Here is a 126,732-nt window from a genome sequence, read left to right as displayed (position 1 = left end):
GAGATTCAGCAGGAAGGTCCAGGTCCTCCACCACACAGCTCCCCCTCACTCTCCAAGCCACATGTCCTTCAGGCTCCTGGACCACTGTCCCTGCTCAGTTCCTGGCCTGGGCACCTCTTTGTTTTCTTCTTCCCAGCCTGCTGGGGCCCTTCTGTCCCCTCCTGCCACTCCCTCCTTGTTCCCCAGGAGCCTTTCGACTTCCTCCACACTGAGAACGTCACCTGAGGTGTCCTCAAGCTCTGGGCTTCAACCCTCCACCCCTTTACTTTCCAACCATCCCAGTCCCCACACTCTCTCCCTGTGGCTACACTTGTAACCCAGCTCAGCCCCTCTTCCCCTGCTTCTTTCAGACACACGTCTGCCCCAGATCACTCCTGCTCCTCCTTCCGTGCCCCAGCCTACCCCGCCACTCCCTTCCACTCGTTCAGATGACTCAGGGACTCCCCTTGCACAGGGAAACTTTCTGAATCCATGAGCACAGAGGACATTCCCCTGCCTGGGATATTCTGAGATAGTCTCTACCCCTAACATAGAGTCATGGATTAGCACAGTTTGTAGATCTCTGACTCCATCCAATGCAACCTCCTTATTTTACAGATGAGAGAACTGAGATTCAGAGGGGAGGTAAGCCATTAGGAGCACACAGCTCGTCCACCTGAATGTAAATAGCATGCACTCACTGTTCGCTCAGTGTTCATATCCTGCTATGCAGATGTCTGCATGGACACAAGTTCCACTGCCTGACCTGGTGGTGTTGATGGCGCAGGTAAGGGGTTGGGGGTGATGAAATCGGGGAATAATTCTGCATGGGGACCCCTGGGACAGACAGCTTCCAGCTTCTTCCTGAGCCTTGTGGAAGAACCTTACAGCTGAGAAGATGGTCACCTGGCTGATTTAGTCACCCCTCACCGGGAAGAGATCATCCCAGGAGGTGCCAGCCTGCCAGTCACTGGATTTCAATCTCTCTCTCCCTCTCCCTCTCTCTCTCTCTCTCTCCTGGGAGACTTTAGGCTTCAGGAAGGAAACACCTCTGGTGAATGCGGAGGCAATGGGCAACACCTCAGGAGAAATGGGTGCTCATTCTTGAGGTCAGTCTTGATTTTCACCACCTGGATATGATGGGCAGGGTGCTGGGGGTGTCTTCCCGTGGGCATAGGGACAGAGGTTAGGGTTGGCTAAGAAACTGATAAGGAGTACGCTAAAGGGAAAAAGAGAGGCAGAGATGGCCTCGAATGGGAAGGGAGTGAGACAAACTTCCTGGCGAGGCTGCGTTCCATGCTGGGAGAGATGGCTGTTTTAATCATCCTTGCATCCCTCCTGCCCCTCTCACCCCCGGTCTCCGCACAAAGAAGAGCGTGATGGGGAGGAAACGAGGGAGGGGAAAGGAAACACTAAGTAAGGCTCAAGGAATATGAAGCCGAAAGACAGGGGAAAATGGGAGAAACAAAGGAAACCGCTTAAGAAGCAAAGAGGGCAGCAGAAAGAAGGGTAGAGAAAAGGAGTCAGCCTCCTCTGCGCCGGCTTCGGGCTCCAGACGGCCGCTGGGGGGCGCTCCGCGCATCGCGTTCCCCACTCCCCGCTCCCCGCTCCCCGCCCGCCCTGCTCCGGCTCCCCGCTCGCGCCTCGGCCCCGCCACACTCCAGCAGAAGCCATTACAGAGAACAAACTACCTTCTTGTCTCCGAGATGGGTCCCCGGGGCGGAAGGCAAATTGCCCGCCTCGTGCATAATAAACCAGGCGTGGAGAGGCGCGCGGAGGAGGCCGCGGCTGCCGGCGGGCAGAGGCAGCGCCGCTGCGGCCACCGGGTCCGCAGCGCCGCCGACGCCAGGCGCCCCCGGAGCCTGAAGACCCTTCCCGGGCGTGGGTGGCTGCACCGGGTGCCCGAGGGGTCAAGGGCGCGGGGGGATAGGTCCGGGAGAATCTCAAAACTCTTCAAATACCGGGTTGCCCCCCGTATGCCCATCCTGCAACCAGTCCACAGACAAGTTTGTGACTGTTGGCTGATCCCAGGAAAACCATACCTAGAGCTCCGTGTCTTTGTTGGGCCACTTGCTTCTGCCTGGAATGCCTTTCTTCCTGTGAAAAACTAGCCTGTCTTTCTCATCCTTCAAGTCCCTGCTCAGAGGGCAGCAGTTCTCACTCGGAACCCCCAACAGTTGCAATGGCTTTCTCTTTCTGCTAAGGTGGCACTGTGTTCAGATTCCTAGAATTTAGCAGTTACATCACATATTACATTTATTTGCATACAGGTAGGTCTCTGCTATTGGACTGCACATTTCTTTTTTTTTTTTTTATAAGTTTATTTTATTTATTTATTATTTTTGGCTCCGTTGGGTGTTCGTTGCCGCGCGAGGGCTTTCTCTAGTTGCTGCGAGCTGGGGCTGCTCTTCCTTGCAGTGCGCGGGCTTCTGATTGCAGTGGCTTCTTTTGTTGCGGAGCACGGGCTCTAGGCGTTCTGGCTTCAGTAGTTGTGGCTCGGGGGCTCTAGAGCACAGGCTCAATAGTTCTGGCGCACAGGCTTAGTTGCTTCGCGGCATGTGGGATCTTCCCAGACCAGGGATCAAACCTGTGTCCCCTGCATTGGCAGGTGCATTCTTAACCACTGTGCCACCAGGGAAGCCCCAAGGACTGCACATTTCTGAAGGACAGAAAGCATTATTTACTTATCTCCATACCGCAGAGACTTAGCACAGTATCCAGTAGTGAGTCATTGAATGAAAGAATGAATGAGTGTAAAAAATAAAACTAGAGGTCCAGATCAATTAATCACAGGTTCTTCTCCTCCCCTTACTATTGGCTTCCTGCGATTCCTGTTCTGCCCTATCTGAGATTCTATATAGGGCAGAGGGGCTATATATAGATGCTATATAGTAGGTGAAGCTGAAACAGGAGGGAAGGGGGCAGGGTACAACCTTTGGGAGAATTGCATAGCCATAGGACATGACAAAAACTGGTTGGAACCAACTAGGTCCAAGATGGTGGAAAATTTGACTTCCAGTGGACCTTGAGCCTCATTATATGCTCATTGTAATACATTAGCATACTAAGTGACACACCCACCAGCGTCATGACAGTTCTGAAGAGGACCATCAAAGATCAAAGTGGGCAGTGGCACAATTCCTGGAAGTCTCCACCCCTTCCTCGAAATAGTTGGAATAATCCTCCCACTCATTAGCCTAGGAAATTACCCAGCCCATAAAAACTAACCATGCCATATTTCAGGGCTTCTCGCCTTCTGAGATGGCCCACACTACGTCTGTGGAGTGTGCTTCTCTCTAAATAAATACCCTTCTTACCTATCGCTTTGTCTCACTGAGTTCTTTCTTCGATGAGACATCAAGAACCTGAGCTTCATTAAGTCCTGAGACCAGGTGTGTGATCTCAGTTAAAAGACTGGGGGTTCAAGTCCCAATCTGAGTTACATGGTTTCAAAACCTCCCCAGGGGAGATAAGCCATCGTCAGGAACTGTGTAGGAAGAAGACATTGAGGAGGGAAAAGGGTGCATGTGGAGCCCAGTCCCTGACTCATGAGGAAGCCATGCAGATAAACAGTGACAACCCTGTGTGCTAAGTACATAGAAAGAGAAAAGCAGGGGAGCCAGAGTTTTTCCTGAGTTAGGCCAACAATCACAAACTTGTCTGTGACCCTGGGTCCAGGGGTGGGGACACAGGAAAGGAGCACCTAGGAGGAGCCCATAATCCAGACATGGGCAGGAGGTAAGAAAATCTCCAGGCAGGAGGCAAAGCTCAGGAGTTAGCTAGGAAAAGGTGAAAGGGGATGGACAAGTATTTCAAGGAGAGAACCCATTCCAAGGAGGCAGGAAATGGCATGGCCCACATGATGGGGAACTGTAAGTAGACTCACAAGTGGTCTCCTTAAACCCTAGGAAGGGACTCAACAAGACACAAGGCTGGACAGAGGGGGTCAGCTCATGGAAGCCATCGACTGACTTGTTAATGGGCTTAATTTTGTCCTGACCTTGACAGGGAGCCACGGCATGATTGCAGGGATGAGAGTATCACATCAGATTTGCATTTTAGAAGGATTATTTCAGCAGCCGAGTCAAGTATGGATTAGATAGGGTCAGGCTGGAGACAGAAAGATTGGATAGGAGGCTCTTATATTCATCTGGACAAGAAGTGAAGAAAATCTGAACTAAGGCAGGCATAATGGAAATGGGGAAGAGCGGCAAGGCTGGAGCATGAGCAAGGAAGCAGACTCAGCAGGTCTTGGTGACTGATTGGATATGAGGCAATGGGGCATAAGGGAAGGAAGGGGCAAAAGACAAGCCTGGCTCCCAAGGTTTTAGATTAAGCAGCTGGGTAAAAGGTGACCCCATTCAAGGAAGAAAAGGTGGGTTTCATAGGTAGATCATGTTGTATTTGAGGTGCTGGGGGGATATTAAGAAAATGTAGGGTCTGCAACTCTGAAGGAAGCTATGCTGGAGATAGAGGTTTGAGAGTCATCAGCGTAACCTTGGTGGCTTAAAGACAAAAGAATAGATGACATTACCTTCAAAAGTGTGGGTAGAGGGAGAAGGGAGAAGAAGATCCAGGACAAAACATTGGATACTACCTGCATTTAAGGAACCGATAGAGGAAGAGGAGCCCACTTCAGCAGAGAAGGGGTAGTCAGAGAGGTGGGGGGAAATTCGAGGTGACACCACAGAGCAAAAGGGAGAGTCTTAGGCATGGCCATTAGTGTGAAATGCTACAGGCAGGACAAGGAAGTATCAGGAAAGACTTTAAAAGGGACAAAAAAAGGTTATTGGATGTCCTGTCTAACTTCCCCATCAAGGTTATCTCTGCTTTTCATTGTCTATCAGCTATTTTACAACCCTCTAATTTGTAGAAAACTGGTAATGCAAATGTTTCTTGTCCATAGAAATGCAAATCAGTTGTGTATGGTAGAGTGCAACTGATTAGTGCCTCGTGGACAAAAACTCATTTCAGTGGGTTTCCCTGGTGGTGCAGTGGTTAAGAATCCGCCTGCCAATGCAGGGGACACAGGTTCGATCCCTGGTCTGGGAAGATCCCACATGCCATGGAGCAACTAAGCCCATGCACCACAACTACTGAGCCTGTGCTCTAGAGCCCACGAGCCACAACTACTGAAGCTCCCACACCTAGAGCCCATGCTCTGCAAGAAGAGAAGCCACCACAATGAGAAACCTGCTCACCGCAATGAAGAGTAGCCCCCACTCGCCACAACTAGAGAAAACCCGCGCGCAGCAACGAAGACCCCACACAGCCAAAAATAAATACATTTAAAAAAAAATTCATTTCAGAATTCCTGGTTTACCTATCTGAGTGTGGTACTTTGAATTATCCTTTGAATCAGTTAAAACATTTTACTGGATCTCTCGTTAATTAATGGATTAAATACACTTTTTGACACATTCATTTTATATTTGTATGCAAATCATGATTTAACCTTTGTTTAAAAATGATCCTATAACAGAAGAAAATAACTGAAAAGCGACCATTGGATTTGATGACTAGAGCAAGATCTGTTTGGAAGGTTTGGCAGGATCAGAAGATAGACTGTAGTGTGCTCAGGTGGGGAAGTGATAAAAACGAGGAAGCACAGACAATGGATTTCCAGAAACTTGGCTGGGAATGGAAGGAGAGAGATTGGGTATTAGCTGGAGGGCACCATATTGTGGAAAGAAAGAAGTATTTCTTTTACAGCTGGCACCACAATTCCTTTTTAAAGTGTCAATACCTTGGTAAGCTGTGCTGGGTATAAAAACATGACAGAAGCACAAATGAGGGGGGGCTAGAATAGGGTGCTATGGGATGACAAAAAAGGGTCACTTACATGGGGGTGTAGGTCTTCCCTGAAAAGATATCTCCTGGTTTGAGTCTTTAAATAGGAGTGAGTTGAGTCTTTTTTTTTCTTTCTTTCTTTTCTTTGCTGTGATTATGGAGTCCCGGAAGGAGTCAGAGATGGTGCACTGAGTCCATGCCAAGTATGAAGGAAACAAGCTGTGGTGGGAAAGCCTTAGGGTCAAAAACTTCAATCCTTCCTCTTGCCACTGATTTGCCATAAATATTATACAGAAGCGAAGGGTTCTGAATGGAAAATTGGTGAGGAGCATTTGTAAATGTACTGCTCTGAAAATCTGAGTTGTTTCATTGCCACCAGGTTGGTATCCATCCATAGAAGACGCCAAAATCATGGAATCCTGGTTGTTAGTGCTTAGAAGGAAACTCAGAGATCAGTGGTCCATTTCCCTACCTTGTAAAAATGCCATTCTGGTCGTGTAAGTTCCCTGATTTTTGACAGATAAAAAGTGTGACAGATAAAAAGTGTGAAGGCGTTTCCCTGCCCTCAGGGAGTTCATCGTCACTGACAGACTCCAGCTCCCTGAATCAGAGCTGCACAGCTAGCCCACAGGCCTGAACTCAAATATTAAGCTTTTTGCCCTCAATCGACCAGAATTCCCAATGTTTCTACATTTGCCCTGAGGTTTTTTCTTCCCCCAATGGAGTTTTTAAATCCAAGAGAAACCTGTGTCCAGTGCTGGGGGTGCTGTGTCCTCCCATAAGGAAGGGGCAATTCTTGAACAATGAGGTTTGTCTCTCTTTTCCTACCCTAGTGAGGGTCTGCCCTTTCAAAGGAGGATCTGAGATTCCAGCTCCTTTCTCTGACATGCAGAGAGACCAAAGGGACAGGCATCCAAAAAAATTATTTTAATAAGTGAAGATACTGTTAATAATCCTTTGGGTTAATTAGAAGGAGAGAGCTGGAGGTCTGGGGGCTCTGAGGCCAGAAGTTTCTTGGGTTTATTTGCTGAGCTCTTCTGAGCTGTCCCACTGGGTATTGAGATGGAAGATAGGGGAATTCCCTTTAAGGCCTAGCTTCAGAGGCCCATTCTTCTGAACGTTGTACATAATCACATTTATGAAAGTGCTTGGCACATTTACTTAATAAATGCTAGCTTCTTCCCTATCCTAAGCACCCCCCAAACTTCAGGTAGTTTCATTGAAGAAAGGGGTCCAGGGAGCAAGAGAGCAAGGTCAGTGGAACTAGAGTGGTAAGTGACAAAGTGAGGAGGGAGGTGGGCAGGGACCAGCTAAGGTAGGGCCTGTTGGAAATGAAAGGAGTATGGATTTTATTCTAAGTGGAATAGGAAGCCCTAAGGCACGGAGCAAAGGAGTGAAGTGATGTGATTTACATTTTAAAAGGATTACTCAGGTTGTGTTATTTTAGTTAAAGTCTACTTTTCCAGTATTGATGGTGAAACTAAGAAGAGGTTCTTTTTTTTCCCCAAGTAGGGTAACAATTCCTTAGGGAATCACTATCAATGCCCTGCTGTGGAGAACAGACTCTAGGGGCGCAGAGAATGGAAGCAGAGAGACCACTTAGCCACTGCAAGAGTCTGGGCAGTGCCGAAGGACCACTGGGCTAGAGGATAGCAGTGGAGGCCATGTATTGTGATGGGTTTGGGGAAACATGCTCATTTAATATCCAATTGTGCCAGCTCTTCCCTCGGCTGATGAAGTAGCATTATTATGTCCATTTTATGGATTAGAAAACTGAGACTCAGAAAGTTTCAGTAACTTGTCCAAGGTCACATGGTTAATAAATGCAGCATGAACTAGAACCCATATCTCCTGATTCTCAAACTGTACAGTTGACAGATCTAGATCCTGGAAGCCAGGTCTGGGACATTGTGATGCCAGCCATTAAACAATTCCAAATAGGCCCACCACACAGAGCACTCCAAGTCTTGGGACACCAAAGAACCTAGGTTGAGGTGCCAGATATGGCGATGGCTGAGCTGCTGGACGTGGGAACCCCTCTTATTCCATCTCCTAGGGATTTTTGTCTAAGAATCTGGCACTATCTCCCACGGCAGTGGGGGGGATGGTTCTCAGGGCCATTGGAATATCAAGGGGCCCCCACTCCCTCTTGAGGAAGAGCCAGAAGACAGTGTCTGTACTTATTGATGGTTAGAAGGTGAAGGAACGCAGAGAACCCTACTGGGTTGAGGTGGAGAACGCTCCCTCAGACTAGTGGGGTGCAATGGGGAAGGTTGTTTCCTACCCGTTGTTCAGAACTCACTCAGAAGGCAAGATGTGGAAGAGACAGGAAACCATATCATAAGAGAAATGGTCTGAAGAATCAAGAAGTATTTAACTCAGAAAAGAGGCATCTCAGAAGAGACATGACGTCATGATAACTACGTTTCAATATCAAAAGGGTCGTTTGGGAAAAGGGGGTGGCGACTACTGACAGCATTGCCCTGAAGGCAGAACTATAGCCATTGGGAGAAAATTGCAAGGAGGCAGATTCATGCTCAGTAGAAGGAAGAAATGTCTTCCAATTAATCTTGCCAAAATAATAGAAAATCCTGTTTTTTTTTTTAAGTAGTAATAATAAATTAACAATACTTCATGTTTACATCTATTAGGTTGAACCATATAACATCGTTAATGTTCGACCATTTCTGATCTACAAAAACAGCAATTTCATATGGCTTGACTTACTACATTTTCCCATCTCAGAATAATTTCCAAAGTCCTTTTAATGGCCTATAAGTCCTCACAGGATCTGTTCGACCCCACCTTTCTTTCTAATAGGATTTCCTACCACTTCTCTCTACTCCCTCTGGACAGACCCCTTGCTGGGCTTTGAACCCTCTAAACTCATTTCTTGCCTCAGGGCTTTGCAGCTGCTGTTCCCTGTGCCTAGAATATTCTTTTTCCAAGTTTACCTTTCCTTTTATCTTAGAGGCTTTCTCTGACCACCCAACATAAAGTCCATCCCCCACTGTCCCCTGTATTCCGCTCTGTGTCTCTTCAGAGTACTTACCCTTATCTGACATACACCTATTTGTTTATTGTCCATCTCCCATCATTATAATATAAATGCTATGAGAGCAGGGACTTTGCATTGTTCCCTGCTGTACCCCCAGGGTTTGGAACAATGCCAGACATATGGTGAATGTTCAATAAATATTTTTTGCATGAATGAAGGAACGATTTTTATCAACGAGGAAACTAAGGCCCGAAGAGGTCAAATGATTTTCCCAAAGGCATAGAGCTGGTGCCTGGAAAAGCTGGAGGGGGAAGCCCAAACTTTCAGATTACAAAGCCCAGACTCCATAAAAAGCCACCCTGCTTTTCAGTCCCCTGATGGCCTTGATGCAGAACCCACTTGTCTCTGAGGCCAAATAGTGGCTCCTCCTTTGGGTCCATAGTTGGACCAGATGGCCCCAGAGATGCCTTCAATTTTTGAGATTCTCTTCTCCACAGGTAAGCATCTATTTTAGTGAGGGCTCTGAGAAGAGCAAGATTGTGGTCACCCCTCAGGCGATAGCATCACTGAGGGTCCAGACTAGGAGGGTTGACACGATACTGTTTGCAAAGAAATCCTAACCTGTGTCTCTTTTGGGGAGTTGGAACATTTATCTGAACCTCAAAGTATGAAATATTCCCCAGTTTGCAAATGAGTGCGGGATGTGTTTGCATAGCGACCGCCAAGAGAGCAGTATTATGTGGAGAGGAACAGAAAGACAAAGCTCCCCGGTTCAGTTCTGGAAGCTGACGGCTCTGCTCTCCCCGGGAGGTTGCCTCTGTGTGGCTAATTACAATGAATAAAGGAAGTGGGAAAGTGAGTGCCAGTGAAGTGATCTTTCTCCTGCCCCAGGTTCCTGCTTTGCAAAGAGCTGGTCTTTTGGTTTCAGAACCCTGGGGACCATAAAGATGTTCTCTATTGTCCCAGCTGGATGGGCACATTCTCCCAATAGCAGGTCACTGTTAAAGCTGCCAGTATCTTGTGTGCACGTGTAGGGGTGGGGGGTACGGTTGTAGGAGCAATGTGTGTGGCATGGGATGCTGCAGAGTGGCGATGGCATGGGGTGGGGATGGGATGCTAGCGTGTTAAGAGACCCAAGTAATCAACTCACATTTGAATAGCATTTAGCAATTTACAAAGGGCTTTTGTGTACCTCATCTCATTGTGTGTTCACAACATTTTACAGATAAAGAAAAGGCAGCTCAGAAAGATGTGCTGACCTGCCCTGAATCCGAGTTCCAGGAGGCACTGCTGGGATTTTTTTTTACAGTTTATTTATTTATTTATTTTTGGCTGCGTTGGGTCTTTGCTGCTGTGGGCGGGCCCTCTCTAGTTGCGGCAAGCGGGAGCCACTCCTCGTTGCAGTGCGCGGGCCTCTCATTGCGGTGGCTTCTCTTGTTGCGGAGCTGGGGCTCTAGGAGCCTGGGCTGCAGTAGTTGTGGCCCGCGGGCTCCAGAGCGCAGACCCAGTAGTTGTGGCGCACGGGCCCAGTTGCTCCGCAGCATGTGGGATCATCCCGGACCAGGGCTCAAACCCGTGTCCCCTGCATTGGCAGGTGGATTCCTAACCACTGCACCACCAGGGAAGCCCCAAGCACTGCTGGGATTTTAACCTAAATCTTCTCATTCCAGATTCCATGCTCTTTTCATAACCCCTGGGCAATTGTTGACATCTTTAGTGATGTCTCTAAGGAGAGGGGCAAAGGGGAAGGGGGCAGATGCCACTGTTCTCCTTTCTCCAGGCTAACACAAGCTAACATTTACTGAGTACTCACATGCTGAGAACTTTGCTAAGAACGTTATATGGGATAGGAAGTCTTAGTCCATTTCACAGGGAGAAAGGTGAGACACAGAGATATAAAGGAACTTACTGTAGGGGAACAGAATTTGCCACCCTAAAATATGTTTTTAGCATATTGTTTTAATCTCGTTGTTTTCTGTGAAACAGTAGACTTGGGAAGGGCTCTGAAAACCCAGTAGAAGTTGCCCTATTGTAAGAAACATTTACATCTGTAAGGGAAATCTCCATTTGTCAGGATGTCTCCCTCCCTGTACCAGGAAGAGGAGGATGACCAATTCTCTAGAAGTTCTTACCAACGAAGAAGGCAAAGACTTAAATCTGCATCGTAATCACCCTTGTTTGCTGGGTGATTATAACCTCCCATAACTGACTCTCCCCACCCTCAACCTCGGTTTTTGTCTTTAGCTGAGGATGGTATTTAAGGGAAGGGCTTTGGTCATTTTGTTGAGTTACTCAGTTTTCCTGGGTCTCTCTCCTGTGTACATGTTACTAAATTTTTGTTTGATTTTCTCCTGTTAATCTGCTTCATGTCAATTTAATTCTTAGACCAGCCAGAAGAACCTAGAAGGGTAGAAGAAAATTTCTTCATCCCCAACATTATCCAAGGTCAAGCTGGAACAAGAGGTGAAGCTGTGTATTAATCAGGATAGGACACACTATGTTGCAGTAACAAACAGCTCCAAAATTTCAATATCTTAACAAAACAAAGATTCACTTCTCCCTCAAACTACATGTTTGTCATGGGTTGTCAGAGGAGCTCTGCTTCACATCATCACTCAGGGGCCCAGGCCGAGAGGGACTCCGTTATTATGAAGCTGCACCATCTGGAATAAATGAGCTCCTGTCGCTATGGCAGGTGAAGAAAGAGCTGGAGGGTCTCACACTAGCAATTAAATGCTTTGGTCTGGAAGTGACATGTCACTTTTGTTTATAGAACACTGGCCAAAACTAGTCAGGCTGGCCTTGTCCAATAGCCAGGGGACTCAGATAGAAGACTCAATATTAGTGAGTACTGGTAATGTCTATCAGCTTGGCAGACTGACCTGAGAGCCCATGTTTTAATCACCATGCCATCCCACTTCATCAAGGATGGACTCCTCCAGGGTAAATTCCCTTTATGCGTTATGTTTGTGGGTTTGGTTCCCTTCCCTCCATCCCTGCATTCCTTTAGCACATATTGAGCAACTATATGCCAGGGACTCTGTTAGATGATGAGCCTTCCAGCACCCTTATTTTAAGAGGAAAGTACTAATGTGTTATACACAAAACCCTGTGATCAAAGCTAACAGTTACAAATGAGATCAGTGAGAGGCAGCTCACCCGTCCTGAGACTTGCTAGGAGGGAGAGAGGGTGAGTACATAATGAATCAGGCAAGGCTTCCTGGAAGAGATGGCCTTTGACCTGGGCCCTAAAGATATGCAAAATTTAGAAATAGGAAGGTAAAGGGACATGGGCATTCCAGGCAGAGAAAAGAGCTTAGACAAAAGCACAGAGGCAGCAAAGTACAGGAGTATGCCAAATAAGGCATGATTCTGTCAGACTGTCTTGAAATGTTGGGTAAGTGAAAGGGAAGGCTGAATGGTCTGATCCTTTGGAAAGGTGATCTTGGGGTAGATCTTGGAGGACTTTGAAGTTCACCCCTTTGGTGTGAAGGTACAGACAAGAGCACATTTGTGCCAAGGGCAAGAGCTCCTGCTGTGAGACAGGAGACCTCCCAAGGAGGGAGTAGCTTGTTAAACTCTGCAAAGAGTGGTGATAAAGGGCCTGTTGGTGTCATTACTGTTAGGGGAACCCTGACTGAAACCGCCCGCCCTGGCCAGGCACCATAGTAACCACTTGCATGAGTTATCTTAAACAGGAGGTCCTGGTAAGGAATTCAGAACTAACAAGCTACCACCAACCAGAAGAATTCAGGAAAGGTCAAAAGGAGAGAGGAGACACCAGTCCATATGTCCTACCAACCTCCCAGAATCCTCCTCGCTGGAATCCATCTTGGCTGAGTGATGTGCACACCACCAGGAAGGACCCTGAGTCACAACGATTGGCCAGAGACAACCCAGAAACTCATCCCATCACCATAAAACCCGAGACTGTGAGCCACGTGGCAGAGCAGTTCTCCTGGGTCCCCTTACCCTCCTGCTCTCCACCTGGGTGCCCCTTCCCAAAAAAGTCTCTTGCTTTGTCAGCACGTGTGTCTCCTCAGATAACTCATTTCCGAGTGTTAGACAAGAGCCCACTCTAGGGCCCTGGAAGGGATCCCCCTTCCCGCAACATTACTACTTGTCTTCAGGCTGGGGGTGACTTAAGGGAAGGGCTTGGGCCCCTGTCACAGGAAGAGGCCTAATACATGCGACAGGCTCCTGCGGCTTATCTAGTGCCTAGATATGAGAGTGGGTTCCCCCTAAAACCAAGTCCCCATCGAGCTTATGACTAATCTCTCCATCTAAAACTTTATTCTATTTCTTGTCCCACCCCTGTTCCCCTCAGGATTGAGGAATATCAAAGAAAAATGGGAATTGAAACTGAGCAAGACCCTGCAGGACGCTCCTGGGTACAGAAGCATTTCTGTGTCCTTCATTTCTTTTCTTTTTTTAAAAAATTATTTATTTATTTATTTATTTATTTTTGGCTGCGTTGGGTCTTTGTTGCTGCGTGCGGGCTTTCTCCAGTTGCAGCGAGCGGGGGCTACTCTTCGTTGCGGTGTGCGGGCTTCTCATTGCAGTGGCTTCTCTTGTTGCAGAGCATGGGCTCTAGGCACGCGGGCTTCAGTAGTTGTGGCTCGCGGGCTCTAGACCGCAGGCTCAGTAGTTGTGGCGCACGGGCTTAGTTGCTCTGCGGCATGTGGGATCTTCCCGGACCAGGGCTCGAACCCGTGTCCCCTGCATTGGCAGGTGGATTCTTAACCATTGCGCCACCAGGGAAGCCCCCTCATTTCTTATTTGTAGAAAAAAGCTTTAGTCTCCTAGGTCTTCCCTGAGTTCCAAAGAGCAGACTCAAGCAGTTACTAATTAGGGAAGTGAGGGGATGCAGAAACAAAGGAAAAGCAGTCAAGAAACAATAGTTCAGTGATGGACAGAGTCCTAGTTCCTCCTCGAGGGACACACCTAACAATTTGACACACATCTTTGAGTTGTTCTGTGGGAACGAAGATGCCCACCCAGGTAGAGGATGGTGACTACATGCTGACCACAAGTCCATAGACCCCAGACTGGTTGGAACCAGAAGGCTGATGATTAAGATTCCCAAAACACCACTCTGTTATCTCACCACCAACCAAAAAGAAAACAGTCATGCTCCCTGCAACCCTCATCCCAAAATGCTGCCTTTAAAAACCTTACACCCTGGCCAGTCAGTAAGATGAATCCGAGAAACGTCTCCCATCTTCTTGGTCAGTGTCCTCTTAATCAATAAACCTTTCTCTGCCCCAAACTCCGTTTCAGTTTGTTTGGGCTCACTGTATGTAGGGCACATGAACTTGGGTTTGACAACAAGTATCGTGTGGTGCCCTATACAGCTCACAGACTTGTCCCAAAGTACCTGCTGGCCTTGGGCTGGGCTCTGGGGATGCAGAGAGGAATAAAATGCATCCCAAGCAGATACAAAGCACAGGAAACACCCCACCTAACACTACTTGGCCTAACAGAATTCACTTGGCCTCCATGTTTGCACAAACGTGCTTCTTCTCCTTTCTTTCTCTCTCTCTCTCTTTTTTTTTAACTCTCTCTGCTTCTGGATTCCAACTATCATGCCATATCTTACCTATGCCAGTTCAACTTACCTGGCTGTAGCCTCGAGATTCACCTTGCACGGAGGCCTCTTATTCCCATCCAGCTTGGACGCCCCTTGAGCTACGTACAGGCTCTGGTCCAGGACACGCTCCAAACTGCAGCCCCCACTGCGTCCTGCCCCACCCTCTGTAGTAGCTCTGGGTTGTGCCCTACAACATTCTTGGAAATGGGTTGCATTATCTCTAAAGTATTTGTTTTCAGCTCTCTTACATCCCTAGCTCTGACTGTGTTCTGTGTCCCTTGTGTACAAAAAGGCTACTGTGGACCATCTTTAGTTTGCTGGATTGTTAACTGGATGAGGGAAACAATAAACCCCTGTATTTCTTCAGTGATTTATAGCTTTCAAAAACATTATCTGAAAACAATTTTTTTCCCCCCGTTATCCTCAAACACTCCTGTGAAAAGAGTAAAGTAAAATCTTTGCAAATTCTACTAAACTCGGAGAATTTAGAATTTCTCAGCAGGATGGCCTCTGTGTGTGTGTACCGCTGCACCATCTGTTTTTTCATTCTGTTTCACTTCAAGTTCAAAGGGTTGGCGACCTGGTAACTTTGCTTTTTACCCAAACCAGTGCATTTTAAATAAATGAAATCAGTCCTGTTCATCCTCACACTCCCAAATCCTTCGCGATTTGGATCCCAGATTCATTCTCCCCCCCATTTCCTATCCCCATAATCAGATTTGGCACAGAACATTTGGATGCTGTGTTCCAAAAGCACAGAGCCTCTAGCTGTTTGTCTCTGAACTGCCATAATTGGCCTCAGGCTTCTGCAACAGACACAAACTGGTGAATAAAATGTGTTTGCCCCACAGCCTGGAGGTGACACAAATATATAGTCTCTGCCATCTCAACCCCAAAATCTATCTTTTCCTCCAACTTAGATCATTTCACTCCAAATCAGGCAAGCTTTTAAGTAACTAGAGTTGCTCATGCATTAAACAACACAAAACATGGTACTTTTTAAAACATTTATATTTATATATATAAAAAAATTAAATATATATAATATATAGTGTGCTTGAGACTAAAAATATAGTACATAATATTTAAAAAAAAAGGAAAATGAAAAAAGGCAGAATAGGAAAAAGTGTGAGGGACACACAGATACACATTGCTAAAAATCTACGATGGTTTGTCCTAACAAAAATAATATTTTTTTTTTCCTCTTCTCTTAATTATCATCATGGATCCATTTATTATCAGGGTTTGGGTGGAGAAAATTTAACTGGAGCCAGAAGTGGTGGTTGTAATCCCAAGAATAGTGGGGTAGAAAAAGGGACCACAGGGAGCCCTGGGCCTCATTCTGGTGTAATTGGAGGCAGCAGCCGAATCTTCTGGGTCACTATTACTAGCAAGATTGCGTCGAGAATTTGATTGTATTGGCAACTTGGCTGCTCTCTCCCCAGAATTAGGGGTACTCCCAGGGGGAAGCATCTGAAGATCCCAGAAGTGAACAGAAGAACCCATGGCCCACCAACACTTGCAAAGGCCAGTGGTTGGGGACAGCAAAAAGCCAGGATCAGGGGACAGGAGATTGGTAGGAATGAGTGATAGCTCTATGCAAACAGAGTTATTATTATCATTATTGTTATTATTTTTAAGGGCAGGCTTGTACCAGAACCGCCCAGTATGGCCTGTGACTTCTGCGCAGCAATTATTCCTCCAGGGACAGGGCCTGGAGCTCCCTCACAGTGATGCAAGAAAATGGGATTCTGCCCCGCCCCATCTCCCAAATTGAGGAATCTCCCGAGCCACACATCTTTCCGTCCTCTTCCAGCAGCACAGAAGTGGAAGGTCAGGACCCAGCTGATAAGTGAGGCCAGTGCCTTACAGAAAGAGGCTGGCCTCCAGGAAAGGAGAGGTATCATGGGGGGATAAGGGGGAGGCAGGGAGAAGGGGATGGGTTATTTAAATGCTAATTTTATAGCCTCTTCACAAAAATAAATGCCTTTCCAATTACATCCCTTGGTCTGTGCACTTCAATGTTCTATTATCACCTCCTTACTGGTCCCACCAGGGTCAGAAGCTTCACTAATGCCTTCCAGGTGATTCCCTCGACATGCAGAAGGGCCCGTAGGGGCAGAGAGTGGTGACCTGGCTCAGGACACACAGCACTAAGTTGGCAGAGAAGCCAGGGTTTCCGAGGCCGGGGTGCTGGGGTGTGCAGCAGTAGTGGGGAGAGAACCGCCCTCACAGCAGAGTGAGGCAGTGACTGAGCCAGTTCAGTCCAACTGGGCTCTTGGCTTTAACGTGGTTTTCTCCAAACCCGAATGGCCCAACACTGCTATGTACGTGGGTCAAGTCCACTGAGAGACCATCTGATTCCATCTGAAGGAGCCCAGGACTTGTGGCTCCTGACAGAACACCACCCGTTTAACGAGAGGGCACCAGGGTGAAAGAGACTCCAGGGCTCCATCCTGTAAAGCAGAAAAGGCTGCCTTCAAAATTATAAGGAAAGCAGCACCTGCTGGGACAAGAAGGTGCAGTGCCTGGAGACGGGGTGGGGATGGGGTGGGAATCAAACTAACCTCTTTCATCCCGCGCAGGGCACCTGTGAGAGTATAGCGCTGCCCCCACCCCTGGCTGCTTTCCTTTCTGACTTATGCTGGGTTTTGCTTCATGCGTACTTTGTGGCTAGACTTGGGAGGGATCTGGGATTTAGGATGCAAGCCGGGCCCTCCACAAGGAGACTGTGGGTCATCCAGAATCACAAGAACGTCTTCAAGATCCAGAACTTAAGTCAAAAACTGCTGGACTCCCTCTTCACTCTACCAGCTGCCCTTCCAAACTGCTCCTGCAGAGATGCCAGCTGTTCTCACGCCTTGCCCTCTGGCTCGAGACACCTTAGCCTGCAGGCTTCCCCTTGCTCAGTAAGTGAGGCTGGCTGTCGTCCCCAGGCCACCGGAGTGCTCCTGAGGACTGGGGTGCAGGGTGGCTGCTTCCATTTCTCCCTACGGAGAAGGCTGCCTGAAACCTGGGTGCACAGTGAAGGAAACTCACCGTGCCCTGACCTAGCCAGAGACACCTTTGCAAAACTGTCAGGATTCTGTGTGGGGAGCAGCGCAATGGCCAAAGGATAACCCCACCTCAATTTCACTGAGGTTTAGGATATGTTTTTTGTTGCTGTTTGGGATTAAGGGGTTTCTAGTGGAAATTCTTTCACAACACTTCTGACAAGGTGACGAAGCCCACAGTGAAAGCTTCTTTCAAGATAGGAGAACCTTTCAATTCTCCCATCCCTCCACCTGCTCAGTCACTGTTCCCAAATCCTTGCTAGGGATGGCAGGCCCTTGCACCTCACCAAATGAATACAGCAAGAGCAGGATAATTCGAGGTTTGTGCAACTCTCCCCCCCTCATCTTAAAGACCAGAAAATAGGGGGCAATGAACCTAAAGAGGTTAGGCCAAGGTCACTCAGTAAATGGCAGCTTCAGAACTGGGTCCCATGTCTCCTGACCCCTTGGTCTTCCCACCAAAACTAAAATGGCAAAGGCAGTCAGGATCACCAAAGTGACCACATCAAGGACTGAGGCACCATGCTGGGGGACTCCAGCCTCAGACAGCAACCCTCCATGCTCAAGGGCACCTGCCACTCCCCAGAAAAGCAATTCCACTGGCTTAACAGGTCGGTCCCAATTCAGATTCTGGTCAGACCAGAGTGCAAGTTGCAGAGGGCAGAGATGGCCTTGGTTGCTGACATCTCCCTGTGCCTTGCATGGTGCTTGCTTGATACCCAGGTACTGTAACGTGTTAAGGAACAGAGAACAGGGAAGTAGCTCTGTATCTGGCTTCCAAAACCCATGGTTCCTACAGTGTCAGCTGAGTTACCGAGTGACCTCAGGTTCTCCTTCTCTCCATCAACAGAATGGACCCAGCACTAAAACCAAAAAGGAGTAAACAAGCGAATGTGGCCAAACCCCTAACAAAAGTAAATGTCTTTTGGAATATTCCTGTTTAAAAAGCCACCATCTTTAGATTTTAACTGTTTAGATTACCCATGGCTTCTGTGAAAATCATCAAAATATGCATGAATTTGCACAGGAACCTGCATCCTTAACAGACCTTGTCACTGAGCTCACAGAAAAGGACTCCTCAGGAAGGAGTCAGCTTCCAGGGGTGAGGGTGGAATAGCGCTGGGAGCCTGTATGATGCCTCTGGAAGGGCCGGTCCTCGGGACTTGCCCCCGGTGAAGTGAAGGAGGATGCAGAGGCAGTTCGAGAGGCTGGAACTGGAACTACTTTCTTCCTGGGTATGAGCGGGTCCTTACCAGCCAAGGGATGGCGAGGAATGTCACCCCGCAGAGCCATCCGCAAAGGTGGCGATGGCCCGTGACTGATGGGCATGTAACTCATTAAAGCGAACATGACTAATGAACGGGCGACCACGAGAAAGGGCAAAGCGCATTCCGGGGATTGCAGCGGAGGACCCGCCCGCTCAAGGGGAAGAGCGGACCCTGCTTCTAGGGAAGGGGAGGCCGGGGCGGGGGAGGGAGTTCTCTTTGGAGCGCCGGTTCTCTTTGGTCAGGAGGTGGCGGCTGAGAATGCGGAGTGCATGTGCAGGCGTGCGTGCGCGTGTGTCGATGGAGGTGAGGGTGGGCGTGGGGGGCCGCCTGGGCCGTGGCTGCCTGCAGTGCCCTTCCGCGTGACCTTACCAGGCCCGCCCTTCCTCTTACCAGGCCCCCTCACCCGTCGGTCCCCTAAACTCTGCAACACTTGGCAGTGAGTTTGCGCTCACAATACCGGCTCCCCGCGCAGCCACCCACCCACAGCCGGTCAACCGAAGCTGGACACTCAAGGCACTGAAACTGGAAGAAGGAATCTGATTGGTCCAAGAAAAAATCAGACACTTAACAGAACAAAACCCGTCTAAAGAGAACATCTCCCATGCCCCCGGGAAGGTGGCCTCTCTAACCAGCTGGTTGGCCCTAGGGTAGGACAGCAGAGCCCGACAGCCAGGCCCCCTCCCTGTCCTATCAGCGCCCATCGGATGACAGGTCTCACCGCCTGAATGTTTAAAAATGGATTCAAAGTGCTTGGAGACTGAAAGAGTAATGGAAGGTGTTGGGAATCTGGTGAAGAACAGATGCCCCCTTTCCTTTCCACTGGGACTTGTATTTGGGTGGGGGACTCCCTACAGCTTTTTTGCTTTTTTTCTCCAAATGAGGTTTTTATTGTTTTTTGTTGTCTTTGAAAAATAGCCTATAGCACTCCCACCCTCACCCCACCACTCCCCAGGCATGCTAGAGAGTTAAAGCCAGGAAGTGGGGCAGACTGGGGAGGGGAGGGGGCTTGGGGGGGCTCACTCTAGCGTGGGTTCTGGAAACTGCTATATAGCACACTGCTGTCTGGCTAGTGACTCAGGACATGGTTCCTGACCTTTCCTTCTCCATCACGACCCCCTGGCTTACCTGGCCGGCCCAGCACAGAGGAGAAGCAAAGGGGGCAGCACTATGGGACATACCTGGATCCCTCTGCAGACAGACAGACAGGTGTCCCCACGGGCAGCCAGGATGACTGGCACTTTACTCCCAGCTGAAGGAGGGCTGGATCTGAACTCGGTGCCAGGACTAAAATAAATCCAAGGTCCTTTCTGCAGCCCCAAGGAGGGAGAGATGCATCCAAGGTATGAACGCAGACGACAGATGGACTGGCCAGGCTACCCCACTTCCACCTATCTGTACCAGAGCCACCCACCCCTACACTTCATGCCCCCTGGGCCAAAGCCTGTTCATCTCCACATGACCCCCTGTCTACTCACGGGACATCAGAGGGGTGGGATAGAAAGGGAATGCTAAAAAGTGCCCCCTCTGCTCTCCGCAACCTTCACTTTCCCCGTCCCCAGGCTGGGGCCAGGCGAGAGTGCAGGTCAGAAGAGACACATCCTCCCGAAGAAGAGGGAAGGGCAGGCCCAGGAGGCTGGGGCATGCACAGAGCACCATCCTCGGGACGGGGTGTTTCCGGGAGACCTGCTCCCTGCCTGCCACGGTGGGAGGAGGAAGGCTGGTCCAGGACGGGAGCAACAACGAGCAATGCCCCTGAATATCAGGGAACAGCTGTGAGAGCCTTCTCCTCTGCCCCGCAGAGATGCCCCGGCCAGGCTCTAGCCCTACACGTGCGTCTGCATGCGCTGCTGGAATCTCTGGCCGTAGTCCGAGTGCTGGGAGGTGTAGGAGAATCGCGTGGCAGTGGCGTACTTGCCAATGGGGTCATATGCCTCATACGGGGTCCGCTCCAGGCCGGACGGAGGGGCCTGGGGGTAGCCCAGTCGGTAGGTGGGGTACCCTGCTGCCCCGGGGAAGGGATGGGAATTGAACTTCTCATAGTTCTCGTAGGACAGCTGGCTGGTGGTGTCGGTGCCAGCTGGGGCAGCAGGACCTGGGGGTGTGGGCTCAGGGCCGTAGTCAGAGGCCGGGGCCCGGCTGTAGGTGTTGAGCTGGGCATAGCCGCTGGAGTGGGAGAGGCGGGAAGAGGGGCGGCCGTCGAAGCGGGCAGGGCCGGGGGCACGGTAGTCAGCATAGAGCACTGCCCTGGAAGACGGGCGGTCTTCGTGGGCACGCACATTGTAGTAGCCGTTGGTGGGATCCTGGGGGGGCAACGAGAGAAGAGGATGGAGGAGGGGAGTCTCTCTTGGGGGAAGGGTGTCGTCGCGTCATGGCCCTCTGGGCCTCTTTCTCTGGCTCTGCCCTGGGTTCTCAGCCAATAGCTCCCCACCTCCTGTTTCCTCAATAACCTGCTGACCGCTCCTCCCCAAACCTGCCCTCACCTCCACCCTGCAGGCCCTCAGAGCCCCCGTTCCCAGCAGCCCCCGTGCGCCGGCCCCTCCCGCTTTCCCACCTTCATCTCATACTCCTCCCGGGTGTCGATGGTGTCACAGCGCAGGTCCTGCTTCAGGTCCACGTCATCCTTGAAGGACTGCAGAGCAGCAGCAGTGGGGCATCAGGAGACAGACACCCTGCCCTTGTCCTCCCTTGCCCAGCCTATCCCCACACCCAGAGGTCACCTATTAAGGGGAAGGGTCTGGGGTCATGGGCAGACTTGAACTCTGTGTCCTCTCCCAGCAGAGGCGCTGGGATGTGGTGGGAAGAGGCCAGAGACCTGGGTTCTAGCACCAACTTTGTCGCTAACATGCAATGCTTGGGTATGTCCCTGCCCCTTTCTGGGGCTCTTTCCTCATCTGAGCAATGAGGCAGCTGGGCCAGAAAACTTCTAGGGGTTTCCAATTCTGACACTCTGTAGGGCGGAGGCTGGGGTGAAGGAAGCCTGTGCAGGCCCCACCTGCCTGTCCTCTAATGGAGGGAAATTAGCCTGGGGAGCGTGGGCACGTGAATGTGTTTATGAATGTGCATGTGCACATGTATGTATGTGCGTGAGCGTGTGTATGTGTATGAGCGTGTGAGCATGTGGGGGAGGGGGCAGGACCAAGGGAGGATGACTGAAGGAGGAGAGAGTGACAGTATTGCTGAGCTGGGGTGGAGCCGGTCCCAAGAGTGTGAGGAGAGCTGGGCCAGGGAGGAGCGGACCCTCACCGAGTAGATGGCCTTCATGACACGGGTTGCCGTGGAGACGCTGGCAGTATCGTCCTCCCGGTCAGAATGCATCGTGAGTGGCTCCCGGTTCACTGTCTCCACCTTGATGTCCAGCTTTCTCAGGGTCACGTCTTTGCGACCTGGGACAGAAGGAGCAGCCTGGACGCTTTCTGCCAGCCTCTGCAGAGGCTGCTTCTGGCCCCACCTGGCCTGGGGAGCGCCGCTGTCAACCCCCTCACCTCTCCCAGGCCCTGCCTGTTGGGGACCCCCAGGAGGGCTGAGGCCTGAGCAGGGCCCATACTCACTGCCTTTGCGGCGCCGGTAGAGGAAGAACACCAAGGCGATGAAGAAGAAGATGAGCAGGATGCCTGCGCCGATGGTGGCCCCGGCGATGATGCCCACAGGTAACACCTCTTCAGACGAGGGAAGGAAAGGGGGAGGGTGAGGATGGGGGACACACGGAGGACCTGAGCTCAGTGCTGGCTGAAGGTGAGGACAGCCGAGCTCCGTGCCCCCCTGGATTGTGCACAGGTTTATGTTTCAGCTGAGCTGTGTTCAATTAAAGTCAAGGTGGGATTTGAGAGGAAGTCTGCGCTGTTTGGGTTTAGACCTGTGCTTCAGCGTCATCAGAATTGGGATCAACTTGACCCTGGCCTTGGTGATCCGTCTGTCCCTCTCTTGCAGCCCACCCGTCTGTGAGGCTTGTCTCTCCTTCCTGGGTTGGGCTCTTGTCTGAGATCAGCTGTCCCCACATTCTCCCATCTGCCATGTGTTCTGACCTCTTTCACTGCCTTCCCCACACACACCACTGTGACTGCTCCAGCTGCACCTACCCTCCCAGGGCTCAAACGGTTCTGGTTGGTTCCCCCTGCTCCCCAGAGATGAGAAGGACCCAGGAATCCTGCCTCCAGCGTTTTCTCCCTTCCTGGCTGTCCTGGATGGATCAGATCCATGTAAGTCTCTTCTCCTCCAGAAAGCCTTCCCTGCAGAGTCCCGCCTCACTCTATTACTCTGTTCTTCCCCAGCAACCCCTTGCTCTTGCTGGTGTCCTCAGCTAAGAAAGACTCGAGGGGACCCCCAGTTATTTTCCCCCATCTCCCATGTCAAATAGCTAGTTCTCATTAAAAAAAAGAGGAGACGGGGCTCTTTTCCTCATCAGAGTTGGGAGCTTCCAAAAAGGTCAAAGGCATGATGCCTTTCATCACACTAGAAGTGCCTTAAGAGACGGAATATGTGTCTCCCACCAGACTAAGGATTCGTGAAGAGGTAGGGGAACCGAAGCTTCCTGGGCACCTATTCTATGCCAGGTACTTCATGAATATCTTCTCATTTAACCCTCACACCAACCCAGTGAGGTAGGGAGTGTTACTCCCTTTACAGATCATTTCATTTTTCTCCATCTGAAGTCATTTGCTACCACTCTGTAAGCTCTCCACTGAACTGAAAGTTCCCGGAGGGCAAGGACTGTGTTCGTTCACATCTGTCCCTGCAGTTCCTAGAGGGGGCGCCCGGCACATAGCAGATGCTCAATAAATGCTTAAAAATGCGAGTGGGTTTTCCAGCTGAGCACCAAGGCCAGGCTCTGGTGGGCAGGCCCAGGAGGCAGCTGTCTCTCTGAGCCGTGCCCCCAGAGAGAAGAGGGAACAGAGTCTCCAGGCTGCCCTGCGCCCTGGCTACACAGCCAGTACTGCTGTCACCTCGCTCTTCCAGCTGGATGATGGCTGTGCCTGGGCCGAAGCTGTTCCAGGCTGTGCAGTTGTAGTGGGTCTGAAAGTCGGCCTCCATGACGTTGTTGATGGTGAGCGTGGACAGGACCCCGCTGCCTGAGTTGGTCCTCTCCACCGTGTAGCGTTCCAGGGTCCCCACCTCCAGGAAGTTCTCCTTCCATGCCCATGCCTGGGGTGGGGAGGGCAGGACGGAATGAGGAAGAGGCAGGTGGCCCACCCTCCAGGCATCCTCACATCCTCACCTCATGTGCTCTTAAGCCCAGCCCCATACTTGCCCTGCAACAAGCCCAAGTCGCACCTGCTGCCTCAAACCCTGGCATCAAACCTCCGGTCTAGGGGAAGCAGTGGCTCCCAAACATGCCTGCGACATGTGTTAGGACCATTCAAATATGCTCAGAGACACTCTTTAACATGCAGATTCCCGGGGCTTAGCTCCTAAATTTGACTCTCCAGGGGAGAGGCCCAGGAATCTCTATTTTGTTGTTGCTGTTTTTGTTGGGGCAGGGGAGAGCAATTTTATTCGGAAAGCCAGCAGGCCAAGAAGATGGTAGACTACTGTCCCAAAGACCCACCTTCTCCAAGTTAGAATTCAGGCTTCTTTTATTGGGAATCTCTATTTTTGTAACAACCCCAGCTGATCCAGTGAAGCAACATGTGGGACCCCTGATGTGGTAAAACAAATCCTGGGTGGAGAGCCAAGAACCCTGGGCTCTAGGCCTGACTCTCCCCTCGAGCCCCGTGTAGCCTCCCCTTCCCTCTCTGGGTCTCAGTTTCCTATAAAAGGAGAGGACCAGGCTAGAGGTAGACAATGCTCCAGCTTTCCTCCAGCTCTGATTGATAGTCTGAGATGCTAAGTAAACATAACTTAACCTTCAACCCCACCTTTAACCACCGCACAGCCGGCCCTACATAGCCCACTGGCTCCGGAGACTCATCCACAGACCCTTATAATGAGTGGGAATTGGCACCGGAGAGCTGTCTCTCCTAGGCTCCTCCATCCCCGACCCCCTAGCTGGGGCATCCCCCCCGCTTTGTGTCCCCTCCCTCAGAGTGGAACCTGAGGGAGGGAGAGCCACTGAGCACTGGCTCCTTTCCAGGGATCAGTCCTCCTAGCTCTGCGAGGAAAGCCCCCCGGGAGCCAAGCTGCCCGCTGCCCAGGCGGTCATGGTAATGAAGTGTCCCTGGGCAGCCCTGGAGTTAGCCAAATGGTCATTAAATGTGATGAGGGGTTTGACGGTTAATGGTCACGGAAGGAATTAATGGTTCATGGTGTGGGGGAGAGGGAGGGGGGTGGAGAGCGGCATGGGGGCTGGTAGGAGGAGGAAGGTAGGAGAAGCGAGAGGAGGGGCTGACAGGGTGGGACAGAACTGAGGGGGCAGGGTCGAGGGGCAGAAGGCAGAGGAGAGAGCAAGGAAGAGACCGGGAGGCTGAGGAAAGGGGAGGAGACGAGGGAGAGGAAACAGCAGGAGTGAAAGCCCGGGGGAACTAAAAGCATATCCAGGGAGGCCCCACCCGGCCTTTCACACGTGTGGTCACATCACTTCTCACGGCAACCCTGTTTGGTAGGGATTAGTGCCCCTATTTTATGGATGAGGAAACTGAGGTCCCAAATAACAGGTAACTGGCTCAGGGTCACACAACAAGTAAGAGAGGAGATGGCATTGGAACAGGAAGAGGGACAGAGGGACAGAGTCCCTCTGCACGGGGCACAGGAAAGGCCTGGGGAAAGCGGGAGGAGGCTGAGCGAAGCAGAGAAGCAAGCGGCTGCCGGCCGGAGGCCAGGCCCAGCACTCACAATGCGGTCTGGGGGAGGCGTGCTCCCGATGAAACACTCCACCTTGCCACCATCACCCCTGACAGCGTACTGCACAGCCTCGCTGGAGATGATGGGGGGCCCTGCAAGAAGCAAGAAGACGTGGTCAGGGCCAGCTGGAACCTCCAGTGCCCGCCTCCCCCCTCACAGGCCCCCCGCCCCCCTCAGGCCACTCACCATTCACATAAAGTGGCACCTCCCGCTCGGCCACTCCGATCCGAGGCACGATGGCCCGGCAGGTGTAGGTGCCGGCATCGGCCTGGGTCACCGACTTCAGCAGCAGCTGATTGCTGTTACTCAGGACCTGGGCAGAGAGAGCAGCCTCGGGTGGGGAGCCAGGAGGCCTGGGCCCCTAGATCCGTGCGGGCCCCCGCATTGGAGGCATTGGAAAGAAAGCAGGAAGGGCCACAAGTGAATTCCCAGAAGGGAAACAGGGTCCCGAGTCTATCTGGTCCATCCCCTGACTCTAAATAGGTTGGCACTTAGACACATCATCTCTATAAGAGCGGGGAGAAAGTGGGTGGAGGCTCAAGAGGGCGGGTGAGGCTGCCATCATTCTGTATAGAGGATACAGCCGCTTCTGGTCATCTGTTCTAGTGCTTCTCTCGCCAAATGAGGTAGGAAGTTTCACTCTGAAATCCCTCTTTTTTGCAATTGTGGCCCAAACTGTCCAAGGCAGGTCGCTGTAGAGCGGCACAATTCAGCCTTCTTTTCTCTAGTGAGTCATCCCAGCTGCTCCACCCTCCTATGCAGCATTCTTTTACCAGGTCTCTTGCCACCGCAGCAGTTCCACTCAGGCCCCCTGCCCCCGTCCCACCCCACAGGTCATCACGTCCCTCCCACTGCCACTGCAGCGGCCAGCTGTCTGCCGAGGAGGGTGGGGTTGATTGCAAGCACCGTCCTTCTCTTCCAAATCCTGAGAACTTGGAAATAGCCCAGGTTCAAGTTGAAAAATAATGCTGCACCTCCTTTGCCCCCTCTCTCCCCAGCCTGTGGCCAGGCTCCTTCCTCCCAGCGTCCCGGAGAGGCAGCAAGCTTCTTACCATGTTTGAGTCCTTTTTGGTCCAGGTGAGGGTGAGGGGGGGATTCCCAACCCAGACACAGGTGAGGGTCACATCAGAGCCAATGTCCGTGGTCGTGGGTTTGGGGTCCACTACAATCCGGGGGGCAACTGAGGTAGAAAGGAACAGCCCGTTAGGGTCTTAGTCTCACTGGGGGTCAGCTCCAATCGCTCTCCTCTTCCTTCTCCTGTCCTGCCTCCTCCCCACGCCTCCTCAGCCTCATGAAGCCTCCCCAACTCCACCCCAGGCCCTTTAAAGCCCCGGCCCTCTGTCCCCACCCCTGGCCCTGCAGCTACTCACAGTGGACATTGACTAAAGTGCTGACATTGGTGCTCCCCACTTTGTTGTGAACCTCACAGGACACAGGCTCCGTGAAGAAGGAATAATCAACATTCGTCTCATAGCGACTCTCGTGGGCATCTTCGATCAGAAAGCCCCCCTTGGCCCACCTGGGGGAACAGGCAACACAGAGCGGGGTCAGGCCTTGGAGCTCTCTCACTCACGTCCAGTGGCCTGTCCTCCTCAGCCCCCCCCCAACTCCTGGCCTCAAGGGCCTCCCAGTATCCTTCCCCAGAGTGTGCCCAGCCCCTGCCCCTCCCACCTGTAGCCCAGGATCTCAGGGTTGGCTGTGGCCTGGCACGTAAAGACGACGCGCTCGCCCTCCTGCACCGTCTGTGGCTCAATGGACAGGGTCACCGTAGGAGGGTCTGCAAAGCAGAGGACTGGAAGTCAGGGTCTTTTCTGTCCCTCAAATTTCTTTTTCTCTCTCTCTAGCACACACACTCAGACCTCACCCGTGTGGTGACCTGGGAATTTGACTTTGCAGTGTACCAGCTCCAATAAATAAACCTTCTTCACCTTTATTCCAGGAGCCTCTAGGGGCCGGCTAGGGTGACGACCAAGGATGATACCAGAGGGACAAATTAGTCAGAAGGTGTATTGACTAATTGTGACCACTAGGCGTCAGTGTGGGCTCATTAGGCTCACTGACCGGGATGGGGGTGGGGCATCTCTCCAATCACTGCCACTCTCCCACCCTTCCCTGGGGAGTGGGAATTTATTGAGCACTTACCAAGTAGCATACTCCATGCTAGATGCTCTTACACTATATCTCACTTAATGCTCACAACCCTGAGAAGCAGGTACAGGTCCACAATCCCTTATCTGAAACCCCTGGAACTAGATGTGTTTCAGAATTTGGGATATTTCAAGGGTTAGAAAGGTAACGGTGGGCACAGACCGTTTACTGTGTAAGACCCCCAGCACAGTCTGGGCAATATCCCACAGACACACGCATTACTACATCTGCAGTAAAATGTATAGCCATTCCAATTAAGTGGGTTAAATAAAAGACTACGAAGAGCCTCGGTTCAGGTTTTGCCACCCAAGCACTTTTGGTTTAGAATTTCTGATAAGGGATTGTAGGCCTGCATTTTATTTTCTGCACGTATACCGAATTAGAAACTGAGGCTCAGAGAGATTATGTCATTGCCCAAAGTCACACGGTTGAAACCCGGGAACTGCCTGGCTCACAGCTGATGCCTCTTCTACCAGCCCTCAGAGTTCAAACCAGGGAATCCAAGACGACAAAGAAATGGAGCATCTGTCCCAGGGCGCCTGGGGGATTCTTCTGTGCTTCTCAGAGGGTGCTGTCCCCCGCCCTTCCCGGGCTCCTTCCCAGGATGCCACTCAAGGTGCACATTCCCCCCACCCCACGTTCCCTGCCTCCTCCCCAGGACCCTGCTCACGGTGCACGTCGAGCTCGATGGACGTCTCCTTGCCACTCGGGATGGCCTCGTTCACGCTGCGGCAGGTGAAGACACGCCCAATATCCAGGTCTGTGGGGTTGATGAGCAGCTGGCTGATGGTGGTCTCCCTCTTCCCATCCTTCAGCAGTTCCTGGGGCGGGGGGGGGAAACAAGGGTGGGAGACACGGTTAAGCTAAAAGCCCCCTCCTCTGCTCTCAGGGTGACCCGCTCAGAGCTGGCTTGCTGGAGGGGTATTTAACCTGAAACTCAATCCTCCCCCAGCCAGTACTTCCTCCCCAGGCTTGGGTTGGTTTAGTTTTTAATTAATAGACTTTATTATTTTTTTAAGAGAAGTTTAAAGTTTCCAGAAAAGTTGAATAGAAAATACAGAGAGTTCCTGTATACCCTCCTCTCTGGCCCCCCACTTTCCCCTATTATTAATTAACATGATGCACTAGTTTGATACATGTGTGACAACTGATGAACCAACATTGGTACCAATACTAACAAAAGCCCATAGTTTACATTAGAGTTCACTCTGTGTGTTGTACAGTTTTCCCCATGGTTTTGAGTCCCATTCCTGGAATCCCCTGAGTCCAGCCCAAGTCCCTCCTCTTCTGGAAAGTCTTCCTTTGCTATCTCAGCCCTCAGGACTCTCTCCCCAGCCTGAACTTGTGCCCCTTGCAGGCAGTCTCTCCTCCACACCGCTCTGGTAACATCCGGCCTTGCCTCTTAGGCACCGTGCATGTGTGTTTCAGTGCTGGCTCTCTCCTGCTAGAGCATAAACTCCTTGAGGGCAGGGAAGGGACTCACAGGCTCAAAATCTCATACCAGCCCAGTGATATCCAACCTGAGGTCCCTGGACATGATCATAGGAACACTTGGGCTGTTTTCCATATTGTACACTGCCTAAGGGAAACCATATTGTTAAGCAAAGTAGGGGCCCACAGTTTGACAGCAATATAGGCATCCTTGCTGGGCCCGATGTGGTACCAGAACAGCACCAGCCCAGTGCAGTAACGCCAGCTCCCTCCTGCTGCTTCAAAGCTCCATCGTGTCTTTAAAGAGTATAAAAAAGGGGGGTGGATGACAAATGGCCATTAACCAATCAGTTTGTTTGGTTGCCAAAATATTCAAAACATGAAGCCCTAGAGGAAAAAAATAACGGAGTTCTCGGTAGTGAAAAAGTTAAGCACCACTGAAGCCAAATTGCTGCTTGTCAAAGGGTGAAACGAAGGCCAGAGACAAGTGAATTGTCCAAGGTCATACAGAGCGTCAAGGGCAGAGCTAATCCGGGTACTCACTCCCTGGGGCCACACACTCCGGGGCACACAGGTGAGCAGTCTCTCTCCCCTCAATGAGAATTGTCTCCTGAACCGTCTAGCAAAGGGCTGGGTACATATGTGCTTGTCCCCAGCTGGCAGGAGGAGCTCCAAAGAGGAGATCTGGATTCTAATTCCAGCTACACCGTCAACTTTGCCGTGTGATCCTGGGCAAGTCACTTGATGTCTTTCTCTGCCATAGGTTCCTCATCTATAACATGTACACGTAATCCCTGCCTCTCCAAGCTCTTAGTTGCGCCGACTGAGAACGTGTACCAACTAGAGGCTGGGGGAAGAAAGTCGAGGGACTCAGTAGCGAGAGACCACGTTCTGATGCAGGCACAAACCCCAGCTCTGCTGCATGTCAGCTTTGTGACCCTGGCAAGTCAGTCAACCTCTCTGACCATCAGTTCACTCTTTGTGAGTTGGAAATATCACCTAATTTATGAAACTCCTGTGAGGTTTAAGAGAGACTGTCCATAAAGATCTTGGCATGCATGGTGCCTGGTACACAGTAGGGGCTTAATCAATGTAGCTATTTTCAGTATTATTCTTAGTCTCTGCTAACTGTTGACTGGCCCTGTGAACCTGGGAATTCACTTCTCTTCTCCGGACCTCAACTTTCCCAACTATTTAATGGGAGGATTGGGTCAGATGGTCTCTGAGGGCCCTGTTCACATCTGTCTCCCCCCGAGTCTGTGGTCAGATCCATGTGGGAAAGGAAAGGTGCACTGGGATGTGGCCCAGGAGCATCTGGGGGTACAGGCAGGGTCTCACCGTGCTGGCTACGGCGCCCTCCTGCTGCGTCCCGTCCCGGAACCAGATGATGGTGGCAGCAGGCTTGGCGTTGAAGGCTCGGCACGTGAGGTTGTGGGGGGCACCTGCCTGCAGCAGAATCACAGGCCCACCATCGATCCTGGTGTCCTCCGGGGGGACTGTGGAGAAGAGCAGAGCAGAGTCAGTCCAGGATGCGGCTAACACTGCCCGTATGACCACAACCCCTGCCCCTGGAGGCATCTCTCCCTCTGCATGTCCACCCCTTGGCAGGGCAGGACCATCCTTACCCCCTAATTTATAGTCACTGTATCTGTTGCTCCTGTGGCCTGGGGGGCCTGGCACAGAAAGGTGGCTACCTCCACGGAGCTTCTTATGTCCATTCCCTCCTGTGTGCGCCTCTGCCCTGGGGCAGCCGGTTGAGGGGGTCTATCACAGCAACCCCCGAAATGGACTCCCTGCCTCCAGTCCCTGCTGGCCTTAACCCATCCATCACGCTGGCAGGTTATTTTCTCTAGACAGCAGGTCAGACTGTGCCACTTCCCTGCTCAAACACCTTCCATGTCTACCGGCTGCCATGGGCATGAGTTGCAAGCATCTCTGCCTGCCGTGCAGGGTTCCTCAGGCCAAGTCCTGCACTTCCGCATCTCCTCATCGCATTCTTGCTGTCTTTTCCCTCAGAGCTTCTCTTGAACTGCCGTCCATCCTGTTCACATCCCAGCCGCTGCACAGGGCCCTCCGTGCCGCGTCCCCCTCCATCACCACCTTGGTGGTTCCCAGCCAGTCACTTGGAGCTCCGAGCACTATCTACCTTGTGTTTGCGTTACTTAAGATGATTATCCATGCCCCCTCCCCAACCCAAACTGTCATCCCTGAAAAAGCAGGAACTCCATCTCACTAATATTTATACAGTCTCCAGTGCCTAGAACATGACCAAAGTAGGCTCTGGCTAAATGCTTAAGGAATTGAATCAATCAGATGTCTGATACTAAGAAATAGGGGGACCTCTCCCTGTCCTATTCCCATACGCTTCTAAATGCTCAGGTGAACCAGACTGCAAGTTCCCTGGGAGCAGGGGCTGCTTCTTATTTTCTCTTAAAGCCTCAAGATCTAGTGCAGAGGTTGGTTGATAGCACATCCTGGGGGATATTAGCTGAATTAGTGGCTAAGTGATTGATGAAATAAAGGCAGAAGGGTTTGGATTATAATTTTGATTTCTGGTCCACCTCGTTCATTGGCCAGCAATGTGAAAGGGTTTTGTTTGCTTTTTGCTGGGAAAGACCAGAAAGACTCAGAGGGGCCTTTCCGAGGGAACCCTTGAGAGGAGACCCTGGGAGGCCCATGAGTCCAGCTGTGGGCAGGGCTGTCCTGTAGTTTATGAAATGACAGTCTCCATGCTGGGGTTTCTAGGAGAGAGGAACCACTTGTAGCCCATCCCAGTACTCTGCTCAACTCACGCGTGCAGAGTGGGAGGGTTTGAAAAGCATGGGTTGTAGAATCAGGCTGCCCCAGTTTCAAATCCTGGCACCTTTATTCATCTGTCATGTGATCTTGGGTGAGGCCCTCAAGTCACAGTTTCTTCAACAGAGATACACGGTGCTCATTCCCGGGGCCCTCATGAAGGCCAGATGAGGGCTGTATATGGACTATCGTGTGCAGGGCACGTGTGACGTGTGCAGTGTGTTCACTTTACTGCTCGGACAAGAGGCATTAGTGCCTCCAACTCCTGACTGGTGAATGATCGCTGAATGCCGGGCTCTTCCTCTTTGCTCACCGGTGTACCTGGCTCCAATGCCAGATGGGCACAGATTTGCAAACAGGGTGGGAAGGAGAGAAATGGATAAAGAGCCGCCACTCGGGGTCTCCTGGTCTGCGTGGGCCCCTCCAAGGTCACACCTTGCTGCCACACCCCAGGAGGACAGTCCTGGATGGGCAGAGGAGGGGAAGGCTTCTCCTTCCATTGGCTCTCCCTTCCCTCGTAACGTTGACCCTCGCCCTTTGTTCAGGGAAGGCCGCCCACCTGTCACCTCTGCCACTAGCCCACCTTTCTCTTCGTATCTGGGGCAAAAAGGAAAATAAGGCTGTTGGGGTGTCTGCTTATCCATCACGACCATGCTCAGTTAGGCGTGTGTCCCTGTGTAAGTTTATGAACACATTCTTAGGATTTGTGACTTAAGTCTGTATATCAATATGTACATGTGTCTGAGGCCTCAGCTTCCTTGTTTGTAAAATTCAAAAAGTACATTGACATCTGTTCCCCAGAGTCGTTACTGTGAAGGTGAAAGGACACCAAGGATATGAAGCTGACTGTAAACTGTAACGTGATCGACGGCATCTCCACCATCCACTGAGCGTCCACCGCATGTCAGCTCAAGCGCCTCACGTATACGATTTCATTTCATCCTCACCACAAAGTACATTTCATTAATCCTTTCATGGTAAATACCATTAACCCCCATTTACAGACAAGGTACTGAGGCTCAGGGAGCTTAGGCCATTGTGCTCAGAGACGGGAGAGTGAGCTGAACGTCAGGGCTGGGACACGGACCAGGCCCGCCGAAGCCATGCCCATCACCGCTGCATTCGAGCGGTTATTGCTGTGAGTAAAGAGGGAGCCGTGGGTCTGTAGATATATATTGTGCCTGCGTCCGCATCTGCGAGGGAGTGGGAGGCAGCTTCTCAGAGTCCCGAGGCAGGAAGAATGAAAGGCCATTCTGTGACCTGGGCTGGTCTGGGGTGGGCCACTGAGGGGCATGGCTACAGGGGAGGCGAGGTGACGAGGCTGGCCGTGTACAGAGAGGCTGATTCTAAGCAGTGAACACAGCCCGCTCTCGGCCCTGCCCCGCCTCTGAGCCCCAGGCTGCCATGAACGAAGGCTGTGCGCAATCAGGTGAGCAGGGAGGATGCATAAATGTCTTGCCTTCTCAGTGCCTCCACGTGGCTGCAGGAGGCAGGGAGTGTGAGAATTCCAGAGAGACAAGGAGGGGGAGGGAGGGGAAAGGAGTAGCCGGGTTCATCTTTCATCCCTTTTACTCTTGGGGCCTCCTCCTGCTCCCCTCATCCACCTAAATCACTCAGACAGGCTATGAAGGCCCACACCCTCAACACTGACTGTGCCCTGCAAACAAGCCGCTCTGCTCCTCCCTCTCTGACTCACAAGCTTTTGTAAACAAGGTACTCCTCCTTCTAGGGTTCCCATCGATATTCTCCTCTTCCAGGAAGCCTTCCCTGATTGAACCAAGACACTGGATGCCATTATGAAGTTCCTGGTATATCTACGGGCTTGGTTGGCCTTTACTCATCTCTCTCTATTTCTCCGTCTCTGTGCTGGCGTAGGAGAGGGAAGGGAGAGTATCAGGGGCCCCTCATTAGAATGGGAGTTCTCCAGTCTAGAAGTAGCACCTTCCAGGATCCAAGCCAAAGTAGTTAGAGAGGGAAAAAGACAGAAGGTCTCCTAAGAATCTCACGTTCCCTTGGAATGCCTGGTCGAGCGTCGGGGCTCATACACTCTCCAATGAGGAGTGGAAGTTGATGTCTTGGCACCCCATGCCTACCCCTGGTGGTTAGCTAACTCTTGCTCCCTCACCTCCATCATGCTCCTTGTTAATTCTTCCCATTTGTCCTCACCGGAGAGGAAAAGCCAGTCATCCACCAGCCCTGAGTCCTAGTCCTTCAGGGTCTTTACATCCAGAGAAACTGGCTGTCGGGTCCCCCCAGTCCTCACTTATTCTGACACCTCACATCTGCCCAGACCTTCGGAGTTTACAACTCCCTGCTCAGACAGCAGCAAAGCGGCAGTTGCTAAGAAAAGGCTGGCAGCATTATGCCATGTTACTGATGAGAAAACTGTTGTCCAGAGGTTATGACCTCTTCAGGGTCGTGGTGCCAAAATGGACCAGGTCTCCTGACTCCCAGTCCAGACCTCTTCCCACCACACTCAGATGACTTGCCATGTTCTCACCTTTCTCCCCCAAGTAAGAACATTGCTTGTGTCCACACTCACTCATCTCAGCTCCCCCCTCCTTTCTCCCATCCCTCCTGGGGGCATCCCCCACTTCAATGATTTCAGGATTGGGGAGAGAATATAGAGGGAGCAGGACAGATCAAGTGGAGGCAGGAAAAACGAAAGGGACAGAGTGGATGACAAAGAGGAAGAAAGAGGGTCACAGGCAGACAGAGCCAGGCCGGAGACAAGCAGAGCGGAGGCAGAGTCCCAGCTTGAGGGAGACAGAAAGACTGATGGAGCTGGAGGTACCGCCAGGGAGGGGAAGGCACGGAACAGGGGAGGCGAGGGCGAGTCAGAGCTGGCCTCATTCCGTACTGCGTGCAGGAGAGAATCCCCTCATTATGCAAATGGCCCTGGGTGTTGCCATAGAGGGACATCTGTTCTGTATCCCATGGGCAGCAGCCGGGGGTCTCGGCTTCCAAGACAAGCCCTCCTCCAGCAGTTCCTGCAGACTCAACCAGGACCACTGTCTGCACCCCCCCGCCCCCACCCCCCGTTCTCAGCCCTCAAAGTCCAGTCCTGCTCCCCTGTTCCCTGAGGAGGGCTCGAGGTGAAAGCAGAGAAGAAGGGGTGTGTGCTGAGGGGGGAAAGGAGGGAGCGAAGGGAGGAGGGGCTGAGTTCAAGGAAAAGGAGCCAAGGGGGTCGTTTCTGGGGCTCCGAGGCAGCTGAGAGGGAGAGGAAGGGAGAAGCTTCCAACAAGCCCATCTGCCAGGAGAGGCCCGGTCCCCATCACCCCAACATGCCCCCACTCTGGTAGGGAGAGCTTTGTGTCCAGAAGGCAGAGCCCCGTCCCTGCGTGGCCTGGGCACAGGCAGGGGCAGAGAGGACGCCAGAGCTCACACAGTCCGCATGTCCAGCAGTGGGTGCCCACATGCCCATTTTTTCCTCTTCTATCTGAACTTGGCTTTGGAAGAAGTTTAAAGGATTTGGGGAGGGAAAGCTAGGGGGACAGTGGGGGCAGACATGAGGCCAGGAATAGAGAGGGAGAAGCTGGGAAATAGAAGAGGAAACTGGAGAAGGGGGGACAGCCAGGATGCCAAGAGAAAGAGACAGGAGGCTGGGGGCCCTGCAGGATGTCGGGGGTTATTACTGAGCACGGTGAGTTTCGCTCGCCGGGAGCGCAGGGCGGCCTCCGTGGCCTGGCACTCGTAAGAGGCGTCGTCAGAGAGTTCGGCATCTGTGATCTCCAGGTTGTACTGCCCGGCGTCTGCAGAGCCCACGACCCGGTACCGTGGCCAGGCTGCAGGAACAGAAAGGGCGAGCCCAGGTGAGCCCAGCCCCAACCTGGGGATCGACCTGGACCACCCTCCCCCCAAGGGTACATCCTCTCCCCACGTCAGGGTCCGCATCCCATTCCAGGGCCAGCACTCCTCCGTCCACCCTCTCCTGGGACACCCCCCCACCCGGGGGGCCCTTGATGAGGATGAGGTCCCCATGCAGACACTGTGATGTCACAACCTCCTACAGTGAGGATGGGAGCCACAAAGCAGGAGGAGTGATGGGGGAGAGCACAAGGGGGAGCTGAGCAGAGGCAGATGAAATCTCCGAGGCTGTTTGCAGACAAATGTCTCTCATAATAATAGGAAAGAAAGAGGAAAAAAAAAAAAAAAGGCAGACAGCAGGGAGAAAAGGAGAGAAAGAGGGGAGGGTGTGTGGGCGCTAAGAAATATAGGCCATCGCAGCTCAGACATGAGCTCACCAGGGCCAGAGGGAAGCCCAAGGCAGGCTAAGGTCTCACCATCACTCGCCTAGGGAGGGATGCATGAGGCAGGGTCCCGCCAGCTCCCTGAAGGAGCCCCTAAACCAAGAGTCCCGTCCCCTGCAGAAGCCACGGCTGTGGCAGGTGAACCTCTGGCCTCTGCAATCCAGTCTCCCTCGCCCTCCGTCCTCCAGGCTCTTGCCCACCCCCTCACACTCTGTCCTCCTCTCTGGTGGTCCCCACCATCAGCTCCCTCCCACTATCTCCCTCTGTCCAGAGGCTATCGATTCTTCTCACTCCATATCTATTGATCTCTCTCTCTCCCTATTTCTCTCCCTTTCTATCATCAATAGATCTGCCAGCCCCATCTCCTTCCTTCATACAGATTGCTCTATACAGACAAATTTCCCCTACCTGTTCTAATACACGGAAGCCACAGCAAATAGTCTCAAGCCCTGGACAACAATAAGAATAAAAATACACCATCCCTCCCTACTTTCATCATTACACTGCTTTACAGTGAGCAATGTGATTTCACAAAGCGTATTCTCTCACTTGGTTCAAAACTCGCAAACGCATTTATAAGGCAGGCAGACCCACGACGATTATGCCTGTTTTACACAATAGTAAACTAAGGCCCAGAGAGGTGAAGTGGCTTTCCTAACGTCACCCAGCTGGGAGGTGGCAGAGGCAGGTCTTGACTCCCCATCCACTCCGCCAGACGGCCTTTCCAAAAAGTATCTTTACTTGCTTTGGAATACAGGAGGGTTTCCCCACCCCAGCACATTATGTTTGTTTCCGCAGTGGCTCCATAGTGCTTAATAAAGGCTTGATGAATGAATAAATAAAGTGCTCAGGCTGATATTAAAATGAATTTGTGACCACTGAGAGGACATTGCCTGGGCATGGGGCAGGAGAGAGGCTGGAGCAAAGCCAGCCTGGCATGAAACACTTGCAGGACATAGAAGTTACTGTGTCTTCCCCCTGCAAGAGCTGGGGGGCTCTGGAGTCTCCCAGCACCTCCTGCTTCACCTGGCTGCCTGCAGCTCCCCTTGTGGTGTCTGTCTGTCTGAAGCTGTCTTATGTAAAGGTCTCTTGGTTTCTCTTGATCTCTCAGGCTTCCCGTTGGCCTTTCATGAGCCAGTCCACAGCCAGGAGGAAAGGCAGAGCTGTGGGTTTTGGAAAGCAGTGGAGACAGAGCTCGGGAGGAGAGGGCGGGAGACTGACTCACACAGGAGTGGGAGAGGGGAGGCTAGAGCACAGAGAAGAAACGTGGTGAGGAACGAAGGGATGTTGGGTCCAGGAGTCTCTGTTGGTGGGGGAGGGACGAGAAGATGGGGTAGTCTGGGCTGGCCGCATGGCCCACTCACCTTTGAGGCCCTGGCCCATGCCCAGCGCCAGCCCATCCTTGGTCCATTGCACGATCCCCGAGTAGTTGAGCAGCACGCAGGGGAGGACGGCCCGCTGTCCAGCCACCACGGTCTGGTCGGCTGGCTCCTGGCTGAAGCGGGTCTGGGTCCCTGGCAAGGCCAAAGCGGCACTGGGTAAGGAGATGAGTGAGGAGAGGGCTCCACTAAGAGGCCGAGCCTCCCAGGCTCCCACTCCCACCCTGCAACGGGCCCGAGAGAGAGAGCGCTAGGCTGGGAAGGCGGACCCTCCAGCCCCTGTCCCACTTCAGCCTCAGCCCCTTCCCTCCAAGATGCCACGTGCTCGCGCTTGATTCCTTCCTCCCTCCGTGGCCCACGGGAATGGGTTTCAGGAACTGAAGTGCTCAGCAAGCAGAGAAAGTGGCGCAGTGTTATGTAAAGGCCTTAGAGACCAGGCTAGTCCAACCCTCTCATTTTACAGACGAGGACACTGAGGCCCAGAGAGGACAGTCGCTTTCCCAAGGACACCCAGTGAGTTAAGGACAGAGCAGGGATAAATCCTGAGCCTCGGCACTTCAGGTCCCAGGCTCTTCCTCCACCACCTCTACCAGTGCTCCCCTGCCCCCCGCCCCCTGTCAATGGGTGGCACATCCATAACACATGCTGTGGTGATGCCACGGTCCCCCTCAATCCCTGAGACATGAATATACCACCGTACCCCCTACCCCCTACTTGGACTTGTGTACGTAGCCAACGTGAGGTCACACATGTGTACAACTATGCCAGGTACAATTCCCCCTTGAACGCATCAGGTACATAAAGGCAGGTTCTACGGGACAGGCACGTCCACATGTACGCATATAAGTTTCCTGGATGGCGGTGAATCCCAAACGAAGTAGCTCTGAACCCACTTCTTGCACACTTTCCCCATTCCGTGTGTTCACCCCTTGCTCCCAAGCTCCGAGGGCATGAGTGCATACACACGGACACACCTGCACACGCCCAGCCTCCCGCCCCGTGGGAGCTGACAGGCCATGTGACTTTGTTCCACTCTCCCTCTGGCTGTGGGAGCTACACAAGGCTGCCCGGCTGGCAGCTCGGCCGGGAGCATTTGATTAGAGAACTGCAGAGTAATTGCCTTTAATTGTGGAGCCTAAATGGAGCAGGGAATTGGATTGCGGGTTCCTTCTCCCCCCACTGCTCCCACCCACCCACTCCAGCCAGCGCTGGTCGGCCCGGTGGTGGGGCAGTCCTGGCACCGTGCTGTGACCATCAGCTTCCCGCGCTGGGCCCCAGGAAATGGAGGGGCCGCGGGACAGCACAGGGAGAGGTCTGGGGCTTCCCATGCACGTCCCCACTGTAACCCAAATCAGTTTTCCCCGGAACTCTGGGGACTCCACCCCCTTCTTTCCCTCCCCAGCTCCCAAGTCTTTGCAGAGACCACAATCCCCAGATCCAACTCTTTCCAAACCCAGCTTTCCAAAATCTCTCTGATCCTCCATCACTCCCGTGTGTAAGCAAACAGAACTGTCCCCCGCCCATTCCAAGACCCCCCTCTAAGACACCAAAAAACAGGACCCTCATCTTCTCATCGCCTCCCTTCTTCTTTTTCCTCCTCCAGCTCAATCTCTCCCCTTCTTTCCAAACCTGCCTCACATTCCCTTCTCCCAGGAAGTCCTCCTAGGTTGATCTTTACCTCCAGCTTGTCCCACCTTTCAGCCCTGCTGTCACAGCTCTCTCCATGACATTTCCTGTCTCACGTTATCAGTCTATGCCCATGCTTTTATTTGCCATGGGGTAGAGGGCAGCTCGTGGGTGACGGTGTTTGCCCTATCTGTTTCACTAGAATGGGAACCTCTCCTCAAGGCCAAGGGCCATGCTGTCTTTTCTCTCTGAATCTCCCTGGACATTCGACATCCGGATTGGTAGTTGCACATAAAGAGGACCAAGAGAGGGGGCAGAGATAGGAGTGGATTGATGACCAGCGTATGATTTAATACAAAGAGGCAGTCTCTTTTGGTTAAGTGTGCAAATCCAGCTCTTTGGGTTTGCAGGGGGTCAAGAAGTTAGAAACAGCAGCTCCCCAACTCTGCTGACCTGACAGCCCATCCATGTCTTCTAAAGGAAAGGAAAAGGCTCACCCATATTTCCTGGGATTAGGGTGGCAGGAGCTGAGATCCTGGGGGAGGGGTGGGTCAGGTGAGTAAGCCGGCATTATTAATTCAGGCATTGCCCTCATTATTATTCAAATTTATTCATATCATTGCGCATTTCTCTAGTGCAGCTACAGGCTGCAAACTCTCCACACTCAACGTTTCTCCTTCCCACAGCCCCCGGAGCCCAAGTCAAGGGCTTGCGAGTAGAGTGGCCTGTGAGCCCTGGCTCAGAGATGGAATTTATATTCACAGCTTTCCTGCATGGGGCCTGGACACCCTGGTGTCCTATTGAAGTCTCCCGAGGACAGTGAGAAGCTGGTTCCATCCATTGGGAGCGAGGAGGCAGCTCACCCCCCAGCAGGATGCAGTCAGAGTCAGCGATGGGCATCTTGCCGGAGGGAGGAGTGGTGTGACCTTGGGCTGTCACTGCCCCATCCCAGCCTCCTCCGTGTGCTCACCTGTACCTGTGACAAGTCTAGACTAAGTATTGCAAAGTCCCTTTTAAGAGCAGAGGTTTAGGAAACAGACTTAGGTTTGCATAGTGCCTCTGCCACTTCCTACCAGGGTGACCGTGGCCGAGTTCCTCTCTAAGCCTCATTCTCCTTACTGGTAAACTGGGGGACGATGACGTTTACCCAGACTGCTGAAGAGTTAAATGGGATGAGGTGGATGACAGGCCTGGTATATTCCCTTGACTGTGCCCGCTGAATGGTAGCTACGACCCTATTTCTCCTGGGCAGTTAGATAATCAGAGGGACCGGTGGAGACATGAGCAGTGACATGACAAAGAAGGTATCTGTCGTCCTGCAGATTTTGAAATAGTTCCCTCTTGGCATAGGCCTGGTTGAAGCAATTTGGAGACGGGGGAATGGAAGCAATAACCCAGAAGAGAGTCCAGAGAGGAGGGGAAACGAGGGGTCTCAGGAATTTAACTTGATGGAAAGACCGTGTAGATCCTGAGCCTGCAAAATTGGCAAGCAATGTTGGTTGGCCCCAAAACAGCCCCTGCAGCCAAGACAGTATCTGAGAGAGAGGCCAGATGCCCACGGGTTGTCCTGACCTGGAGCAAGATTAAGAGAAAGCCCCAAGCCTGCCATGCCATGGCCAAGTCCCACTCTCCCTATTTTGCACACTCCAGGCTTTTCTCCTTGTCTCCAGGTCCTTACACAGGCCTTTCCTGGACAGAACACTGCTCCCTCCCTTTCCCTTGGGATTCAAATAGTCACCTCCTCTGTGAAGTCCTCCTTGCTTGCCTTCATGCCCTCAGAGCTCTCTGTACTAACTTCCCACCTCTGCTATAGTAGGTCCACGCTGCATTGCCCACCCCTGCCCAGCCCAGGGGAAACTCCTTGCGTCTGGACTGTGTCACTCAGAGCACCAGTCCCATCACCCAGCACAGGGCCTGGCTGCCAGGCACACAGCAGGTGTTGCAAATAAGTCTGTTGATTGATGGAGTGAGAGTGAACAAATGCCTGAGTGAACAGTCCTGCCTGTGCAACCCCATCGAGGGAAGGAGGCCAAACACCCTGTTCCCCAGGTCAGTCTCACAGACTGCGGTAAAGGCAGACAGGGCAGGAGAGTGGAGGGGCGGGACAGGGCTCTCCCTGCTGCGGGAGGAGGAACGGTGCTGGGGGCAGTCCTGGGAGGCTCCCTGAATGAGGGAGTGTGGAGCAGAGCTGAGACAGGTAGGGGAAACAGAACTCTGGAAGTTTCTGGTGCAATGATGGGGATGGGTGAAGAGGGGATATGGGGATTGCTGAGAAAAAAAGCCTAGAAAGTGAGCCATGAGTGCAGGCATCACACAGGCACAACAGGAAGGGCAGAGGTGGTGCTACAAATGAAAAGGAGGTACTGGGTACATGTCAAGAAGGCACCAAGAACCAGCATCAGTGCTCTCACAAGAATACACACAAATCAGAGAACACACACATGCCTCAGAGGTCCCGGTGGCCTGGGTCTTCCACCGGCCATGACGTCTGTGACATCTGTGACATCTGTGACACCTGTGACACGGAGCAGAGTCTGCATTGGAACTGGGGGGTAGGGGTGGTGGTGAAATGTCAGCCCCATCCCTGTGCCCACACCCCACTTCCAGGAAATAAAACCAGGGCAAACCAAAATGCAGAGGACTGGCTGCATGTGGGATGGGACTCGGGAAGAGCCTGAACACAAACAGAATGGTGACAAAAGACCAGCCTCCGAAGCAGCAGCGGCAGCACTGAATCAGCAGCCTTGCCTGCCTGGCAGCTCCAGTCTGGGGCGAGTGCAAATCCGCGTGTGTGTTTTTAAGTGAATTCCCGCCTGCTTTCATCCCGCTGCCTCCCTGTCTTCAGACACTATCACAGATGTTGGTGAGCTCTCAAGCAGCCATTGTGAAGGCAGACAGAGGAGAAGTGTGCTGTACACAGCCGCACGGAAACTCACACACTTACAGACTGATGGGGAGGCTGGCAGAGGCGCCAATGACACCGGGAAGCGGAGACAAAGACAGACCAGGCAGAGGGAGAGTGAAAGAGAGAAAGGAGACTGGAGGAGAAGCAGGAAGGGAAGAGGAGATCTTAGTTAGAAAGAGGCCAGGAAAGAAAAAGACACAGGCCCAGGGCAGAGAAACAGAGAGAAAAGCACTGGGAAAGGTCTGGTGATACAAAGACGCCCCGGCGCCACAGAGACCCAGGCTAAGGCAGAAAAGCAGGGCAGGAAGGTGATGGTGAGTGTGGTCACAGGGGGCCAGGACCTCATCTCCAGCTCGGTTCCGTCCTTCAGGCGTGTTGCCAGAAGGCTGGGGGGGGGGTGGTCTCAGACTCCAGATGGGTGCCATGGGGTGGGGCCTCTGGGCTCCTCCCCTATTTCCCACTAGCTTCCCCCCAGCTCTCCTTCCTTCTAGGTTAACCCTGGCCCTCACCATCCCACCCCATAACACAAAGCTCCTCTGGCCTCCACCTTGGAATGGTTCCCTCCCGTCTTCTTCTTCCGCATTGTTTGGGCTTCTGGTTATAGCACTTATCACAGCCTGCCTTGGATTAAAAGTTACTCGTGTGTGTGCGTTTCTGTCTTTCCCGGTCTCCTGGGAGCCCCTGGAGAACAGAGTTGCTTGGATTTACCTTTCTTGTCCCTTCAGTCCCAGCAATGTTCCTTAATAATGCTAACTCCCAGTTAGAAGATGCTAAGTACTGGGCACCAGTGCAGATGTCTTAGAGACACCGTTCCCGTCATTATAATACAGGGCTCAGTGGCGGTTATGGTCTCCACGTTACAGTGAAGGGAAATAGGACTCAGACAGGAAGTGGCAGAGCTAGTGCTCTTGGCACTGTGCTGTGCTGTAGCAATATCCAGGAAGTATTTCCTGAATACACTGGACTCATGGCCTCCACCCCAGAGAACTTCTGGTGCCCCCAAGCTCTGCGCCCATCTGCTACTTCTGATCTCCACTCTATACTCAGACCTGCATCTTAACTGTGTTTACCTCCTGGGAGGGCGCTGCTCCCTCCTGAGATCTGGGGCTGGCCTGTACCCTATAGCCACGTAGGACTTGCCCCACACGCTGCAACCAACCATCGGAGAAGGCTTGATGTAAATATGCCTGCATGAAGGGAGAGTGGTTCCAAAGGCTGGCAGGACCATCAGTGGCACCTAAAGAGGTTTTCAGTCAATCACAAATGTCACCCTTTATAAGCCACCAATGCCCACCAGTAGAAGTGGTAACAATAATATACCCCCTGCTTATGAAGCGCCAGTCGCTGTGCCAAGTACCTCACGAAGACTAGTTCACTTAATGTACACAACAACATGATGAGGTAGGTACCATTAGTATCCCTAATAAGGACCTAAGGTTCAGAGAGATAAGCAACTTCCTCCCAGGCACACAGCTGGTAAGTGTCGGGGCCTGTAAACAAGGCGAGGGGCCAGAACACCTGGCTCCCCCGGAATGCCACCTCGCCAGCCTGGCTACTGCTGCCTTCCACCTCTCACCATCCCCTGGGCCTCTTAGCTCAGACTCTGGCCATTGTGCAAACTGGGGCCTCTCCGTCTCCCCTTGATACTGTCCCCTCACTAGGACACCCTCTCCTCGCCTCTCAGCATCACCCCCCTCTCCTTCCCAACGCTGATCTTCCTGGGGTGACACTGCCTTCCAGCTCTGCTCGCTCTCCAACTCCCTCCTCCATCCTCAGCACAGCACAGGAGAGGCCACCTATCCCCATCTCTGTGTGTGAACACATCTCTTGTTCCCGCTGCGCCTATCCCCGGGGTTGGGAACTAGGCTCCCACAAAGGCCTGGTGAGGACAGAGAGGTTGAATCCCATTTTTGACTGAGAAATAGGAAGTGACCTCTACATCTATCGTAGAGAGGCTGGAAATGCTTACAGATTCTCAGACACAGCTGTGTAGTTCTTGTGGACACATATGTACCACAGCACATAAGCACACGTTCACTGGTGTGCACGCACACACACACACACAGTCTTTTGCACCTTTGCATTCAAGTACAAGTTTCTGCACCCCATGGGCACCTTTTTGCACCCGTGTCTTGGCACATGGACCTTGGTGGTCAAGTTCCCGGAGCCTTGCCTGCTATGCCAGCCGGGAACAAGAGAGGGAGTGGAGCCAAACACAGGAGACGCCAAGGAAGCCCGGCTGCAGGAGAGAGGGGTGGTGGAGGCCGAGCCCTGTCTCCCCGGATTTATCAAATGAGAAGTAATGAACCCCCTGGGCCGGAGCAGTCCCCATGCTCTCCACTCCAGATCGCTGCTGGTTCAAAGGGAAGACTTTGATTCGCACCGACAGCTTTCAGATGGAACTAAATCTCTCCACACTCTACTATTCCTTCTGCCACTCTCCCTCCCTCTCTCTGCCCTCACATCTTCGCTCTCCCATCCTCCCCCAAGAGCTTCTCCCCGACCCCAGCCATCCCCTTCCTGCTCTAGGAAACATACAACAGCCAGAGAAGGCCCCTCCTGTCCACTGGATTCTCTCACGGAGAAAAGAGGATTGCAATTCTCTGGGCTGGGCCAGCAAAGGGGAAAGGAGAGGAGAAAGGGACATTTGCACTTTTGATAGAGGAGGCAGGGGAGAAGGGAGGAAGGGAGGTTGCGGGGGGGTTGGGGGGTGGGAGGAACGAACTGGCTGGGGCGGGTAGAATGAGGACGAGGATAGGAGAGAAAGACAGAGACCCCCGCTGCCCACAGCAGAGACACAGAGGCAGAGACAGAAGCAGGTTCAGAACCCTTAGACCAGAAGCTGCCAGGAGGGAAGTACCACGCCTGCCCAGCCGACTGGTCATGAAGGGTGTGGGTCTGCTGATTCTGCCTTATACAGAGCCCAGCCCAGAATCCAAAAAGTGTCCAAATGTGATGTGACCTAGAGACTATAAGCCCCTCTTCTGAGAGGTCAGGGGTCAGAAAGCTGCACTGACTTGTTCCCAGCAGGTAATCTCAGGCTTGGCTGTGAGTAGAGATCTGGTTATATGGACATCAGATGAACACCCTGAAGACAAGTTACTCAACATTCAAGGACTATTACGGCCCCCCACTCTGCTGCCCACCAGCATTTACCATAGAAAGTATCTCACAGTGTGAAGTGAAAAAGACAGTGGGCAGCAGGGGCCTCAGAAGCGGACACCTCAGCTCCACCGGCCCACCTACCTTCACCCCCTTCCCACTTTTGGTCCTTTCTCATCCCAGGAGGCCAAAGCCGTAGGCAGAAGAAGCAGTCTCTCCTCCCTCCCCACAAACTGCTTGGCCAAGCCACCCCGATGTCTATCTCCAAGGCTGGGGTATGGTAGGGACAGCTGAAGGGGAATCTTTCCAGGGACCAGATGGGCTTTTACAAGTGGCCACAATCTGGCCTGGTTTCCTTGCATTGAACAGACCAGAGAGGCTGGCTGCAGAGGCCGGCTTGGGGCTGGTATTCATAGTGACAGGGCACAGGAGTTTATTGGTCTGGGCCAGTGTGTTACTCACCGAAAGAGGCAAGAACAGAACCCTGAAAGAGGCCAGGGGAACTGGCCCAGCACCACCTGCTAGCAGGGGCAAGAGCACTCTGGGCCAGAAGTCAGGAGGCGTGGACTTATCTGGTCCCGGCTCTGCCCCATCCAGCTGCGTGACTTTGTGGGGGGGATCACTTCACTTCTCTGGGTCTCAGCTTCCTTAAACTGTAATGAGAGGGGGCTGAAGTACTAGGCACGGAAGGACCTTTCTGGCTCCGATGTTCTAAGATTCTACTGCATCTCCTGCTTTCCTGGGGCCTCAGCCAGACCTTGCTGACACCCCCAAGAACTCAGCCCCGTACCCCAGACAGTGACAGAACTGGTGTACCTGGGGCCATCCTGGCATTTCCTTCCAGCAGGGGTGTAGAGGGAGGGCTGCAGGTTTATGACACTAAGACAGCAGCTGAGAGAACCCACAGGATGCATCCAGCATCGGAAAGAAAGGCCATTCTTTGATTTCCCCTGTAAGGAATTCCCCATCAAAGTTCCTTGCATCCCCTTCCACTAGGTTCATGGTGGAAAAAAAGAGGATAGAGGGCAGGCAATCCTGAGTCTCCAAAGTGACCTGCCAGCCCAGACCCACTCACAAGGACGCTGAGCTCCTGAACTAAAAAAGACAGGCAGGTGCAGCTGGAAACACTCCCTCCACCCTGCCCCATTTGGGCCTCCAGCCCCCTCTGCCCTGCCAGCTGGAGGCACCAGGGCCAGACCTGATCTGACAACTTTATGCAAATGTGCCCTGGCAGGGGACCCTGAGAGTGTTTTATGGGAAGGACAATGGCATTGTGAGCCCAAGTGGGGTTGGCTGGAGCAGGTATGACAGGCAGGAGGAGAAAGGTGGGGGGGTGGCAGGGATGCTGGATAGTTCTGCTGAAAAACTGAATTTCAATCTGGCTTCAGTGGGCAAGGGAAGGGCAGTGCGGGGAGAGGAGGCAGGTGGCCGGCAAGGACTTAGCTCAGATAGGAGACAGAGGATAAGAGGAAAGACAGCAAAAAAAGATGAGGAGAGAGAGGGAAGGAGAAAAGAGAGCAGGACAGTCACAAAGCCAGAGAAGGCTGAAAGACAGAGCAAGGCCCCCAAGGGCTAGGGTCGGGAGGCAGGAAAGGAAGGAGACCCTCTGCCGCCTCCCCCCAACCTACAAGACCAAATGGAGGAGGGGCCCAAACGCCTGGCCCTCCAGCAGTCCCCAAGTCCTAAAACACAGGACGCTGAAAGAGATGGCCCAACGTGCAAAGACAAAATGAGAACAGAGAAAAGGGTGGGGAGAGGGAGTCAGACAGAAAAAAAGAGAGCAAAGCAGACAAGGAGAAAGCTGGTGGCAGGAAGAGTGACAAAGAGGCTGTAAAAGAGTGTTTTAAGGGCAGGAAGGAATGAAGGAAGGAAGGAAGGGAGGGAGGGCTGAAGTGACACTGGTATAAAAGGGACAGAGGACAAGACAGAGAGACAGGACAGGGAAAGAGAAGAACATTAAATGAGAAAGAGAATCTGAAGGTTGGAGCTGGAAAGGGCCTTGATCACCAATTTAACACCTTTATTTAGAAGAAACTGGGGGTCAGTAAAGGAAAGAGGTATTTGGGGTGGGCAGGTCTCCAAACTTCTGGTGGCTTCTGAGCCAACCTTGCAATTACAGAGGGCTCCCCTTTCCCCCAGGGCACACCTCCAAAGCCTCCTCAACCTGCACTGATGATGGGGGCAAGATGGGGGTTGAGGAATCTTTACCTGGAAACCGGAAGGAGCTGCAAGAGAGAAGCTATGGAGAAGGCTGGGAAGATGGATACAGATGGGGACTGAGAGTCAGGAAAAGAAATAGTGGGACCATCTGGGAGCGGAAAGCGAGGATGAAGATAAGGACACAGGAGGAGGAGGAGGAAAGAAATCGGAGAAGGGCAGGGGGCAGCACAGCTTTGGGGGGCTGTGCAGGCGGGTGGGCGGGGACATCTGGGGTGGATCACCACCCTAGGGCCTCATCGGAAGGTCCTGAGCATTTAGGTCAAAGGAAAGGAGTGAAATCCTTGAGAAATGGAAGGGATTTTTGAAAGGATTAGCCAAGGCTGGGGAGGAGGAGAGGATGAGGTGGGCTGTATCTGAGGTAATTCCTAAGGCAGCCGAGGGCAAGGCCCTGGTGTCTCCCTACAAATGAAGCGGAGCCCAGGTAACTGCTGCCCTTCGTCTCCTTCCCACAGGCGCCCCCGGGGGGCTAGTGCATCCTCGCCCCAGGCAGCAGTGTGCCCACCAGGAAGGTGACCAATGTGCCACCCCTCAGCCCCCGCCACCCTGATTTTCCCCAGGCAAACACAAAGTTCATCCTGGGGTCTGACCCCATTCCCCCCTCCTACAGTGAACCCCTCCCCTCTGGCTCCTCCTCAGGCAGATGGGCGCAGGCACCCTACACGTTCTGCTCTGAAAGCTCCCTCAGCTGGCTTTAACATTCTCAGTTACCATGCTATGAATATGGCTTCAGAGTACAATCTGAGAGTAGCGAGAACTGTACCCCTGAGAGCCCCCAGCAGGCTCAAAGCCCAGGAGGAAATGCAGGTGGTCTCCAGACCCTGTCCATAGACGTCTCCTGGCACTTTTAGGAACAGTCTCCAGAATAAAGAGCCTTAACTCTGAGAAATCCAGAAAGGTGCGGGCTGGGGCAGCAGAAAGGAGGGCATTCTCTCCTTTACGCTGAAACCAACAGAGCCCGCTGGAAATCCGGGTCTTCTGAGGCCTGACACGAGCTCTTAGGAGCACTTCTCCATTTCAAAGTTTAATGAGCTTTATTATATTTCTGCATCACCTCGTACCCCTGTTCACCTCAAAATTAAAGAGGAAAGAAAGGAAGGAAGGAAGGAAGGAAGGAAGGAAGGAAGGAAGGAAGAGAAAGAAAGAAAGAAAGAAAAAGAAAGAAAGGAAGAAAGAAAGAAAAAGAAAAGAAAAAGAAAGAAAGAAAGAAAGAGAGAGAAAGGGAGAAAGGAAGAGAGAGAAAGAAAGAAAGAAAGAAAGAAAGAAGGAAGGAAAGAAAGAAAGAAAGAGAAAGAAAGAAAGAAAGAAAGAAAGAAAGAAAGAAAGAAAGAAAGAAAGAAAGAAAGAAAGAAAGAAAGAAAGAAAGAAAGAAAAAGAAAGAAAGAAAAAAAAGAAATAGCAGCAGGTCAGATCCAGGTGTTAGATCTTAATCTCCTTCCAGAGTCAGGAACCCTTCATCACAGATGACTTTGCAGATTTCTCTAGGACTTCCAGATGGACTATCTTACTCTACGAGCCAGGTGAGCAGCTAATTTGGGAAGGCATGGGGCTCTGATGAGTGCCCTCAACCTTGGCCCTGGCTCTGTACTAGTGCCTCTGAGAAAGTCTGCCTTGGCAGACATGCTCCACGACCCCAGGCCCCATCACTGAGCCTTCCTTACAAACCCCCAGAACAGACATTAATGACAGTGACCCCTAGGGGAGCAGATTTTTTAATTCATATAAGAACTATCTAATAGCACCTGGCAGTGAGCTCCCTGTCACTAAAAGTGTTCAAGATAAGTGTGGATGACCACCAGACAGCAATGTTCCAGAGGGCCCTGGGTGATACTTAAGATCCCTTTCAATTCTGGTGCTTTATGATTCTATTCACACACCTCATATATTTTCTTCTTACTTTGGACACACACCTAACAAATAATCAATTTATAACAGTTTGATCAAGGTGGACTGAAATGGTTTGCAGAACTAAAGTTTAAAGGAAGGAATTCTGAACAGAGCCATCTACAGGGAAAAGAACAGTTCAAAAAACTGTCTAGGCTGGCGGTCAAGGATATAAATAAGACTTTGGTCCCACGGTAATTAATCAGGAAACTTCAACGTTTCGTGTAGTTTGAGACCTGCAGTCTCATCTGTAGCTATACTGTATTTTATTCTGGCTTGTAAACTCCTTGAGGCAACAGATGTGATCTTAGTTGTGCGTCTCCCAAAGTGACTAGTACAGAAGTGCTTTGCACACAACAGGTGCTCAATAAATGTTTGTCATTTGATTCTCTGAATTAATGGATAAGGCACCTGCACCCAGAGAAAGTCAACTCAATTCAACATTCATTCATTCATGTAACAAACATTTTTTGAGTGTCTACTACAAACCAGGCACTGTCCTGGGCTCTGGGATGTAAAGTGAACAAGACAGACCTGGTCCTGCCACCAGCCAGCTTACAGTCTAGTGGACACACTCGCGTATCCGGGCAGTATGGCATGATGAGAGTCCTGATGGAGTGATGTGGAGGAAAGGGCATTACATCAATGGATAGACTGCATTTTTTTCACATGTCTGACTTCCACCCTGGTCTTCCCTTGGGCCAAGACCCCTATCTTGTTGGCCTTTGTTAGCTCTCGGTCCTTTCTACATCATACAAGTTAAACATTGGACACCTTGCTTGGCACACAGTAGGTATCCGATAAATACACATTTACTGATTAGAACTGCCTTGAGCCTTGAAGGCAAGAAGGATTTCAACAGCCAGAGAGCTGGGGGCAGGGCATTGGAGACAAAGGGAACAGCATGAGCCAAGACATGGAGACATAAAAGACCAGCAAGCAGTTGGAAGTGGCTGGAATTCAGGCACATAAAGAAGTTAGAACCAAGGTCATACCTCTTTAAAAATTAAACACTTTCTCCTTCTGGGCATTCCTCAGTCTCTGCCTTCCAGAAACTTCTAGGCTGCTGAGAAAGACTGGACATAGACATAGAAAGAGGTCCAGATTCAGAGAGACAAAAGTGGAAGTTGGGGCTGACCCAAGCTCCACAGAGCCACCGTGTGTCCACCTGGTAAGGTTCGGGGATGGGCTTAGAAGAACCAGAAGAACTAAGGCGGCTGTTTGGTGGTGTGAGGGTGTGTGTGGCCTTGTGTGCACTCCTGCGTCTAGTGAACTTGGGCGTGTTACTGCACATCTACATACAAGTGTTGGTATGTAGCCACCAAAAGCGAGAATGGGGCACTTTCTGCCTGTAACTAGGACATCCAAGGCTTTCCCAATTAATCTCCATTAAAAAGATTTCCCGCAAAGGCGCTTCTAGAGGCCCCAAGTTGGGGTCATCTGGATCAATCCTGCGTAAAGTAAAAGCAGCTCCAACCGGTAGCTCAATCGATCCATCTAACTCGGTTCATTCTACACGTGCAAGGGGCACGGAATGTTAATTTGCTGCACGGGGCTGAGGGAGCCTGGCAGTGGAGGCTCGGTAATTAACAGCTGGAGGAGCAAGGTCTCAGTATGGCAGCATTCAATAGGCAGCGGCAAGCAGAGGGGAGGGAGCACCCAGAGGTAGGTCTTCAGGGTTGATGAGCGCTGGTTTCACTGTTTGCTCCTGATCTTTCTGGTTCCGCCTGACTCAATTTGCTTGTCAGATGAAACACAAATGTCCCAAGAACAGGGGAAGCGCAGGGAGACCAAAAACCATTCATCGAACCACTGTTGGAAGTTTACAGGATATTGATGGCGGACATGGTGCTGATGACCAATTGGGAGTCCAGGGCAAGGGTCCGTGGAGAGACCTTCTCTTCAAGGCCATGCAAACTGATGTCTGTTCCTAGGACCCCAAAGCATGTGAAAGCCAGGGCAGCTCTATGGTCTTATTTCCATGAATGAGGCAGGAATTTAGCAGAAAGGGGAGAGCACCCTACGTGTATACATGCCAACCACCCCATTATCTCCTAGCAGGTCTACACCTACACCCATCCAGCGTCTGCTACACACCTACACCCATCCAGTGTCTGCTACGCAGACTTCAAATCTCTCTCCTCCAGGCAGTCTTCCCAGAGGGGTTGTAAAGAAGGTATTGGTTTTCTTCTCCCATCCCTTCCAAACCAGCCACTCTGGCCTGTGACCTCATCAGCTTCTCCCACGTGCCCTTTTCAACTTTTCTACTACAAAATTTCTACAAAAATTTCACTGACCTGGGGACACCCAACCCTGCTCACTTGTCTCTTTGTCCTGTGTTCTGTGTCAGCCTCATGAGGGCCCAGACACCAGAGGAGATGCCAGGAGCACATCACTGATGGAGGTACAGACATTCAGGTATAGGAGAAACCTTGGAGAAAGCAGCCTGCCTCTCTCTGTATCTCTGATTCTTTCCTTCCCTTTCTGATCTCCCTGTGTTGTCCCCCAGGGAAATGGGGAGGTGGAAAGGGGAGTCCTCTCCTTCCTCCACTTCTGTTGTCCCTGGTCTCTGCAATAACCTAATGATTTCTCATTTAGCTGCCCAGCCGTGGATGGGGAGAAGCTCCCTCTGATTGCTTGTGACACCAATCTCACAACAAATTTATCACCTCGTTTCCTGGACGAGCCAATATTCCTCCTCGATTATCTCCCTGTGAGGGGGACAGGGCGCCGTGCATTCCAACAAGCGGCTTATGCCTTCCCCGGGTATCAGAGTCAATCAAGCTCACAGCCCTGGGAAGGAAGGATGGAAGGGTGGGGTGGGAGACGGTTCTCATGGGAGCACAGGAGGGCTCCAAGAGCAAGAAAAAGACGGGGAGGACAGTGGGGAACAGACAGAAGCCTCTGGAAACCTGGCCCCTATCAGGTTTATGTGCAGATTCTCTGAAATGGAAGCTGGTGATGGGAACGGTGTGACCTTTGCTCAGATAATTCTGGAACTTCCTTCTCAAGCCACTCCTGAGATCCTGGCATTTCATCCAGCCACCCCCTAAATCTTGGCGTGGGGCTAACGGAGGGAGGAGAGTGATGGCCCTGGAGTCCAGCTATTTCACCCTGGAATGAAACAAGGGAGGAAGAGCCACTTGCCTACCCCATGCCCCCACTCCAGCATTCCTCAGCCCCTTGCATCGCACGGAAATGACTTTTCCTAACAAAAATCACTTGCTCCTGGCTGGGCTGCCGGAAGGGGCAGGTGTCCTGTGAGGGAACTGCCCCACATGACTGATGAGGGGAGATGAAAATAAATTTCTCCAGCCCAAGAGGCAGTGAGTTGGAGGGATGGGGCGGGAGCTTCTCTGAAGAGAATCAACGGAGAAGGAAGGGCAGAGTGAAATCAGAGCCACAGGGGACTGCTGACAGGACCCTGGAAAACGGATCAAAGGAGAAGGAGGGAGGGAGTCATGAGGAAATGTTGCTTTAGGGCAAGAGAGGAAACGAGAGGAGGCCAGAGAATCATGAGAACTCCACTGGAGACAGAGGGTCCCACATGTGTGAGCACAGAAGTGGGAGAGCCTGGGCCAGGTGGGCAGTGTACGGGGGAAGGAGGGTGGGGAGGGTGCCTATGTCAGGGAGATGGAGGAAGGGCAAGGGACAGAGACTCCTGGGACATGAGCCATGAGAGAGGACAGGAATATCAGGGCCCCCCCCACCCCCCAGGAAGGCAGGATGCAGGACCCCCACCAAGAAAGGCAGAAGGATGAGCAGAAGACGAAAGGGGAAGGGGCTGATCACCAGGAGGGGTAGCAGATGGTTGCTATCATTAAACGGATTCCAGTAAGTCCAGGATGCCTTAGACAGCAGAGACAGGCTTGGGTAAGCAGTGGGAAGGGGGAATTAAGGAGCGGAGCCTTGGAGGAAGGAACTTACACAGAAGCCACACACCGATCTGTATGATTACACAGCATGTAACCCTTAGTTCTCCTTCAACACTAACGCCAAGAAGGAACCCCGAACCCAGCACACAACCCAGCACTAATCCCAATCCAGACCTGTCCTAACAAAATCTGAACTAGAGCATGGCTTTTTGAAGGCAACACATCTCAAGTTCCCTCAGGGCCTGGTCAGCAGAAGTGATCAACAGATGTTTATTGAATACGTGAACACAGAAACCAAATCTTAACCCTTGCCCTTAACAGTCACCCCTGTTTCCAGCCAGACCCCTACTGAGCACCGGTCAATCCCAAGCCCCAGCTCTCACTATACCCCTATCCCAATCTTAAAGGCCACCATTCTTAACTACAATTTCACTTCGTTAACTCTAATCTCCATTTTTTCTGCCTCCACACCTCTGAATAGATGGTTCAAATTCATCTGGGCAAACAAAGGTAGAGACAAACAAAAGACACCAACTCAACCTGGAGGCCAAAACAAGGTGGGAACATAGCCTCTGAATTCTCAGGCTAATTCTGGATGCTTTCGTCTCTGGCCCAGCTGCCCAGAGCTTTCTGTCCCAGGGTCTGAGAAAGTGGGACGGAGCATGACTATAAGGTTCGGGGCAAAAGGAACCTAATGCTTGAGACCCCAGGAAGAGTGATTCAGATCTGAAGAGGCCAGAGTGAGCAGAGAGAAATGCGACAGAGAATAAGTGAATGGACTCCAGCTCAGGAGCCAGAGACCGAACATCTATCTTCCCGCTCACAGCTCCGACCTTGGAAATCACTTGCCCAGACACAGGGTGCAGGAACGCTTCGTAGGGTGCCTGTGGGAAGCCCTGCAGCAGGGAGGGTGCTGTGAAGGTGCAGAGCTGCTTCGAGACTCTCCCCCCTCCAAGGAGCAAGGCTCTCCCCCCTCCAAGGAGCAAGGCTCTCCCCATCTCTCAGGACCTGTTGCTGCGGTGCCTGGGAGAGGGGCTGAGTATTCTGTCCTGTTCTTGCTGCAGCCAAATCTGATTATCGGGATGTGTGATGGGTGAGCTGGGTTTGGACCCCCAGCTCAGGGAGTGGAATGATGGATTTAGCCTGTCCCTCTTTCCCCAGGGGATGAAGCATCGGGTCCCCAATGTCATCTGGAATGTGTGCACCTCTGAAATGTCTCTCTAACCAAGATCCTCGGGAGATCCCTCTCCAACCATTTCTTGATATAAAGACTTCTGAGCACTGAAGCGCCTGCACAAGCTCCCCAGGTTCTGCCGAAAGCAGGATCGGAACCCCGGTGTGAGAATCCCCAGCCCTGGGTGAGACCTAGTGCCTCTGGCCAGCTGCTGCATCTGTGGGGGTCACTTGGAGGGAGGGAGTGGAAAAGCCTTCCTCTGCTTGGCTGGGGCCTCCAGGCATTTCTCAGTGACAGCCGTGGGCCTTGGAAGCCTGGGGCAGGGCAGGGAGGGAGGAGGGAGAGCGACGGTACAGAATAATAATGAAGGATTTTTAATAACTCATCAGCTACGCTGTCAGCTCAACAGCAGCGGCAGCGCAACCCGTTGGGAAAACTTTGCGAGGAATTGTCTTCCCGGGAAGTGAGAGGAGTCAGAAGGGCTGAGGGCAAGGGGAAGCGTCCTCCTCATCCCCGGCCGCTCAAAGCTTTGAGTTAGTATCCAGCCAGTGGTGCAGGACGAAGTGCAAACAAGGTCACAAAGCCCCAGGCCTGGCCCTCTGGGAGCTTCCACTCCGGATCAGACCCGTGGGTCACGGACAGGACTGAGAACAGGAGCAATCTATGAAGTCACTGCAGACAGAGCACAGGCAAGCCGCCCTCCAGGAAAACACAGCCCCCCAACTTGCTCTCTGAAGTCAATTAGCTGCAAGGCAATTACACACTTACCGAAGGGCTCCTTCTCTTGACCTAATAATTCACCAAGGAATTGTTTGAAGGAGGGGTGTCATCAAAGACACTGTTAGAGAAAGCCCTTTCCAATGGCCTCGTTTTCCTGATGAGGATACGGAGGTCCAAAGATGTTACAAAGACAGTTGATGGCAGGGCAGGACTCCTAGAAACGAGAAATCCAGGTCTCCAAAAAATAAATATGATTTTATAAAAACAAGTTCCATATACTTTTCAAGGGCCAACTGCTACAAAGAGGGCAGTACCCTGGGACTCCAGTGTGTCAAGGGCAGCTATCTTTTAGGTGAGAGCCATGAGGGAACTTGGGGTAACCATCATCACCATTATATGCCTTCTCTTTTCCTCAGATCGCCCTAGGAAAGCTTCCTGGAGGCAGTGGCTATGGACGTGGCCTGGGAAATGGAGAGATTTCCCAAGCCCTTGGAGTGATAAGTGCAAAAGGGTTCAGTGACATGGATAGAGGGGAATATTCTAGGTCTATGAAATGCCTTGGAAAGGAATGAAAAGATAAGGCTATTTATCAAACACATATGTGAAAGGCACGGGGGCTGATGTGTGTGGGCTCAGAAACGTTCCGGTTCTTGGGAGGTCAAGGACCCTAAAATCTTAGTGGCTCTGAGCGGACCACCAAAGACAAAGCAGGGTTTCCCCTCCAAGTCCATAGCAGTGAGTTAGCTACTGGAGGCCTGGCAGCCTGCAGAGAGCATCCCACACACCCCCATATCCCCAAAATAGAGCAGAGGGGAGGGTGGGTGTCAATCCCTCAGTTGCCTTCACTTTAGGCTGCAGTGCTGGGGGGGTGGGGACTTACACCTCTATCCCATCCCATCCCAAGAGCCCTCATAGGCGGTAACATCTCTGCATCCCCAGCCCTGGCACAGAACAGTCCCTTAACCAGCATTTGATGAATGAAAAAAGAAATGTTGGGGGCTTTCTAGGAGGTGATAAATGAAGGAGAAATGCAGGTCTGGAAGCAGGTGTGGCAAGGGGAGTCACCTCTATACCTGGCAGAAGGCCAAGACTGTCTCAGAAAGAGAAACTAAGGCACTAAGGAGTAGGCACGTGTTCCAGAGGAGAAGTACTGAAATGAAACTCGGCAGCCAGCCCCAAGCCCGGGCTGCCAGCCCCCCCCCCCACCCAGCCAGCCATTCTGCAAGATGTAAAGTGCTATCTAAACGTGATGCATTATTAACACTTCAGAAATCATATTTCACAGTCGCCTGGCTGAAGCTGGGAAATGAATTCTTCCTCCTGCTCTCCAGCAGGGGAATGATTGTTGGAACTAAATGTGACAGCAGTGACATGTGACCAGGGGCCAAAAGAGGGCATTGAGGGTGGAGGCCATGGGCACCCACGCCCGGCAGGTCCCGGGTGCTCCTCCTCTGCCTGGGGCTTTGAATCAAACACTCTGGCTCCGCCCAGGCAAGGCAGCCAAGCTGACCCCTGCCTTTACCACCTGATCAACCTTCAGGAGTCCCTGGCAGAAGGCAGGCAGAGCCTGTGACCCAGCCCCTCACCCTGGGACACTGCTGAGCACTCCTCAGGTGCAGGAGGAGGAGTTACAGAGGGTGGAGGACGCTCCAGTCTGATGGGAGAGGCAAGGTCTCAGGATGCACACACAGGGGCAGATCTAGAAGGACGACGGGCCCTAAGTCACTACTGCAGGGGCTACACGGAAGAGGATGGCACGGAGCGCGCTGGGGAAGGAGAGCCATGAGGAACTGGGACGAGTGTTCTGGGTGGGGTGAGAGGCCTCCAGGCAGGTCCAGATATGGAAAAGAGAACCATGTTGACAAACAGGGAGGTGTTTTGCCCAACTGGGCTGGAAGGAAAGGAGTGGGCAGGATGGGGGGAGTGGGAGGGGCATGTCCCCGGCAGAAGGGAGGAAGCAGGCGGTGAGCTGCATCCTGTCCTCACTGGGATTCACCAGCCACGAAACAGGGAGGGAAGAGGGAGGTGAGGGAGAGTCCTGCCTGCAAAGACCAGTGTCTACTCATCGGTAAGAAATCAGAGGGCCTCACGTGGCAGATATGGAAGAGGAGAAGCTGTCAAAGTCACTGCCATCCCCATCCCAGGACCCAGCCCGGTCTTCCTGGAGGGTGCCGGGCTTGTGTCCGTGTGCTCCGTTAGCAGTGGCTTGTACTTAGGCACGGGGAACAGACGAACCGATTTTCAATTAAAACCTTATCTACAGGGTGCAAAGATATAAAGGCGGGTGGGTTGGATTCTTTTCTAAGCCAGCCTTCAATATTTGCAGTGCCTGGAAGGAGACGAAAGGAAGGCGCCCAGGCAGCCCTGGCGACATATAAATTCTGCTCATAATTACATGACTCTCAACACCACGAGATGCCAATAACGTATTTGCAAGGCACACAGATTAATGGCGTGCTGGCATTCCCTAGGGGGTGCTTGGATGGCCAGGGCACCGGGAGGGGCTGCCGCTCTGGCCTACGAGGTAGGAGGAGCCGAGATTGCTGATGCCGACCCCTCCTCGGTTCTTCCTCAAAGCTGTCTACTCTTCAGGTCCCCCAGACCAGCCAGTTTCTCTCTCTTGGAACCCCCCAACTCTGTTAGGGTCGCAGACATAAAAGATTTAAGTTGTGTTTCTTCCAGAAGGAAGTGGAGGGGGGCCTAAGGGGAGCAAGGCATAACGGAGCTGCAGAGCTGTGAACAGCTGCTGGGGATGACAGCAAATGTCACGTTCTTGGACCTCAGGAAAAGCTCCCTCCCCTCCCTGAGTGTGGTCCCTTCCCTAGCTCCCACCTTTTTCAGGTGGGCCAGCAATAGGCTAGGCAGCCCCAAGCTCCCTCCTTCCTTTTCATCTAGAGGGGAAGGCAGATGGCGCCATGGCAAGTTCTTGGGGCTCCAGTTGCATCGAGTGCCAGCTCTGCCTCTCGGAGCCCCAGTTTCATCAGCGGTCAAACAGGGATAGTGGATGGGCCGGGAAAGGGGGCAGCAAGATAGCCCAAAGAAATGAGTCTGACGATGCAACACGAAGTCCTCTAGGAAAGGAAGGTCCCCTTGTGTGCCCCCCATCGCACCCCACCCCCACCCACAGTTTAGGCAGTAAACCTGTCAGGATGAGGAACTTCATCTTCCCCAACTCCCTCTCTTGTTTCAATATTCCCCACCACAGGCTGCTCTGCAGAAGAAGATACTCAATAAAATAAATATTTATTGAATTGAACAGAATAGAGGAAGAGAGACGACGAGGAACTCTCACAGCAATTTGTTGGGGGAAGGTTTTAGTAGAGGGAGTAGCAAAAAGTGCATCGGCTGGAAATCAAAAGAATTGGCTTGAACTCCAGCTCTGCCATTTACAACCAGGGAGATGGTGGTGGAGCCAGCACTCCTCTCCAGGCCCCTGATTCCTCATATAAAGAGCACGGGCTGGACAGAAGATCTGTAAGAAGCCTTCCAACCCCCAAGATGGTAGGAGGATGGGGAATGGGCTCCAAGAACCACCGTGAGAAAATGTCACGAGGAGTTCCTGGCACGGGCTTAGGTTGGCCACTGGCACGTTGCTCAGCACTCAGCATATTGTTTGGGATCATCAAAAATTACATAATAGCAATAATCATGCTTCCATAAGCATCCACAGGCGACTCGTTGGCGAGAAATCCCATTGATAACTTCTGGGGAAGAGCTTCTGTCGAGTGGAAGTAGTCTGCCCCTGGTCCCACCCTCACTCACCCTCAGCTCCAACCCATTCCTGCCACTTTGATCCTCTTCTGTCTGTGGTTCCAGCAAAAAACTGGAAGAATCCTGAAACATAAGCAGTTGATCCAGTTCAATTCTATTCTATTCTAATCAGCAACAAGTATTGGGGACCTACTATGTGCCAGAGTTTTACCATAGAGATAAGAGGACTAACAAGCCATCGCCTTGCTCTTGAGGCATTTATAATAAACCGCTTTTAGTTAAATCTAAGGCTCAGGCCAATCAGCAGCTTTGGTGTTTAGGAGAGAAGTGATTAATTCCAATGGCAGGAAAAGAGGAGGGAGTGAATAGGGACTGTGCAAAGGGTAAAATGAAGTCCTGAACCAGCAGGTATGGAAGGAAAGAGATTCTGGGCACAAAGCACACTGAGGACAAAGGCAGGGAAGAGTATGGTGTGTCTGGGGAATAGTCTGGCATGGCTGGAGCTCTGGGTATTTGTGGAAGGGCAGGGTTGTGAGGATTAAAAGTGATAATCCCCTTAAAGGCACTCACAAGCTACATGTGCATGGCAGTTATAAGGGGCCATATTTTTACTGTTTATGGAACATAAGAAACAATAGGTAGACCGGGATGAGATTGTGGCAGGTCTTGAATGTCATTTGTTCACTGATCCACTCCCCATGTAATGCTCATTTATCCTATTAGGTATCAGGCATGGTGCAGGGGGCTGGAGACAGCAAGTACAACCCCACGTGCCTCCAGCTCTCAAGGAATTTGCAGGGGAGTCAGACTTCAACATATGAATGCAGCATGGGGTTATAGGTGCAATGATGAAAGAATGGAAGGGATATAACGGATGCACAGAGAAAGAGTCAATTTGGCCTGGGCAAGCGGGGTGGGGGGGGGGTGGCGATCAGGAAGGCTTTATAGAGGTGATATCACTTAGACTAATATTTGAAAAATGGGTCCTAGGGTGGGGGTCGAGGAATCCCTCCAGGCAGAATGCAAATGTGAGCAAGGGCTCAGAGGCAAGGATTTTTGGTGGACAATGGTATCTGCAAGTGGTTCATGGGTTTTTTTTGGCCATGACCGGGGATCGAACCCGTGCCCCCCCTGCAATGGAAGCGTGGAGTCCTAACCACTGGACCTCCAGGGAATTCCCTCTGCAATTGGTTCTGATGAGGGAGGGAGAGAAAGAGAGAGAAACAGAAATGGGGCAAGGGAGGTAGGCTGGGGCCAGATAATACAGCGTTTTACATGTGGGATCAAGAGTTTGGATTTTAACACAGTGGCTGAGAGGAGCAAATGAAGAATTAGATAAAATTCTCTGCCAGGAGTTGGGGAGGGTGGACCCAGCAGGGAGCTGCATCACCGCTCCCGGAGAGAAATTACAAGGACGTAAAACTAAGACAGTGGATAAACTGAAAAGGAATAGATATGAAATACATGAAGGAGGTAGAAACAACAGGATTTAACGGTTGGGAGAATGCGGAAGCTGAGGGGAAGGGAAACCATGTTCGGTGTTCAGAAAAAAACGACTCTTGCACCCATCCCAGGGAAAGAGTAAGCAAGACAGGAGAATGAGTTAGGAGAAGGGAGGGAGAGGACAGTGGGCCTCCACTGAGTGTGTCCCTCCAAAGAAGAGATAACCGGAAGTCAAGTGTAGTGACAGTTACCCTAGTGTTGACATTACTGTGGCTATGATTTGGTTATTGGTAGTGTCAACAGTTGTGAGGATTAAATGACGTATACACAGAGCAAATACTTTAAAAATATTAGCCATTGTTATTATTTCATTAACATCAACTCTGTCATCTCTAGGTATTTGTTGTGTGGCCATGAACCAATAATAATAGAAGCTTGTCACCTGTGATTGTAGATGACCAGAGCTGGAAAGAGGAGCTGGGAGTCAGGGTTCTCATGTCTCCCCTTGCTTCAGGAAAGGCCATGGGAAGGAGCGGGAATAGCATGAACACAGGCACAGAGGCGGAAGGGCCGTGAAGGTACTGAGTGTGTGTGTGAGCGAACTTTACAGCTGCCGTGGGCTGCCCGTGTGCTCCTTGCTCTCCGCTCGCCAGGGCCCTCCCCATGTCCACCATCAGAATAGATGAGGACACTCTTTAGCCAACAATGAAGGCTGAGAGGAGGGGGCCTTTGTTCTGAGCGACGGCGAGCAGATGTTCATTCTCCCCAGCAAGTGTTATGCTGCAGCAGGAGAAACAGAGGGTAGACATGAAGAAGGACTTCCTGCTCTCAAGTTTTCAAGAATCAAGAAAACATAAGATTTTGAAAAAGTGTAGACAGTGAGACCAGGAAAGGATCAAATGGGCGTCAGTCATCTGACTGCATTCTTTAGAATCACGGAATTTTAGAGCTGGAAGAAACCCATATGAGATGATCTAATCCAATCCTCTTATTTCACAGATGAAAAACCTGAGAGCCAAAGAGGTGAAGGGAATTCTCCAAAGTCAACAGCAAAGCCAGGAGCATAACCCTGGTCTCTCTGGACTCCTAATCAGTTGCCATCTCCATCCCCCTCCCCACCCCAGCTCCCTGTCACCATAAAGATTTCTTGAGAACTGAACGCTCTGTACTGCAGTGCGGAGTAGCCTCTCAAGTTTAAGTGACTCCTTGCTTTAATAAGCAATATTCTCCTATATTACTGTGAGCCTCCAAGTGCTCTGTCTGGTATCCCTGACCTCTCGCAGAACCCTGGGATGGAGGGAATTGGGATCGATCCTCTGTTCTCACCAGGAGGCTGCCGGTGCCGTGAGGGGCAGTGCTACTGCCTGAGGTGTAAAAAAACATCAGAGGTGCAGGGGTCCTTGAAACTCAGGAATTCCTGGCCCAATGTTCTAGATACTCTCTCCAACCAAGCACACACACACAATCTTCTCCCCGCCCACCAACACCCACCTCCAGACGCTGATTTTTGGCTTTAAACCTGAAACACTGCCAAGCCCTTGGTCTTCATCCAAGGATTTCTAGGAATTGCTCACCAGCACTTGAGACCAGCTTAGTCCACAAAAGCTGTGGACTCCGACTCTGGTTGACAAGCGGGCAGTGGCTGCTGTGATCTGGGCATCTTCAGCCTCAGTTCCTTAGGGCTTCTGCTCCCCGATCCTGCGATCTTCCCACCCTCCTCTAAACCAGGCACGCATCCCAGATGTCTTCTTCTCTCGTACCTCGTACCAGGTACCACGCAACACCCCTCCTACACAGGTCTCAATCCTCTCCCTCCCTCTCCCACGCCGACTCCCTTGGTTGAAGTCTTCGCCTTTGCTCCCCTGGACTATTGCGATAATCTCCGAATTGGTTCCCCTCCCCCAGCTTGCTCCCCTTAAATCCATTCTACACACAGTTGCTAGAATGAGCTTTCCAAAAGGCAAATCTGATATCATCGCCCTGTGTAAAACCCTTCAGTGGCTCCCCAGTGACTTCAGACGAAGTTCTAAAATTAGGTTATAGGTCCTGTCCGACCTAGCTGCTATTTACCTCTTTAGCCTCCTCTTCTGTTCTCTCCAATGTGCTCTTTACTTTCTAGAAATCCCAGATGTCAGAGGTTTCTGCACACTCCGAGCTGCATGCCACCTCAGCCCTCCACCTTTGCACGCTCCCCTCCCCCGCCATTTGCCTCACTCTTCTCCAGCCTTCAAGACACAGTTCAGGCTTGGTGCCCCAGGAAGCCTCCCCTAAACCCACAGCCTGGGCCAAGACCCCACCCCGAGCTCCCATGGTGCTTGTGCACCCTACGACTCTGAAGCACTGAACTATATAAGCTCCTTGAGGATAGATGCTGTGTTTTTAATTCATCCTTATTCTTATCAAGGATGCCTGGCTTGCTCAACTAACAGCTGTTGAATTGAACTGAACTCAAAAGGTAACTTTCTCCTCCCTTTCCACCTCCCACACCACCTTGTCCTACAAATATTTTATTGGGACTTCCCTGGTGGTGCAGTGGTTAAGAGTCCGCCTGCCAATGCAGGGAACACAGGTTCGAGCCCTGGTCCAGGACGACCCCACATGCCGGGGAGCAACTAAGCCCGTGCGCCACAACTACTGAGCCCGCGCGCCTAGAGCCTGTGCTCCGCAATAAGAGAAGCCCGCGCACCCCAACGAAGAGTAGCCCCCGCTCGCCGCAACTGGTGAAAGCCCACGCACAGCAACGAAGACCCAACGCAGCCAAAAATAAATTAATTATAAAAAATAATTTAAAAATATATTTTATTCATTCTACCTCCTCACTTGCTAATCCAAGTGTTCCTTCTCAAGTGCAACACAAAGGTCCCCTCCTCCAGGAAGCCTTTCCTGAGGAGTCCCACCTGTCTGCTTCTCTTGATATCTCCGAGCTCAGTTTGGGCTGCATCACTTAGCATCTCTACCTTACCTTTCACTTCTCTTTTAAAAGTAAGCTCTACTCCTACCAAACGGGACTGCTCGTTCTTTCTCAAAGCTTTCATGAGCGCTTTACACTCTCTCGGTCAATGTCATACTATTTCCTACCCTTGCAATTCCCCTCCAGCTGAGGGTGGCAAGGACTTTGCCTGCCGCCTGTGGCAGCACCCAGCACACAGATTTCCTACCACGGGTGCTTGGCTGCGATTGTTAAGGGCCTGCGTTGAACTGCCGACTTGTATGCTTAATGTTATTTTTGTGTGTGGGCAAAGGTGTGTGTTCCCTTTTCCATCGTAGGTATTTTGCTTCACCCCCCGCCCCCATGTCCCAATTTGGACATCTCTGAGATCCTTCCCGCTTTGATGTTCTGTGGTGCTGGAGCTGTGAGTTCACTGAAGGCAGGAACTAGATTTATTTCTTCCCCCGTAGCTTCAATACCATGAAGCCTCAAAAAATTCATGCTGAATGAAAGCCTTCCCGAGTCTTTGTTTCTCTCCTGCTTTTTCCTCTTAAGCGAGGCAGTAGAGCACAGCAGCTTAACATGTCGACCCAGTAACCAGCTCTGCTACTCAACCTGGGGCAGTGGGCTTTACTTCTCTGTGCCTCAGGTTCCCCATTTGTAAAACGGAGATGATATGAGTATTTCCTCACAGGTAGTAAGCCCGAGGTAAGTTGTTGTTATTATTATTGCCCTATCTTTCCTTCCATCCTTCTTATTTACAGTTTTTTGATATCTCAGCCTCTTTGTTTGGACTCAGTAGGTCTCATCAACGTCAGAGGAACCCAAGGACTGCTGGTGTAGGAAGTCAAAAGAATCCCATTTTAAGCCACTCTTGGTTTCCAGAGATCTCCTGGAAGTAAGAGAATGATAAAGTAAGATCAAGAAAAGGGGAAGGGTCAGGGCCAGAGGGGAGGAGCAGGAGAGAAAGTCCTGGGCAGAGGACAGGCAACTGTCTGGTATAATCAGAGCACATTATTTTTGTGGGAAGCAGACTGGGGAAAGCTCCAAGAAATCAGGGGAGGGGGCTCGTGTTACGAAACATTTCACAAGAGACCCAAACCCTGGCCCAAAAGTACTTCTGTGCATGGGTCAAAGCAGGTTGTAATCAGCGTGGCTGAGCATTTGGCAGCCCTGGGAAGGGTGTGCACATTGGACTCATGAACCTGGTTCCGGCCCCAGCTCCATCTTTGTAATAATTATGTGACCTGAGCAAGGCTCACTGCTCTGAGCCTCTGTTCGCCCAACGACACAACAGGGATGACAGAACGATGTTGGCAGAGCTGTTGTGAGGGTTAAATGTGCTCTGTAAATGATAAAGCACCACCCACCTATCAGCCATCATTATCTATATGGCCTAGTCATCCAGAAAATGTAACTGATAACTGAGGCTCAAGTACCTTTTTAAGCCTCCTTTATTTAGGCCAAGAGGTTCTCAGTTATCAGAAGGTGGAAGATCCTCTGCGAACATTTATGACTCTCCTGCCCAGCCTGACCTTTCCCTGAACCCCCATGCCCCACCCTGTGCCCCTCCCCAGTCAGACACAGGGGCCCTTGTCAGCACTTTCCACGTGTATTACAACTGTCTGCCCGTGTCATTCTCATCCACTAGCCAGAAGACACTTGAGTCTCCCCACGACTCTCTCCCTGGTGCCCAGGCCAGTGCCTGTCACAAAATAGGCATTCAACATTGATTTCTTGAATGAGTAAATAAATGGGGCACAGAATCCTTATTTAGGCTACGCTACAATCCTCCTCTTTGCAGCTTCTATAACCCTCCCAGCTCTTCTCTCTGGAGTCACATTAAATGAATCTAATTCTCTTCCATATGACAGTCCTTTAAGCACATGAGGAGTTATGACATGCCCCCAGAGTCTCCTCTTCTTATGACCAAACATAGTTTCTTGAACTGCTATTTCCTCTCCACGGGCATCCGCATACAAACTTTTCTGGTCAAGGTCACCAGCAACCTCCAAGTTGCTAAATCCAACATTAATCTTCCTCTCAGTCCTTATGTTGCTTGATAGATCGGCAGCAATTGTTACAGTTGACCAATGCCTCCCTGGGCTTGTAGGACCCTCTGCTCTCCTGGTTCCCTTCCTGCTCCCCTGCCCCATCCACAGTCTCCTTGGCTAGTTCCTCCTCATCTTCCAATGGGAGTGATCCAAGGTCCCAGGGGCTTGTCCTTGGCTCTCTTCTCTCTCCCCATTCACTCCCTCAGTGAATTCATCTCCAGTTATATAGTTTAAAATGTTTGCTTGCATCAAACATTTTACCTCTACACTAATGTTCCAGCAGTTCTGCCCAGCTCTGATCTCTCCCTCACACTCCAGCCACACCTGTCAAACTGCTTATTTAACATCTCCGACTGGATGTCTCATTGGCATCTCAGACTTAACATATCCAAGACTGAGCTCCTGATCTTCCACTCCCAAACTTGGTCCTCTCGGTAGATGACAACTTCATTCCTCCAGGTCCTCAAGACAAACTTCAAAGTCACCCTCCACTCCGCTCTTTCTCTCTTACCCTGCATCCAATCCAGCAGTGAATCCTGCTAATTCCAGAGATGGACCACTCCACATGGCCTCCCTTGGTACCATTGTTGCCCAAGCCATCATCTTGTGTCTGGATTACTGAAGGAGCCTCCTAAACAGTCTCCCTGCCTCCACCTTTTCCTCACAGTCTATTCTTACCATAGCAGCCAGAGTGACTCTGTTAAAAAAGACATTATATCATGTCACTTCTGCCCAAAGCCTGCCACTGACTTTCCATCTCATTCAAAGTAAAAACCCAAGTCCTTGGGATTCCTTCAAGGTCCTTGTCCTGTAACAATCTCTCAGGTCTTTGTCTTGGGTTCCTGGGACAGGGATTCTAAACCCTTGGAATTTCCCAAATGATAAGAGAGTCTTTGTTATTCATGATGGGCATTTGGACCCTACCTGGCTTTATGCTGATAAAGTGACTCTGGATGGGGCTGGTCTTGCTGGAAAGACCAACCGATTAGAGGGTTGGGGCTTTGGGGCACTGATATCAGCCAGACACGACCTGCTCACTTCCAGGGAGAGGGTAGGGCTGGAGACTGAGTTCAATCACATGCCCAGTGACTCAATAGTAAAAAAAAAAACTCTGGGCACTGGGGAGCTTCCTGGTTGGGGAATACCTTGATGATGGCTTTGTTCCACAGGTAGAGGACACAGAAGTTCTGCACCTGGGACCCTCTCAGACCTTGCCCTATGTGTGTGTTCATTTGGTTGGTCCTGATTTGTATCCTTTAAAAGTAAAACTGGGGGCTTCCCTGGTGGCACAGAGGTTGAGAATCTTCCTGCCAATGCAGGGGACACGGGTTCGAGCCCTGGTCTGGGAAGATCCCACATGCCGCGGAGCAACTGGGCCCGTGGGCCATAATTACTGAGCCTGCGTGTCTGGAGCCTGTGCTCCGCAACAAGAGAGGCCGCGATAGTGAGAGGCCCACGCACCGCGATGAAGAGTGGCCCCCGCTTGCCACAACTAGAGAAAGCCCTCGCGCAGAAACGAAGACCCAACACAGCCATAAATCAATAAATTAAAAAAAAAAAAGTAAAAGTAAAACTGGAACTAAGTATGGTACTTTCCTGAATTCTGTGAGTTCTATCAAATTATTGAAACTGAAGGGGCTGTGGGAACCCTGGAATTTGTAGCCAGTTGGTCAAAAGTATGGGTGGCCTGGAATGCCTTCTCCCCTTAATATGTCTGCTCCCTTGCCTCCTTTAGATCCTTTCTCAATTATCACCTTCTGAGTAAGTTTTTCCCTAAACACACTATTTAAAATGCACCACTGCCCCAGCACATTCTGGATTCCCTTTCTGTTACTTCATTATCCCCATAGCACATATCAATATCTAACTTACCATATATTTTACATACTAACTTATTTATTGTCTCTCTCCCTGACATGAGCCTTATAAAGTCTATGAGGGTAGGAATTTTTCGCCCTGCTTGGTTCATGGCTGTATCCTCACCATTTAGAAAAAGTGCCTGGTACTTTAAAAGTACTGAATGGATAAATGAACCTGTGTGACTTCTAGAAGCTTTACCACTGTCCCTTAGGAAAGCCCAGTTTGTCCACTTCCCATGAAAGTTGGTGTCCAGAAAGGATGGAAGCTCTCCTGGCATGGACCTCCCAGTGCAGTTCAGAGGACCGTCCCCTCCTCCAGGGAGGAAGTCACAGTAAGCTCTGAAGCGGTAGGTTTGGGTGTTACCTCCCTGCCTTTGGAGACAGGCAGAAGTGGGTTCACCTCCTGCTCTGCCACTTTTTCTTTATAGCTGCCTTTTACATCATGCTTCCTATACACGGCACTTATCAGGCCTTGCAGACAGTGCTCATTTTCAAAAAGGCAGGGTCCGTGGCCACTTTGCTCACTTTTGTAAATCGAGCATGTAGCACAGTCCTTGGCATCAAACTGGCACCCAGTTCACATCTGCTAAATGAATGAATGAATGAACATTCAAAACATCAAGCTTGTCATTTTGCATGGATTATCTCACTGAATCCTCAACAGCTACCATTGTGATACATATTGTTAACCCCATTTTACAGACAGAAATGTGGAGTCTAAGAGAAATTAAGTAATTTGCCTAATGTCACAAAGCTAGGAATTTGCAGTTCTAGGGTGAAAAAATAGGATTAAACACTGGCTTTTTTTGGCATCACAGAGCGAGAGCCTAACCTCGGGGCCGCACTGCCTAATTGGTAACGTACCGGCGGACAAGTGAAGTTACCCCTCTGAGCCTCAGTTTCTTTCATCTGCAAAATACAACTGCAGAGATTAGAGGAACTAAAGTATGTAAAGCGCTTAGCCATACAAATGCTATGTAAATGGTAGCTATCAGTAACAATTAAGACTGTAAAGTGACGAGAAGTTGCCTTAGCCCTACTGTCCTCCACACCGTGGCTCTCCATTCACCTTAGGCTAGTCATGGGCGCCTTCCCTTCCCTGGGAGGGAGGGAGTACAAGGTGCCCTCACAGGAAGCCCCTGACCAACAAGCATGGGCTGCCAGAAGCCCCAGCCTCTAGGCACCTGCAGTGCTGGTGTGGGAGGGGGAAGGGGAGGGGTGTGGGGAAGAGGCCTCGTCTCCATACCTCCCAGCTCCCAGCCCCGGCCTCCTCAGTGCTCTACAGAAGGCCCATTTTCTGCTCTGTTTCCTCCTCTCCCCCTAAGCAGGGACCCAGGGAAGCAGAAGCCTCCTCCACAGCCCCTGGAACGTAACTGTCACGGGGTACCCAGGCCAGGGGAAGGGGATGAGGAGAAGTGGCAGTGGGTGGAGAGAGACAGCGTTTATTTGGGGAGCCCCGTCTGCCTTCCCAAAGCTGCCCCTTGGGCTCCCCTGAACTCTCAGTGTTCCCAGACACAGAGGCCCTGAAAGGGGGCAGCGAGGCAGAAAGACAAAGGCCATATCTGATCCCGGCTGGGGTGGAGGCCACAGGTTGGGGGAAGGGAGGAGTGCAGAAAGGGCCAAGCAAAAGGTGGAGGTAAACAGGAGCAGGGAGGGGGAGGGGTGGCCTGGAGACAGGATTCTTTTCTTTTTCTTTTTTAATTAATTAATTTATTTATTTTTGGCTGCGTTGGGTCTTCGTTGCTGCACACGGGCTTTTCTCTAGTTGTGGAGAGCGGGGGCTACTCTTCCTCGCGGTGCGTGGGCTTCTCATTGGGGTGGCTTCTCTTGCTGCAGAGCACGGGCTCTAGGCGCGCAGGCTTCAGTAGTTGTGGCTCATGGGCTTAGTTGCTCCGCGGCATGTGGGATCTTCCTGGACCAGGGCTCGAACCCGTGTCCCCTGCATTGGCAGGCGGATTCCTAACCACTGCACCACCAGAGAAGTCCTGGAGACAGGATTCTTATTCCTCCCACCATAAGAGGGGAGATGAGATGCCAGCTGGTCACTGGGATACCTTGCACTTGTGTTGCCATTTTTATTTTTGAGGATTTTTCCATCCACTCTCTTTTCCCAATGTGGGTCTCAAGGTTCACTCTGTATACAGCTTCTCCCGGTCTCTCCACCGTCAACCTCCTTACAGTAGGTGTTGGAGGGCCCCACCATAAGTAACAATTCTTTACATGACATATAATAATATTCCACACAGAGACAAGGCAGCTGGTGGTTAAGAGCACAGGCCAGAGCCAGACTGCCCGGCCTGCTGCACAACCTGTCTGCATCTGTGTTCTCACCTACACAACTGTGGAGGATACCTGCTCCCACCTCAGGTTGATGAGGCAGCGGGCACAGAACAGCACCTGGCACTTAAGTAAGCACTCCACAAACACTAGCCATGGTTAAAGTAATATAGAGCCTTGCAGATTATCAAGTGCTTTCATTTCCAGAATCTCACCTCATCTCAACAGCCCTGTGAGGGAGGGATGAGCATCCCCTATTACACATGTGGAAACTGAGGCTCAGGTAACAGGCAATGGCATAACCAAGGATGCAAATGCTTCTGGGCCCATGTTAAAGAATCCTTTGGAATAGCCTAGCTGCCTCTCAATGAACCAGGAAGTGGTTGGAGGACACAAGGGTCACCCACCCCCTGCCTGGGCCCCCTCTTACCTGCATGCTCACGGGAAACTTTGCTCAGTTACCAATTCTCTCAAGTTCACACACACACACACACACACACACACACACACGTCCCTTGGGGAAGGGCCATACCATCACACATCTGCTGGGCCTGCCTCTGGTTTCAGGCTTTTGAAGAGCTTTCTTCCTCTTCCTGGTCCTCACCCCATGCCTCCCGGCTGACAGCTCTGGGAATGCTGGGCAGTGCAGCAAATCCTCTGAGCTTCTGTGAAGGCCCTTGAACTTTGTTCTCACCTCCTTCCCCAGAAAGAAGCTCTGAAACTGACCAACTGTCTTAACAGTCCCATCTCCAGCTCTTCAAACTCATTTCCTCGGCCCATCCAACCAACCTGCCGCCCACAATGATGACGGCTAAAATCCTAATACCAGCCGAGGGTTTCACAACGTACAAAAGCACTTTCCCCCATTATCCCACAGGACAAATGGGAGATGGATTTGTTCACTGTCCTGCACACATTAGGTAATGGGGCTGAAGTTGGAATCTGGTTCTTCTGGGAGAGGATTAACTCAAGGAATCTGAAGAGGCAGGAGAGGGAGGTGGGGAGAAATCATCCCCTCCTTGGGGTTAGGTTCTAAAACGAAGAGAAGAGACACGTCAGCCGGCAGACGGAAGAGCCCAAACCACAGTCCCTGCCCAAGGCGAGTGTCCCCCAGCAGAGATGCTGAGACTTCTAGCCACTCCCACCAGGGGCTCTACCGCCATTCCTGTCCCTTATATCAGAGCCTCAGTACCTTCCTGAGGGGACTGGTCCGTAGAGGGGCTCAACCTCCTCCACTTCCTCAATCCTTACCTCAAAGCAGTTGTCGATTCCAACTCCAGATTGCTTTTTGGAGTTAAATGCCTCCTCTCCTGAGTTGTTGCTCCCTTGGTTCTAACTCGTATTCTCGTTCTCGTGGATACGTTCAATACCAGGACAACCGAATGTAGTTCTCTGTGTGCATGACACCTCTGGGCACTGTCACGTGTGCACATCCATGCGGATGAATGAGGGGCCTTGTCCGCAGCCTTTCTGATTAGCTGTCTCTCCCCTCAGGCCTCCACAGGACGTGCGCTGCTCTCTAGCAAAACACTTACCACAACTTAGTGTGTTCCTCATTTATCTGTCACCCTCAGGAACCTCTTTATCTTTGTATCCCAACGCTCAGTAGAGTGCCTGGCACATAATAGCTGCTCAATAAACGTTTGTTGAATGACTGTCTATATTCTCTCCCAGGCCCACACTCACCCTACTATCTCTCCCTTACTCTACTCTTACTTCCACGCTGCACCCCAAAATTATTACCTTAGAACACAAAATCGATTCATACTACTTACTGCTTAAATACCTCCATTACACCCCTGTTGTTTGCAATAAAATTCAAAATCTTTAGCTGGACACCCAGGGCCCTCCATCACCAGATCCCTGTCCTCCTACCCATCTTATCTCCTGCCACGACCCCACAGCACACACTCTAGCCCTCCTTCTCTGAAGAGGCCAGGCCTTTTCCTTACTAGGGTTGAGTTAAGGAAATGGCTGTTCCCACTTTCTGGAATGTTATTCCTCTCCATCTCCACCTGGACAACTGCTCTCTGTGCTATAAGATCAAGCTCAACAACCACCTCCACTGGGAAGCACTCCTAACTTCCCCAGGCAAAGTGAGTTACTCCTTTTATATTCTCCCAGGCGTGGAAAAGAGGGATCCATATTTACAGGGCTCTGACAATGTCATATCCAGCTTAATTCTCCTTTACAACAACCTTAGAAGATAGACATCATCACTGCACTGAACGTGGGCTCAAGAAGGTCACAAAACCAGTAAAAGCTGGAGTCAAGATTTGAGCCCCAGTCTCTGGTCTTCTCCACCTCACCACCTCTTACTTCTGTTATGGGGCCTCCTTCCTATGCTTTACGGCATATATCGGTCTACATTTCCGTTTCCCCTTTTAGACGTATGGCTAGAGGTTGGTTCTTATATTTACATTCCCAGAAGCCAAGCCCAGGAGTAGTTTCATAGAAGACCCTCAATAAATGTGGTTAATTGAACAAATAAATGCATGAATGAATGAACTGAGGGTTGCATCACTCCCCCAGGCGTGAGCAGCAATGGAGGAATGGTCCAGAGGAAAATAAACACAAGGGACACCCAGTCTCATGCTCTGAGCAGAAGAACCCCTTGAGCATCAACGGTCTCCTCTCTTCGGAGCTCTGCTCTACGAGCAAATCATCAGCGCTCAAGGAGATAGCATGGTTCCCGAAAAACAAAACACCAAACACATCAAAACAAACCAGAAAACATAACAACAACACCCAAAGGTGACAAGCGCAACTCCCTATAAGGAACAAGACAGACGCAACCCTGGCCTTTCGGGACCTCCCTCTGAGACCGACACACCGACACAGGTAGCAGCATCTAGGCCATTTGGAAAGAAGGCCTAGAAGTAGAAAATCAATACGTGGCCAGACTGTATTTACATCACCGGCCCATTCAGAGACGTGAAGGAGTGGGGAGGCCAGGGGAACACTGAGATCAGGAACAACCCTGCAAGGTAGGGGACTCAGGAACAATCGGAGTGGTTGGAGGAGAAGCAGCTTGATGTCTTGGTGTGGACACGGGATGGGAGGTTGTAGGCATATGGCGATGTGAGCGCCCGCTTGTCCTGGCCCTCACCACCCCAGCCTGCCCGGCTTCCACAGCCCGCTCCGCACTGCCTGCTCTCCTGTCCTCCAGCCCACGTCTCAGGCCAATGCCGCTAATTGTTTTCTCCGCTGGCCAACTGGCGGGAATGAGGGGCCATAAAGGAAGCAAACAGCACATGCCGTGTGTCCAGCAATTTTACTCTTGGCAATTTGATGCAGAAGAATAAAACAGGGACAGAGCTGCAGGGTCAGGGAAGGGAAGTCTATTTCCAAGTGATTTTCCCTTGTAATGCGGAGCAGGCAGGGCTCCTCTTCATGGGCAATTGTGTTGCAAGCAAGACACAGGCATTGTCAGCAAAGTCCGAACATTTATGATGCGACACCAGGCAGGCCGGGCCTGGGAAGAGGTGGTGACAGAATGGCAGAGCCTCACTGTAGGAAGGGACAGTGGAGGTCACCTTGCCCAACCTCGCCTCCCAATCAGAAGTCCGCAGTCCGGTGTGCCCAGCATGTGATCATCCTGGCTCCTTTTGAACCCTCCTGGGCTGCGGGGTTCACTGCCTCCTGAAGCAGCCCTTTTGTTTGCTGGACAGCTCTGGCTATTAAGAAGCATTTTTTTTTTTTTTTTTTGAATAGTCTATGAAGCTCTTTCTCTGTGTAATGTCCACTTCCATTCATCTCAGCTCAGCCCTCTGGAGCCAGCCAATATTTACTGAGGACCTACTATGCCCCACTATTCTAGATTCCGAAGTTAAGGCGATGAACGAAACAAAGTCCCTTGGAGTGTTCAAATCTACTGGGCCAGTCCACTGTTTCCTCCACATGACACAGGATTTTTCCCTTCTCCCCAGACTCTTTGGAGTCCTATTTGTGTTCAGTTTTCAGTTTGTGAGGTCTCTGAGGGCTAAGTGCAGTTTCTCCTTGGAATTCTCTGGTGGTCCAGTGGTTAGGACTCCACGCTTCCACTGCAAGGGGCGCGGGTTCGAACCCTGGTCAGGGAATCAAGATCCCGCAAGCCGTGTGGTGCAGCCAAAAAAAAAACCAAACAAAAAAGAGAAATTTTCTCCTATTATACACCGAGAAGCACTACTTGAAAGAGGAAAAGTTTGAAAAGGATTGGAAGATGTCAGCCTTTTTCATGTCACCCTGTTTATTTTCACCATAATAACATTTATTCTTCATTGATATAGTCTTGTTGATTTACTTATTGGACCGCCATGAACCAGCTCGTTCCCGCTACACCAGGGCAGAGTCTCGTTTGCCTCATCACTGCTGATCACCAGGGCCTAGGACAGTGCCTGGCACACAGCAGAGACTCATGCGTAGACCTCTATCCCTCAGGCAGCGTCACCTTCCTGAGGAAGAAACAGCTGGCCTCCCACCCCGCCAGCCAGGCAGAGGGGTGGCCGCCCCAGGAGAGCCTCCCAGGAAGGTCTGCAGGCACAGAGCCAGCCCCCAACTCAAGCAGAGCTGCTGAGCAGCTGGCTTGCTGGTCCGGCCTGGTGTCTGGCTGACACAGAGCCTGGGAGACTGTTTCCTGATAAGGAAATGGGAGTGAGTCACAGGGGGTCAATCAGTCAGGCACCCCCGGGCTCAGCCCCATGTGCCACGGGCAGGGATCTGCTCTGGGCCCCGAGGAGAGACGTGGGGAGAAGAGGAGCTGGGCCGTTGCTCTGGAGACCATGTTTCTAGGACACTCAGGACAACAAGCCAACAGCTACCCGGGAACCTAAAGTGAGGCCACAGGAGCCCAGGTTCAGCATGCAAGAGCGGAGTCCTATAAGCTTAGTCAGAGAGTGCTTCCTAGAGGAGGGGAATTGAAAATAAGGTTTGGAAGGAAAGAAGGGGCTTGACGGCTAACGATTTAAAATAATGTTCATTTCTGGGAATTCCCTGGCGGTCCAGCGGTTAAGACTCTGCGCTTCCACATATATACAATGGAATATTACTCAGCCATAAAAAGAAACGAAATGGAGTTATTTGTAGTGAGGTGGATGGAGTTAGGGTCTGTCATACAGAGTGAAGTAAGTCAGAAAGAGAAAAACAAATACAGTATGCTAACACATATATATGGAATCTAAGGGAAAAAAAAAAAAAGGTCATGAAGAACCTAGTGGCAAGACAGGAATAAAGACACAGACCTACTAGAGAATGGACTTGAGGGTATGGGGAGGGGGAGGGGTAAGATGTGACAAAGTGAGAGAGTGGCACACAAAAATAAACTCAAGCTGATTCACTTTGTTATACAGCAGAAACTAACTCCAATAAAGATTGTAAAGCAATTATACTCCAATAAAGATGTTTTTAAAATGTAAAAATAAATAGGTGAAATGAAAAAAAAAAAAAAAAAAAAGACTGCACTTCCACTGCAGGGAGTACGAGTTCGATCCCTGGTCAGGGAACTAAGGTCCCCCATGCTGTGCGGTGCGGCCCCAAAAAATAAAACAGTGTTCATTTTAACACTTAAGTATGCCGGGCACTCTGCTAACCACTTTATAGACACCGATTCATTTAATGCTCACAACCTCCAGAGAAGAAGATATTTACTCCTTTCACAAGTGGAGAATCAGAGCTTAGAAAAATGAGGTAACTTGGCTAAGGGCCAACTGGAATTTGAACCCGTGTATCAAGGACTTCAAACGTGACTCACTGCTGCATGTCATTAGAGGGCCTCATGTCATCAGTGCACATCATGGCATAAGTGGGTCCCATGGCATCCTCTGGGATTTCTCTATCATAGGAAAGCCAACACTCAAGGGCAAAACTGAGACTGTACCTAACCTAGACCCCACTGAAGTCCAAAGCTCACAAGAGGTTCACTGCAGACCTGCCAAGGCTCCTCAGACCTGTGGCGGATCAAAGCCACACTGTCTAGCCCGCTAACCTTCACCACCCTCATCCCCAGTATCCTTGCTCGTGTTTGACTGCCCTTGTGGGTCTGCTGTCCTGGTCTTTCTTGTCCAGCCAGCCTGCTCTTCACCTCAAATCGCCTTCTCTCCTCCCCTTTCAGCCTTAGACCAAGGCATATGAAAGCCATCAGGAGGCCTCGGCAACATACAGCCCAAAGCCCTCACTTTACAGTGGAGGACATCCGCCCCAGGGGCTGACTAAGGTCGCGCCAGGCTCCACGGTCAGTGGGATGTCTGTCCCCTCCATCAGGCTGCCTCCTTCACACGGGCTGTGCTTCATGTGGGAGAACTTACCATCTTCTGCTCCAGGCACCCTCTTACTCTCCTTCTTATAGGTTCCCATTCTCTGTGTCCCTGTTACGGGCTGAACTGTGTCCCCCCCAAATTTCTTCTGTTGAAGCCCTAACCCCCAGGACCTCAGAATATGACTGCTGTTGAAGATAGGGCCTTTAAAGAGGTAATTAAGTTAAAATGAGGACATGAAGGTGGGTCCTAATCCAATCTGACCGGTGTCCCTATGAGAAGAGGAAATTTGGACACGCAAAAGATATGCCAGGGATGCCCCCACAGAGGAAGGACCACGTGAGGACACAGAGAGGAGGCAGCCTTCAGCAAGCGAGGCAGAGAAAACCCACCCTGCTGACACCTTGATCTTGGACTCCCAGTCTCCACAACTGTGAGAAAATGAATTTCTGATGTTTAAGCCACCCAGTCTGTGGTATTTTGTTACAGCAACCCTAGCACACTATCATACCCCTTCACCATTTGTAAGTACAGGTAACCCAACAGATGGCCTTGTTACCTGAGCATGAAGCATGTTTCATTGTGCCCAGGTCTGCGAGTGAGCTGTGCATTTTTCACCCTAACACAGCTCCCTAAACCACCTAAACTATCTGCCATGGCCCCCAAACACCTCCAGCTGATATATACACTCAGCACTACAAGTTCAATGCAGTATCCATCTCAATGAGTCAAACCAGAAAACAAGTCTGGAACAATGATTCATAAATGAATGAATAAATACACATTTTGAAATTCCACACTCTGATTCTGTGCTCCAGGGGGCGCCCTGTGCATTGCAGTCTGTGTTATTGATGCCCCTTGTCTTGCAGTGTCAAGGCCCCCAAGGTTCCTTCTTTATCAAAAAACAACTTGGGGGCTTCCCTGGTGGCGCAGTGGTTGAGAATCTACCTGCCAATGCAGGGGACACGGGTTCGTGCCCTGGTCTGGGAAGATCCCACATGCCACGGAGCAACTGGGCCCGTGAGCCACAATTACTGAGCCTGCGCGTCTGGAGCCTGTGCTCCGCAACAAGAGAGGCCGCGATGGTGAGAGGCCCGCGCACTGCGATGAAGAGTGGCCCCCGCTTGCTGCAACTGGAGAAAGCCCTCGCACAGAAACGAAGACTCAACACAGTCATAAATAAATAAATAAATAAATAAATAAATAAAAGAACGTGAATTTCTTAAAAAAAAAAAAAAACAACTTGGAAAACGATCTGAAAAAGAATATATACATATATACATTATATATATATATATATATGTATCTGAATCACTTTGATGTATACCCGAAACTAATACATTGTAAATCGACTATACTTTAATAAAAACAAACAATCCACAACACTTTTGGATTATCCCAGCATCCCTTGGTTTTCATGGAAGTATCTCCCAACACCTTGGGTCTCCGAAATTTTTGAGGATTGCAGGCTGACAGTACACACTGTCAAAGCATAAACCTACCCCCGGAAACACCAGATCCCCTTGGCTCTATATGGTTCTGTAGGACTCTGTAGATTTCTGGGACTCTGGGGTAGTAAAATGTCTTTTTCAGGGGTAAAGGAATGTTCTTCCCAAGTTATTGGCACTACTGCTACAGGATATAGATTGCGGCTCTGGCACCCAAACGTCCAGTTACGGTTATCCGCCACTTAGTCTCCATCTAGCAGGGACAGGGCCTGTCTCCTTTACCAGAGTGGTTCTCTGAGGCCCTGAGAGATGGTGGACTGGTCAAAAGAGCTAGGAATCTGGGGTCAGACAGGTCTTGGCTTAAATCCCAGCTCCACTGTCACCTAACTGGGCCTTAACACCTCACCCAGAAAATAAGGTTACTTAATAGGGTTCCGTGAGAATTAAATGTAATGGGTCAACAGTAAGTAGAATATTTAGCAGAGTGTCTAGTGCAGAGTAGGTACTCATTATGCATTAATTCTCTCCTCCTGATTTCCCTCCTTCCTCTGTATCTACCCTCCTAGTGTGAAGGTCAGGGTCTTCTCGTCTCCCTCCTGATACCCTTGCCCCTCCACTGGTGGATGGGGGATCCCAGAGACGGGGGCAGAACTCTCTGCAGTCCTTGCTGTCGGCATGTGTGCGTGCAGTCACAATGGTACATTAGCAACACAGACTTCCCTTCTCTGTGACACTCACTGCCTGGGGCCCCAGTCCCAAGGGGGCTGTTCTAAACAGGTTTCCTTCCAAAAGAAAAAAGAAACTGATGGATGGTAAGTAATTGATCCCTTACAAGAGGTAGGGAGGGTGCCTGAATAGCTACCTAGCCAGGAGGCAGGGGGCATGGCTTCTACCAGTTCCTGCTTCAATTTGCAGATTCCAAGGTGCGATGCATACCAAAAGAGGTGGAAGAAAAGGATGTAAGAAAAACAAAACAAGGGCAAAAATAAATACACACGGCTCAACTTCAATGCTTGTTAGGTAGAAAATACAGGAGAATCTAATGTTGGCTTTCCCTAGAAATTTCATAAATTTCCTCAATGAAAAACTATACTCATCTATATCTGGTGGGAAGAAAAACAAATGGGTGATTTGCAGTAATAACTATGCAGCCCCACATTATCTAAAATATGTCTACTCTAACTATCCAACTTGTGGATTATCTATAAAAGCCTCCAGTCCCTTGACCCCTATGGACTGGATAAGGGACAACAGGACCAACATAAAATTAGCAAGAAATAAAAATGCCTTCCTTTTGATGAACAGCTTTATAATTCACAAATCATTTTCATTTTACTTTTGAATCACAAAAACTCAGCCCTGGGAAGCTGAAGCTCAGAGAAGTGACCTTATAGCCCACTTACAGCCCCAAGTTCTTACAGCTAGTAAAAGGAGACTATGAACTTGAACCCGCATCTCCTGACTCCTGACACATGCACTCAGGTCACTACATCACTAGGGAGAAACATAACATCACGTACCTGTGGCTTACACGCCTGTGCACGCACACCACAAAGTAAAACATCCAGGTAACTAGAAAACAAAGATTTGACAACGACTCCCTTCTATTTTAGGCGTTGCTCAGGATCCTATTAGAGCTTGGGGTTCACGGACGTGAAGAATGCCAAGCACTTGGCTACGAAATAGAATGGAAATTGGGAGAGGACAATCTATGGGAATCTGAGGCTCCTAGAAGCAGAGAGAAGGATGAAGAAAAACTTCATATTCTGTCTCTGGAGTGTTAGCTCTACAGCCCTAGTGACCATTTGTCCAGGGCCAAACAAGAGAAAACAGACTCATTCTGTGACAGTGGGCTTTGAGACAACGATCAAACAACTTCCTGATTGGGGTGATGGTGGGGACCAGCAATAAAATGAGCTGCAAAGCAAGGAAGAGAAGGTACCATGGAGTAATGAGACCAAAACGCTCACCATCTGGCCTGGAACCGGGAGGTGGTCTGTGAGAGGGAAGGTGGCCACTCAGGGAAAGCCATGAAGTTTCCTATTAAGGGGAGTGATAGGGATAGTCACGGGGTCCTCTCAGAAGGGAGCAGAGACGCCCACCACCCATCCTTGGCTGGGATGATTTATAAAGAGATTGGGGACGACTAGTGAAAGGGTGCTTGGTGCGGGGTGAGGGGCCCTTGCCCTTGGTAGGTCAGACGGATCTGGAGTTAAAGAAAGGGATATCCAGAGCTCACCTCTCCCCAGACATGCTAGGAAGGCTCTGAATGGACTTCCTTTTCCACACTCCACGCTCTGCATCCCATTCCTAAGGAAAATAATTTTAAAAATCTGTCTTCAATACCCTTTTGACTCCTACTGACCCCAGAGACAGCGGGTGAGGTCCCAATTCCCTGACAGCTCAACACATCACATCCAACTTTATACCTTCATTCCAACACCTAGGCTGCTCCAGGCACTGAGGTGCTAGGAGAAAGTCAGTGGTGCCCTCAGAGAGCCGCCCCCCCAACACACAACCTGCCCCCTAGCTACACCAGCCTCATCTCCCTGCTCCTGGTCCACACTTCCTGCTTTAGCCACATGGACCCAGCCTCCATCCCATCCTCTTCAGGCCTCTGTTAAGGGGCTTCCTTCCCATGGCAAGAAAAACATCCCCCCTCCCCCCGACTTCTCCTTCCTGCTCTAGTCTCCACAGAGGACCCCCGTCCCCCAGCTCCCGTCACAAGCCAAGTACTTAATACCTAGTTTTACCCCATCTTGTTCGCATTTGCATGTTTTTAAGACTTTTCAGGCTCCTCTAATCTCTCCTCCAATCAAATGGGAGCCCTCAAAATGGGACTCTTTTCCCTCTGGTTCTTTCCTCTCTGCCCACAGGGGGCGACCAGTAACCAGGAATTCACTGCCAGGCCACAAAGTGTTTCCAGATGTTGAGTCCTTTAGACTCAATAGATTATCTATTGAGTACCTACTGCATACCAATGGGACTCAAGTATTATATACTATATCTTCTGATGAGAAAACTAATGTCTCTAAAAGATTCACTGACTCATCCACGTTGAAACATGATGAGTGAAAGAAAGGATTGGAATTGGGATCAGGTAGAGTCTCTTTCTATCCCCACCCTGGCCCCAAACTTAGGGACCAGGCTACCTGGGAAGTACCAAGGTCCACTAGGCAGTCCAGGACTCTGTGTGTGTGTGTATGCACATGCAGCAGAGGAGAAAGAAAGGAATAAAGAGAAAGGTAGATGAAGACAAAGGAGGCAGGAAGACAAAGGTATCTTCCTTCAAAAAAGTGGTGCTAGAACCGAAGGGAACCTTCCTACTTATTATTGTATATTAGGGAAGACATCCTACCGTTTGTTTCCCATTACTGCCTTCAATTCCCTTCTCGTTCAGGGGACCTAAAGCACAGAGCTGGCTTGTTGATTGGTTTGAGTTTAATTCATTTGTGTAATATCCCTGTTCAGAACAATGTCTAATTAACACTTTTGTTGGGGGGAATAAAACCTCCCATAATCATTAATGAACGGGGGTTGGGGGGGTGGTGAGGGTGGAGGGGAAGCTTTCCCAGGCAGGATGCTTGAGTCTACCAGCTGTTTGCTGGCTCCATCTTACAGGATGTCTTAATGAGACATGTCTTAATAACGGGGTTATCACTCACCGTGGACCAGGACAATCAGATGGGGCTGAGGTTTGACGACAGGACGCTCAATGCTACATGATCAGCATTCATACCTCGTACTGAGGACCTTGATTCTAGTGTCAACTCTAGAGAGGGCAGCATGTCTGGACAGCCTCCACCAAGCAGGACGGGTACTCTCCCTGCCAGTGGATAAACTTCCAAGTATGAGTCTACTTTCTGTTTGCTGCACTCCCTCCAGGCTCTGCAGGGAGAAATAATGCCTTAGATTTGTTTATAATTTCACAGTTTGCAAGATGACTTTATAAATGTTAGTAGCCAACTCTTTGGGAGCAGAGAATATCAATCCCATTTAACAGATGAGGAAAGTGAAGCTCAGAGGAATTAAGGGACTTGTCTAAGGTCACAAAGGTAAGACGTGAATGGCAGGAGTAGAACATAGATCTTCTGACTCCAGAACCCTGGGCTTCTTGGGGAGCAGTCTCTGTTTGCAGGTCACTGGGCAACGTGCCATTGGTCTCCAGAGAAGTCCCATAAAGCTAAAACCCTGTTGAGGATATAAAGAAGGTGCTGGGATGGGTAGGGCTTCTACACAAACCATATAAAATTATATGTCAGAATGTGAATGGCACTGGGGTGGGGGGAGGGATCAACAGCTTTCATAAGATTCTTGAAAGAGTCTATGACCTCAAAATCACAAGATTCAGCAACTTGGGGCCCATCTCTGACCATGCCTTCTAGCGTGAAATGTGGAGTACAACATTAGTAAGCTGGGTTACTAATAGGAGGACCTGGGTTTTAATCCCACCATTTTCAAGCTGTTTAACCTCTCTGGGCTTCAGTTTTCATTCCTGAAAAACAGGGATAATAAACCCTGTCCTGCCTGCTACACAGAGATTTTGAGGATCAAAATACACAAGGAGAAGAGAAATGGTGGCTAGAAGACAACAATGGGAAAGAGATTTTCAGTTTACCCTTTTGCATTAAAAATATTTTGTACCATGTGCACTACCTACAGAAAATATATTAACAAAAATACATTTGGTCATCAGGTTATAGAGTGCTCTATACACACAATCTCACTTAATTCTCTCCACAGCCCTGCAAGGCAGAGATAATTTTCCCAGTTGCACATGAGGCAACTAAGGCTCAGCCAGCTCAGATAAATTGCCCAATGCCATGAATGTGACTAAATATTAGCAGATCTAGGATTAAAATTCCTATTTTTCTGATTTCAGAGTTGCTCTCCCTCTCTCTTTCCTCCGCCCCCATATTACAGGTGCTCATTCCATCTCATAAAAGCTCAGTGTTAAGAGATAAACTTGATGTATATGGGAGGAGAGTAAAATTTTACTATATAGCTACAAGAGGGCTAAAAGTTTCCCCATCATCATCTAAATATAGGACTCCCATAACTACTTGCCTTACAATCAACCCAATTGTTCACTGGCAGTCTGAAGAATTATACATGTGCATGCACGCACTCACACACACACACACACACACTCACACACACATGCGTTTGTTATAGCAAGAGAAGAAAGAATTAGGATGGATATTGAAAAGGCACCCCTGTGGTCTGGCACTGTGGAGAACTGCCCAGGCAGCTTGGCAAGAGTCGTTCATCCTGTCCCACCCCTAAAATGTACTCATCCTTGCCTTGCACAGACAGTCTTTAAATACTTTGCTGCCGATTCACGTTAGGTTATTGTTTTCGTTCTGCTACCTACATGCCCTGTACAGGCTTATCCATGTCAGTGCCTTGGCTTAGACTATAGCCCCCAGAGGGCAGGGCCTGGGCCATACGTCTCTCTTTATACTGCATCTACTCTGAGCCAGACACAATTATGCGGTTAACAAAGGTTTGAGCAGATGACCACAGAGATAAAGGTCGCTTATTCCAACTTAAAGAGAAATGAAGCCTCCAGGTAGGGTAATTTGCATGAGACACTGTTGTGCAGTGGAACACGCACCAGTACCTGGAGAAAGAGCACAATCTGCCTCCTGGCTCTACCTGGTTCTACCCCGCTCCAGAGCAAGGGAATTATCCTCTCTCGGTAATAGTTTGTCCACCTATAAAATGGAGATAATAGCTACTTCATGGGTCTGTAATGAAAATTAAAAGAAGGGATTGTGAAATGCTTAGTAAACTGAAAAGTGCTATATATCTGCTACTTAGGAAGAAAGAGAGAAAAAATTAACAAAAAACAATGACATCTGAGGGACTTCCCTGGTGGCGCAGTGGTTAAGAATCCACCTGCCAATGCAGAGGACAAGGGTTCGATCCCTGGTCCAGGAAGATCCCCTATGCTGCAGAGCAACTAAGTCCGTGTGCCACAACTACAGAGCCTGCGCTCTAGAGCCTGCATGACACAACTACTGAAGCCCACGTGCCTAGAGCCCACGCTCTGCAGCAAAGAGAAGCCACCACAATGAGAAGCCCGTGCACCGCAACGAAGAGTAGCCCCCGCTCGCTGCAACTAGAGAAAGCCCGCGCGCAGCAACGAAGACCCAACGTAGCCAAAAATAAATTAAATAAACTAAATAAATTTTTAAAAAAAAGGACCTCTGAGCAAATTCCAAGGTTTATCAGGGGAAAATGCCTCCTGCGCTTTCCACCCTCCAGTGACGGAAACTGTCTTGTTCACGGCTCCCCTGTGCCTGACTTAAGGCCTGGCACATCACTGGCAAATGGAATGAATATTCCAGAGATCTTTGCAATTGCTGGTTGCTACAATGAAAAGTTGGATTTTCACCCACCTTTGGAAACAGCTAACGAGGGAAGCAGTAGCCAATTCTCCCTGAATCTCATTTAAGTTGTATTAACCCATCTCTAGCTATTCTGGATGGGATACACACACAGCTACACATTCCCCAAAGTTAGGGAGGGATTGTTCAAGCAACAAACCAACTAGTGCAGATGAGCACGCAGTTCACTCTGATGGCCCGGAGTCGGGGAGGAGACCCTGAGCAGCAGACAAGGCAAATCAAGTCACAGTCTCCGCTGGAGGGCTGAGGCTGGTTTTGCAGGAGGTGAAGGTCAAGGGAAGGCAGTGGAGTGAGAGAGGGCGTTCCAGGTAGTAACAACAGTGGCTTGTTCCAAGCCTGGAGGCAAGAGTGAGCTGGCCTTCTGTTAGGGACTTGGCAGTAGTTGGGGGGTGGGCTGGTGCGGGAGGGGCTGTGTAGGGGAGAAGGAGAAACGGAATTAGAAAAACCGGGGTGTGGGTGGAGTGGGGAGGCAAGAGTGTTGGTCTTTTCTTAAGTGGTCTCTGGATTATCATTCCTTCCCTGGGGGCGCCCTTGCCCTATCCCTAAGACCGAACTCCTATTAATTCTCCTTGACGGTCATGCCTTCCCAGGACACCCTAATAAAGAAGTGAGTTGTCTATCATATGATATTGCTTATATGTGGAATCTAAAAAAAGGGTACAAGTGAAATTATTTACAAAACAGAAGTAGAGTCACAGATGCAGAAAACAAACTTATGGTTACCAGTGGGTGAGGTGGGGAGGGATAAATTGGGAGAATGGGATTGACATAGACACACTATTATATATAAAATAGATAACCAATTAGGACCTACTCTATAACACAGGGAACTCTACACAATACTCTGTAATGGCCTATATGGGAAAAGAATCTAAAAAAAGAGTGGATATATGTGTATGTATAACTGACTGACTTTGCTGTACACCTGAAACTAACACAACATTGTAAATCAACTAGACTCCAATAAAAATTAAAAAAAAAAAAAAAGACATAAGTTGTCCTTGCTCTGAGCTTCCTGGCTACACTACTCACAGGGCAATTTAGCATCTACTGCCTTGGTCCGAGAGGACACAAAGGTATTGAGGACCTAGTGGGTGCTTGATGCTTTCAACTGATCTACTCCTCCCCACAGCCCTGCACTCAGTTACATTATCCCCATTCCAGAGGAAGGCCTTAGAGCGTCGTAGTTAGCAGCAGGATCTCCATGCCAGACTGACTGAAATCTCAGCTACTCTGTCATGTCTTAGCTGTGAGACTTTGTACAAGTCACTTAACTTCTCTGTGCCTCAGATTCCTCTTCCGTCCAATGGGGATGACAAAATACCTATCTCATAGGACCACAGAAGACCATTAATGAATAATGCATAAATCCACTAATATCACTCAGAAAGGTGCCTGGCACATGGTTAATACACAAGGAAACTGATGCTTGGAAATTTGCCCAAGACCTTATAAGCTGTACAGCTGGGATTATAACCAAGTGTGTTTGACTTCAAAATCCATGCTCTTTCCGCTTTTCCCTACAGTCTCCCTCCCTTGGATTTCCCTAAGTATACTGTCCCCCATCTCTCACAAGGCCCCGTTACATTGTAAACCACTCATGGGACACTGGTGGTCTCCCAGTTGCCCCTCTGTCCTCCACGGCACCTAGAGGGTGTATGATCCCTGTGAGTGCAGATAAGTGAGTCCAGGTGTTAGTATATGAAACTCAGCTCCTATGATACCCAGCAGGACAGGAGTAGGGGGGAAGCTGGAGTGGCCTGAGGCTAGAATTTCACCTGCCCCTGGTTTACTTTCGGTGCCTCTGAGATTAGAGGTGAAGCATCAGTACCAGGCAGTAATACTGGGCAGGAGAAAATGCCCCATGGAGGTGCTGGGGAGAAGAAAGCCCTAGCTGCAGTTCCTTTCCTTCCCCCTTCTCATGAGGTCTTTGGCTTTCTTAGGATGTCCCCAAGAGGACCACGGTGCCACAGGGCCAATGGAGATAGGTGTGCCTTCTCCCACCACCCATCCTGGGCTGGCAGTGTGTCCACGGGAGGCCTGATTAATCAGGGGCAGGGGCCCCATCTGCCATCCTGCCAGCTCAGCACTCCTTCCTGCCCCTAGCCCCAGCCCTGCCTGCTCCCACCCCTCACTCCCCCTGCCATTCGGCTGGGCGAGGGCATTTCTTCAGTCCTCCTGACCTCCTCCTGCCCGGGAGGATGGAGGCATAATTAGCACGCTTCTGGGAGTGGGAGAGGCAGAGTGGCTCATTAAACCAGCCATGCATGCCTCTTCTGCGGTTCCCTCCCTTTCCGCCTGTTTTCGCCTGCCCTCTCCTCTCTATCTCCTTTGCTCCCATCCCCTCATCCTTCTGGCCTCCCCTCCTTATTACCTTGTTCACTCCTTTTCCTCTCCTGTACCACTCTTGGCTGTATCTCTCCCTCCTCATCTCACTGTTTCTCCCCTTCTTTCTCTGGCTATTTTGCCCCCTGGCCTTTCCTTCCTCCCATTTCCCAAGATCATCTTTTCTTGATTCCTGCCCCGCCCCCATCCAGATTTTCCGGCCCTCCAGTTTCCGGTCTTAGCCGCTTTCTCTGGGTCACCTGCCCTCCCTGCTGCATCCTCAGCCTCAGAATCCTTATTTCCTTGCCTCTCTTGTTCTTTCGCTCCATTTCTCCCTTCTGCTTTCTTTATTTTATCGCTCCCCTTCCTTGGTCCATTTCTCCTGTTTCTCTCTTTCCCCTTTTCTTACTGTGTTCCCTTCTTCCTGGCTCTTACTCTCTCCCCCTCTCCCACTCGGTACCTCCACCACACTGAAAGAAATGTGTACTTTGAGGAATTTGTATATGTTCTGTCCCTTTCCTGGTGGGAGGAGAGAATGGGGGGAAACTTGGGGGAGGACACTTGTGACTTGTCTCATCCTAAGTGCCTCGCTGCGTTCACAATCCACTAGTTAATTCCCAACATGAAACCCAATGACAGAGAATAGCTTGTGGAGGAGCAGGGCCAAGGAGAAGAAATTAGACAATGCCTTCTCTACACAGAGGAGGCACTTACAAAAGGGACACACTTTCTGGAGGAGTTACCATGGGCCACCTTGGTGACAGGGTACCTGCCAGCCAAGGGCTGCCACAGCTGCTGGGAGTACCTCTTTTGGGTCTGATTTCCTCAGCTGAGGGTAAGCAGTTCCAACCTTTGAGGAATTACTGACTTGGTTTTGCCTCTCTCCTTCTAAAAATGCAGCTGGTGGTGAGCTGCCTTTAATTCTGGGGTCAGGGCGGATCCTACAGAGCCATGAGGGGACGCTCGCCTTAGGGAAAATATCGGATTCCCTCTGCCAGGTCTGTTTCAAGTTCCTCTCTATAAACCGTTATGATCTTCTAAGCACTGGATCCAAAGGCCTTTCCACACTCATCCTCCAGATCTGCCAATTCCTATACTACTTGTTCACAATATCTTCAAAACCCTTTGTCTCCACTCTCTGCCTCTCTCCACTCTTTCCCACCTCTATTCTTCCCAGACGATACTACACAGCAGGGATGCCTTTCCCAGCACAGTAACTTAATTCCCTCCCCCCACCCCGCCCCATTTTTCAAACACTGAAATTGTACTTCTTCCAGGAAGCCTTCCTGGATTGATTCCATCTTAAAGATGGAAGAGATCTAAGAAATTATTTAATTGCCCCTCAACTTAGAAGTAGGATACTGAGTGCCTGAGCAGTTAAGTGATTTGCCTGGTGCATATATAGTATTAATGGCAATGCTGGGAGAAGACACCCAAGTTTCCTAACTCCTCCTCTTGTGCTCTTTCCATTGTCCTGAAGCTGCCGTCTCCTCAGAGAAGGGAGAATAGTTGGCCTGGTCTGCTGGTTGGGGATTTCCATAACTGTTCCTTGTTCTCTATCCCAAAATACCTTTCCCTGTAGTCAGTCCCTTTGCTATGTCTGAGATAGGTGTTGTTGGTCTTAAATAAAAGTTTACTCAACTGTGCGCTCCTGGAAGGCAAGCAACCATGTTGTATTCATCTCTGTTTCCTCAGCACCGAACAGTGCCTGGCACTCAATAATTGCTTGACATATTGAAACTAACTGAAATGAAAACATACTATGGACCCTCTGAAACTGCAGAGCCCTCACCCTCAATAAGATGATGGAGGTTTTTGTTGACAAGGATGATAAAGCATAGCCCTGTCCATTTGGGGCCAGCTCTCTCCTCTCACTCCCTACCACTTACAGAGGACAAATGGGGATGTAAAACCATCACTTAGGGGCACAACTTGCACCTTTTGGCCTTTCCAAAGCCAAAAGGGAAAGGCATAGGCTTCCAGGCCAGGAACTTTGCAATTCATTGGCCCACTTCATGGCTGCAGGCCAAACGTGTAGAGAGGAGATGGTAGGGGCTACACAGGGCTCCAAAAAGAACTCCAGAAAACACCTGTGGACCCTAACATCTTCTAGGGTGGTCACTCCTGGCTCCTCCTCACTCCTCCTGGACCAAATCCTAGGTCTCTCCTCACTTGCACCCGCACTGGGTATACGCAGGTAAGAGTCCACGGGAGGAAGAAGCAGGCTGGAAATAGGGCCCGTGGAGCTTTAGCAGAAGGCCTGTAGATGTTCTCACGCTGTTCAAAGGAACACAGATGTGGACGGGTGAGAGAGGAGCCCAGCAGAGCAGTACTTGCCTGAACAGTTGGATCCCCTCCCTCCCTCCCTTCCGATTAAGTTATTGGGCAATCTGTGCTGGAAGCTGTGTGGGGAGTTTACATCTCAGGGCCTGGGATTCTGGCAGCTGGCAAAGGATCTGGGGCAAGTCCTGACTTCTGACTGTTGGGGACAGCCCATCGCTTGCAGAGCTCCTGGGGTGTGTTAAGGTCACTCTATATCCAGTGGAGCTCCTCAGGCACTACATGCAAATTTAATAGGGAAACTGAGGTCAAGGAATATGGGTGGCACTTAGCTGTCGTAGAAAGACCACTGGAATGAGAATCAGGAGTCGAGGTTTACAGCCCTGGTTCCACCAGAATCAGCTGTGTGGAACTGGACTGGTCCCACCCCTTATCTGATCTTTAGTTTCCTAATTCATGGAATAGATCACCTCCAGAACTGACAGCCCAGAACACAGCAGGTATTTAGCATAAGTTAAATGACCGAATAGATATAATTCTGAGACTCCCTTCCTCCAGATATTTACAATGTTTTCCACACCACTCACATCCCACTTGATCTCATTTGTATGATAATGGCCCCTTCAGCATCCTCCCTGCTTCTGGCTTTCCCCACTTCCAATTGCCCAGAAATCTGAATGCAGCCTCTCAAACTGCATTATGTTGACCCACTTCTCAAGAAGTCACAATAGCTACCTACTGAGAGTCCAGGTGCACAAGACCTTAATAGCTGCCCACCAAAGCCCCACCCCCAACCGCACCGGCCCACACACCTGGACTGGATTTCTTTCTTCCCTTGCAATCCATGCCATGTCGCCTCCTTCTGAGCCCTGTTCCAGACTTACCTCTTTAAGGAAGTCTGGCAAAACTAGCACCATCTATAACCACACCCGGTATTATTTCCTGTCCCTTCAGTATTTAACGCCTCAGGTTGCGTTATATTTATCCGTAGTTTCTTTTATTTTTTTTATTTTTTATTTTTTTTAAAGAATACAACCCATTCTTTTTTTTTTTTTTTTTTTTTTTTTTATTTATTTTATTTTTTTTATTTTTTTTGGCTGTGTTGGGTCTTCGGTTCATGCGAGGGCTTTCTCTAGTTGAGGCAAGTGGGGGCCCCTCTTCATCGCGGTGCGGGGACCGCTCTTCATCGCGGTGCGCGGGCCTTTCACTATCGCGGCCCCTCCCGTAGTTTCTTTTATATATATCCTGGTAAGTAAAGGCATAATTTACCCCTGAAACCTGACAAGTGAACAGAAGGGACTAAGGAAAACCCCTTTCATAAAACCCACCACAGCCTGCATGCTCAACATCTGCGGCCCTCTCTCTCAGTCTTCCTCCAGGTAAGGGAAGAAGGTTAAAAACATAATAACTTCCTATATAAACACAAAAGCTACAGCTAAAAAGAGCCTCTGCTTTTACCTATCCCAGCTTCCTCATGTTAGGGGAGACTGAGACCCAGAGAGGTTAAGCAACTTGGTCAAAGTCACACAGCTCATTTAGTAGTCAGGAAGGAAACCAAGATGGGGTAATGCCTCATGCACCATGATCCTTTCACCAGCTGACTGAATTAGCCAAACCAAGGAGTCATTTTGACATCATACAGCCAGCTGAACTGTTTTTTTGGCAGGGAATCCACATTCAAGAGCAGTGAAAAACCTGCACTTGCCACCCAGTAACAATATCTGACAACAAAAGGGGACACAAAGGTCTGAAGGAGAACCAAAAAGGTTTTATAATCCTATCCCAAGAAAGAATTTAACAGCCCTAGAATGAAATCCAGGATATGGCATTTTTGACTGTGAATTTTTGAGGTTTTGGTGGAGCTACTTCCTTGATGCCAGCCCACAGTGGCCATTTTTAGGTTGCTGCTGAGGGTGGGACCACCAGCGCTAAGTGCTCTGGACAAATCCCAGGATGCACAGCCACTGAGAAGCAAGAATTACAGAGGCCGAGGCCCACTGCCCCTTCCTCCTCCAACCCAGTGAAACCAACTGCCCTCTACAGTGGTCCCATCGTCAACGATGATGCAAACATTCACATCTCAGTTCTTGGTACCACTGAGGAAGACTGGTGGTGTAGATAATGCAAAAGTCATTTCTTCTTGGCTTTGGAAAGCATGATAATGGGTTTGTAGTGGCACCTAGCTATGTTCTACTGAAGATAATATTTAAAAAGTGTTTGTATTCTCTGAGCACATATTAAGTGATACGGAGGAACAAAAGTGGTTAGCTGGAAGAGGAACCAGACTTTGAATTAAAATTTCATTATGGGGACCTGCCAATGACCAGAATATTCAGTCAACACGCATGTGTGTGTGTGTGTGTGTGTGTGTGTGTGTGTGTGTGTGTGTGGACTTATTGTGTGTCAGGCACTCTGCTATGTGCTGGGGAGAAGAGGAAAGAGAGGGAAATTACAAATAGGAACAAGACACACTCTTATCCTCCAGGAGTGTTACAGTCTGGTGAGAGAGGCAGAGGTAAACAACTCACTATGATTAAGACAGAATATAAGTGCCATATCGAAATTCAAGCAATTTGCTTTGGCAGCTCAAAGGAAAGAATAGTTGTTTGGAGGGAGTAGAGAAGACTACCTTGAGAGGCACTAAAAGTGCAACTTGGAGGCAAATCCTGATTTCAGAGGGCATGGGATGGGAAAAGGGGTCAGCAGTCTGAAAGAGCATGGAGGTTGAGAAGATGTTTGGGCCGTTCAGGGAACAGTGTGAGGAACAGCATTGGCTCTCCCTTCCGCACCCAATGCTGCAGGAGGAGACCTGACTGGCCTCCCCCTCTGAGCAAAACGAAATTCTGTAAAGCCCCAAGACGCCTTTTAATGTTCTCCCTGCTCCACCATCATTTATTTCAACAAGATAGTTCTTGCTCAGGTCTTACTGAAGCAAGTTCCCTTCCACCAGTTATTCCTCAGAGCTTTAAAAAAAAAAAAAAAAATCACCCTGGGAAAAATTCCTGTCCCAGTCCACAGCGGTCTATTTTCAACCTCAAACTTACTTAATCCAGGGCCAGTTTCTCTGGGATTCCCAGACCTGGAACTTTCCTTACATGAGACTGTTATGTTTGGGGCCTCTCTCTTAGCCATCAGCCCCGCTAAACCCTTCTAATTTGCTGCTGCTTTAAAACTGCGAAGGAAAAAAGATGGGAGAGGAGGCAACCCTCTCCGCCTCTCGGCCTCTTTCCCTTGCTCTGCGGTTACGCGCAGCAGTGATCCTACAAGCCTGGAATTTGAGGAATTTCCTGCCCTGTGCTCCCTGGAAGAGCTGAGAGAGACCTAGCAATTAGGCCTGGAGTTTCCACTCCTGCCTCCCTCCACCCAGATGAAGTGCCCCGAGTGAACAGCTTGCTCTAAGGGGGCCACGTGGAGCTCAGCCTGGGACGTCTGTGGCCTTAACATTCTACACGAATGTCACCCCCGCTGCCACCCACTCCCTCACTCCTCCCCCACCACCCAAAAAGCCTCTGCCAAAATGCTCCACATCCTCTCCTTTGCCCACCTTAGATTGTAGCCGTGATAATACAGGACATTCACAGAGTTAATTCCTTCCTGAATCCATCACACGTTCGTCTGCAACTGTCCCAGGATAATGCCGTACTTTTTTTAATTTTCTTTTGTTTTTTGCTTTCCCCCATCCCAGGATCCACACTTTGCCTCAGTTCTTTATTTCCTCCCCCTCCAGTCTGCCCCTCCCTCTCTTGCTCTCTTCTGCCTCTTTTCCCCTTTGCTTGTATTTCATTATGCACTGATTTATTTGATTTGTGCCCTTGTTCAGTGTCTTTCTACAGGCTGAAGGTCTTAGATCTGTTCCCAGGCAGTGTGTCTGTCTCTGGGACTTCCAGAAGGCAGGGCTGGAGACTCTGGGCCTCTACCACTTTGTTCAAGTCAGAGACCTGGGCACGGGAATGGGGAAGATGGTCCCAAGTCATTTGAATGAACCTTATGTAACTTCTTTGCTGCAGCAGCCAGAACTGCGGAAGCAAATTTCTCTTCCTAATTATGTTTTGTTCAGGCTAATATTAAAAATCGGTTCCTATTCCCTCGTCACACATCAATCGATGATGGCTGGATACCAGGTGCTAGGGCAAAAGCAGCCTGGGATTTAAACACTTGCCACCAACAGTTCTCAAGCTGGCCCATACACCGCCCCAGGAATGGCCTCCTGGGAAGGTTGGCATTTAGATGGGCTTAATGAATGACTGGTTCCTGTCTTCTCTTTGCACCTCCCTCTGGTCCAGGTGTCCAGCTTTGTGTTTTCTTTCTCGTTCTAGTCTTCTCATTCTTGACCCTCCTTCAGTAATGCCCCGTGTTACCCTGTTTGCGCTGCTCCTCAATTCAAAGGACATTTCTGAGTCTTTTCTGCCCAAAGTCCTAGAGAAGTTATGACCGGCTGGAACTTCGTTTCCCCGCCTTCCTTCTCTGTCCACATTACACACACCCTCTCAGATTCCATTCCTAGGTGGGCAGCTATCTCTCTCCATCCTGCTTCCATGACAACACTGCCATGCAGCTGCCCACCTGCCCACAGGTCTCTCCTAAGGTCTCGCAGTGTATCAGTCCCCCCGGGCCTCTCACCATGCCTCCACCCTGCTTACTCTCTCCTTGCTCCCACTCTCAGAAAGTCTTAAGGCCAGGCAGCCCACTGGGGCCTGAGGTTTTCGAGGCCTAGGCTTTCTTTTCAATCATCCCGACTCTGACTCTTGACAATTCTGACCCAGGGTGAAATTAAAACAGTAGTTTCCTGCTTCCCTTTCCTTCCCACGCCCCAATTCTTCTCAGCATATCCTACGAGCCTCAAAAGGAGAAGACTCTGGTTAAAAAGGAAATCAAAGCTCTTCCAATACTTCAATGGGAACGCTCACTATCTCTAGATTCCCTTCAAACCTCAAGATATTTGCCTTTTGAGGTTGAGAGTTGCTAGTTGCCAATTCCCCCCTCCTCCCCCCTTCACATTCCCTTCAAACAAAGCTTTTCTGTCAGGTTTTTGACCCTGATGAAGATTTTTTAACTGGAATCCTTTTTTTTTTTCCTTTTCCCCCTTCCTCTCTAATTCTGAAGGATCTTTTGTCTTCTGAGCAAAAGAACTGAGAGATTGGGAGGGCTGCTGGGGTTTTTTTTTTTTTTTCTTTCCCTTGTAAGTAATTGGGAAAGAGGTTTTTTTAAAAAAAAAAAAACCTGAAGGAGAGAAGATAGAAGAAAACCCAATATAAACCTGTTTTCTTTCTTAAAAAATTATTTTAGGGCTTCCCTGGTGGCGCAGTGGTTGAGAATCTGCCTGCTAGTACAGGGGACACGGGTTCGAGCCCTGGTCTGGGAGGATCCCACATGCCACGGAGCGGCTGGGCCCGTGAGCCACAACTACTGAGCCTGCGCGTCTGGAGCCTGTGCCCCGCAACGGGAGGGGCCGCGATAGTGAAAGGCCCGCGCACCGCGATGAAGAGCGGTCCCCGCACCGCGACGAAGAGTGGCCCCCACTTGCCGCAACTAGAGAAAGCCCTCGCACGAACCGAAGACCCAGCACAGCCAAAAATAAAATAAAATAAAAAAAAATTATTTTAATAGAAAAAAAGAGAAAGGTCTTGAAAATATGAAAAGAAAAGAAGGACTTTGAAGAGGAGAGGACCTTGGAGAGGTAACAGAGAAAATGAGGGAGGGCTGGAGAGAAAGACCTTGAGGAAATGAGAGCTTGAGGGAGATGGACCTTGAGAAATGCATGAGCAGAAGGGGAAAGAAGGGATATGATGGAGATGTCCGTTCCCCAGGCTGTGTATCCACTGGACAGTTTCTCCAACTTAGAGGTAACAGAAAGAACTAGAAGTCCTCCCTGAGGTGGTAAAGAGGGCTCTCTTCTCCTTGCACACCCACGGCATTTAACAGTGCCTAGTATATAGTAAATGCTCAATAAATGCAGAGTGGAACAAAACAAGGCGGTTATGGGTGATTGCGTTTCTTTTTGTTCCTGTTTTTTCTTTTTCCTCCAGGACCCAACAAAAGGTTGGTTGGAAAATAGACAAGGCAGAAACAAAGAACTCAGGCCCACCTCACCTGATGGAGATCAGGTTGTGCCAGGCTCACAAACAGAGGTCACATTTTGTCAACCTCTTCTTGTCTCACCCTACCATCTTCCCTGGGCTTGGTTCTCACCCTCGTCTGACTGGGCATCACTCATCCAACAAAACGCTATCAGCGCTCAATTACTCACACGTAGGTTTCTCACTTTGGAGATTATCCATGGAAAAATCTTAATCCCAGGCAGGTTGATTCCCTTTGCCACCCAGAACGTCTCGGTTGTCAGTCTTGGTGTGAGCAGGGAATTAGAAACTCATTTAAATAGCAGTCCAAGTCAACTCTAATAAGCAAGGCAAATCTGATTATTATCATCATTATTGCCACCATAATGCATTCCAAAGTTAAAAAAAAAAAAGATTAAAAAAAAATCAGTGGCTGGGTGTTGTCCCTGTCAAGGCTCCCCCCTCTACTGGGTCAATTGGGAGTTAACTGTATTTACAGACGGCCTTTAATCTGGGGCGGACTCAGCTCTCCACAGCCTCTGGTCCATCTTTGCTGTACCTCTAAAAGGAAGATTACAGACAATTTATATTATTTGTTACTTAAAATAATAGCCGACATTTTAGTAGCTGCTGGCTCACTATGTGCCAGGCACTATGCTATATGTTTTATATATTTTAACTCATTTAATTTATTCATTACAAAAAAGACTTGAGGCAGCATTCATAGAGTCAATGATATAAACAATACATTAAGAGATGACCTGAGACATTGTGTCGGGATGGTGGTGATTAGGCAAGCAGGGAAAGAGAATAAGCACAGGAGAAATAAACTGAGGGTGGGGTAAAGTCATAATACTAAATATATGCCACACGATCCTGGGTGCCTCATCAGAGAGGAATTGCAAGGCTAGCCTTGAGCTTCCAAGCAGCACGTGCAAAGAGGAAAAATTCATAATTAGTGATGCAATTTACAGCACCCATAAAATAAAAACTAACCGGTGCCTTAGGAAAAGTACCACTACAGAACTTTCTTCCGTGGATCCTCATACAAAGTCACTGTGATGTGTTGAACCATGTCCTGGGCAACATCCCTACCATAAATACAATAAGGAGATTCAGAGTGCTGCCCCTTAGAACATTCCTCAGTGCAGGCTGATGGCACAGCGCCAAAGGCTCAGCTCAGTAAAAGCAATTCTTCGAGGGGCCAAAACCGTTCAGTCTCAGTTTGCCACTCTGACGGTCTGGCTTAGCCTAAGGATAAAATTTAGAGTATCTGGAGGAATGGACTGGAGGTGGGTGATAACAGTGGGGAGACAGGGGTTGGGAAGCTGCAGATGTAAAACAGGACTCTTGCGACTTAGCTATTCTGGCCTTCAGTTCAGAACTGCATCCTGAGATGAGAGGAAGAAAGAACATCACAGCCTTCTTTGATATCCAGGATTTCTTGGGAGGCATCTGAAGGCAGGGGAAGGCAGAACTCAAAAGATTATTTCCCTGAGGACACCGGGCAAGGGGCCAGCCAGCTGTTGTGATGTCTGGGGTGGGAGTGAGGTGACTCATATAAAATATGAAAAAGTACTTTGGCATTTTCTTTCTTTTTTATTTCTGCAGAGTATACCTAACCCCCAAAATATCAGCTTAGCTTTTGGCCATCTTGAAGCTTGGGAAGATTAAGCCTGCGGGAAAAAAATCCTAAGGAGAATTCAAAGAGGAGTTAGAGGTAGAATTAAACACAGTGAAGCAGCCCCAGCAAAGCTCCCAGACTAGACTGTACTTCCCCAGTGAAGGCAGAGCCCAGGTGCCCCAGCACTTCAGAGACCCAGAGGGCGACAGTCAACACAGAGGTCAGCCTGCCTGTGACATCTGCAGCTCTTACCCTCGAGATGGTCCAAAGGAAGAAAGTCCACAACTTAATTATCCATCTAGTAATTTAGCATCCACAAGTTCTTCTGTCTATCTGACCAAAGCCTTTTTTGTTGTTTTTCCCTACCAAGACTGTATTTTTCCTAATAGTGCAGGAGAGAAAGCTTGTCCAGCGTTGGTCTGCGGAGCTGGCACTGGAGTGAGAGGGGCAGTCCCCAGTTAAAGGGAAGAAGATTGGCGGGAGGGTTGGGGCTCCCTGGCTGCTTCTTTGAAATCCTCTTGGTGAGTGAGGACAAGGATAAAGGCGGGGGAGAAGGAGAGGTAGAGCAGGCTGGCATCTCAGGCCAAGTCCCCTGACAATGGGCAGGAGTCTGGAACCTGCAGCCTGTTACTTAATTATCTCTGAATGGTTTTTGTTCCTGGCTTTAAACATTTACCCCTATTGGGTTTTCACGGCTTCACAAGCTCTCTATCTCCTTTTCTTTGCTGTTGCCATGGCAACGACTCCAGGCACACAACTGCTCTCTGATTTTAAATAAAAGTCGAGGTTTCTCTCTCTCTCTCTCTCTTCCCTCCCAGCTCCTCCCTCCTTTTCTCTCCTAGGATGGATGAGGTTTCTCTCATCCCCTCCCTTCCTTTCACCTTCCTCTCTGCCCTGCTCTCCCCCCACCCAGCTCTGTTTCCTTAGCATCACCTCATTCTCTCATTTCCTCCTTCCACCTGCCTCCGCTCTAAGCCCTCTCCCCTACCGTTGGGCTTCCTAGCTGCCTAATCCCCTGGTTGCCATGACAGCAAGAGTAGGCCCTTTAGGAGGGACGGGGGCAGAGGTTGAAGGATAAGGGCACGTCTGGGGAAGGTGGGGGGATCTGCCAGCAGTCCCAGGAGCAGTGTTACTCAAGATTCTCTGGGGACCACCACCTTCCTCTCTGGGCCTCAATTCCTCTAGCAATTAATGGAAAATAGATTCCTTATCTCACCATTTCCCCTCCACCCCCAACCAAGAAAGGACTTTTCGATCTGTGCAGTCAGGAATGGAGAGGAGAGGCAGGGAGGTCTGTGGAGGTGAGGCAGGGAGGTCTGTGGAGGTGAAGCAGTGGTTTTCCAAACTGCTGGGAGGGGTGTGTGTGTGTGTGTGTGTGTGTGTGTGTGTGTGTGTGTGTGTATTGGATGGGGGGCAGGGCAGGGTGAAGGTGGAACTTCTAGTTCTAGTGTCCGCTCTGGGGCAGTGAGTCACCTACACTCCTGAGTCTTGGTTTTCAATGGTAACTTTTCAGGGGTTGGATTAAATCTGTGTTTTTTCCTGTACTCTGAGGTGCCCTAGGCCGTCTCAGCAGCTATAGCTGGGGGGAAGGGGGGTGAGGGGAGGGGAGGGAGGTGTAGCAGGTGCCTGAGACCCAAAACAGTTAGTCCCGCTGTCTGGCACCACAAGGGACTGCTTTTATCTGCTTAAGGCAGAGAGTGGGTAGATCTCCCAGCAATCCTCATCCCAAACTTCGTTTCTAAAGGAAGTCAGGGCCTCCATTCACTCCCCACTAGTGGATTGTCCAGGTGGCTGTCTTTGCCACCTGTCTGCTCCTTCCCTGGCCCCCCCTGTCAGTAAGTTATGGTTTAGGTGGAAGCCTAATCATTTCTAAAATGGGCTAGAGATTGAAATACTCTACTCACTCCTCCATGACATAAACCTCTCTCTCTTAATTTTATGATATGGGTCAAGGTTAAATACTTGGGTAAAGGGAGAAATAAACAACAGTCTGACATTTTAGAGAAAACTATGGATTGGGAGTCAGAAGACTCGATTTCTAGGTCTAGCTCTTCCTCTCGTTGGTTCTGTGGTTCTCAATCAGTGTGATTTTATCCCAGGGGACACTTGGAAATGTCCGGAGACATTTTTTATTGTCACACCAGTGGGTGGGGTGTGCTACTGGTTTCTAGTGAGTAGAGGCCAGGGATGCTGCTAAACATCCTACAATCCACGGCAGCGCCCCCCCCCGCACGCAACAAAGGTTAGCTGTATCCATCTTGAGCAATTCATTTTCCCACTCAGAGCCTCAATTTCCTTGTTCATAGATTAGTACCTTATATTCAATCATTCATGTAACACACACTTCCTGAGCGCCTAGGCCAGGCACCGTTCTAGGCACGGACGATGGGGTAGATGCAAGACCAAGAGAGAAGATCCCCTTGTCCCCAAAGACTTTTCATTAACACATTCACAACTTGAAACGAAATTGTACAAGGTCACACAGAAAGTCAGGAAGGAAGCTGGAACCTGAACCCAGGTCTTCTGACCACAATCCAGGGCTCTTCTCATTACTCCACACCATAAAATGTTAGGGTTCAGTTTAGCAATAAGAGCTAACACGTACCGCATACTTAAAGCATCTCAGATACATTTGCCAAGCATCCTACACAGATTATTTAACGCAATCTTTATCACCACCCTACGAAGCAGATGCCACTGTTCTTCTATACCAAGGTGAAGGGATTTGCACAGGGTCATGAACCCAAGCAGTCTGAACTCCAGATCCTGCTTTTACCCAGAAGGCAAAGAGTACTTCCGGGACCTCAGGCATCACCTAGTGAGCTCCTTGCTTTATGGTTGAATACACCGAGGCCCCGAAAGAGCACGTGACTTGCCCAAGAAGAAAACAGCCCGAGAAGAGTCAAGGCGAAAATCCAGGTCACCGGACTCCCAGTCTAATAGCAGATCTAATATACCCTCAAGCTCTCAGTGCTTGTAATCTCAGTGGGGGAAGGAAGTGGGAAGCGCATTATAGGGAACAAAGTCTGAACATCCCAGCATCGAAGTTTGAGGGAAAGAGGGTTTGGGAAACTGGGAGAAACAGCTAGTGGTCAGTAGAATGGAAAGAGCTGGCTCCAGATGGAGAAGGAGAAAGAGAGTCGGGGAGGGGGAGGCTGAGGGAGGAGGAAGTTCAGAAAGAAGCAAGATGCTGAGCACACAGGGAGGGGCCAGACTAGGCAAGGAGGCTGCTTCTGAGCATGGCAGGTGACAAGGTCTTCCCTGCCCTACTCCTGCTTCTTTCCAGGCTAACCTCAGGCTCTGCTCCACTCTGTGCCTCACCACCCATCACCTGGCCAGGCTGACGAGATTTCCTGATTCACTCCCTCACCTAAAACCCACTCTTGCCCCCCGGCCAGGGAAAGAGCCTGGAATCCCCCCACCCACCAGTGTCCAGGGGCTTCGCCTGCTGCTTTTCTGGACAACGAGCCCCGACCCTGAGGGAGGGGCAAGAAGACAGGACAGCCCTTGAGAGAATCCTAAAGCAGCCAACACAGAACACTGCACAGAGGAGGTACCCGGGACCTGCCAGGCTCCCTCCCAGCTTCCCAGTTCCTTCTGGAGTTTCTTCCAGGCTCAGCTCATCTCTTCAAATCCATTTTACAAATGAGGAAAACAGGCCCAGAACTTTCTCTGGGGGCCCTGACCCTCACCGAGGAGGCCCAGGCATGACTTATGAAAGAGGCTGAGGTTTGTTGTTTGTTATTTTTGTTTTGTTTTTAACAAAACATAATCCAGGGCCTTGGGGAACTTGCAATCTGGTAGAAAACTGAAAGGTCAGTGCTTTAAAACTGAGTATAAACTGAGCCTGTGAAATGAGATAAAGGGAGGGTTAGTCAGGAAAGGCCCTTGGAGGAGGTAACCCTTCTGAGCCCCAGATGCAGGAGGTGGAGGGCGCAGACCGAAATTCCTGGGCTCTGGCTCCTAGGAGAGGGCCCTGGTTTTCATTTTTTCCCTTCCCCCACGGCTCAGCTCTGGTCGGCCTCTGAGATGATTAAAACCAAAAGAATTTTAAATGCCTGGAATTCACTTTTCACCACTGATGCCATTTGCTTATTTTCCCTCTCTCTCTCTCCCCTCCCTTCTTATAATTTCTCCTCTTGGGAGAGCTATCTGTTTGCCTCACTCCTTTCTTCTGGCCCGGTTTGCTCCATGATTCCCAGTACCCACCAATTCACTTTGTTTTCATCGTGGGGAGGAGGAGAGAGGGGGTTGGGTGTCTCAGGCAAAGGGGAGGGAGGATGGGAGGGTGGAGGGGGCCTTGGTCTTGCTGGTGAAAGTTCCCAGAAAAAGAAAGGAGAAGAAATAGCTTTCAGGGAAAGAAATCTACCAAATGTTTATGTTCCCACAAGACTCTGCGAAACCTTTTCACAGACCAAAGCTAAAGTTCAGGGTGAAGCCAGAGCACGTTTCTTAAGGAACAAACTCTTATCAACATGGAGACACAAGAACCCACATCCTTGATCCAGGGTCTCCCACCTTCCCAGAGCGGGCTGGATCATCCCCATTCCCAGGACAGCAGACGTGTGTGTGTGTGTGTGTGTGTGTGTGTGTGTGTGTGTGTGTGTGGAGAAGGGCACTCCAGTTGCCCTCACCTAGAGTCCAGACCAGATCTGAAAAATGTATGAAACGTTTGCTTCCACCGTGTGTGTGTGTGTGTGTGTGTGTGTGTGTGTGTGTGTGTGTGTTTGTGGGGAGAAGGGCACTCCAGTTGTCCTCACCTAGAGTCCAGACCAGATCTGAAAAATGTATAAAACGTTTGCTTCCACCCTGGTTCCTGAGCAAATAATGCTTCTCCTGGGGCACCCCAGCTCTGGCCCTCTGAAATCAGTACCTCCGGCCTTGGCTGAAAAACCAAATCAGAGAGATCCAGGGCCTCATTCAGGAAGAACCAGTCCTTTTTTTGAACTCCCACCGGATGGCAAAGAGTCGGAAAACGGCACAGCCAGAAAGAATTTTGGAGATTAACCTTCTCGTTTTATGATAAAAAAACAGGCCCAGGCCAGTGCATACGGCCACTCCCTGACAGGCACAAACGGGGCTAAAATCCACAGCTAGACTCGAAATCCAGTGCTCCTTCCATATTGCCTCCTGAATATAGACTTTCCTATTGTAGTGCTTGGGAAACCAGAAGTTGCAAGTTGCAAGCCACGTGAGACTGGACACATTTAACCCTTTGGCACAGGGGCTCCACTGCAGGCGGCAGGAGCAGTGTGCAGTCTGAGGCCTGGAGGTCAGCAAAGGGAGGATCAACCCTGCCTGGAGCTGGAAGCCAATTAAGTTCTGAGCTGGAAGCAGCCCCAGCCAGAACAGACAACTTATTTGTGGAAAGAAAAATTGCACTGGGACAGAGTGACCTGGGTTGTCAAGGCTCGATAGCACATCCCAGAAGGAACACAGGGTAGAAATTTTGTGCCCTCCCTTACTGAGGAAGTCGAACAAAAGGACCCTCTTTCCGTCACCAGCTTTTAAAAAAATTAACTTGTTTTATGTGGGTTTCTAAGGGCATGGGCTAGGTGCTTTCATGCGTGGTGGTAATAACAATAGGAGTAGTGGTAGTAGTAACAGCTACCATTTGTTAAGCACCTGTCATACGCCAGGTTTACGTATACCATCTGCGGTCTTTTCAAGATTCCCATACACCAATGAAGAAACAGACTCAGGTTATATGACGATTCCAAGGTCTCACAGCTAGTTAACAGCAAAAGTTAGTAGGATCCAATTTATTTCTTTCTCAAGATCAAGCACATTGTTCTAGGGTCATGGAAGAAAATTCAATATAGAGAGGGAAAAAAATGGATGTTCCCTCATTCTCCACCACTTCCTGTGGACCAGCAACCCAGGCCACAGAGACACAATGAAGAACAGTGGTGGGGACGTGAGTTCATTCTAGAGCTTTGGGCTCCAGTCCAGCTCTGTGTCTAACCCTCTGGGTAAACTCTCCTGTCTCTCGAGCCTCTCAAATCCATCATCTGGACATCTTCCTCTCTGTTTATTTCGGAGTTGGAAGCCAAAGGAAAGCCCCGAGGTCTGTGGTGATGCCAGGGCTGACGGCCCAGTGGGAACAGTGCTTTCTCTCTGCCTCACCTCTTCTTTCTGAGCCACAGTTTTCCTCATCTCTGAAATGGGGATGCTGAGCATATCGTCAGACCCCTGGCACAGCACCTACAAGGCGCAGGTGTGAGGAAGTGCTAGGCTTTCCCCTCTTCATCCAGTCACATTACTGAGTGGCCATTCCCTCGTCATGGCCATGGGATTCAGCCCCAGGGTGTGCGTCCTGCTCTCCTCAAAGAAGAAGAGTTCCCAGACCAAGACCTGGGTCCTAACTGGATGGTGGTCCTGTCCTTCCTTTCCCTGTCACCATTCTCACCCCAGCTTGCCTCACTTCCCAGCACATGGTCCAATGAACTTCACTTGGGGCCATCTCTTGCTTTCTGGCCACCAACCTGTGCACATCTCCTGATGTACCCCACCCCCCCACAACCCCCGGGGAGGCCAAGGGAGCTGGCAAGTGCAGCTCAGGCTGTGCCAGCACTGCTGGACCGGGTGGGGCCTTCCCCAGGGAGCGCGGCCATACTCCCTGCCCACTGGCAGAGCCTCCTTGGGCCTGCTGGGCGGACCAGGGGTTCTGATCCCCGTGCCCCCGCTCAGCACTCCTTGTTCCCGCCCCCCGGTGCTGCTGCCCGACGTCCTTTTCTTCTCCTCCCTTGTTCTCATGTACCCGCTACCTGCTGCCCGCACCTCCCTCCAGCATCTCTCTTCCCACTCTCCCCTTCTCTCCCGCTTCCTCCCTTCCCCCCTCTGCTGCTGGCTTGGAGCAGGAGGTTATGAAAATGAGCTTCTTGCCCAGGAGACTGTAATTATCTGCTAAGTGTGAAAGCCAGAGTGATTAATTAAGAGATAATAAAAAGAAAAGGAGGGCGAGAGGGGGGCCTCACGGCTTTGCTTTGATGATAGAACCTGAGGTGAGCCAAGCAATTAGGGGAATCTTTATCGAGAGTTAGCTATAATCCACAAATTATCAAGCACCAAATGCTCCAAGAGCAGGGCACATTTCACTCCCGCCGAGTGACAGACCGACAGACAGGGAAGGACAGCAGGAGGAAGAGGCCTGGGGATCATCCGGCTGGGGGGCAGGGAGAAGCCCGGCGCAGCGGAGCGTGTGTCTGTGCTGGTGGACAGATTGTCCCGTGCCAGGCCACCGGGCAGCACTGCCAGGACCCCGGGCCATGGCTACCCTTGATAAAGGGTAGCAACCGCGCCCTGACAAAGACCCGCTGCCCCACAGGCAGGCTCCACGCTGGAGCCAACTCGGAGCACCCCCGCTGTCTCCTCTAGGGGGACCAGAGGGCCGAGCTCCTGTCTCCCCGCCCCCCAGACACCTCAGCTCGTCCTCTTCGAGGACTTACATTCCGCCCCGTCCTCCAGGCAGCAGGAGCTGCTTTAACACCATTCCTCTCCCGGCCTGTGCGTGTGGGAGTGTGTCACACGGCCAGTGTGAACATTGCAGGGGCCACGACTTGACAAGGCGACACCACAGCTCTCAGCTCCCGGAGCCTGAAGCCCACACTGCTCTAGCTGGGTAGCCCTCCCCACCCCCGCTCCCACTATTCTCCCATCCAGCCCTCCAGTAAGAGCTGTCTCTTCTACCTTCTTTTACACTGGGTTCCATTTCCCCCTCTTGCCCCTTCCTGGAAACCTTCCATAACTGATGCCGCAGCTCCAGTACCTCTTTTTCCATCTTCTCCTGTGCTGATGTACAACAGCGTTCAAAATCCTCCCCTTATTTAGATGATCTTTCTGTGTGCGTAGACCCTGAGGAAGATGGGGAACCTATCTATCTCCTCTATTATAATTAGCTATCCGATAGCAGAAACCAAGTCTCCACGCTCAAGTTCAAGCTTAGAGCTAAAAGTTTGCGCTGATCTAATACAGTCCAGGGTCCTAGTCCATACTCCAACAGATTAGCAGATCTCCAAAGGCAGACACCCTACCCTCTCCCCTCTCTGCCCACACTGATGGCACTTGGGATCTACCCTGTCCACCCAGGCACGGTTGAGGACATCCCTGTGTGATTCCAAAAGGAAAATATTCCTGCTCTGAAGCTAGAACAGGGCCTGTCTGTGGCATAGGCCTACCTCTGCCATCTCCCCTGCACGCCCCACTTTCCTACAGGTACCAGGTGTAGCAGCAGATGCCAGGGCCTCTCTCAGCCTGGCCCCCATGGAGGGAGGAGGAGAGGCCCTCAGGCCATCAGCCAGAGACCGCGGCCCAGGGAAGAACACCAGAGCTCTCCAGCCTCCAGCTGCTCCGAGCCGCTGAGAAGGGGAAACCGGACAAGTAAGGGCATGGTGACTCAGCCAGGTTCCTGGGAACACTATCCTTCTAGCCCTGACTGGGGACACTGGGAAGAGAGCCTTGGCAGTTTGTTGGAAAGCAGATCTGACCCCTAAAGAGACAACCTGCTCTGCCTCAACTGGGGCCTCAGAGACAGTCTCACTTATGACCTCTCTGGGCTTGCTTCTCTATCACAGGGAACTTTGCCTTGCAGTGAGAGAAAAATGAACCTATTGGGGAAAATGTTATTTTTCCAGACAAAAAGAATACCGGACACTTATTCAGTTACAGTCTCAAGACAGTTTTTTTTTTTTTTTTTTTTCATGCAGGAGCAAGAAGGGTTCAGGTTAGACACAAAGAAGAACTTCCTGCTTGCCAGGGATTATTAGATATGAAAGTGAGCAGGCAGAGAGAGCGAATGAAATTCCTTTCTCTTCAGAAAAAGGGCAAACACTGACGTGTCCAGGTTGATTCAAGTTAGTCCCACCTGACTAAAGAGAGAGATCTTGAGAGTCCAAAGATGTTAGGATTCTTCCAGAATCATCTCTCCATCTTCATTCTTGACCCCAGGCTCTATGTTCTAGGAAGCCCAATCTGATTGATCCCACCTCCTTCTTTATTTACTCTGAAACCCCTCAGGATGGATGTGTGCAGTTTGCATATGTCCCCATTTGCACTTGGAGATGGCTGAATGTGCAGTCAGTTTTCTGGGGGAGGGGGGGATAAGGGGAAGTAATGGGAGTTCCTGTTGCCCCTAGTGGACAGGATTCCCTAGATATAAGAACCAAGCTTCCCCCATTGAATCAGAACTCTGAAGGCAGAAGCTCTCTCTTCCCAGGCCTGTGGATCTTCCTCTACAGCCTGAGGCTCTGCACACAGACAGAGAAGGTAGGGAGAGAATGAGTTAGTTCATCATGTTGCCTGAACAACCAGTAGGTCTATGTGAGTGTGAGAAAATGACCTGCCCAGGGATGGTCCTCCATTGCTCCCCCCAAATCATGCCCTCGGTTAGGCCTATGACCCACCTTCCTTCCCAAACCTCAATTTGCTCCTGCCCAAATTTTCAAGCCAAAGCCAACAAGGTCTAGGCCCTGGCTAGCAGCTCTGCCAAAATGTTTTCCCCCAAAACTCCACCAAATGAGAGCTGGATTGTGAGGACTCTTTTCATTAAAAAAAAAAAAAAAAAATTGAGTGGAAATGACTGACTGGGTCAGGCATGGAGGAGTTTCCACCAACATACTGGCTAGTTGCTTTTCAACTTTGCAGCTGGCAGCTGTTGGCCTGAGTGAAGACTTGGTGGGGTGGAGTAGGGGCGGCTGGGAGCTTGGGAGGTGGCAAGAAGGAGGCTGGGCGGGTCAGGCTTGGGGCCGAAGATGGGCACGCTGGCACCCACTGCCCCCTCTTCTGTCCCACAACCTGCTTCCCTAAAACAAACATATAGACACTCCTGAATCAACGATCCATCCGGGCTCTGTTACACAACTAAGCTGGCTGAAAAGCGAATTCAGGTAAACGAATTCTATTTTCTCTTGCTTCCCATTAGAAAGTTGAAGATCTATTGCCCTAGAAGAACACATCCTCTCACGCTTCAGAGTGTGGTCCAAGAAGCAGCAGGATCGGCGTCCCCTGGGAGCTTGGTGCCAATGCATAAACGCCACCTGACCCCAGATCTTCCGCATCAGAATCTGCACTTTTTAACTAGATCCCCAGGTGCTTCATAAGGTTGTTAAAGTTTGAGAATCATTGTTCTAACACACTGAGCTGAAATCTTGTGGAGCGACAAACCTTCTGGTCACGCTTACTGTGCATTGCCAGATGCTTTCCCAGGGCTTCAAGTAAGAGGTAAGTGGCTGTGGTTGCTATCACTCCATTTAACGCCGAGGAGACTAAGGCTCACGAAGATGAAGAGACCACTGAATCTTCAGAGCCAGGACTCAGACCTAACTCTAAAGCAGGGTGCTTTCCATTAGGCTTTGCTGCCATCTCAAAAGTCTCACCGCACTGCATTCCAGAAACCATAAATTCAGGGATTACCAACCTCACTGGCACAGTTCACGGAGACGTATCTGTCTTTGCACCATTATTTGTTCTTCACTCATCCTACTGTCTGCTTTCCTCAGATCTGCCTTGTACTATGAGCTATAAAAAGCCGGCACTGTGCAATATGATTTACTGAATACCAGCTGTGTTCCAAATCCCATTTCTTAACATAGATTCCTTCATTCGGTCCTCACAGCAACCCTCTGAGGTGGGTATTACTGTCTCCATTTTATAGATGAGAAAACTGAGGCTCTAGTGAAATGACTTGGTCTTGATCACACGGGCGGCAGCCCCTCTGGGCAAGTCTGGCTTTCCCATAGGCCCTCTGGTAAGGAGGTCCCAGGGCACTTGAGGGGTTATCCAACTCCAAAGGTGTGTTGAAAGAGACTAGTCTTATGACATGACCCTGGTATGAAACCAAAGGCAACGTGCACAAACCAAACCCCTTAGATACAGGCTTTACAGGCTCCCCTCTCAATTTTCTGCACAAATGGAGACAGCAGCAGTGCAGATAATCCAGAAGTCATTTTAACTTAGCTTTGCCATGCATTAGACTTTTTTTTGCCAAGTCAGATTTTCCTTTCTAATTATATTTGGCTCAAACGGACATTAAAATGAATTTGTATTCTCACTTCACCCACGGCCTGGTGAGGGAAGAATTCCCAGATGTGTGCAGGGTGATAGGCACATCAGTCTAGGATCAAACATCATCTAGGCAGTAGCTGACTTGGGGGTGGAGGCTGGAGAGTTGATAGCGCTGGTAGCAGGAGTATGTGTGGGGGAGAGGTGGGCAAAGAGGGAGCGGACTGCAGGGGCCTCTGGGAGTCCCCCCATCCCATCTCACAGTGAGGTCAAGCTAGGAGATTTCCAGGGAGGTAGGGACTGAGGCATAGAGCAGCATGTCAATTGCTCAGGGTTTGGGATTAAAACCCAGGGGTCCACTGGATGACTAGGAAATCAAGATGAAGAAAACCCCAACTTCTCTCTGGGGCTTCACCCTGCCAGCCTGCCTTCTCACTCTCCCTTGTCTCTCTCTCTCTCTCCCTCTACCCCCATCTGCCCATCTCAGCTTCCTTCCTTTTAATAACCTCCCAGTTAAGAGAGTCGAATGGGAAGACCAGTTAAAAGCACCTCACGGCTTGACAATGCTGGGTAATGGAGCGAGCAGGGCCCGAGGCTGTTCCTGGGAGAATTCAGGAAGGAGGGGAAAAAAAAAAAAAAAAGAAAGAAAGAAAAGAAAAAAAACTCAGCTAAGCTGATTACAAGGACAAAGTTAATTTAGAAATCAGCTCAGTTGGGTGGGAGCGGGGGTGGGGAAGAGGGAACTGGACACAAGAGGTTGGAGATTTGGGGAAAGGGCGCTTTATATAAACTGCCTTTGTTCCTGGAAATCATAATCCTTGGGAGGGACCTTGCTCACTCCTTCGGATTCCTCAGCTCCTTCCATCCGGAGCAGGGGGCACAATCAGGGATTGTCCAGAGCCGGGATATCTTGAGTGGCGCTGCATTCCAGAGGCTCCGGCGGCGCAGCCCCAGAGCCTCACATCTGTGGCTGTGCCCTCCCCCTGCCAGGCTGCCTCCTGCACTCCCCCCTCTCCGACAGCTAGACTTCAGCATTTTTCACATACCTCTCTCCCAACGTTTATCTTATAGTATTGTCAATATGTGTTTATACATCCTTCTCCTACACCCGCCCCAGAGTGCCTCAAGGACAGGGACCAAATCTCACTTACCTTTGTACCTCCGGTGCCTAGTTGAGTGCCCGGCCCAGCCCAGCCATTAAAAACACACCGGCTTAGTTGGACACAGGCACTCACCACCCTAGCAGGAATCTTCTTCAAAGGTTTCCATTTGAAAAACCAGAGCTGGCTTCCTTGCAGAGGTTTTAAGAATCTCTAGGCTCAACCCCCAAGTGCACACACATCTCTGGCCACTGACCAGAGGAAACGGCCCAGGATTGACCCTGCAGGGACTATATCCGGATTGGCCCTCTGATGGGACCAGGTGGTTCCCCTAGACTCTGGGCAGTGCAGACCGAGCCTAAGGTCCCAGGGAACATGTGACAAACAGCCTAGGTATCCACCAAGCTGCAGGGCTCTCCATTGAACTCTGTCTCCGGGCATCTTTATCATATACCTGAGGATTCACTGAGAAAAAAGATCTTCTCATCATTCCAAAGCCTCCCCAACTCAGGTCACAGATCTGAGACTTCCCAAGGCAGAACTGATTTTCTCTAAGGTTTTCTGCTCACTTCTGCCTGGTCAAACTCTGATCACCTGCCCATTTCACCTTTTTTTTTTTTTTTTTTTGTCCCAATTGAATGAGCTGCAGATCTCTACAGCAGTGGAAGGGGAGTTTACGAGGAGAGGAGGGTTTGGTGAGGAATGAGGTAGGGATCACATGGGTTTTTTAACACTTCCTCTGCTTCAAAAACAGAAACCCCTGGCTCCCCACTTCTTACAGGACAGTCTCTGGCCTGGCTTTTCAAGGCCTTCTTGGGTCGGGCCCCAGTCTACTGTTCTGGATCACCTCCAGTATTTTGCCCTGACCCAAATCCTCATCTGCCACCAGCCTCAGTGGACCCCGCACATTCCGGTAGCCACACCTTGACTCGGGAAGTTGAGTCGGTCTGGTAATGCTCTCCCTCTTCCTGCCACAGCCATATCCTGTCCATCCTTAGACCCACTTCCTCCACGGAGCCTTTCCTGGCCTCTTCAGCCCACAGCAAACTCCCCAGCTCTGACTGTGCACACTGCTATCCTGACACCAACTACACCCAGCCTAGCATTACCTGGAATCTTTGCATATGTATGTGCATCTTAGCTTCTTGGAGGGAAGGGACCATACAATTTTGTGGGGTTTTTTTTTTAACTCCCCATAATGCCTACCAGTATGTTTTATATATAGAAATATACATTTGCTGATTTGAAAAAAAAAATTAATTCTCCCCATTTTATGGAAGAGTAAACTGAGACCTACTGAAGCTGAGTAATTTTTGCACCTAAATCACAAAGTGAGACCCTTAAAGGCAAGGACAGTATTTTATTCTTTTTGCAACACTGGTGCCTGGCACATAGTAGAAGCACACAACACATTTTCTGTGGGATGAAGGGACTGAGTCCTTACTCTCTCCCCACACATCTTCCAGTGAGGATGGACTCCTCATATTGCTTCAGAAGGGGCACAAAAGAAAAGCATCAAAGGGCCAGTCTGGAAGAGGAATGTATGATTCCTAATCTGGCCTGGAGTGGGGCAGCCTCCAGGGACTACCCTCTGGGCACAGAGCACTCAGGTCCCTGCTGTCCCTTCCCTGCCTCAAAACCCAGTCCCCGTGGCCTTCTGGGAGATTCTCCCATCACCTTCCCAGAGCCAGAGCTCCAGAGGAATGAAGCAGCAGCAGCATCTCCTGGGAAACTAATGGAATTTGCTAGGGAGTACTAGAGAGTTCCACCCTGGATTTAAGACCCTTAATCCTGAGGAGGCTGGCTGGCTACAAGGCCCATTTATTTCAATATGATCCCAATTTTGTTAAATGGACTCAAGGAGGGCAGAGAGGAATGAGGCTTCAGCTCCCAGAGGCTACAGAGGTTAATAAAAGTTGTTGGAGAAATTAAATGTGGAGGGGAGAAACTGGGAGTTTGGAGAGAGCTGATGGGGGGTGTGGGAGAGTGGGATGGAAAAAGAAAGAAAAATGTGATCTTTGGCAATGTCTGGGAGCTAGAACAGCTTTCATCCTGGGAGCTCAAAGAACTCTATCAGGTTGCATTGTCTGTGAATCAGTAGTGGGAAAGTGTAAGAGCTGGGGTTGCAGGATGGAGAGAGACCAGAGTCACAGAATGAGGAACCCAAGCGTTCTAACTTTCTTAACCTTGTAGTGTGTATATCTTCAGAGCATGCGAGACAAGACAAAAAAGTAGTGCCTTCAAAGACTCTTCAAAGGATGGCTGCCATAACTGGAAGGGGAATGGTACACAGAAACATGGCAGTGTTGCTCTGGTGAATGGAAGGACCAGGGGAAAGCCAGAGAGATATCTGTCTATAGGTATATGGGGATGAGAAATGGCTGCGTGTGCGAGTGCACAGGAGGCCGCGTGGGAATCTATGCGCGTGCATGTGGGCACACACACTGTGCAGTGAGACTTGCATGCAGCAGCAATGTGGAAGAGGTGGATATGCCCATCTTCAGGGGCTTCCTTCTGGGAATCATTCCGGCCCCCCCACTCCAACTTCCCTGCTTGGGATCTAGTCTTGGCTCTGTCACTTCTTAGATGTATCACGTTGGCCGATCTGCTTAACACCTTTGAGTCTCTCTTTGTCCACCCACAAAATGGGGATAATGACTCCTGCATTTAACAGATTATTGTTGGTATTAAATGAGTTACTAATGCACATAAAACACAAAGCAGGTCCTCCACAGAAGTGAACGGCCTTCTCTCTCACTTGGAATGAACTCATTCTGTTTCCTGACTCCTGAGACAGCCTCTCCTTGATGTTGCATTTCAGCATTGAGGACCAAGGACGTGGCAGCCTCTTTCTCCTCCACTGCTGACCACCACCTCCTCCACCCCCTACACCAGCCCTTTCCAGGTCAAAGCATCCTCCAGGACATGGCCAAGTAAAGTGGTCTGGAGGCCTTGAAAAGAAACCAGGCAGGAGGTGGTAGGTCGGGAAGGGGCACAGCTTTCTCAGCCCTGGACGCATGGAGAGGAATTTCCCTACCCTTAGCTGGAAACAGTCCCCCAAAATTGGGGTGATGGAGGAGTTTACCCCCTATCCCTTCCCTCCAGCCCAGCCTCCCCCTTAGCAAGTCATTTCAACTCTCTAGGACTCTCTGTTTTCTCATCTGTTAAATGGAGAAGTAATAATGACACTGTCTGTATCACAGGACGATCGCAATATCTCTATTAAATGAGATTGTACCTGTGAAAAAGTTGCTAAAATTGGAAAGTACTATACAAGTACAAAGTTAAAAAGACTCTACAGGTGGGAAGAAAGGGGGCTTTACTAACCTCCTTCTCCTGACAGACAAGGAGTTCCCATCCCCGCTGAATAAAACGGATGATCATCAGAGCAAGGCAGCAAGATGGATATGGGCTAGGTGTGATGGGCTGAGCCCTGGGGGAGAAGGCTGAGCAAGGCACCAGAAGGAGCCTGTCCATCACCGTGGGGAAGAGGAGAAGGAAGAAGGCCTCTTCTCCCCTCCAGAGCCCCCTCAACTGAAAGGAGGCACTTGCACAGGTGGCTCTGACGTGGAGGCAGCCTGGCCTTGTAGTAAGACAGAGAGTTTAAATCTGGGATCTAATACCCCAGGGATGGCCTTAAGCAAGTTAATTAAACCCAGCTTTTGTTTCCTCATCTATAAAATAGGGGTAATGGTATCTTCACAAGGTCGTTGTTCAAAGGAATAAAGAATGATGACTGTGAACAGCACACAGTAGGGATTCAAAAAGAAGTAATTTTGATGCTTTGGTAGGGAGCCTACCTCCTACAGTCACTTTGCCCCACTCTAGGGCAGGCAGGGCTTCCCAAAGCAGATGGGAACACCAGATCCCAGCCTCTGTGTCTGCCAGGGACTGCACTGAATTGGAAGCTGACTGTCCTGGTTTTCTCCCCAGGCCCCCACTCAGCACTCCACCCCTTGCCTCGCCACGATTCTCCAGGAGTCAGCCTTGCATGGTACAGGGGTAGTGCCCAAGTTTGTAGCTCATGGACCTGTAACGCTGTGTATAATCTTAGAAACAAACACAGGTTGCAAACCTTTAGATTTGCCAAGTAAAGGGCTTTTTTTAAAAAAGTCATTTATGGGCACCATCATACCATCAAAGAAAAACCATTCAACACCCAAAAATGTAGAAGGACAGAATCTCAGAATAAAGGATGATTTTTAAAATTTGAGTGAGTTTCCATTTATGAGCACTCATTCCCTTTTCCTCTTAGTTCTCCTTTGGCTCTGGATCAGGAAAGACCCTGTCCTAGCCCAGCATCTGTCCCTGCTGGCACGTGGGATGCCAGGCAAAGGGGAGGGGTGCAGGATTTGAGGTGGGTTGGTTCCCCCAACTACCATCGAGACACCTAACCTGTCTAAACCTCGATTTCTCCTCCATGAAATGGGGATAATTACAGAGCCAATCTCAGGGGGCTGTTGTACAGATTAAATTAGATAATGCATATAAAGTAGTTAGCACAGGGCTCAATAAATGATCCGTATTATTTCCAGACTCCGAAATGCTGCCACCTCAGGGCTAGTGTTCCTCATCTCTCACGAGAGCTCTAGCTCCTTCTCACTAGAATGCCGACCTCTTCCACTTGGTCCTCTCCTTCTCCAGAGCTTTCCTGAGGTCTCCAACCAGGGGAACGCTGGTCAGCTTCCCCTTCTGGATCCTCTACAACCCAGTTCTCTCCATGAGAGATACAAAGCAGAGGTACTGAAGCCCAGGACCAAAAATCTGGGCAGCTGGAGCAGGAAAACAAAAAGAGAATCATGAGGAGGAGCTGGAAAGGAAAAAAACAACTCGGCTTCCTATGTCCAGCCGCAAAGTCATAACAGAAGCACTTACTGAGCACATCTCTCTGTGCCAGACACTGTTCCATGCACCTTACACGGATTAACATATTTAACTGCCATCGACACCCTATGAAATGTTATTCCTAACCTTACTTTACAGACGAGCAAACTAAGACACAGAGAAGGCACATACCTTGTTCAAGCCAACACAACTACCCAGTGGCCAAAGGGCAGGGGGTTTAGCCAGGGAGCTGGACAGGAGTCTGTGATTTAAGCACCCTTTAATACTGCCTTCTTCCAACATCGTAGTGCTCTCATCAAATCAATCAATTGATCAGATATTTAAGGGCACTTTACCAAGCGAGTGTGTAGCACTGTGTCAGAAACTGAAAGGCTAAAAGAGAAATTAAGATTTGGAACCCGAGGATATAAAGAGGGTCTACAAGAGCTTCCATCAGAGCACTCGGTCCGCAAGTCAAGGGGGTGAGAGCCGGGGACGAGGCTGGGCTTCCTCATCCTCACCCCATTGGAGAACCAAAGGCAGAGCAAGACAACCAACCATGCAGCCATGTCAGCCAGCAGAAGGTGGGAGGGCCTAGATGCCTCCTCCTCCTGATCCAGGGTCTTCTGTGGTCCAGAATTTAGCCAGAGGTAATTCCAGGCACCAAATACTGGGTTCACACCCTCCCTTTGGGTCTGAGCCGAAGTCCAATCAAGAAGGTCAAGGAGGGCTTCCCTGGTGGCTCAGTGATTAAAAATCTACCTGCCAACGCAGGGGACATGGGTTCGAGCCCTGGTCGGGAAGATCCCACATGCCGCAGAGCAACTAAGCCCGTGCGCAACAACTACTGAGCCTGCACTCTGGAGCCCGCGAGCCACAACTGCTGAGCCCGCGTGCCACAACTGCTGAAGCCCGCACACCTAGAGCCCGTGCTCCGCAACAAGAGAAGCCACCACAAAGAGAAGCCCGCGCACTGCAACCAAGAGTAGCCCCCGCTCGCCGCAACTAGAGAAAGCCCACACGCAGCAACAAAGACCCAACACAGCCAAACATAAATAAATAAAATAAATTAATTAATTTAAAAAAAAAGAAGAAGAAGGTCAAGGAGAGGGACCTGGTATCCTGATTTCTGCCATGTCGCCCCCTGCCTCTTCCCCAACCTCAAGATCCTGCTTTGGGCTAGACGGGTGGGACATCTTGGGGGGGGGGGGTGTTGGTTGTGGCACAGGGAGGAGAGAGTCCATTCTCAGCTACTCTTTTTTCCAGACTCTTGTTCTCTGCCAGAATGTAGCTGTACTCGGCAGCTGAATACTGGGAATTTAGGAGGCCCTCTTCCCTTCACTCCTCACCACCCTGCAAAGCAATGGCAGGGATGCCCGGGGGACTCTGGGGGCTGGAGGGACAGATTTTCCCCCCACCTTCACCTCCACCCTCCCCTGGGCAGCTCCCACCCTGGGCCAGCCTGTCATCCCACATTGCTCTGATTAGCTATAATCTTTCTTTTTCAATTTCTCCTCCCTGAGACTGGGGAGCGAGAAAATCTCCCAGAAAATGAATAAATATTTCAATTTTCGGCGCAATCAGTCTGAGGAGCCAGCGCATGATGGAAACAGGGGGAAGGATAATGGTTTTCATTTAGATAAGATACAGAAAATTATTTAGTGAAAAATGAAGATTGATGAAGCCCATTGAAATTCTTTAAAATGTGATTTTTATTTCTCTGCCTAGGCTGAACGTCCCTTTCCCCTCTCCTCTCCACTCCCCTCATTTCAACTGCCTTCTCCTCCCACCTTCTCCCCACCTCCCTGCCACACTCCCTCCAGCCCCTGGCGATCCCCGCCTTGGTTTCCCCTACCACTGCCCCAGTCCCTGCCTACAACTCTTTCTTTCTAAGGATGGAGGCTGAGGAGAGAGGTCCTGCCACCTCCCCCGACCCTGAAGAGCCCCAGATCCCTACTCCTTCCTGCCCTGCCTCCTCCCCAGTCCTTGCTCAGCTTCCCAGGAACACTCAGGAGTGACTTCCTCTCCCCTCCGTTCTATCCTCTCCCTTTTATTTCCCTTTGGTAACCCCTCCCCCCGTCCCAAATACTTTTGCACACTTTCATCAGGTCTTGCTTTCACCCCCGCTGGAGGATGGGCGATGGGAGCTCAGCTAACCCCTCACCCCTCCCCCCCTTTCCAAAGGGAGAAAGGCACACAACACACTTCCCTCGGACCGTTTCTGTCCCGATTCAATCCACATGCCTCTCCTGTTTGCTAACTGCAGCTTTTGTTCCTTGAAGCTCGTTTGTATCCACGTTGCTGACACATGAGGGCTGCGGGGAAAGGGGCAGACAGAAGCTTGCGCCCAACGCACATCAGTACAGACCCAGCTGACCCCTCCTCCATCACCGTGGGCCCTCCCCCATCTCCCCCTTCTCTAGCAGCCCGGCTGAACAAAGTCAGAACTTAAGTCATCTTCCCAACTTTCTGCCAAGTGGCTGGCTTGGCCTGCCAACCCCAGGGCCAGGCTTCCTTTCCCCCAGCACCACTTCTCACACCATGGATGTGCGCCCTTCCCAAATCCTAAGTGTGTGGGGGGGGGGCGGGGCAGGGGGGCATGGATGCCCTATGGGGAATGATGGATCGACAGACCGGCCCCCAGCAACTCAGCCAGGCTTTGGCTTCGGAGCCAGGGAGGCGCCTGGCCAGGATTGGAGGGGAGGGGTCCAGCATAACACCCCACCCCTAAACACACACCCACCGGGCCCGGAAGGGAACTGAGAGCGGGGCAATGCCTGAGGGTGCTCTGTCCAAGCTAACTTCCCCCTTCCCAGATTCCCACCCCCCCCCGAAAAAAGGAGACCACCTCCTCCATTTTGTTGTCTGTACATCTCCATAAGTGTCTGCCTATATGAATATCTGTTCAAGTTTCTTTGTTCAAGCTGGAGGGTTGGTATCCCTGGAAGGGTTTCAGTGTGTGTGTGTGCGCGTGTTGTGTCCTTGTAAATGCCCGCCTCATACATGTACTGTGTCTGTGAGTTTTGTTATGTTTGGGTGCATGAACGTGCACGCATGTGCCGATACGGGGGAGGAATCTGTCTTCCTCAGATGTGTCAGTGTCTTTGTGTATATGTGTCTGTCTCCGTGTGGGGGATGCTCGCGGGTATGTCTGTCTCAGTAGGTGAACAGTCTGTCTCAGTGTCTATGGCTGGTTTTTGGTGTTTGTATGTCAACATCTGTGTCAGCTCCATTTTTGGGGGGGGTGGGGGGAGCTTGCTCAGCAGGATTAAATCTTCCTTAGAGTCCGACCCAGGAGACAAGAATCCACTCCCACAGACCCCAGTCGGGGCTGAAGTCTGGGCCCTTGGTTTCTTCAGTTCCCCCGCCGCCCCCCAGCCCAGCCTCCGGATACACTAATATCCTCATCTCTCTCTCAACCTCTCCCTCATCTCCCAGCCTCTCCCCCGCCAGTCCCAAATAAGCCCGGACATCAACACTTTCCTGACCCCCCGTGGGTGTGAGCCCCGCCCGCAAGTGGCCCCTTCCATATCCAGCGGGCCCGAAGCTGCCTGTGGAACTCCACTCCCGACCCGGAGCCTCCGCGGGCAGGGGTTCAAATCCCCACCAGAGGCCCCGAGGCACCGCTCCCTTCCTTTGAAGGCGGCAGCCCCAGGCAGTCTGGAGCCGCCGCTCAGACTCAGCCCTCCGAGGGGCTGGGCTGGAAGGAGCACGGGGATTCCCTTAGCTGCATCTTCCGGAGCCCGGGCCCCCAGCTTTCCGCGCCCCTCCCATCCCCGAATCCGAAGTCCCACTCTCTTCCCAGCCTTCCCCCGGCCAGGACCCGGGCGTCCTGACTCCCGGCCTCGGAGGGTGGAGGTAGGTAGGGCTGCCAGATGATTCGGAAAAGACTTTGAGCGTTCGGATCCCTTTTTCACTCCGACCCCCGGCCCTCGCGGCCCCGATTCACCGGGCTCCCGCGCAGCCGGAGGAAACAACTTGGGCAAATCAACGGAAAACTCCTCCTCGCCACCAGCCCCCCGTTACTCCGCGCCCCCTCCCCCAGGGCTCCGCGCCGGGACCCAGCCCCCGCCTCGTGGCGTCCGGACCCCGGGGGACCGGCCGCGGGCCGCCGAGCCCCGCAGTGTTCCCCGGGCTGCCGGGGGTGGGGGTGGGCGGGGGGGCCCCGGGGGGGCCCCTCTTACCTTGGGAGAAAGTATCGGAGAGAGTGAGGATCCAAACGAGGAGGCTCAGCATGCTGCCCGCCCGCCGTCCGCCCGCCCGCGGCTGGGGCCCGGAGTCGGCGAGGGAGCGAGAGGAGCGGGCTGGGGAGGAGGGGAGCCCGGGAGCCCGCCCCCCGCCCGCCCGCGCCCGCCCCTGCACACTCACACGCACACGCACACTCACTCACGCGCACAAACTCACTTCCCTTCCCTCCGCTCCTCTTTATTTCTCTTTCCTCCCGGTCCCGTCGCTCGCTCTCTCTCTCTCTCTCACTCTCTCTCCCTTTCCCTCTTCTCCACCCCTCCTTCCTCCCCCCTCCCGCCCCCCCCCGCCTTTTTACTATTTCTCGCCTCAAGCTTTATCTCTCTGGGTCTCTTTCGATCTCTGCTCTCCCTTTCTCCCCCCTTCTCTTCCTTCCCTCTCTCTCCCTTCTCAGTCCCTCCTCCTGACGTCTACTCTCCCTCCGACGGCGCCTCCCTCCACAGCCCTCCCCCTGCCCCCCCAGTGCGCGCGCACACGCACACACACACACACACACACGCACTCACACCCCTCGCTGGAACTGAGATGGACGGAGCGCCAAGAGAGAAAGCGGTGGAGGGCAAAGGGGGTAACTAACGTGACAGAAGCGGGCGCTGGAGCTGGGACGGCTGGACCCCTGCCCCCCGCACCTCCCTCTCATGTATATATACAGCCCTGGTCCCGGGCTACGGAACTAGGCAGTAGACTGGGGAGGCGGGGCATGGGCTGAGGACAAGCCTTTAGCCCAGGGGATGACTGGTGGGGAAGGGTGTGTGAGTGTTTGGGTGTGTTTGGGTGTGTGTCAGCGTGTGTGGGAGAGGAAGGGGTGGGCAGGTGGCTGTTCATGGAATCAAAAAGGATAAAATCCTATTTTTTTTCTTGTTAATTCCACACCCAGAATCTAACCCCTACATCCCCCAAATTGGGAATTCTCAGTTGACTGATGAATGCTGGAGGTGAGGAGGGATACACTTCTCTTCCCACCTACAAAACCCAAAGCTGAAGAATTCCAGCTGCTTACTGGACCGGACTGAGGCCCCTGCCAGGGGGGGCCTCACCCAGCACATAGTGACACCAGGCTGTGTTGGAGTCCTCAGCCGGTGGGGGAGAGGCGCAGTTGACTCCTTCCTTTGTTCATCTTGGGCATCTATCTACCCATCCAGAAAGTAGTCAACTAGAGGGCTTCCAAAGGCCGAGGAGAGGGCAGCCACAGGAGGATCTCCAAGCACAGAGTTTCAGATCCTTTGAGGCTGAGGGATCTGGGTACTGGGAGGGGAAGGAATTCCTGGAGATTGATGAGGCTCTCCTCGTTCTTAAAGAGCCCAGCTTGACAACCAGCCTCTCTCCCAACCCCTAACCGGATGCTTCTGCTCACGGGATTGGGGGTGCCTCGACCTCTGGGTTCTAGGGAATGAGTTGAGGAGAAATATCAGAAACTGCACAGGAATTGCACAACTTTACAGCACTGTATTGGTCCAGAGAGGTCTCCACTTCTTTCCTCCCGGATCCTAAGTCTTCGGAGTCCCTAACGACCCGGCAAGATTTCTGGATTTCAGGCACATGGCTCTTTGGTGCCCTCTGCTGGTGCGAGGCAGTTACAACGCCTCTTTCTTCCACAGATCCTGACACCAGGCTGAAGGGTCCAGACACATCCACATACAGAAGACACAGAAACACAGGCAGAAACACACACAAACTCACATTCAGAAGCACACTATGCATAGACCCAAAGAGTCCTCCATATGTTCAAAAACACATGTGCACAGGCAAACACACAGTTTAAAAATAAAGAGCATACCTAACCCAGAGAAATAGGAATATAATCACAAATACATACAAAGAGCCACACACCAACGTGCAGACACACAAGGGCTTTTCATTTACTCATCCATTAATCTTGCATTCCACAGATACTTCTTCAGTGTCTGCTTATGTTCCAGTCAAAACTCTAGGCCTTGGAGATATAACAATGAAAAAAAAATTTTATTTAACAAAGTCCCTCCTTCAGAGTGTTCCATTCTACAGAGCAGGAATAGGCAGTAGAAAACTCATAGAATACACCAGGCTGTAGTAAATGCTATGAGAGACAAATAAAGCAGGATACAATGAATAGGGAGTGGAAGGGAAAGAGAAATTGCTACTCTTACTGGGAAAGCTGCTCTGCTAAAGTAACATTTAAGCAGAAACCTGAAGGACCTGAGAGATTCAGATGTTCGGGCATCTGAGGGGAGAATATATCAGGTAGGTGGAAACAGCAAGTACAAGGGCCCTGAGGTAGGGATGTTCATGCAGTGTCAGGGAGACAGCCTTTTCCCCTTTTCATTCTGCATGGACAGGAGGCCCATGGTGATACGATGTAGGAAAATGTTTAGAAGAAAAAGTCCAGAGAGAGGGAAGAGAATATTCTTAGCTTAGTGAGTGCTTCTTGCCCACCTTCCAGCTTCTGCTATTCAGGTTTGATGGTGATTTTCAGTGTGAGGAGGGACTGGGTTATCAAAGCTTTCCCTTCCCCTTGGCCTCTTATCTCACCTAGAAACCCTAGCAGCAGAGAAGCCAAATTTCTCCAGATCCTTAACAGCCAAAGCAGTACTCTCACTTCCCTCTCGTGGTCCCTTAACTTCCCTTTCCCCCTCCCTGCCTTTAATCCCCAGTTCCTACCAGCCCTGTTCATAGCAAACACGATTCTCCAGAATCCCCTCCACAAAAGCCAGTCAATATCCCAGATGCCAGAGCTTAAGACCCTAACTCCAGCTAGGGGTCCCCAACACCAGCTGTGTATTAGGATCTCCTGAGGGGCTTTTAAAAATCACCAGTGCCTTGGCCTCACTCCCAAAGATTAATTGTTCTTGGGTGAAGCCCCAAGCATCAGGATTTTAAAACACCTCCCCAGGTAATTCTGATGGGCAGCCAGGGTTGAGAATCACTGAGCTAAGCAAACCCCTGCTTTCCAGGCATTACCCTCAGCAAGGGCGCACGCCATGAGGTGCCTGCCGTGCCCTCTTCCCTCTACCAGCAGTTCCGCTTATTGCCAATCCTGCTTTGCCCTCCCCTCCTTCTGAGGAGAACCCCAATTAAGCTCTCTTAATTTTCCTCCATTCTCATCTCTCTCAAATGAATGTTCACAATTCTAATTGGATTAACTGAGTCTACTCGAGTTTAATCACATAACTCTCATCAAACTGGGGACATCCTGGGGCTGAGTCCCCAGTATCCGATGGATGCTCCCAGAAGCAATGTCTGTGTCTTTTCCATCAGACTAGACATACCTCCCCAGGACAGGATATCTGCCTCCCCATCAAACTTGGGGCTCCTTTGGGGCAAGAGCTATGCATGTCCTCTCAGTCTGGAGCTCCCCGAGGGCAAGGAAGAAGCTGGGTACCCTCTCCCCATCAGAGAAGCAGCAGACTAGTGGAAAGCAAGGTACGTGAGCATGGAAACCAACCCGAGAGGATCCTAATCCAGGTTCTGACCCTTACTTTCTGTGTGACCTTGGGCAGCCTATTTACCTCCCCTCTCTAGTCCTTGATTTCTTCATCTGAAAATAGAGATAATAATAGTACTTACTTTATGGGGTGGTTGTGAGGATTAAATGGGTCAATATCCATACAGCTCTTAGAACAGCGCTGGGCACCCAGTAAGCTAGCCGGGTCCGGCTGCTGGATTAGTCCTCATCCCCATGCACAGGGCCCTGCCCAGAGAGAAGTGTGCGGGGCGTGGAGGTAGAGGGAGTAATCCCTAAGGAGGCTACTTCACCCTGAAGGAAGGAGAGAAGCAGCCAAAGGTTGTATATGGAGTTAAGAGAAATATTAATCATTTTCTGAGCACAAAAGCAAAGAGATCAAGAGGTCAGGGAATGAGCAGCAAGGCAATTTATGACCACCAGCAGGAGAAGCCACCCTGAGAGATGGAAATGAATTCTTTGTCTCAATGAGGGCTAAGAACGGCAGAACAATTCGATAAATTGTCTTTTTTCCCCCTAGAGGGGGCGGAGGATTGTGTTCCTGCTGCTTACCAGAGGCACAAAAGGGAAAGGCCAAGATCCTGATTTTCAGCCTGGAAAATAATCCTGACCATAAAGGAAACCCTGAGTCCCCGAGAGCGAGGAGCTGCCAGAGGTCACCGTGTCCCTCCCCCTGCTGCAGAGACTGCAGCCCAGAGCAGTGAGAGAGGCACCCTTTCTTCTGAAGTCCTCCCAGCAAAGGGGCTTGTCCTCATTACTCCTCCACTTTTGTGTCGTATAGCCCAGGTGGCTGCATAAGTCCTTCCACATGTCAGGCCTTGGGCTTTCCTGCTGCTACACCAGTCTGTTTTCTCTTGTTCTCCTCTTCCTTAAGATGCCCAGCTTTTGAGATGTATGAGGATCAGAGTAGAGACAGATTCTCTTATTGGCGATAGGGAGAGATTCAAATCTGTACTGGGAGGGGTGGGAGTGGGGGCAGGAAGAAGGGCAGCAGGTCCCTTGGGGGATGGTGGACCAAGGAATCAGGCTCCTTGGATGGGGCTTGGGTGTCGGAGGATATCTGAGGGAGCAGTGCCGCTATTGAAGCAAAGGACTAAAGGCCAGACCCCAGAAGGGACTGTCTACTGAGGATGAGTGTCCAAAATATCTGGGGAGAGGTTTGGATAGGCTGAAGCTGCTCCGAGGCAGGGGAGTAGAAAGAATGACCTTGGCAAAGGCAGGCTCCCAGGGTGTGTTTACCACGTACCAGCCTTGCCTGTGAGCAACTGTGGTCCATTCCTTCCCATGCATTTCATCCCCCTCTTTCTCACTGCTTCACATCCCAACATGGGGAGACAATTTGTGCTAAATGGACCAGTTACCTCTTATTAGGTTCAATGAGGATTTCATTGCCTCAGCTCACAGGGATTGGAAGATTTCTGCTTCAGATGAGCAGCCCAGTTGAGGAGATCAGCTCAGGGAAAGAGAGGAGAGAGTCAGCACTCAGGGGTCCTGGACAGGGGCAGGGAGGTGGGGAGTGGGTATGGAGGAGGGGAGAGTGCAGAATAGACTTAATTAGGAAAAACTGGAAAGTAATGTCAACTAATGACTCAAACATCAAGCTCCAGAGCTAGATGAAGCCTCAGACAACATGAGGTCCATTCCCCCTTGAGATGGTGAAATGATCTGTCACAAAGTAAGTCATAGTCAGAGTAAGACTGGCACCAGAACCCAGGCAGGCCTCTTGCCTCTTAGGCCAGGATTCTTGCTAACTCTTACTTTCCCACTCCTGCACCCCAGGCCCATTCCAAGTGCTTTTGTCAGCAAAGGCACCCCTTATGTCCAAACAGCTCTGATCATTATGCAGCTCTGGTCTCCCGTAGGCATCTGAAAATCAGAGACCATAGTGAGCAGATGGTGGGGATGCGAAGGAGAAAGAGAGAGTCTCTCATCTTCCTTTGGCCCTTGGTTTTAGTTCCCTTGGATCCTACTCCCAAGTCCACAGTCTCCTGATCTTTAGCATTCCCTAGTGCTTCTTTGAAGACCTAAAACCACCCATCATTAGATCTATTTAGTAACAGGTCTGGCTGTGAGAATTGTGGTTTATGTTTGCATTCAAGCTGGCAGCTAAGATTATGGGCTGAAGTTGTATTAAGGTTATTGAACATCATAGTAGGTTTAAGGGTGAAGTTGAATAAGGTTCACATGAATGGAAATACAGAGTTAGGTTTACTTAACCCTTATTATAAGGGGAGCCATTACCTTAAAGCACAACCCTTAGCCATGTCACTCCAGAAGGGAAGGATTGGGAGTTTGGGATTAGCAGAAACAAACTATTATATATAGAATGGATAAGCAACAAGGTCCTACTGTACAGCACAGGGAACTATATTCAATATCCTGTAATAAACCATAATGGAAAAGAGTATGGAAAGGAGTATATGTATACATATAACTTTATCACTTTGCTGTACACCAGAAACTAAGAAACTAACACAACATTGTAAATCAACTATATTTCAATTAAAAACAAAAACAAACTTACAGGATATAGCCAAAGCTGTGCTTAAAGGGAAAATTAATAGTCTTAAATGATTTAAACTTAAAAACTAATAAAAATTTTAAAACACTCAAAAAAAAAGTCACTCCAGTCCTAATAACCCCAATGGAGGCTTGCTAAGGATTTGAGTTAAGATTAATTAATTAGTTTGTTCACCCATTCATCCATCTCTTCACCTCACAAACATGTATTGAAAGCTTACTCTAAGCCCAGGCACTAGGCTAAGCACTTAGGAAACAAAAAGATGAATAAAACACACCCCTTGTTCTCCTGGAGCCACAGTCTAGCGGGAAAGATTTATAGATAGCTACAACTGAGTTGGGAAGCACAGAGATAGAAACATGCCCATTTCTTTAAGAGTGCAGAACACCAGTTACTGAACCTAGCTTGGAGACATCAAGGAAAGTGTCCTAGAATTGAGTATTGAGAATTAGGATCTTCAAAGTCTGAAATATGGCCTTAAATAAGACAGCTCCCCTCTCTGGGCCTCAGTTTCCTCTAGCTCTAACAGCCCCATGATATTGTCATCATATGTTTGTTTCTGCTAAGGAGGCAGAGGTCGTTCCCTAGAGATGCCTGCTGAGGGGTTCCATCAGGACATATATAGGGGTGTTCTATAAATGCTCCCTGTTTTTGTTTTTGTTTTTTTTTAATTTATTTTATTTTTATTTATTTTTGGCTGCATTGGGTCTTCGTTGCTGCACTTGGGTTTTTCTCTAGTTGCGGAGAGCGGGAGCTACTCTTGGTTGTGGTGCACGGGCTTCTCATTGCGGTGGCTTCTCTTGTTGTGGAGCATGGGCTCTAGGCACGCGGGCTTCAGTAGTTGTGGCACGCAGGCTCAGTAGTTGTGGCTCTCGGGCTCTAGAGCGCAGGCTCAGTAGTTGTGGCGCACGGGCTTAGTTGCTTCGCGGCATGTGGGATCTTCCCGGACCAGGGCTCGAACCCGTGTCCCCTGCATTGGCAGGCGGATTCTTAACCACTGCACCGCCAGGGAAACCCCTCCCGGTTTAAGAACTGCTTCTATTCCTCCTGAGAGCCAGGGTCAGGGACCAATTTCCTTCCTCCCTGCACATGACATGGTGGGTCTTCCTACGTGAGACAGCCACGCTCCAGGCCAGAGTAGTCCTCCCTGCTCCCACTGGCTTCCCAGCTTCTGGGCCAGGGAACAGGCCTAGCAGTGGCTGCCAGGCAGGGTCTGGCTGCTGGTTTCGGTGGCATTTCCTAACTGGACAGATGGAGAATGTTGATTTAATGTCCCTTTAGTGCCTCCATTCCAGCCTCTGAGACACAGGCAGCAATAAGGCACTGGCACCTAGTCCTCTTCTGGCAGGCATGGCAGTTCCCCTCCTCCACCAGCCTTCATCCCTGAGCCTCCAGCTCCCTCCAGCCCTATCCCCAAGTCCTCCCCACGTAAAGCCCGAGTCTAGGCTCTGGGACTAGGTCTAGGGGAAAGTAAATCCCTGGGAAAGATTTGCCCCCAATGAAAAATAACAAAACAGCAGAAACCTGGCTCCTCCTCCGGTGGTCCTTCAAGAGGCTCTACCTGAGAGCAGGATGGTGTTTGCCAGGGGACGGGGAGGGGGAAAGGGGAGGTACTAGTCAAACGGTGCAAAGTTTCAGTTATGCAAGAGGAGTCAATCCAAGAGAGCTACTGTGCAGCTTAGTGCCTGTAATCAACAATGCTGTACTGTACTCAAATATTTGCTATGAGGGTAAATCTTACGTCGAAATAAAATAATAATAATAATATAGGGCTTCCCTGGTGGCGCAGTGGTTGAGAGTCTGCCTGCCAGCGCAGGGGACACGGGTTTGAGCCCTGGTCTGGGAGGATCCCACATGCCGCAGAGCAACTAGGCCCGTGAGCCACAACTACTGAGCCTGCGCGTCTGGAGCCTGTGCTCCGCAACAAGAGAGGCTGTGATAGTGAGAGGCCCGCGCACCGCGATGAAGAGTGGACCCCGCTTGCCGCAACTGGAGAAAGCCCTCGCACAGAAACGAAGACCCAACACAGCCAAAAATAAATAAATTAAAAAAAAAAAAACCAAACAAACTTGGCAGCTTAAAAAAACAACCACCAGCTTATCTCCTCCATAATTCTATAAAATAATAATAATAATAATATATAAAAAGAAGCAGAAGGAAACTTTTGAAGGTGATGGATATGTTTATGGCACAGATACTGGCAATGGTTTCATGGATGAATACTTACCTCCAAACTCAGCAGTTTCTATACATTAAATAGGTGCAGCATTTTGTACATCAATCATCCCTCAATAATGCAATTTAAAAAAAAAAAAAAGATTGGCACCAGCCTCCATCCTGTTGTTTAAACCAAAGACCTGCTGTACTTGACTGCTCTTTCTTCCTCCCCATTCATCGCTAATCAGTCTCCAGGTCCTGTTGGTGGTTATTAGTTATGTCCATTTCCTTCCGTCTCCACTGCTACCACCTTGGTCCATATGCTACGGCCTCTCCGGCCTGGACCACCAGCAACAGCCTCTCGGTGTCTGCTCAGTTCTGTTCTCTGCAGTTCTGTGTGTCTGCAGCCCCAGTGGTCTTTCTCAAGCTCAAATGTAACCACCTAATTCCCCTGCTTAAAACTCACTGGTGACTCCGTTGCCCTATGGATCACTCTCAGAATCTTCCCATTAGCTACAAGAGCCTGCCTGCGATGGCTCTGTCTTGCCTTCCAGCCTTCTGCTTCCCACACTCCCTCTTGCCCCTTATACTCCAGCTCTGACAGGCTTCTCCGAGTTTGTGGAACTGGCCACATATCTGTCTTCACTGGGGCCTCCACATGCCCTGTTCCCTTGCCTGCAATGTTCCTTTCCACCCTGGCCCCTAACCATCCCCCTCATCCCCTACTCACCCCTTAGACCTCACACTGAATGTCACTTCTCCATGGAAGCCTCTCTAATTCCTCCAAACAGGTTAGATCACCTCGTTATTGCCCTCAAGCACCCTCTATTTTCACTGGCAGCATTAATCACACTTGTAATTAGATATTCAGTGTCTGTTTTCCCTGCTGGATTGTAAGCCCTGTATAGGTAGAGACTGCCAGTACTGTTCACTGCTGTCACCATACTGCCTGGCACACAGTAGGCTCTTAGGACTGAGAAAAAGAGAGAGATGCTCCCTATTCTGAATTCTACAAAGAATTTCTTGCAGTAGAGAGGGGGCTAGGTTCCCTGTAACAAAGTACAGATCCAGAGGGCTAGCAGTTAGACTCAGGAGGAACTTCTCCACTAAGTAGTGGGGAAGTTCCAGATAATCATCCTTGAAGGCACCAGAATAAGAGCAGAAATGGCATGTAAGTGCAAAAAAAAAAAGTCCCGAGGAACAGTGAACAAAGCTATAAATACAGCCAAGCATCGGGTGACATCACCTGAGCACAGTGCAGCGATTTATGGCCAAGTCACACGGCCCTAAAGTGTATTTATAACGGTGTAACTCACTAGTACTTCTCCCTGCCTGCTTGTCCTCCCTCCTTCTCCTGTTTGATGGTGGCCACAGTCCTGCTCTTCTCATGAAACAGGATGGTTGGGCCGGGCCCCTGCTTTGGGAGTACCAGGACGCTTTGAGGAGTGGGACTGTCTCTCCCCCAAAACTGTGCATTCAAAAACCTGCCCCCGTTCCCCGTTTCCCAGTGAGTTGTGGACATTTAAGACATGCAAAGCCCCCATGACCTTCACTTACCTTTGGGCTCCATGGACAGCTTTATCAGCTTCCAGCTTTATTCACATACGCCACGTGGTCGCTAGTCTCCGGTGAGTTTCCCCAAATAGTCCCTAGGGGTTCACCCCTCCATCCTTTGCTGATGCTTTCCCCTCCATGTGGTGTATTTTTCTACCATAAATCTCCAGTCAAAACTGCTCCTTCAAGGCCCAATTCAGATGCAACATTTTCACTGAGCTGCCTGGTGGGATGGTGTACCTTTTGGTTCTCTCCTCACAACGCCACTGACTCTGCACTCTCTGCA

General features: G+C 50.6%; 1 protein-coding gene across 2 annotated transcripts; it reads right to left on the bottom strand.

Moving 5' to 3' along the window:
* Window positions 1-15,414: 15,414 nt before the first annotated feature.
* KIRREL1 (kirre like nephrin family adhesion molecule 1) lies at window positions 15,415-116,870 on the bottom strand. Of its 2 annotated transcripts, none has more exons than XM_036867653.1 (15): window positions 116,715-116,870; window positions 37,442-37,591; window positions 35,463-35,612; window positions 30,370-30,527; window positions 28,271-28,421; window positions 27,124-27,229; window positions 26,823-26,971; window positions 26,505-26,632; window positions 25,639-25,813; window positions 25,444-25,544; window positions 23,619-23,817; window positions 22,227-22,334; window positions 21,922-22,061; window positions 21,230-21,307; window positions 15,415-20,978 (listed from the first exon to the last, which is right to left on the bottom strand). In XM_036867653.1, the coding sequence occupies exons 1-15, from the start codon at window positions 116,764-116,766 to the stop codon at window positions 20,502-20,504; spliced, it is 2,322 nt and encodes a 773-aa protein (XP_036723548.1). In that variant the 5' UTR covers window positions 116,767-116,870; the 3' UTR covers window positions 15,415-20,501. The 2 variants fall into 2 exon arrangements, with proteins under 2 accessions (XP_036723548.1, XP_036723549.1); XM_036867654.1 differs by having other exon boundaries at window positions 25,639-25,765.
* Between the last annotated feature and the right edge of the window lie 9,862 nt (window positions 116,871-126,732).

Source organism: Balaenoptera musculus, chromosome 1 (genome assembly GCF_009873245.2).
Source record: "Balaenoptera musculus isolate JJ_BM4_2016_0621 chromosome 1, mBalMus1.pri.v3, whole genome shotgun sequence".
NCBI lineage: Eukaryota > Metazoa > Chordata > Mammalia > Artiodactyla > Balaenopteridae > Balaenoptera > Balaenoptera musculus.
This window is presented reverse-complemented; position numbering and strand designations above follow the sequence as displayed.

Bases quoted from the DNA above. Each gene is read 5' to 3' on its own strand.
- KIRREL1 (XM_036867653.1), bottom strand. From the start codon at position 116,766: ATGCTGAGCCTCCTCGTTTGGATCCTCACTCTCTCCGATACTTTCTCC. The intron at 26,972-27,123 runs GTGGGAGGGGCA...CTGTTCCCCCAG, and splicing joins CCTGAGATCCTGGGCTACAG to GTGGGCCAAGGGGGGCTTTC. The intron at 20,979-21,229 runs GTGGGAAAGCGG...TTGCCCCCCCAG, and splicing joins GGGAGGAGTATGAGATGAAG to GATCCCACCAACGGCTACTA.